The sequence below is a fragment of the Emys orbicularis genome, chromosome 2, assembly GCF_028017835.1.
Source record: "Emys orbicularis isolate rEmyOrb1 chromosome 2, rEmyOrb1.hap1, whole genome shotgun sequence".
Taxonomy (NCBI): Eukaryota; Metazoa; Chordata; order Testudines; family Emydidae; genus Emys; species Emys orbicularis.
The window spans coordinates 9,663,425-9,807,603 of NC_088684.1; the positions used below are offsets into that span (position 1 = coordinate 9,663,425).

A 144,179-nucleotide genomic window follows, 5' to 3' on the forward strand; every position below is an offset into this window, starting at 1 on the left:
GACAGCAGACCCCAGTCGTTGGCAGGCGGGAGCCAACCGGGGACCTCTGGAGCTTAGTGCATGAGCTGCTACAGCGTGAACTAAAAGCCACCTGGCTGTTAGAGAAAGCAATTAATGCGTTTGTGCTACAGCCTTAGCTTTCGGTGCCACTAGATGGGCCAGAACACCACACCCAGGAAGTGTGTGGGTTACACCCAGCAAGAATGGCGGCATTGCCTCATCCCTGGTCACACCTAGAGTTCATGGGCCCGCTGATTAACACCCACGGCTGGCCCCAGCTACGCTGCCCACCGTGCTGCCACTCATGCACTCCCAGCCCATTTGGTTTGGCTGCTTTGGCTAATTCACTCGCGCATTGTGTGAGGTTTTGGCCCAGTGCTCGGCTGCCGGGCGGCACAACCCAGGAGCCCCGGGGAGCTGCTTTTTCTTCACCTGGAGCAGCTAAAGGGGGTGGGGAGCTGGGAGCTGATGAGCAGGAAAAGGGGACACCACAATCAGCGCCCCCCCCCCCTTTGCTATGGCACAAGGTGTCTGTGCCACCCACCAGCTGCAAGACCGAATGGAAGGGGCTGAGGGCATGCCAGCCAGGTGCCAGCAGATTGGCGCCAAAGGCAGTCAGAAAAGCGTCGCGGGACAAGTCAGTGCAGTAAGGGCTGCCACCAACACTGGCTATGGTGAGCCAGGTGGAGAAAGGGGCACAGAGCTGGAGGGGTGAAACCAGCTTGTTGAAGGCACAGGGACAGCCCCGTCATGGGGCTGGAGAGGGGCACAGAGGGGCTGCAGGGAGGGGACGCACTGGCCTGCTGCTCGCTCAAGAAACAGGCAAGATTCTGGGCAGAGGTGGCTGAGCGGTGACCTGAGCCCAGCAGGGACAGTGGCAGGAAGACGCACAAGCGCAGATGAAGTTTGTAGCATGGAAGATGGCGCTTAAGGTGCAGGGACCGATTTGTGCCGGAGCCTGATGAATCAGCTGCCTCCCTGCATAGACTCGGGAACACAGGGCCAGAAAACACCCACTCAATTCTGTCACTCTGCTGGCGGGTCCCCTAGGAAGAGCTGGCAGGACTTGCCTCTAATGCCTCACCCCGTTAGCAGGTGACAAGCTTGCTAGGAAATGCTAAGTGGCTCACACCGCACCCAGAGATAAAGGCGCTGGGAGTGGGGCTCTAGCCAGCAAGGCCCCAGGGTGAGGGAGCCCTGAGCAGGCTGTGGGGAGACGCCTTGGGAGCTCCCGCCTGTGGGCAGATGTTTTGGGCTGGATTGTGTGGCGTGCCTTTCAGAACCAAAGCGGACTCCAAGACGGCCAGACCAGCTACACGGTGTCTGCGCTGCTTGGAGCAGGGCCGGGGAGCCAAAGACATTTCCCAGTGGTCTGTCCCGAATGCTACGGGAGCCAGTGCAGACTCCAGTTCGCTTTCTCTGCGCCAAAAGAACAGGAGTACTTGTGGCACCTTAGCGACTAACAAATTTATTTGAGCATAAGCTTTCGTGGCCTACAGCCCACTTCATCAGATGCATGCAGTGGACAATACAGTAGGAAGATATATATACACAGAGGACATGAAAAAATAGGTGTTGCTATACTAACTCTAATGAGAGTAATCAGTTACGGTGGGCTATTATCAGCAGGAGAAAAAAAACTTTTGTAGTGATAATCAGGATGGCCCATTTCCAACAGTTGACAAGAAGGTGTGAGTAACAGTAGGGGGGAAATTAGCATGGGGAAATAGGTTTTACTTTGTGTAATGACCCATCCACTCCCAGTCTTTATTCAAGCCTAATTAATGGTGGCCAGTTTGCAAATTAATTCCAATTCTGCAGTTTCGCGTTGGAGTCTGTTTTTGAAGGTTTCTTGTTGGAGTATTGAGACTTTGAGGTCTGTAATCGAGTGACCAGGGAGGTTGAAGTGTTCTCTGACTGGTTTTTGAATGTTATAATTCTTGACGTCTACTTTGTGTCCGTTTATTCTTTTTGCAGAGCCAGACTAACACGGCTACCACTCTGAAACCTTTCTCTGAGCCGTGAGCCGACTGGACGCTCACAGGAAGCCGAGCTGAGAGGCAAGAAGGTGCCACTTTTACACAACGGTACTTGTGACTGTAATTGCCCTTTGGGCCAAGTTCATTGCTGGTGTAAATCCCCAGGCTTTGATGGAGCGCAGCAGAAATAAATGAGGCACTTTGACTGACCTCATGGGGGAAGTGAAAAGCAGCAAATGGTGGTGAAGTGAACAGACATGCTGGGTTCCCAGAAGGAGCTACTGTGGATGGAGCTAGAGCAACTCCTATTTCCTCTGCTACTGGTAGTTATGCCTGGGAGAATTTATGCTCAGAATTTCTTTTTCCTCCTGCAGAAGTGGGCTGCAGAGCTGCTGGCTGCTACTAGGGGGCGCTGGACCCAGCTCGCAAATAGAAGACACTGCTGGGGGGAGGCGGAGGGAGCTGGAGGGTTCCCAAGAGCTGCAGAACCCAGCACGCCCTGAGGAAAGGAAACTGGGCTGGAAACTCCGTACCCGCGGGACGCAGCTTCAGGCTGTTTTTGCCTTCTGGATGCTGGGCTCTGGGGGGATGGGGTGTGAGTGTCTAGGCTGGGGGGTGCCCCACAGCTGGGCTTGGGGGGAGGTAGGGGGCGTGGGTGTCTGGGATGGAGGGGTGCCCCACAGCTGGGCTTGGGGGGAGGTAGGGGGCGTGGGTGTCTGGGATGGAGGGGTGCCCCATGGCTGGGCTCTGGGGGAGGTAGGGGGTGCATGCAAGTATCTGGGCTGGGGAGGTGCCCCACAGCTGGGCTCTGGGGGGAGGGGGCAGAGAAACAGGAACTGGATTGTCCTAGGGGTTTCCTTACCTCTCTACTGCTGGGGGAATTTTTGTGTCTGTCTGTATTGTTTCCGACATAGTTGCTGAGAGATATTTTGAAATAAATTATAAAATAATTGAAACTGACATGATTATATAGCGTTATTTTGACAAAATATATATATTTTTTCAGAATTTTAAAATATTGTGCACAGAGTTTTTAACTTTTTGGTGCAGAACTCCCCCGGCAGTATGGTATTTCAGCAAAGCCCAGGAGCTCCTATAGCTGACTGGGTTTGCTCCTGGGCTACGTGAGGGGCCCTTACTCATAGCAGACCTGGGAATCTGCAGTCCATCAAGAATGACTTGAACATCATCTTGCCCAGTGTGTGTCCCAGTAATGAAAATGAATTACTTTGGCCTAGATTCACCTCCCCAGCCAAGAACTGTTTCTGCTGGCTCCTACTTCCAGGAGTGAATCATTTAAAAATGTATCATGTGATACACCTGCCTACCTAAAACAGCTGCCTACCCTCAAAGGGCCCTGTCTTTATATTTTTGTATAGTGAGCGTTGCTCTAAATTAAGCCAGCTTTTATGGGTGCAAATGATGAATGCAAAATGCTACCACATTAGAATGGTCCGTTTACACTGACTTTGCAAGGTAGGCCCCTGCTATCCAGGAGTTCTGCAAGCTATCTGGTGGGAACATTTATGCCCTGATTTTTCCATTGACTTGTACCTTTTGTTGCACTCCCTGATTTTTCCATTGACTTGTACCTTTTGTTGCACTTACTCATGTGCAAAGTAAGTGCAACAAAAGGTACAAGTCAATGGAAAAATCAGGGCATAAATGTTCCCACCAGATAGCTTGCAGAACTCCTGGGTAGCAGGGGCCTACCTTTCAATCTGATCTTGAGCTTTGGGTCCTTGCAAAAAGCTTTGAATTTTCTCTCCAAGCATTGAGTTCTATTTAGTTAAGTCAATGGTGCCCTCTGCTGTCAGTGTCGAGAAATGAATCGTAGTTCTTTTTTTAGACAAAGAAAATTACAGTCTTATAGAATGGAGCCAAATGAGACATGAAATTTCATTTTCCCTGCATCTGTCACTTGCTCTTAAGTACCCGCTGCTTAAAAACACGGCATTAAGCAGCAGCTCAGTATTTTTCCCTTAGCATTGATACTTCTGAATGCAATGGTTTTTAGAATCACTTTTGAAACGGGTACACTAAGCTCAAACAAGTTCACTGATTCCCAGCATGGAGCTGCCCAAGAAGCCAGAAGACCAGAGTGTTACTAAGCTCTTATGTGATGGCCTACATGTTAGCTGACACACCAGGCACTGACGGGGGATTCTCCAGAGCTGTGAGCATGAGCTGTTACAGCCTGCGCTAAAATACCATGTCTCTGCAGCTCTGGACTTTAAACAGACTCGTGGCCTCTGCAGATTGGGCACAGAAGGATCCAGTAACACTTACATATATCCTCTGCTCACAGGAAGTTCATCCCAAGCATCTGAGACCCACACCACTGTGAATCCAAGATGAGCCCACCTACCCACTTATGTGGCTGCTATCTTGGCATTTTGTGTAACACACTCACCAGTCGGTTACAAGAGCATGAAGCGCCGCAAGGAAAACAGAAAGTTAACTACGTGTGCTAAACAATCTGTTCCACCTTGTTTTTAGCTGTGACATGCTGATTAAGTTTCCCAGACCTGAAGAAGCTCAAAAGCTTGTTTCTCTCACCAAGAGAAGTTGGTCCAGTAAAAGCTATTACCTCCCCCACCTTGTCACACGAATATCTGGGACTGACACAGCAACAACACTGCATACGTTAAATAACTACAGGTATGTAAGAGATCCCCATTGCAGAGCCTGCCTGAGGCAGCGCTGGGCTTGCATTGCCCTAGGTGCACAAAACAAGATACTATTAGAACGTCACTGGAACAAGAAAACAGAAAAGTAGCCAGATACTGAGATAAATATATCCAGGCTAAGACTGTGAAATTCAGGTGAGAGTGCTAAAGACCTAGCTGTAGTGGGACCACTGGCCTTTCGAGCTGAGAGCACCTGATGGACGGTGAGATCACAAACGGAAAGACGACCTGGTTCTTAAAAGGGCCGAGTGCCTGCAGCTTCCACAGACTTCTATAGGAGTGTGCTCCTCTCAGAATCAGGCCGGACAGTCCTGTTTTTGAGGCAGAAGGAAGAAAGAAAAAGAGGGCTCGGGGAATTAAAACGCAGTCTAACCTCCTTTCCTGGAAACCAGCAAGAGCTGAGAAAGCAGTGACCTTGGGAGCACCTGAAGGCCAATGGGACAATGAACCACCACCACCACCACCAAGGTGGCAGCACCCAATAGAAGCTAAAAGTTCCTGGGCTGGGGTATATTGGTTTTTACCTCAATAGACCTGCACCAATTTACATCAGCTGAGGATCTGGACCAAGTTATTTTTTTCAAAGGGATAAAAGAGCACCGAAGAGGCAATGCTGCTGCCTTCAAGGAAGCATTCGACATCATTCCACAGACAGTATCAGTGGAGAATGAACCTGGGTACTACCAGGATTGAATCTACCATACGTGTAGCCACAGAAGTCAGTCAGACGTCCAGCGACAGTGCAGGTGATTGCAGGATGGTGGAGGTGGGTAGTTTCTGATGTGCTTACTCAACCTATATATGTGGTAGAATGGAGACACAGGGCTGGACTAGAGTGTAAATATTCCTGATTAGTGTCAAGTTGAGTAGAGGTATCGGGGGAGGAAGAGGGGATTGGTTCCTGGGTCCAGTGCTATTCCTCATCCTCACTGGAGGCTGAAACTATAATAATGCAGGTGGTGGCTGTCCTGAAGCTAAGCGAGATTGTAAATGGTTTAAAGAACACACGATTAAAATACAAGTCACTCTGGTAAGTTTCAGAAGCGAGCTGAAATCTGCGGAAGTAGATCCAGCATGACTTTTATGCAGGAAGGACTGAAATTACACACAATACAGGCTGCACGGCAGCATTTTAGGGAAGGATCTGGGGGTGAGCGTGATAATACTGAATAAGAGTCAATACTATAGCAAAATAAAGGCATGTTATATTGGGTCATATTAATAAGAGTCACATGGATGCTCCAATAAGCAAGGGAATTATCCACCCCTACTTGCCTTTCGTTAGTTTCTCGATCCCTGGAACACTGCACTCAGTTTTCAACAGCATGGGCCAGATCCTCACCTGATATAAATCAGCCTAGCTCCACTGATTGCCTTTGGCGCTATCTTGATTTACACCAGTTGAGGATCTGGGTCCATGTTATTAAAAAAAGAGAAAAAGTAGTGAGTAACCTCAAAGGCAGACAAGCAAAACTGAGGAAAGGTTGGAGGAAAAAGACCTAATAGGAAAGATCAAGAGAACTGGGTATTAACATTATCAGGGGACATTAATGGGAGACATGGCTATACACAGAAATACAGATCTTATAAAGGAGACTAGATCAATAAACTCGGTATTAGTCATGGAGGGCAGGTGATCATGTTGTCATACTGGCTTAGAGAACATACTTAATAAATACTACTACAGAGGAAGTATGTATGAGCACAGGATTGGGACCTAGGAATTCCTGAGTATTATGGCAGGTGGCACTAGGCTGCACTCTTACATTCCCTGTTAAAGTTCTTTTTTGTGACGTGTGAGCAAGTTTCCACTCTTGGGAAGATATGCTGTGGTGTTGTTAGTTTTGAGTTATGCAAAGTTGTGTGTAGAGGAAGCTTTATGAGACAGGGCACTGTGAAAGCAGGAGAGTCTGCACTCTCTCTCTGGGGCTCTGCTTAGAGTCCGTTCTTGAGGCAGGTTTGCTCCAGGGAAACCACACATTGGTGCTGAGCTGAGATTCGTGGCAGAAGGATTGCCCCACCTGCTGTTTGACCATTTTCATTTCAGGACTGTTGTGTGTGTGCGTGCAAATAAAGCAAGTTGCACTTAGAGTATATCCAGACTCTCTCACTAATGTCTCCTTCCCTGGAGAGCAGAACTGCAAGGCCCAGAACATCTGCTGCTTCTCTGTAGTGGGGCCACACTGGTGTCAGAAGGGGAACTGTACTGTTCTGCCCATTTTATACTTGGGGAACAGAGGCAAACACTTGCCCAACATCACAGAGGGCATCACTGCCAGGATGAGAGCTCATTCCTGGTGCACTGAAAGCCCACTGATGAGGCAAGCTAATTATAAAATGCTTTGTGAGAGCGACAACAAAGGCAGTTATGAACGGATGACCAGATGAAGTAACATGGTTGAGCAGTACAGTAGCTAACTTTGTCATTGCCAGCTCTTCGCCCAGACGTCTCTGCTGACATCATAGGTCCTGGCTCTCTAGAGAAGTGTTTTTCAACCACTGTTCCGCGGCACACTAGTGTGCCGCGAGATGTTGCCTGGTGTGCCGTGGGAAAAAAATATTAAACCATGCTTGAATGTCGGAACTGGTTACTAAAATTTTTGAATCCCACCACTGATGTTAAGGACTATAAATAGCTCCGGTGTCACTGTTACACTAACAGGAGGAGGACAGGAGGAGACATCGCAGTAGATCGCCGATGAGCAGAAGAGCGCCAATGGATCTGGATTTGGAGGAAACATGAGCAGAAGAGCGCTGACTGATGGATCTGGATGGAGACATGCGCAGAAGAGTGCTGAGTGTGACGGACAGCGGCTATCTGGAGGAGACAAGCGCAGTAAGTACTGAGTGACAGTGAGATACTGCAGTGATGGACAAGTTTTTGAAAAGGAAAGAACTGGACTCTGAACAAAATTTGGAGCCAGATGAGAGCCCAAGTATGAGTGGGGATCAAAAGAAAGCAAAGATGGTTAGCTCAAGCAAATTCTCTGGCACAAGGCAATATAGCGAAAGCTATATTTCATTTGGATTTACTTTCACCGGAGATGCAAACAAACCAACTCCACTGTGCGTGGTGTGTGGTGAAAAGCTAGCTAACAGTGCTATGGTCACAAGCAAACAAACGCCATCTCCAAACGAAACACCCTTCGCTTCAAAACAAGAATGCGGACTATTTTGTTCGCCTGCGTGAAAACACGGAGAAACAGGCAACTTTCATGAGAAAAACCACAAAGGTAAATGAAAGAGCTCTTAAAGCTAGCTATCAAGTTGCTGAACTTATAGCCAAGTCAAAAAAGTCGCACACTGTGGCAGAGACATTAATACTTCCCGCCTGCAAAGCTATTGTAGAGGAGATGCTCGGACCTGAAGCAGCTAAGGAAATAGCCAAAGTCCCTCTCTCAGACAACACAATTTCCAGACGTATTAATGACATGTCTGCAGACATCGAAAGTGTGGTTTTGGAAAAGATCCGTATCAGTGAGAAATTTGCATTGCAACTTGACGAGTCTACTGATATCAGTGGACATGCTCAACTCTTGGCCAATGTGCGTTTTGTTGATGGTGATGCAATTAGAGAAAACTTCTTTTTTTGCAAGGCATTGCCAGAAAAAACAACAGGAGAAGAAATTTTTCGGGTCACATCAGAATACCTTGAACAAGGAGGACTTAAGTGGGAAAACTGCACAAGTGTCTGCACCGATGGAGCTGCAGCCATGGTCGGGCGCACCAAAGGCTTTGTAAGCAGAGTGAAGGAAAGAAATCCAGATGTGATTGTTACGCATTGTTTTTTACACCGTGAGGCCCTCGTAGCCAAGACTTTACCAGCAGACCTAGTTCATGTGTTGGATGATGTTGTGCGCATGGTAAACTTTGTAAAGTCACGACCCGTGAAAAGTCGCATATTTGCAGCTTTGTGTGAGGAGATGGGAGCGAAGCATAAAACCTTGCTGTTTCATACGGAGGTCCGGTGGTTGTCGCGTGGCAAGGTCTTGGTTCGTGTGTATGAGCTGCGGGAGGAACTTAAAGTATTTCTGACAAATGAGAGGTCAGATTACGCAAAGCTGCTTGCAAGTGATGAGTGGTGTGCAAGGCTGGCATACCTGGCAGATATATTTCATCATCTGAATGAACTGAACACACGAATGCAAGGCCGAAATGAAAACCTGCTTACAAGTACAGATAAAATAAATGGATTCCGTTCAAAGGTGCAACTCTGGCATCAACACATGGAAAGTGGCAATCTTGAAATGTTCACACTCACCAAGCAATGGCAAGGTGTTCACACTGCTGCACTGTGTGAGATAATAGTTAAACATTTAAAAACTCTCGAGGAGAAGTTGTCATTTTATTTCTCTTCAGTCTCCACTGAATGCCTTGACTGGGTTAGGGACCCTTATAGCTCAGCATCAGTTGGTGGAAAGGACATGACTTTACAGGAGCAGGAGGAACTAACTGAACTGAGACAAAATCGTGGTTTCAAGCTAAGATTTGCTGATCTACCTTTGGACAGTTTTTGGTTGGATACTGCCAAGGAGTTCCCCCTTCTGGCAAACAAAGCTATTTTGACATTGCTCCCATTTTCCACTACATATCTGTGTGAGATGAGCTTTTCAAGCATGATTGCTATAAAAACTAAATACAGAGAGAGACTGAGAGCTGTTGACGAAGAGCTACGTGTGTGTCTTTATTCGATTCCAGCCAGAATATCAGCTTTGTGTTCAGCCAAACAGGCCCAGGTTGCGCACTGAATAAAGTATTTTATAATTTTTCATATTTCTGTTTACTTACTATTTCATAATAAAGTAATTATAAAATACTTTCTTTGTGTTTATTTGATTCCTATTCAAGAGAATTACTTTATATATAGTCAATATAGGCACAGAGTTAAATTTTTTAACATTTTCTAATGGTGGTGTGCCTCGTGATTTTTTTCATGAAACAAGTGTGCCTTTGCCCAAAAAAAGGTTGAAAAACACTGCTCTAGAGTGAGGGGAAAGCATAGCAGGTGTCACACTGGTGTTCATATATCATGCTGATGGACGTGGTATTAAAGCAAAGATAGAACAGAGCAGGTCATATAAAACTTGGGGCCTAGTGGCTAGGGAGCTATTGGATCCCCCAACTTAGAACTTCCATGGGATGGGAGAATCCCCAGATAAGATAAAGCCAGGACAGCCAGCTCCTTCACAACATGTTTTAGTCCCTGGCATAGGAGGCATGTCAGGGATAAGGTAAGCTTAGCAGTTATAGTCAACCATAGCCAGCCAGCGGAGAGTAAAGCAGCCTTCAGCCTGGAATAGAACCAAGCATAGAGACAGTCCTAGTATCCGACAGCCACAGCCGTCTTCTTTGCAGCCTTATCTCTGCTACACCCAGCAGATGCTGGCCAGGACTGTAAATTTAGGTCCTTGTGGTGTGTTGAATTACATGGAAATAAAAACAAGTTACAAAGAGAGGCTAGAATTGCAATAGTGTTTAATATTCTGTTTCTCATATTAGTTTTTTCAGTGACTGAACAAATGACAAGAGAATTTCAGCTATCCTCAAATACCCAGACTGAAAGACTTAACACAGAGATTATCAATAGTTTATATAACAGTATTTCTATTAGCCCTGCACTACTATAGGTTATAGATGTTAACAAAAAAAGTAGCAGCTGATTTTTCCATCTATTTACAGTATTTTATAGAAATTATATATTCCACTTTATCCTGCATTGATATAGACAACTATTCTGCACATATGTACAGTTCTCCAACTCTCACATATTTCCTGAAAGGAAATGACTAGGAAGCATAAGCCAAATGGAACACCAGACCACAGTACAATGGCATTTACTTTCAATTATTTTGAATTATCTACGTGATAGCATATGGTGCCTTCATGTAACTTAAAATTAAGTTGAATTATTTTCTTAGTTATGTTCTGAGCTAAATAATGGCAGTCTTTTTTATATTTTATTTCTCTATTTATATTTTATTGAAATTGTCGCCCCCTCTCCCCTCCCAAAATAAGGGGGGGCAACAAAAGCAAAAAGAACAAAAAGGTAAAGGAGTGGAAAGGGAGGGAAAGGAAAAGCAGGACGGGGGCAGGGATTGGAAAGGAGAGCAACAGCTCAGTTTCCATCGGGTTTCTAAAAAGTCAGACCAAATCTTTTCAAATTTGTCTGAGGTCCCTCCTCTCCAAAACATTACCCGCTCGTTAGCTGCCAGGTCAGCAAAGTCTGTGTGCCAAGCTGCTACTCCTGGATGCAGTCTGCTCTTCCAGCTAAGCAGCATCACTCATTTGTCTACAAGCAGTGCTCTGGAGAGCCAAGTATTCTGTGAAGCTGGGATGTTTCCAAGATAATCGGCTATATCCCAAAACACAGCTCTTGGAAGTAAATTTTATGGAGGTATCCAATATCATATTAATCCTCCGGCCTTTTTGTAGCCAAAAGGATTGTATCCTGGGACAGCCCCAAAACATGTTAGCCTCTATGGCTCCGGGAGACAAGTATGGACAAAATATATATTTTTTCTGCCAAATCAGCCTTAATTGTAGATCAACAGTAGATTTTTTTTATCATTTGTAAGGCACTTCCCCATTGGCTAGAGTTCAAGGACATACACAAATCTAAATTATGGAGGGTCTTTTGGGCCAAGAACTCATAACAGTCTAAGCTACCTGGGCACTCCCAGTTAATGGAGTGATATTGGGGTGAGGTTTGTTTGCATAGCTCCAACAAATGTTGCTGCCACTGGCAAGCATGTAATATATTGAAATTAAATTTGCCAAAGACAGAACTACTACAGCAATGGTTCCATTCCTAAGAACTTGGCAGATCCCAAATAGTCTACACTTGTTTTTTAAAGGAATGCTTACTTCTTAAAGTTGCCGTAACTGGAAATATCCAAGTATCTTGGCACACCAGCAGACTACAAGTGCTATTAGGGAAAGTCAGCATTTTAAATAATGCACCATAAATATAGATACAGCGGGAATGGAAAGTCACCCTCGTGTTAATCGGGCTGCCAGGTTAGAAAGATACTTTGAATTTACAGTAATTCTATCACCCATGATGAATCAGTCAAATTTAATATTTTTCCAAACGAACATTTCCAGCTGTCAAGATATCAAAATTATTATTTTGTAGGATGATACTTATGTATTTTTAAGAACTAGCTCAAACTGAATTATTGAGCAATACTCTCTGCTAGTTCAGCTTCACTGAAGTCAATTTACCCTAGCAAAGAACTTGGCCCATAATCTTGACCTTTCATGACAATGTTTGTAAAATGTAATCGCCGAGGTTTAAAAATCTAGTGATTTCTCTACTCAGTCTTCCAGTTCCTCACTGAGTGAGCAGGTCGCGGCTGATCATGACAGGGTGCAAACAGAAATTCCCTTTTGTTTCTATATACTACAATAATGTAGTTACCACTGAAATAATTATACTAATAAATTAAAAATAACACTGATGCATTGTTAACGACATCTGAAGGGTGAAGCTGGAGTAACAAAATCCAAACTGGTAAGTTTTCCAACAACGGTATTTACACACACTTGGAAAAGTTAAGTCTATTCAACTTTCCAAATAGCAATCTTCCCTTCTTCCCTTCCAGAACCACTAAGAACATATCTGTCCTCTGCAGAGCACAATGCCTTCACTGTATCAGCATGGCCCACCAACTCCTTCTCCACAGTTTTCTTTTCAGCATCTATCACGTAGATCTTTCCCCTGGTTTTGCCCTGGGATATTCCTCTGCTGCCAATCCAGATCTGAAAAGCAGAATCAATTTTCAATGCATTACATTCCACTTCTGTTCGAAGATACAGCGTAAGCTGTTTCAGCAAAGGAGTTGTTTTATGTGCCCCCAAAGATACAGTCAGTGGTACTCTGGTCAGGTTTGAAAACGGTAATACCCAAGATCTCTCAAAGCTACTTGTTGGAGCCAATGGTTTGTAGGTTTCTATACAGGATGTATAGCCACTATTACATTTTTAATAAGGGTTGGTAACTAGAAAGAAGCATATTTAAGAATGACAAAATGGGCAAAATTCTTTGTCTTTGCTTCCTTGCTAAAATAAGGAAATCATATAGTAAATTGTCTGATTTTAATTAAATGAATTTAGAAGTAAGCCTGTAGCAGACAGCTGTAACACTATCATCTTCTGTCGTTGCCAGGCAGCCACTTCAGTCTGGCCCAGCCTGGCAACTCCAGTAAATGCTGTTTCGTTTTTACAGCAGGGATATGTGGGTATTATAGCTCTGACCACTGACTCTGTCCTATCCTAGGGGAGAAAGAGCCAAGCTGCTGCATCGCTGGCAGGCTTAAAGACAGGAGTATTGAATGTTCAAACTGGGGAGGTGGGAAGCTCAGGAACGTTTGCTGATTTTTCCTTTTTTGTATAAGGGAGTTGGACAATAATGTTACGTACGGTGTTACTGGGCTATGAATGAGTGGAGGGGAAGAGGGATGATGCTGCAGATGGAGCAGAAGAGGGCTCTGGGTTTCTGAGTAATCCTTTAATTTACAGGCTGGTTGGGGGTATCCCAGAGCTTGTGGGGTTCTGTTTCTATAGCACCTTTCTCTGTTTTCCTGTTAGGTCCTGGCTCACCAACCTAGCCCCAGTGGCAGAGTAGCTTCCCAACTCCACAGGGTGCTTTATGAAGTGATTGTACATTTCGGGGGAGACGGGCTGGGGAGTCTGACTGGGATTATTTCAGAAGGGTCTGGAGTTACTGTCAGCATCTCATTGTGGAATATTTTTGCTGTTATTTATGGAAATGACCTTTGCCCCTTACCAAATGGTGCCCTCACTCGCAGCAGCCGCAGAGCTCTGAAAGTGACTGGTATATTGTGACTGAGAGGGCTGAGTGACACGCCCAGAAGATGGGGATATGGGGAACTGCTCGGGTCCTTTAACCCTGTTAGGGTGGGCACATGATGATTAGATAGGAAGAGACCATCTTCCAGACACAGGCCAGCTAATCAGCATTTATTATTTTTCCACTAGTCTTTCCTTGGGCTTTATCATTGGAGCATAAGGCATTAAATGTCAGGGGACCTAATCTTTAGTTCATACTGTTTAGTGAAAAGGTCAGTGACTAATAAAGTCATCATGCATTTAATCATGGATGAGGCTTCTGGCCTTGCTTGTATGTTTGAATACTAGATGGTCAATTATGTTGGGCTGCTATTAGCTCAGGGCTACTCATGTCTCAGACCAATGTGCGTGGCAAGCCCACAATAAAACAACTCAACTGATGACAGTGCTGTAAACACAAACTGCATTACACCTAGGAAATGGCCAACAAATAAAAATATTAAATTAACAGAAAGTATTCTACCTGATTTTTTACTTTCATCATACAAGTAATCTCAGAACAGTCTTGAAGATGAATCTTTTGAGGCGTTCTGGAGAGATCTGTTGCATTCCAAATATACAGGTCACTACTTCCTGAACATGACGTCCATACTTGGTCCCCCTAAAGCACAGAAAGAATCTGACCAATCTTACCAATGTACTCACAAACATAGCCTAAGAAATAATTGTACAGCACTGTTTATAAAGCAGAGACTTCCTACAAGACAAATTACCAGCCTAAATTTAATACCTCAGGAAACAGCTGGAAACAGAGAAAATACGAACAAACATCCTTCGGATTCTCTTCAATTTTCATTTCTTGCCGAGCAGACCCATTAGTTGTCGCTACGAGTATACCACTTCTTGTACCTTCAATAGTAAAAATATGAGGTTAGTAGTCGAAGTACTGACTTCTTATTTCCCAACAAAACCGTGGAAAGCTAGGCAGGAGTAAATGTGTACATGCAGAACTATGGGGTCACCAGTAGTATCTTTCCTAAAACACACAATGAAAACTATACATGGTATTCTCTATTCCCAACTGACTTCTCACAGTGTACATACTTATATCTATTCTGCAATTACAAGCATGCCTGTTGGTACTCTAGGTGCTAATAGAAGAGGAAAAGAGAACGTACTTAAATTTTCATATCACTATTTGGTTCTCAGCGTGCATAAGTATTTGCTGCTATAGATCTAGGACAGAGATTTTCTGTACTACAGAAGTTGTAGGGTGGATTTCTGGCCCCAATGAAAATAATGGGAGTGTTACCACTGACTGCACATCGGGCCAGGATTTTACCCATACTCTTTAGTAGCTTTTTTGTCACTCAATGTGCATACTTGATATAGAGTGGATCCTAGCTCTATGGTAGCATTGAGTGTTAAAGCAATGTTGGATGGATAAGCCTTAGGTTTCTTGAACCAACCTGTACTTGGAAAAGATGCCTTATTGATGACCTTTTACTCTGGCACTGAAACCTTAGGATATCCTACTCGGCTCCTACACACAGGATGGCAGAACACTTGGAAGTAGTTAAAGGTGACTGCCAAGACTATCAAGTTGGACCTGTGCCATAACAGGTGGCTCAAACACAGATCCACAACTTCCAATACTATTACCGCTGGACCCCATAGACTTAAAAGAACTTCTCTTTTAAGGGTTCCCATGGCAATTTACAGGCATCTTCGGGTGAGACCAGACAAAGCCTGATGCTTCTAGATGTCACATCCTGCAGTGAATGCAACATCCCTGAACAGATGTTCAAAGCAGATGAGACATGGCCATCCAAAGGCAACTCACATCCTCCCATGCAGTAACCCAGCAATTTTGTCCTATGTGGGACTGCTTGCTATCACAAGAGGATATCTGTAAGACCCTGACCAGGCAAAATGCTTAATTTAAAGCACAACAATAGTCCCAACAAACTCAATAGGACTACTCTATGCTATTCAAACAGCCTGAATGGAGATGGGTGGATGAAGAGAACTGGTTAATCATACAAAAATAAAAGAAGTGGCATGAAATTGTACTGTTCTTTACATTAAAGTGACATAACATGCAAAAACTTATTTAAAAAAAAATTCCAATATCTGAGGCATGAAGAACTTACAGCACCAAAGACGGTTGTCATGGAGTTTGACAGAAAAAAGATCTTTGCAGGGCAGTTGAAGTCTACGGTTTACTTTCAAAGTGCTAATGTTCCAAGCAATCACTGTCCCATCTAAACTGCATGAATATGCTTCGCTGTTGATGTAAAAAAGCAAAATTAAAGATAGCATGGTGTTATAGATCTCCCACCACAACAAACGTTAATGCCAAGTCAAAGCTGAGCTCTTTACTTCCAAGAGTAGTAGAAATATTAGATTAAAATACATCAATGAGCCACAACGGAGTGTGCATTAAAGTCTATAGGACAGTAGCACAGGAGTAGTTCCCAAGCGCCAGGGCAGCATGCTGGAAGGGAATCACAGCAGGTGGCAGGGAGAGGGTGGCTTTGGCAGCAGAAGTTAGGTTTGGCATGTGCACTTCTGCATTGTGAATTTTAAAAAGAATCATACGATGTATTTGAACTTATTTTTCTTGTTCCGTTCACTTTTGTATAAAGAAAAATAAATCCAGAACTGGGTTGTAAAAGTATGATGAATCTATTGTGTGGACAAAGCAAAAATGGAATGATCTTTAAGAGGCTTTGGTGTGCAATTTATCACTGGTTGCCTGCACTTTGGTCTCATCTCTGTCTCAGGAAAGCAGAACTATTTTGGAAATAAGGTGTCATTGTGAAACTGGTCACATCAGCTACATTGGGCTGCCTATATAGAAGGTTAAATATAGTATCTTGTAGTTGACTGTTTTATATGGACCCTTACATTTAATTGCATGATTTCTCTTAAGGTTAAAATTTAGTCTAGATGTTGATTAGCGATTAGAGGAAATAAACACATTAATATTAGAGAGAATTTTAAACAAGATACACATTTGTCCAGCTTCAGAAGCTCTCGTACCAAGAATGCCTCCCACGTTAGCTTGTATGTATATTTAAAAAAATGGAACTTTGTAATCAAATTTACCTGGATACACTGTTCCTGTTCTCTACAATGATGTCCATAACATGAGAGCGGTGGTCAGTTAGTTGCTTATTGCAAGACATACTATGGGTGTTGATTATGTAAATAATGGCATCTTGAGAACCGATCCATACTTGGCTCTGCTCTACCATTACCATACAAGTCTAGAGGGGGAAAAAGTGCAAGATTTCTTTTAAAAGTTCAGTACAGAAGGCTATCACTCTTGAAAGAAGTACACAAACATGTTATACCAGTGGTTCTCGACCTTTCCAGACTACTGTACCCCTTTCAAGAGTCTGATTTGTCTTGCATACCCCCAAATTTCACCTCACTTACAAACTACTTGCTTACAAAATCAGACAAAAATACAGAAGTGTCACAGCACACTGTTACTGAAAAATTGCTGACTATCATTTTTACCATAATTATAAAATAAATGACTTGGAATATAAATATTGTACTTACATTTCAGTCTATAGTATATAAAACAATATAAACAATCCATTGTCTGTAGGAAGTTTAGTTTGTACCGACTTTGCTAGTGCTTTTTATGTAGCGTGTTGTAAAACTAGGCAAATAACTAGACGAGTTGATGTACCCCTGGAAGTCCTCTGCGTATCCCCAGAGGTACACGTACCCCTGGTTGAGAGCCACTGTGTTATACAAAGAGAGTTTTTCCTAGTGGCTAAAGTCAGAGCAAGAATCAAGATTCCTCAGTTCTTTCTTGGCTCTGTCACTACAAGGCTGTATGACTGAAGATAAGTGATGTCATCGCTATGGCTCAGTTTATCTTTCAAAGAAGTAGGCTTAATAATACTTACTGATACCTATCTCAAATGAGTGGTTTGGGGCTTAAAATATAATGTAAAACTCTGAGATCTTCAAATGAAAAACACTACAGAAGCTCAAAGTATTACACATTTCTTTCCTACATAACAGAGACGCACTTCCATTTGTATAAAATGTATTTCTCTCTTCAATTAGAAGAAGTGAAACATTCGTTTAATTTTTGAACTAGAAATAGCAGCAGCAGTATTTTAAACACAGGATGTTCTGAAATAATGTACTTCTTATTTCCCACATTAATACCCACTCCATCTCAAAAGATCTCAGCCATTCACAACCTCTTAATAACTCGCTCCCCTCCAGCTCCTGGATCCCTTCATCAGATACTGCCTCTGCAGCTGTTCTTTCTGAGGGAGGCCTCTCCTCTTTTCACACACACCATCCTTGGTCAGACTGTGGTGTGCTTCTCCACTCCCATTCTTGCCAGTTTCGGCCCCTCCCACCTCCCCATTCCCAGGCTTTCCTTTCTTTTGAACAGCAATGCATCTGCACCTTCTCTGCCCGCTTCACGCTGCTGTCATTTACCATTCACCCAACTCCTCGCATCATCCTTCCTTTCGATGAAGTCTCCTGACGCTCTCTCTTCTTCTCCTTGCTATCTCCCACTCATCCTTGGTGACATCAAATTCCATGCTGATGACTCACATGACCTCTTAGCTGTACCTCACCTCTTCCTTTGATCGGCAGTTCTGGATCAACTCTCCCAGTCACGAGGGCTCTTCGCTTGACTTGGTCTTCACCAAGCAATGCTCTCTCTAGTCTCTCTATTGAGGAGTTCCCCCTCTCAGACCATCGCCTGGTTTCTTTCCACATCGCCCATCAGCTCCCCAGGCACCCTTTCTGTGTCTTGCAGCCCGTCAGCATTGATGACTTCTTGTCTGGTCTCAGCCCTCTCTTACTTTAGTTCCATTGATAGTTGTTGACTCCCTCCAAGCTTCACTCTCCTCCAGTTTCAACTCTTTTGCCCCCTCCCATCTCCCACCCTGCCAACACCCCAGCCCTGGCTTATCCTCAACATCTGCTTCCTCTGCTCCTGGTCTCGCACAGCGGAGCGTCTCTGATGGAAATCCCATGACCCGGCTGCCTTCCTCAACTCTATATTTGTTCTCTTCTCCTTCACTTCTCCCATCTTCCTAGTTCAGTGGTTTTCAACCTTTTTTCATTTGAAGACCCCTACAAATCTTGAATAGAGGCACAGACCCCTTTGGAAATCTTAGGCATAGTTTGCGGACCTCCAGGGGTCTGCGGACGATGGGTTGAAAACCATCGTTATAGTTAAACCGCTCTACTTCTCCAACTTAACGGAGTACCAGGCCTGCAAGCTCAGCTGTCTTTTTGCCATGTTTGACTCACTCCTCAAACCCACTCCACCTCTTGCCTCCACTTCTCTCTCCACCTACTCTCTTCCCCTCCCTTACTCTTCTCCTTAACCTTGCGCTAGCCTCTGGCTCTTTCCCCTCACAATACAAGCAATGATCTCGTCTCTATTATTTTAAAAAGCCCACCCTTGAGCCCACTGTATCTCCCTTCTTCCTTTCATCTGTAAGATTGCTGAATGCACTGTTTATAATCTGGAGTTCCTCTCCTCCAATTCCATCCTAGACCCTCTCCAATCAGGGTTCTGCCCTTTGCACACCACTGAAACTGCTTGCCAAAGTCTCTAATAATCTTTTCCAAGACAAAGCTCAGAACTAGAATGCCATCCTCATCCTCCTTGGCCTGTCAGCCACCTTTGACACAATCGACCATGCTCCTCTTCTTGAAATCTTGTCCTTCCTTGGCTTCCGTGACGCTCTCCTCACCTCTCAACACGCTCCTTCAGCGTGTCCTTCTAAGGATTCTCCTCATCAACCCCTCCCCCTTTCTGTCCTTGGTCCTCTTCTCTTCTCCCTCTGTACCTTATCTCGGGGTAACCTCATCCAGAAACTCAAATTCAACTACTGACTTTATGCTGATGATTTACACATCTACCTCTTTACCCCAGACCTGTCTCCTTTCCAAACTAAAATCTTGACCTCTCTCGCTGACATCTCCTCATGGATGTCTAGCCAACAGCTCAAGATCAACATGACTCAAAACAGAGCTCCTAATCTTCTACTCCCCACCCCTTTCTCAATCACTGCGAACACCCCCTCCCCTCCCCTTCCTTCCGCCAACCTGCCTGTCACACAGGCTCGTAGCCAGGGTGTCTTCTTCAACTCTGACTTCTCTCTAGGTCCTCATGCCCAGGCTATGTCTAAATCCTGACGTCTCCTTCTGCATAACATCTCTAAGACGCAGCCTTTCCTAACCATGCACACAGCTAAAACACTCATCCAGGCTCTCAATATCTCACATCTATATTACTTCAACTTCCTTCTCTCTGGACTTGACCATGCAGTCTTGCCCCACTCAGACCCATTCAGAATGCTGCTGTGAAGATCATTCTCCTAGCTTGTCACTTTGACCATGTTATCTCTCTTACTGCTTCCTCCACTGACTCCCTCTTCTCTATCACCTCATACTAAGCTGTCTTCTCTTTCAAGGCCCTTCCCAGCCTATCCCTACCCATCACCTCTCTTTCACTATCATAGATTCAGAGTATCAGGGTTGGAAGGGACCTCAGGAGGTTAATTCCCACTTCCAATCAGCCCACGATACCAGCCTCCATTGCCCACTTTTTAAATATCCAAACAAACATATCTGTGCTTTTGCTTGTGCTGCCCCTCACTTGAGAGAAGCTCCCTGTAAACCTCCACAAAGCTACCTCATTATCCACCTTCAAAACCCTCCTTAAAAGTCTCCTTTGCCATAATGCCTTTAACTGGTAGGCTGCTGGTGGATTGAGACTACTGTCTATCACGCTGACCAATATTGTCCCATTGTTTCCTTGTACTCCCCCCAATCTGTCTGTATCTACCTGTTGTAGCTTGTTTTATACTTTGATTGTAAGCTCTTTGGGACAGGGACCATCTTTTTGCTCTGTATTTGTACAATGTTTGGCACAGCAGGGTCCCTGATACATGACCAGGGCTCCTAAGCACTATGGGAATACAAATAATTAACAACAACAAGGCTAGTCTCACTCACCAGTTTAGAGCTGCCCACTTTAAAACAGTGTTGCTGAATAGTCCAGGTAGATGCATCAAACACAATCACCTTCCCCTCACCTAAAGCACACCATAACTTTGGACGGGCATCTTCAATTCTATCTCCTGCATCGAGGTGCCCTATTATTGGGGGGGAAAGAGGAATAAACAGTACTCTTAGCTACATTTGGAGACGTTATTAAGCAGTATATCTTCCTGGTGGAACACGATATCAGTGCCCCAGAACCTACATTAGGTAACTACCGAGTTGCAACCACTACATATCATGCTGATTATAATCATCCCACTGTACCTTGTGCTCCTCTATGTCTGTTTATTGAGTCCACCTGTTGTTTTGCATCTCAGACTTGTAAGATCTTCAGAGCATGGATCATCTTTTTGCTGTATATTTGTAACATGCCTAGCATGCTAGAGCCCCGATCCCCAACTGGGGCATCTGGGTGCTACTGCAATATACTTAACAGATAATACACTGGCTGGCTATTGGGTTTTGGGTAAAATGTAAGGTGTTATGTTTTGACCTACAAACCTCTAAAAGGCCTGGGAGCCACCTACTTGCAAGAATGCTTCTTTCCTTGCACTGGACTGCCACATCTGCAGGCAAAAGCAGCTCCAGCTGGAACCCCCTCAGTATAAAACAGAGGGTGCCCTTAACTTCGGAACGTATTCTCCCTTCTGGTTTCAAATAGCCTGAGTTTGCTGACTCTCAGGACATGCTGCAAGGCCCATTAACCAGACTTTAGGGGCTGTGCGCTTCACAGAGGCTAGGATTTGTGGGAAAGGTGGAGTATAACCTGGGTATGAATTCATCTTTGATTGAGTTGTTTTCTGGGTTTCTTTCATCAAGAATGAGAAGAAGGTGCTGATTTAGTCTTTTAGGAGGACTGTATTTTTAAATTTGTGGCTATTGTGTTTAGAGGTCGGGGGATAGGTACTTTTTTATTATACGCAGAGCTGGTTGCACCACCTATTATTAAGGTTGCTTGACCCTTCCTATTACAAAACACTCTTTCAGTTGCTCATAACTTTGCCAAACTGTTTGGGCTGAAATTTGCCGTGCTGGGTGCCTGCCTCAGGCTGAATGTTTCTGAAAAAATTCAGCCAAAATGGTACAGCCATTTCCAAGAATGAGGTTAAGGAAAAATCGGTTTTATCCATGCTTAAAAATTCTGGTGACCTTTTCTTTGAAAAGCTCTACTGCCTCCATGCTTTGGAGCAGTAAGTTGAAATGTGGCAAGAGGTGGCCTTTCGGTCTAGGATGTGCCTTTTGCTTCCCATGAAAATTCATCCAAATTTGGCCAAGTTATAAAATATGCTCAGTGAGACTTAAAATTTTAGCAGTTAAATTCCATAAATATGCTGTCCTGCCTGGGGCTGAGCAGGACTCTTCCTGCAATTACAGCTGTGAACAGCTGCAGGCAGTGTTGGGTCTGAGCACCAGAACTAAGAAAAGACGACAGTCTCTCCTGCGTTCCCACTGACCCCTCTGCTGGGCTCAAGAAGCCTAGAGGAAGAAGATGCCTGATCTGAATACAGAAAGGCCAAAAGGCAGACCTGTAGGGAGAGGGAAACTGGGATTGGGAGTGGAGGGAGACAATGGGAGTAGGGTGGGGTGCCCAAGCCTGGAACTATGAGCCAGAGGGTGGGGAGAAAGGCTGAGGCTATGTGACTAAGGGTGTCTGGATAGTAATGCAAACCGAAGTGCTGCGATGTAACTCCCTGTGTGGGTGCAAACTAAAAAGTTCCTAGTTCATGTTAACATTGTCCTCTTCAAACAGGAATATGTTAACACGAACTAGGAAACTTTGAGTTCACACCCATATGACCCACACAGGAGTTACAGCACAGCACTTTGGTTTGCACTGCTAGTCACACTGTGGGGAAGGGCAAGCAAGCCCTGAGATTGGATGAGGAGCTGGGGGAGTTTGGGACTGGCTGTGCAAAGAGACTGGGAGAGCGAGCCAGAGGGGAGATGGGTATGGGATACTGAGATTGGATTAGGACCCCAGGGAGGGGGGCCACTGGGGGCCACAGTGGGGAAGAGAGAGACAAATTGGAAGAGGAGCTGGGAAGAGGGAACTGGGACTGGGGGGAGGAGGAGACTGGGACGGTCTACATGAGAAGAATGGGACTGGGACAAGGTGCCAGGAGAGGGGAGAGGAGTGGGACAATTTGGAGGAGACATGGCAGAAGGGTTCACACTTCAGAAGAGTCTGGGCCCTCAAATACACTTCCCTGCTCCAGAGACAGGATTGGAACCCAAGATTCCCGAGTCTTACCATGCCTCTGCTGTCAGCCAATATTTGTGAAATCCACTAGCAAAATGTTGCTCATCCCCCTCTAGTGCTTGTCCATATGGAGAATGACAACTTACTACTGTTATCGGTTACTCTATTAGCTCAAGTGGCAGAAATTTGGGTGGTGAAACTAAAAGTCCCAACCCTTCTGATGACCAATGTAGGTGTCAATATGATGCCATATGATGGAATTTTGGGTTTTTTCAGTTTGCTTTTTAAAAAAAAAAAAAAAGCAAGAAATTGGATATAAAAAACTACATTAAAATGTTATTAAGGTTACAACATTAAGCACTCAACAGTTAGTACACGCCAGAATTAAGGCTGCCAGTTGCTGTCCCACTTGTGCATAATGATACAGTCTTTAATTATAAGATCAGATACTATTTTTTCCCCCACAAGACTCTTGCCTCCTTCAATGCACAAACAGACCTGTTCTGGGGATGAATAAGGTTTATATAGCTTTCTGTTGCATTTGTTGCAGAAGTTGGAAGGTGTGTAGTGAACAAGGCAGGGGATTGCAGGAAGAGAATGAATGGCCTCGTGTTTCAGGCAGTTGAATAGTGCACTGGAGTATGGGTTTCTATCCCTGACTCAGCCACAGAGTTGTGTGCGATGCTAGTCAAGTCATTTAAACCAAACTTTTCATTGGTGATCACGAACTGTGTGTTACTCATTTTCTGTAGGCCTGACTTGAGACACTGGGATCTGATGGGATATTAATTGGTGTCCACTACATTCCACCAAATCATACCATATGTATACATCTGTCTATAATGCGTAGGGGAAAAATCTGCATGATCATGGGGGACTTCAATTTGAGTGACATATACTGGAGGTCTCATGCTGCCAGTACTAAAATATCATGGGAATTTCTACATATTATAGGTGACCATTTCCTAACTCAAAAAGTGTGCCAACACAGAGGAATTCGATATTAGACTCATCATGGCAGATAAAGAGGAACTAAATACAGAACTAAAAAAATCAATGGTAGTGTAGGTACATGATCATGACTTGATCACATTTATAATGTGCAAACAGAATAAAATCCAGACCAATAATATATATATTTGGTGCTTTAATAGGGCCAATTTCACAAAACTGAAAACAATTATGAGCCAAATCAGCTGAGAGAAAGAATTTAAATAAGAAAAAAACATGAATGATATTGTGGCAAATGGCCGACGCTAATGTGGTGGGTCCCACGCTTTTTCTTAGTATGGTGGATCAGAGTGCCACCCATTGCCCCTATTCTTGGGCGTTGTGGGCTCCGCTCGTGCCCCGGTGTTGGAGGAAGAGGAGCGGGGAAGGGAAGGGAAGGGACTCCGGTCCACCTCCTACTCTGGGTCCCAGCCCCTTCAGCTTTGCAGGCTGCTTACCCTCTTTCTCCTTGGGTAGCGTTTCCCTCGGTCCTCTGTGCCGGTACCCTTCCCCTGGTACTGTGGTCTTCTGGTTAACAGCAGTACTCCTCCAACTCTAGTCAACTCTCCTTCCCCTCCTCCCTATCTGACTGAAGCAAGGGGGGTTTATTAGATCTCTGGCGGGGCCTTAATTTGCCCCAGGTGCTCCAATTAACCTATAGTAACCTTTCCCCAGTCCACAGGGAATAAGGCCTTAATCATCCTGGGGCTTATATACCTCCCATCTACCACTCTCCTGCCATCTACAACACCAGGGAGAGGATGTTGGCGGGGAGGGGCTGCGACTGTGGGGCCTGTTTTCGTTCTTTCATCCATTCACGTATCCGGGCACAGTTCCTTTGCACAGCGTCCACTGGCTCCTTGGATGCTTTTGAGGAGCAGTGGGCGCTGTCCGAGATTCTCTGCTCGGTGTCCCCTTCCAGTTCCCTAGTTATGGCCCTTTGACCCCCACACCCATCCGTTTTTTTCCTTCGTTGTCCCATGACTTTAGTTGAGGTCTGGGCTCAGTAGCTCCTCCGCAGGCTGGGGGAGGGGCCTTTAGCTGTGGGCAGGCTTCCGCCCGCCCACTTCCCAGTACCCAATAGAACCACTCTCCTGCCATCTACAACACCAGGGAGAGGATGTTGGCTGAGGGGGTTCTTTGAGACAGTGGGGCCTATTTCCGGTCCTCCCTCCATTCACGCATCCGGGCAGAGTTCCTCTGGGTGGCATCCGCTGGCTTCCTTAACACCTTTGAGGAGCAGTGGGCTCTGTTCGGGGTTCTCTGCTCGGTGTCCCCTTCGGGTTCCCTTCGTTTGACCCTTTGACATTCACACCTGCCCCTGTTACCTTTTTGGTTGTCCCCCGTAATTATTTGAGTTCCTGGACCTTGTGGATCCTCCCCGAAGGCTGAGGGAAGAGTCCTTTAGCAACGGGCGGGCGCACCCAGAACCCAAGAGAATCATTTCCCTGCTGCTCTCTGGCCCTGCTGTCTCACAATATATGGAAATTGTTTAAGAACACTTTACTAGATACTCAAAAAGCCACAGTCCCACAATTGAGGAATAAGATCTTCCTGGTTTAAAACAAGAAAAAGAAAAAGAAAAACACCTGGCTTTGAGGAGAAGTGAAACCCTCTATTAAAAAATTCTCTCTCTCAGGAGGATGTTAAGTTAGACATTTCTAAATCTGCAGGTCCAGAGTTTTAAAAAGAGCTATCTGAGAAGCTTGCTAAACCGTTAACATGGATTTTAAATGTCTTGGAACACTGGGGAAATTCCAGAAGCCTGGAAAAAAGCAAATGTTGTGCCAATATTTAAAAAGGTTAAATAGGATGACCTGGAATCATTACAAGTTTGTCAGGCTGACATGCAAGATAATGGAGCAGCCAATACAGGACTCGGTTAATATAGAATTAAAGGAGGGTAATATAAATAATGCCAATCAACCTGGGTTTAAGGAAAATAGATCCTGTCAAATTAACTTGATATCTTTTTTTTTTTTTAAAATAAGATTACAGTTTTGGTTGATACAAATAATAGTGGTGATGTACTAGATTTAGATTTCTGTAGGGCATTTTACTTGGTTCTGCATGACAGTTTGATTAAACAACTAAAACGACATAGTTAACCTGGCACACATTAAATGGATTAAAAACTGGTTAACTGATAGGTTTCAAAATGTAATTGTAAATGGGGAATCGTTATTGACTAGGTGTGTTCCTAATGGGGTCCTGCAGGGATCAGTTCTTGGCCCTACACTATTTAACATTTTTGTCAATGACCTGGAACAAACATAAAATCATCACTAATAAAGTTTGCAGATGACAAAAACTGGGGGAAGTGAGAAATAAGGAAGAGGACAGGACACTGATACCAATCTGGATTGCTTGGTAACATAGGCGCAAACAAACAATATGCATTTTAACATGGCCAAATGTAAATATATACATCTAGGAACGAAGAATGTAGGTCATATTTACAGGAAGGGAAACTCTGTCCTGGGAAGCAGTGACTCTGAAAAAATATAGGTGAATTAACTGAACATGAGCTCCCAGAGCAATGCTGTGGCCAAAAGGGCTAATGCAATCCTTAGATGCATAAACAGGGGAATCTCATGTAGGAGCAGTGAGCTTATTTTACCTCTATTTGGCACTGGCATGACTATTGCTGGAATACTGTGTCCATTTCTGATGTTCACAAGTCAAGAAGGATGTTGATAAATTGGAGAAGGTTCAAAGAATAGCCATGAGAATGGATTAGACATTAGAGGATTACAAAACGTGCCTTATGACAGACTCAAGCTCAATCTATTTAGTTTAGAAAAGGTTAAGGGGTGACTTGATTACAGTCTATAAGTGTCTACATGGGGAAAAATATTTAATAATGGGCTCTTCTATCTAGCAGAGACAGGTATAACATGCTCCAATGACTGGAAGTTGAAGCTATACTAATAGTTAATACTCTGAAAAATCAGCTTATAGGTGTCTCAAATTGGGCACCCAAAATTAGTGGATACTTTTATCCTTAATATCTCCGTCAGTTCACCATCTGTAAAATGGGGATAATAATACCCTCTCATCTCACAGGAATGTTATGAAAGTAAAATCATTAATATCTGTGAAGCATTTAGATTGTATAGTGATGAGCACCATAGAAAAGCCCAATGAGGAAATTAATAATTCTGTCTTCAGAGCGGGTTTTAAGTAGTGCAGTAAATAAGTTTATACATTGAACAATGAGGATAAAACAAAATATTGAATAGCTCTAATTAACTGAGCACCATCCACCATCCTGTGCATTCAGTCAGATAGGAATGCTATGGAAAAAGTAGTATGTGATCATGTAATTAAAGACTATATCATTATGCATATCCACAACAGGGGTAAATTAAGGTTTCACAGGCAACCTTAATTTTGGCATTTCCTAACTTTTGAGTACTTGATCTTCCAAACTTAATAATATTCTTTTAACATGTTTTTTTGTGTGCAATATTTTATATACACAAAACACGCCATAACAGCAGCAACATCAGGCTACTTCCTCCACAAGTTATAGCAGCAGGTGATTTTAAGCTTTGCATCTAATTTAAAGTGGATGAATTTCAAGAATGAACTATATCACGGTACCTGGTGTATAGAGCAAGACGTCTACTGCTTGTGGAAAAGTCTCGCCAACTGAGGGATTAATCTTGTGCTTTAGTGTTTCTGATGTAGTTTTTGGGACCATCATGGGCACTGAAACACAAAGATATTGTACAATTTAAAAAACTGTAAAAATGTAAACCTCAAATTATATAAAACTCATGAATTTTAGAATAAACCTGTACCGTTTATTCAGATTATGAGATTAAAGTGTTAACATTTTTTATTTAAATTTAAAACAATGCCTTGTGAGAAAATACTCTATAAATGAAGTGAAAGAACGCATCTGGGCCAACAACTTGCATAGTATATAAAATTTCAGCTTCTTAGACACAACCCTTTGAACACAGGATTTAGAAAAAGTTGAAGCAGACTTAATTATAATGGCAAGTGCACCCCTGAAGCATATATAACTGACCTTCATTTTTCATCTTGTCAAAGTAAGATAGTTTGGAAGCAGCATAAATGGTTTTGGAGGAATGCAGTGCACCAACTACAGCATCCATCAGGAGGACATTGGTCAGGGCTTGTTGAATATATTGAGGATCCTAAAAATGAAAAACCTGATTTTAGCTCATCTAGTAATCATTTTTCTTACACAGTCCCATTTTCTATACTCACAACAGGGCTCTCTCAATATTATTAGAAGCACCCCTACGCCTATAGCAGCATCTGCTGTCTAAGCCACATCAGTTCTAGCAAACTACTGCCCAGTGTCAACCATTCTGTTCCTGAGCAAGCTCATAGAGAAGCTACCCAAAAGGCCAAATTCAAACTCATTGAACTGCAGCTGTTCTATACCTGGCCCAATCTGGATTCAGGCGAGGACATGGATCTAAAACTGTTTTAGTGACACTGATGGATGGTCACCTGCTATCAGTAGAGAGAGGACAGACATCCACTGTCATCCTTTGGGCGCTCCCCTGCAGCTTTCAACACCGTTGACCGTAAGATTCTGCTGTCTCACCCGAGAGAGGTGGCAGGGGTCCAAGGTAATGTGCTAAAATGGTTTGAGAATCCTTCCTGGAGGAATGGACCCAAGAGTAGTGACAGGAGAGTGCTCCACCACTAGCCAACTCATTTGTGGAGTCCCACAAGGATCAATTCTCTCTCCAGTCCTATTCAACATCTCCATGCAGCCACTAGGTGAACTGGTCAGCTGACATGGACTCAAGTGGCAACAATATGCAGATGACACACAGCTCCATTAATCCTTCACCACATATGACCATACCACTACCATCATGATAGGCCAGTGCTTGGGCAAGATCAGCTCATGGATCAAGAACAGCTGGCTGAAGCTGTATCCAAGCAAGACAGAGGTAATGCTGGTGGATAGAAGAAAGCATTTTGAAGAGTTAGCAGCCATCGTACAGTCTCATTTGGTTGAAGGTACATACCTGCAATTGGTCTGTTTACGCCATAATTTAGGAGTACTCTTGGATTCCTCACTGAGTCCAAGCTCTCACATACCAGCATCTGAAAGTAACATTTTCTACCATCTCCATTTGGTTGAGACCCCATCCTGGCGAACAATGACCATGCTTCAGTTTTTCACAGCTTAGTCACCTCTCAACTGGAGAGCCACAAGCAAAGCAATATACCTGGTCTTGAAGCCTTTAGAGCTTAGAAAACTAACTGGTACAGAACGCTGCAACACATCTCTTCAGCAACACTGACTACCACAAGCTCATCACACCCATCCTCTGTTCCCTACACTGGTATCCCACAGAATAAGTTCAAGGCACTCAGTGCTTCAGTGGCCTGAGCCAGGATAGCTAAAAGAGTGACTATAGCTCCAAGACAGAATCCGTGGTCAACAACTTCGTTCCTCTGGCACAATGTAATGTTCTACAAACGTGTCTGTGAACGAGCAGAGCTTTCTCAGGGGCTGGCCCAAGATTGTGGAATGAACTCGTACAAACCTTCTCTAACAAACAAACAAACAAACGTACGTACGTACGTGTGTGTGTGTGTGCGCGCGCATGCATACAGGACAGATGTTTATGTGGCTTTAGGCACTATTGAAAAGTGCTCGTATACTACAGTAATGAGTGCAGCGTAGGAACCTATATAGACTTGAATAAATCCATCCCAGAAGAACAATTCCAGAGCTGCACAGACACTGATTTCCACTGTTAAAATTAGATAAAAACAACTTTGAAATCTAACCTAACCTTACCAGATACTAAATTGTATTGTAATGTAGATTGTGCCATGTGTAACATACTTTACCTGAGCTGGTAATAGCTAGAGCCAGCAGTGCATTAAAGGATCTTATGAAAGACACATTTCCCGCATCTCTCTCTCTCTTTTTCAATAAAGGAAAATCTGCAGCCAGTCCATATCTAGTACAAGAGCCTGACCTGCTAGTAGCAGCCCTTCAACCTACCATGTACAAGAGGTACATGACGCCCCATCACATATTTTTAGGCAGGAATTGGACCAGTGTCCAAGACTTCTAAGAAAGGAAAATCAGTAGGTATGGTAAAATAACATTTCCCATTCTCAGCCCCCAGCGTGCTAAATGGTGCACAGGACTGTGCCTTTGTCAGCAGTAAAATAAAGCAAGTAAATAGACAGAGTAAATACTTGGGGGGGGAAGTATTTATGAATTTTGGCATGTTAGTATGTGTGGCTCATGTCCTACAGTATACAAGATCCTTCTGCTGAAGGCAGTATCAGCTGAATCCACAAGGTCCGGCCTGCAGTGCTATGGTGAATGTATAAAGTTTAGACCAAGTGACCACTTTGCATATGTCTTCATAATAGACTCAAGTTCTTTCTGCCCAGAATATGGACATCTTTCTAGAAGAGTGCAATATGAACTTACATTGCAAGGCTTTCTAGCTAGCTTTACAGCTACTGTGGAATTGACATTTATTTCAATTCTGGATAAAAACACTAAACAGATATTCAGAAATAAAGATACAGGACTGCTCTTGAGATGCCCAGTTTCTTTGGGACTACAAAGAATATTAAATGTGTCATGTAATCATTCTCGGTCCTGTAGCTTCTCTAGTTCTCCAACATAGATAAGTGATCTATTTGTTCCTGGATTACCCTCAACGTCTTTGGATTGGATGAATATTCTGTTTGTATAAACCTTCTCCGTGGGGTCTCTGTGGTGCAGGAATTTGTGTTAGCCCATCTACTCACAGGATTCAGGACCACATGACCAGGCATGGTAAAATCCTCTCGCCATGTGACCTTTCATAATAATGTGCCAAGCAAAATGAGGGAAATTTTCTATTAAGGCCTCCATTTCACACTTTACTGAGTTGTTTTTTTGTTTTAATTAAAACAGATGTGGGCAGAAATGTCAGCCTTTTGGTTTTTTGTTTGTGACCTATGACAAAAATTAAAATAAAATTTTATTTTATGACCTATGACAAAAACTTACTTTGCACATTTATTTTGACAACCAGATTTTAAATGATTTCTTCTTAAATTATAGTACTTCAAGCTGTACTATAGTACTAAACAGAATCATGTTTTAGTAAATCTTTTTTTTTTTTTTTTTTTTTTTGCCATAGGAGACCCCCCTGTGCTCTTTTATTCACTCTTTGCTGAAAAGCGGAATACACATTTCCAGGTTTTTATGTGAATTCCCAAGTACACTAGGAACAGAAACATTTATAAATAGTGATTACAAATAGCTCAACTAAAAAAGTAATATTTATACCTTGTGATCATCTGCCATTTTCTTCCCAGCCCACATCTCTTTCACCATCAAGTGCCAAAGATCACACTCTGTCTTAAGGTTAGCTTCAAAGACTTCCTTTTTGGACACGGACTTAATCCTCAGAGTGGGTATTCTCAGAAGAAGGAAAGCTACAGTAGTACTTTTAACATCCTGTAAATGCAGAGAAACAAAGAAACCAGTAAAGCACAATCACAGAGAAGGTGCAGTATTCATTAAGCATGACAACTTCTAACATTCCTAGCCACAACTAATTCTCTTGTGTTGACATACACAAACACCCAGACAGGGTCTCTGATCAGCGTTTATGAGAACTAAATGTTCAAAGGACAATTTATGTTTAGGTATATTGCTAAACAGGGGGTGAGCTAAGACTACTTCTGATTGTACAAAATGTGCTCATTTTACTGTTACCCCCATCCATTCTCACTCCCTAGCCCCAATTTGTTTTTTCAGACACTTATAGTCTGGATTTATGAAAAGACACAAGCTCTTTGGACGACTGCCTTTTTTCTATAGCTCTATACAGCACCTACCCTATTGGGCACTGATCCATTAGCAGGGCCAATCAGCACTGAGAAATACCTCAAACTTTGGTTGTAGCCATGGATAGAATTAGTGATTTTTTTAAAGATATATTCCCTGCCATCATAGTTCTTTCTCTTGTATAACATTCATGAAATGTCTCAGCTTGAGAGAGAGGCTGTGCTACCAGGATGGAGTCTGGCATATTCTTGCTCACAATCATGTAACAGATCGCAACAATTACTTCATGCTCACCTCTATATTCCTGAAAGTTGTGATCTCAACATAGCCAGGCCTTCCTTCAGTCAAAAGGAACAAGCGCTTCTGGGTCATTGCTATTTTTCCTACTCCATAAGTAGTTTTAACTGAGCAGGATAACTTGTAGACACATTCATTTGTATCTAAATGCTCTAGTACAGTGTGTGGCAAATTAACCTCTTGAGCCTCTGCTTCTGTTTCCTTCCAGTAGTTGTAGAAATCTTTGAATGTTTCAGGGTCAATTTGTTTCTGGTGTCCTTAAAAGTTTTTAAAAGTTATTTATTATTTGAAGCCATTATATGAATTTAAAATAAAATATATTTTGAGGATACTAAGGGTTAGATTGTGCTTAAGCCCTGAGCAAGGGTTGGTGTATAAGCTGCCAAGAGTAACCCCGGGAGACATTTCAAAGTGAGAATTCCTCCCCTGCTTTCTCTTTGTCCCTGGGGGGGGGGGGGGGGGGAGGAGTACTTTGCTGCTAGCTTATACCATGGGCCTCCATCCATCCATTTGGGTCTCTCCCCACCTGCTCCAACTGTGACAATTAAACTGCAGTTATTACACACAGCAAATTGCAAATGGTGTGGCCTTTATTACCCTGGAGAACCAGGGCACAAAATTCATGTTTCAGATTTAGGAGGTAAAGAAATTATCCTGGAAACATCATCCTGAACTTTTCTTTTATAATCCATGGTACTTATTCAGGCTCTAATGGTAGCTTCATGAAAAATGTAGCCCTTGTTATTCAAATTCCAGACCTTTCTTGAACAGATTGCTAGTCTGCGATACTGTTTAGTGATTTTATCATATGGACATATCTGCTGGGGATTAGGATATGACTATATTTTATCTGTAATCTAAGTCAAGATAGAGCTGTCATATCACTGGACAATTAAATGCTAATACAAAAAAAAAAAAAGACTGAAATCTTCACCCACTGACTATGGTGAACAGGTTTGCAGACACCACCGCAGACACCATTTAGCACCTGGTGTAGAATGAGTCAAATGTACTGCACTAAATAAGATCTCCTGCAATTATCCCAATTAAAAATTGCCATAAGGTGGAGTTTCATTTTCTGTTAAATTTCACAACCAAAATGATGAGGATGTAGCACAAAGGCCCCAATTCAGCGAGATACCTAAACACAGGGTTTCTCAAACAGGGGTCACCGCTTGTGTAGGGAAAGCCCCTGGCGGGCCGGGCCGGGCTGTTTACGTGCCCCGTCTGCAGGTCCAGCCGATCGCGGCTCCCACTGGCCGCGGATCGCTGCTCCGGGCCAATGGGAGCTGCTGGAAGCGGCGGCTAGGAAGTTCCTCAGCCCGCGCCGCTTCCAGCAGCTCCCATTGGCCCGGAGCAGCGATCCGCAGCCAGTGGGAGCTGCGATCGGCCAGACCTGCGGACGGGGCAGGTAAATAACCGGCCCGGCCCGCCAGGGGCTTTCCCTACACAAGCGGCGACCCCTGTTTGAGAAACCCTGCCTAAGCACATGCTTAACTTTAAGCACATGAATAGCACCATTTATTACTTTGCTGAGTTTGGGTCTACGTGCATAACTGAGTAATGTAATGGAAATGATAGACTGTGGTAACAATGCTTGTGTGTTTACAAAAATTACAAAAACATTTTACTGTGAATTTAAAAGTTCTGTGCTACATGGACATGGACACACACAGATTCAGCACACACACACACACACACACACACACACACACACGGACGCTTATTGCATTGAGAAACATTTGAAAATATTTTCCTGAAGGCCAGAGAAAAAAATAGACTCTAGACAGCAACTTACATCACTTATCAATAAAAGTATAAAAAATAGATGTTAATTAACACAACATATTTTCTACTTACCTACTGTTAAGGCATCAAATAGCCGATGTATTGTGTCTATATCTTTGACAATCCCAGATTCTTGGATTCGCTTCACAAAATCGTCCAACTGCATGTGTGTTTTTGGTAATTTAAAATTTTTTACATGGTCATCTACTTTTGTAACTTCTCTTTGTTTTTCCATCACTTGACTGATCAACCTCTTCAACTCGGGTTTGCGCTCTGCTAGGGAACGTTCAGAAGGAGGCATAGTTTCCACCATCTTCCTCACAAGATCAGTAGGGAAAATTCTTATGTCTGTTTTATATAGATTCTGAAAGTCTGAAAGCGCATCCAGTAGTTTCCCTTGCATCAAACCAATAAGTCCACGAAGGTAGAAATATCTTGCCAGCAGTGCTGAGTTATCATGTTGTAAAATATTTATAGCTCTGGTGAGATGATTGATAAAATCTGTATAGTAGGTGTGAACACACTGATTCATCAGAGGAAAGTGAATTTCTGGGATCCTGAACGTACTAATTGATTTAGATGACAATTTTACAGCTAAAAAAAAAAAAAGTAAAATGCTCGATATAAAAGTGAAGAATGAAAGCTTACAAGCATCTTCAAACAAGGAATTTTTTTTAAAAAATTAAAAATATATCCTGCATAACCTAAAATGTGACCTGCTCCCCCAATAATGCAATATTATGCCTGTGAGACAAATAAAATTGTTCACACACACTCCTTGATGCCAGCACAGACCCTGATTCAGTAGTCCATCCCTATTCAGCAAAACACTTAAGCACATACTTTAGTTCTGGGACACGTTTAAACCCCATTGACTTTGCTGAACAGAGATGAGCTTAAGTACCTGCTTAAATGTACTTCTGAACTGAGCCCTAGGTGGGAAAGGATAAATGGACACAGTAACTGGTCCAGGAAGCAGCCCCACAATGACAACACTCGAGTAGGTGTTCAGTCCCTTGTGGTGGTTACAGGATAGCACAATTCTGAGCTCAGAGCAGCCAAAGGTTCAGGATGATGCAAGTCACTACTTCATGCATGGTTTGGTTACCACCTCCTGACTTCCGCTGTGTTTACATGGTCAGTGTGATACTGTATAGAAAGGAAGGTGACCATCTACACTAATATGGTCCTGTTGCAAAATTGTGATCAATTTTGTACTAAGTACAAGACATTGCATGAGGGGTTATGAAATTTTTATGTGTGTTTGTATCTTAAACATGTTGTGAGTCTGAGAAACGCCCACAGGTTAGCTCAGGGGTCTCAAACACACGGCCCGCGGGGTTACTTTCTGCGGCCCGCGAGCTCCTCGCGGCCCCCCCCCCCCTCCCAGAGTTTACCTAGAGCGGCTCCGGCACGGCGCGCACCGGGGGCAGGGCAGGCTCCCTGCCTGCCCTGCCCCCGCGCCACTCCGGTATGCGGCCGGAACCTGGGGGATGCGGGGCACTGAGGTCTGTGTGTTGCTCTTGCTTCAGGCACCGCCCCCAGCAGCTCCCATTGGCCGCACCTCCCAAACCCCTTCTGCAGCCGAACCCCCTGCCCTGAGCCCCCTGCCGCACCCCGACCGCTTGCCACACCCTGCACCCCTCCCCCCTGCCCTGAGCCCCCGCCGCACCCTGCACCCTAACCCCCTGCCCTGAGCCCCATGCCACAGCCCGCACCCCTCCTGCACCCCAACCACCTGCCCTGAGCCCCCTGCTGCACCCCTCCTGCACCCTGACCCCCTGCCGCACCCCGCACACCTCCTGCAGCCCAACCCCCTGCCCTACCCTGCAACCTGACCCCCTGCCACACCCCTCATCCCTCCTGCACCCCACACCCCACCTCCCTGCCTTGAGCCCCCGCCACACCCCACACCCCTCCTGCACCCCCTGGGGGTAGGGAGGGGGCAGAGTTGGGGTGGGGATTTCGGGGAAGGGGTTGGAATGGGGGCAGGGAAGGGGTGGGAAGAGGCAGGGCAGGGGCGGGCCTCATGGAAGGGTTGGAGTGGGGACGGGGCCAAGGCCGGCGGGGGGGGGGGGGAGGTGTCAGTAAAGCAGCCCTCGGGCCAATGTACTAGTCCTCATGTGGTCCTCGTGGTCATTTGAGTTTGAGACCCCTGGGTTAGCTCTTTAGAAATAACAAAGGAGTTGTAAACTAAGGTGTCTGCATGTTGTCCCTGAAGATAGCTTACATGGCACTCTGGCAAAGGTGCAAGCTAGAATCTGCAATTCAGATGAAGGATGGATGACCGAGCACGTATGCCATGAAGCTGCCTGACATGTAACACAGCCAGGATTTTTCCAGCAAAAAGGGGTCAAGATATAAAGGAGTGAACAAAAGCCTGTAGCCTCCTCTTTCCTACCACATCTCTGGAATGTTGAATTTTAACAAAGGGAAATTTTGAACAACGAGACTGAGGTCCCCAATCTATTTGGGCAACCCAGAGAAACTCATAGAAAACTAGCAGATTTAACATCCCTGATATTATTTTGCACTCTATACTCTGATCCAACTGTAATGTATTTTATCTGCTTTAAATATTTAATAACTCATTTCTTTTTCTTAGTTAATAAATCTTAGTTAGTTTACTAAGGATTGGCTACAGTGTTGTTTTTGGTGTGTGATTTGAAGTACCGATTGACCTGGGTAAGTGACTTGCCCCAGAGGGCTGGAAGAACCTGATGTGTGGTGAATTTGGTTTAAATACCTTTCATCATAAAGTCCAGTTTGTGAGAGTGGTACTATAGGCTGGAGTGTCTACAGTGACTGTCTATAGTAAAACTAGTTTGGTGCTTCAGGAATCCACATTCGTGGCTGGCTTGGTGAAATCTAATTGTAGAATATACCACCAGTTTGGGTGTCTGCCCTGTTTTCTGACAGTCTGACCAGAGATTGGCGCACTCAACTGTGAGCCACACCAGGCGAGTGAGCACCCAAATACCTGGTCCATGATATCACAAGATACTGTACTTGTTAGATACATTTTTCCTTACCATGCTCTGTCTCTGATCTTCGGAGTGATGAAGTCCTAGCAGGACTATCATGAGGCTTAATATCTTGTAGATTAGGCATACTTATTACCATACGTTTACTAATCATATACTGAGGGTTAAATCTTTTAGAAGCCATTTTCTCCACAGTCAGTCTTCTTGGGCTATCAAGCATTGAATTTAATCTGAAGAAAACAATTTTTAATTACATTTTACACATATTATACTATGCAGCAGCATAAATGAAGATAAATTGTAATTTATTATTATTGCTCTTTTTTGTATTATAGTAACACCTACCAACTCACAGCACTCCGACTATCGCCAATTTACTGCAGGACATTTACTGCAAAGGATGTGACAAAAGTTTCATAAAAGATGGCTCATCAATTACCTAGAAAAACAAGGCTAGTCACCTGGTGTGGTAACTGAGGTTCTTTGAGATGGTTGTCCCTGTAGGAGCTCCACTTTAGATGTCTTGGCACCCTGTGCTTGTAATTGGAGATTTGTAGTAGCAGTGCCCAGTTGAGCCGCGCATGCACTGTAACAGTCTCGCACCGCTCCGAGAGGTTACATAGCGGTGCGCAGCCAACCATCTCCCAGTTCCTTCTCTACCCCAGAGAATCGGCTGGAAACTCCAAAGTAGAGGGGAGGAGGGAGGGTAGTGGGGCACCCACATAGACAACCATCTCGAAGAACCTCAGTTACTGCACAAGGTGAGTAACCCTCTCCTTCGAGGAGTGTTCCTGTGGGTGCTCCACTTTAGGTGACTATTGAGCAGTGCCCCTCAGTGGAGGGTAGGGGCTTTGGAGTTGGTTTATTGATGGTGGATAACACTAAGTCCAAACTGAGCATCTGCTGCTGATTGTTGTTCTAACACATAGTGTTTAGTGAAAGTATGGGCTGATGTCCAGGTACTTGCTTTGCAAGAGTCAATGATAGGTACATTATTTAGAAAGGCCACAGATGCTGCTAACGCTCTGGTGGAGCATGCACCGACTCCCAGTGGGAGTTGCAGATAACTGTTTTGGTAGCACAAATGGATACATCCAGATACCCATTTGGATAGTCTCTGTTTTAAGATGGTTTGGCCCCTCAAGCATTCTGTTATGGAAACGAATAGTCTAGGTGATTTTCTGGATGTTTTTGTTCTTTTTATGTAGAAAGCTAATGCTCTGCAAACATCTAGCATGTGGAGTGAGGCCTCCCTCCCATCAGCACGTGGCTTAGGAAAAATACAGGTAAGTAAATGGGCTGATTTAAATGAAAAGGGGAGGCAACCTTGGGTATGAACTTGGGGTGCGATCGTAGGATTACTTTATCCTTAAAGAATATTGTATAAGATGGATGTGCCATTAGGGCACCTAATTCTCCCATCCGTCTTGCGGACGTGATAGCAATGAGGAAAGACACCTTCATAGATAAGTGCAACAAGGAGCAAGTTGCAAGGGGCTCAAACGGTTTTCCTGTAAGACCGCAAAGAACAAGGCTGAGGTCCCACATGGATGTAGGGTTTCTTAGGGTGGGATAAGTGTTTTCTATGCCTTTAAGGAAGTGTTTAATCGTCGGGTGAGCAAATATAGTGACTCCATCCACCTTGTCATGGAAAGAGGTGATGGCAGCCAAGTGTACTCCGATGGAGCTCATGGATAGCCCTGATTTTTTAAGCCCCAGTGTATAGTTGAGGATTCTTGACAGTGGGGCAGACTGTGGACAGATCTGTTTGCCCTGGCACCAAGTGCAGAATTGTTTCCACTTATGGATATGTGTCTTTCTTGTGCTTAGTCTCTGACTGCTCAGTAGTATATCTCACTTCCTCAGAACAGTCCTTCTCGACCCCCCATCAGCCATGGAGTAAGTAACCAGGCCTTGAGGTGGAGTACTGCAAAGTTGGGGTGACAGACGCATCCCGCATCTTGTGATAGAAGGTGAGGCACTAAGGGAAGGGTATGAGGCGGTTTCACTGCCATCTGACGCAGGTATGGGAACCACGTTTGTCTGGGCCACGTGGGTACAATGAGAATGATCCTGGATTTGTCCTGCCTGATCTTGTCAATGACTTGGCTTAAGAGGAGTTGGGGGAAATGCATACATCAGTTGCACTTCCCAGTTTAGGAGTGTGTCGCCTAGGGAGTGGTGTCCCAATCTGGCCCGGGAGCAATATTCGGGCACTTGGCGTTCTGAGCTGTTGCAAATAGATCTATGGTGGGGAACCCCTACAGTTTTAATATGGCTTTGAGAATTCCAGGATCCATCTCCCACTCGTGGGTTTGTGAAAAATCCTTGCTTAGTTGATCGGCTGTTGTAGTCTGAAATCCCGGCACATAGGATGCCGATATCTATGTTGTTCGTGATGCACCAATTCCAAAGACATATTGCCTCTGTACATAAGGAGTATGATCCTGTTTCCCCTTGGAGATTTATATAGAACATGCATGCTATATTTTCCATAAGGATCTTGATGGCATTGTTTTTGATTAAAGGGAGAAAGTGCTTGCATGCATTTCAGACTGCTCTTAGCTCCAATAAGTTTATGTGCAAGTTGGACTCCGCTGGGGACCAGCAGCATTAGATTGTATTGTCGCGTAGATGTGCCCCCCAACCAAGTAAGGAAGCGTCTGTCATGGTTGGAGCTTTTTGTTGGAAAGGAACTCCTGAGCAGACGTTTTCTGTCCACCGTGTTAGCAAGTCTTTTACCCTGCATGGCATTGTGAGGCGTGTGTTGAGAGCGTATCTGTGTGGTATATACACTGTTCGAAGCCATGCCTGTAAGCATCTCATGTGGAGTCCAGCATATTTTAGAACAAAGGTTGTCGCAGACATGTGCCCCAAGAGTTGTAAGCATGTTCTGGCAGATATTTGTGGGCTGTCCATCACCACTGAAATTAGGTTGACAAGAGTGAGGAAGTGTTGTCGGGGTAATGTTGCTGTGAGACAATCGAGGTAGGCCCCTATGAATTCCAACTTTTGGACAGGAACTAGTGTGGACTTTTGTACATTTATTTGCAACCCTAGGTCAGTGAACAGGGTTATCATGGTCTGCGTGGCGTTTATTGCTCCTTGCTGCGTTGGTGCCCTTAGCAGGCAGTCGTCTAAGTATGGAAATATCATCACTCCTTGTCTGCAGAGGTGAACTGCAACGACACCAAGAACCTTGGAAAAAACTCTTAGGGCAGTGGACAGGCCGAAGGGTAGTACTTGGTATTGGAAATGCTGATTCCCTAGGGTGAATTTCAGGAATCTTCTGTGTGATGGGTGAACAGTAATATGAAAATAGCATCCTGGAGGTCAAGGGCTGAGAGCCAATCTCCTTTCTCTAATGCCTGAATTATTGTGGTTAGTTTCATCATTTTGAATCATCATGTTCTCACGAATTTGTTGAGTTTTTGTAAATCCAAAATGGGTCTCCATTTCGGAGTTAGAAAGTAATGGAAATAAAAACCTCTCCCAGTGTTGGGATGGTACGGGTTCCACGGCACCTAATTGTACGAGGTGGTTTATTTCCTGTTATAACAGGTGCTCGTGAGAGGGGTCCCTGAAGAGGGACGGGGAAGAGGGTTGGGTAGGTGAGACAGAAATAAAGGGGATGGAGTAGTCCTTCTGGATAATCTATAGAACCCATTTGTCTGTCGTGATGGTGTTCCAGACTGGGTAGGATGGTGACAGATGGTCTCCGAATGGGTGGGGGACCGTATCTGGTTCTGGAACCAGAGAGTGTGAAGGTCTCGTTCCCTTGACCACACCTTTAAAATGATTGTCTGGAGATGGATGGTTGAGACGTTGAAAATGGATCTTGGTTCTGCTGACATCTGTTCTGGTTTTGTTTACGCTGTTGGTTGTACTGTCTTTGTGTCTGGAAGTATGGTGTAAACTGGAATCGTCTTTGTGGCTGGAAGTATGGTGTAGACCGGAATCTCTGGTTGTAAAACCTGTTCTCTCTTTTTATTTGCAGGTACGTATATGCCCAGGGTTTTTAAGTTCACCCTTGAGTCCTTAAGGTGTGTAGAGAGACATCGGTTTTGTCTGCGAATAATTTTTACCCTTCAAAAGGAGAAGTCCTCAACAGTGGCTTGGATCTCCCTTGGGAAGGTGGGAACCCGGAAAGGTGGAGCCAGAATGCACAGCGCATGACCATGAATGTTGCAATGGACCATGCTGCCCTGTCTGCAGAGTCAAGAGAGGCCCGTAGGGCCGTCCTGGTGAAGAGATGCCCTTCAGAAACATTTGCCTTATATTGCTCTTTTTTGTCATCAGGTAAACGTTCAACAAATTCTGACATTTTCACAAACAGATTGTGTGCTTATTTTGCCAGTAGGGCCGCATAATTGGCTATGCAGAACTGGAGTGTCGCGGAGGAGTAGGTTTTCCATCCAAAAAAGTCTAGCCTTTTCCAGTCCTTATCATATGGGGTCATTCTGGACTGGTGTGGTTTTCCCCTTTGGTTGATCGCATCCACCACGAGAGAGTTTGGTGTGGGGTGGATGAATAAAAATTCAGCTCCTTTTGCTGGCACATAATACTTTTTGTAAGATCTCTTACACAAGAGAGGGGCTGTAGTGGATGTCTGCCAGATTATTTTTGCAGGCTCCATGATAGCATCATTAATTGGCAGGGCTATCTTTGCCACTGAGGATACCTGGAGTATGTCCGTGAGCTTGTGTTGGGTCTCTGGTAGTTGTGCTAGCGAAATGTCCAGGGATTCAGCTACCCTTCTGAAGAGGTCTTGAAAAGATTTGAAATCATCCCCCATAGTGGGGGGGGGGCGGGGTGGCATTATCGTTTCGTCCGGTGACAAAGATGAGATGTGAGTGGGCTGCAGAGTGTCACCTTCAGCTGTGTCCTCAGGCTCCTAGGTCTCTTCCTCTTGCGTCTCTGAGGGCACTGGGACAGTTGGAGAAGGGGACAGTGTTGCTCTGAACCTAAGCAGGTTAGGAGGCCTGAGATTTTGGGCCCTATACATTGCCCATGGATCCCAGTATGGCCAGCTGGGTGGGAATGGTATAGGGCAGTGGTCTCCAAACTTTTTTGATCGCGCACCCATCAGTAAAAAAATTTTGAGCACGCACCCCCTGCCGTGCCACAGGGCCGGCTCTATCATTTTTGCCGCCCCAAGCAAAAAAAAAAAAAAAAAAAAAGAGGCGCTCAGACTCCTGCCCGAACTGCCGAAGCGACACTGCTCCAGCTGCACTCCTCTTTGGAGACCACTGGTATAGGGGGCAGTGCCCATGGTTGATCATACCAGCCCCACATGTCTGTCGATGTTTGGTGATGTTTGGTCCAGGTTTAGGCAAGGAGCGTATATTACTGCCTCATCCTCTTCTTCCTCATCACTGGAGATAGGAGGGGCTGATCCACAGGGAATGGTTACCAGGCTTGGTCCCGGTCTAGACGGGGTACTGTCAGTACCAAGTAGAGGAGATTCAGGCATTGAGGCCGCTATCAGGTCCACGTGCCTCATGAAATGCTGCGGGACCGTGACGCTTGGTGCCGGGAAGGCATCGTGCACTGACCACAAATTAAGAGTTGAAGCTGTCAGTGCCGATGACTTAGAGCTGTGCTACATAGGTACAGCAGGTGGCGCCATTGTACTGCTCGGTGCAGAGGTTTTCTTCAGATCAGACTTTTCTACGTGTACCTGCATTAGAGCTTGCCCACATAGGGCCTTTAGCTTCTCGGGAAGTCTCGGCACCAGACATTCCCGGTGCCTCGTGGTCCAGCACTCTCGGTGCCATCGGTACCGGGGCAGATTTTTCATTTGGAGATCACTTTCTTTTAGGTGATTCTCAGTGTGGGGATGTTTGGGGCCACTTTTTGGTAGCCTTTCTATAAGCAGGCTCCTTAGCAGCCGTTGTTGAATCAGATCCCCTGTCAGACGCTGCCACTGGCAACCGTTGGCCAGGAGGCGTCCTGGACTCAAGGTTAGAGGCTGGTCTGAGGGATTTCTCCATCATAAGGAGCTTCAATTGGAGATCCCTGGCCTTCCTTGTCCTTCCTATCAGTTTTCAACAGTGTGGACATTTTTGGGTAATGTGCGTCTTTGCCAGGGCAGTTGACATACTGTGTGTGGCCATCAGACCCTGGTATGGAGAGTCTGCAAGTTGGGCAGTGTTTAAAGCCTGGTGAGCTAGGCCTGCCTGAAAGAGAAAGTCCTTTGGAGAAAGAACAGGGATAAACCCTGTTTTTCTTTCTTTTTTTTTTTTTCTTTCAAGGCAAGAGCTGAGTACCTGCCAGGGAGGCAGGAATAAAAGAGGGAAGGGAATATTATATATATATATATATATATATATATATATATATATATATATATATAAAAATATAAAGGACAAGGGGATAGGGTAGATAACTACAACTAAGCTAACACTATCGGGAACAGCTATGAACTATTAATTTATCTAAAGTAAGAGAGGGTGCTGCTGTCACTCCGACTCAAGGCAAAGGCGGTAGAGAAGGAACTGGGGGACGGTTGGCTGCGCACCGCCATGTAACTGCTCGGAGTTGCGCGAGACAGCTACGGCACGTGTGCGGCCCAAGCGGGCACTGCTACTACAAATCTCCAATTACAAGCGCAGGGCGCCAAGACACCTAAAGTGGAGCACCCACAGAGACACTCCTTGAAGAACTTATGTATATATAGGACATGATCCTACATCACTATCATTCTAAGACATTTTTCCATTGATTTCAATGGAAGGAAAATCAAGTCTGTGGTAAACTGTAGTGAGAAAATTTTACCTATCTTCGTCAGACTGAGTGCTCAACTCAAGACGAGCAAAAGCATCCATCTTTCTGTTCAGACGAGCTTTAAGAAACGAGTGAAATATATGGGTCTCTAACACCTGCAATACACAACAGCAAACTGATATTAATTGTTGAACATACACAAGTATACATTTTTTATTAATAGCCTTCATCCATTTTATTGACCTAATAGAATTAAATGCAAAAGCCTATAGGAATGCAATGTTAACATTGCACAATTTAAAAAAAAAAAATCACGAAAAAGTAAAGAAAAGCAAAACTTAAAAATTCCAACAGCAACATCAAGTCAACCTCTTTACACACCCTGTATAATTTTATGGTATACATTTTAATGACAGACAGTAATATATTAAACTACAAATTTAACAAGAAAAAACAAACTAAATTTTATATTTTCTAATACTTTTGATTGTAACTGGGCAACTTTAAACTTCATTCATGATGTGAAGGAAGAGGCTCCTCACAGCTCCATCTTAAAAAATTCTACCGCCAAACTGAAGAGAAAATTGGGATGATATCCCTGCCGTTGACTGAATATTCCCTCTTGTGAGAGCCATTAAATTATCCCTCCTTAAGGTGACTTATCGCTGAGACTCTTAGAAACACATCTAAAGTCAAAAATATTACACACACATCCAAACTCTCCCTAAAGGTCTCCCTTCTTCCCTTACCACTTCAAATGACAGAAAATGAACACCACCATATGTAACCAATAATTTGTATCATTTCTAGAAACACAGTATAAACATTTCTAGCACAGGGCTCTTAAAATTGTTCACCAATGCACCAAACTACCCTATTCAGCAAAGCATTTAAGCACATGTTTAAGTCTCATTGATGTTGTCTCCCTACTATCCATCTAGGTTTTTATACCACACCTATGCCTGTGATACCTGACCTCCTTACAAATTTACTAAGGTTAACGCAAGATGGTATCTATATCTTTGGTTGTAGTTATGAAAAAGAGCTTTCTTTAAATGGGAAAACAAATAAACTGATTCTCCACTACTTTACCTGGGGCATAAACTCCATGTCGGGAAAGAGGTATCACAGGCTAAGGGCCAGAGGGAATTATGTTCACAGGGCTTCAGTGAATTTGAATAATATATTTATGTATTTAAAAAATAAGAAAGGAAAAAAGAAACTGCATATATAAGAAGTTCTGCTACAATGCAGTGGGGCAGGACTAAAATTACCAGGTGGTCCATTCCAATTAAAAATACATTAATCTATATACAGTATTTCTAATGCACTTGTCAAAGTGGCATCTAAGCAGCAATTCTGGGATTTTTATTTATATATATTTGTAACTTTATTTTCCCACTAGATGGCATGCTATATTGACAATTGGGTTTATTAAGATAACAGGTAGCAGCAACTGAACCAATTGCCCTTTTAATATAATGCTTGGGATTACTGGCCACTTTATTAAATGCGGTCCAATTTGATTTTGTTGTAAGTGAACGTATCATTAGGCTATTTAGCATTTAAGAAAATAAGGTCATTTGATTTTATTTTGGTAAATTTTGAGGACTTAGATGGCACAAATCCTTAAAGCAACTTGAAGATGTAAAGCATTATATACATGTCAATTTTAGTTCTTAACTTACTAATATTTCGTTTACAATGAAGTGTTAGAAACTATTATACAAATTGTGCTTTTAAGAAATAATTCATTGTATGCAACATTCTTTATGGCTTTGAAATTTCTTTATACACATTTTAAGCTGTCTTGAGGAAATATTCCTGCATAGAAATATTAGTGGATTGTTTCGTGATTTGTACATTTTTTCCTTGTTCTGTTTGCCATACATATTTTGCACAATAAAAATCTTGGCAAAATAAAAATTATCCTACCATAAATTTGGCAGTTTGTCCGATTAGATCTGCATGAACGTTAGTATAGTCTACAGAACAGATTTAAGTAAAATGAGTTAGTGTTTTGACCCATTTCCTTCGAACTTGGGCATCTTCTAGAAATAGGTCATTCAAAAATATTCTACTTGTTGTTTGGAGAAGCAAACTCAAAAAGCTTCATTATCTAGTCGAGGTGAAAACTAATTATTACAATCTATTAGTGGTAGTGATCTGATTTCTTTGCCAGATTCAGAGCACGGCTCCTGGAGAACCAATTGTCTAAGTAGCAATATCATTACAAATGAAGCTTTTGTAAATTTTATAAGTGCGCTTGCGATCTTACTCCTTCTGAGGAGTGAATCTGAAATGGCAGATAGGATTTTGGATGCTCCCACTCCCTCAAACTCACCTACTTTGTCCCATAGGCATTCAACACTTCTTAAAGTGAGATTACTGTCAAAAGGAGTAGATTAAAAATAATGTAAACCCTATATTCCTTTGCTTTTGTCATCTTAAATAGGAATTGCCATAATGGGTCAGATCAGGGGTCCACCTAATGCAGAATCCTGTCTCCAGCAGTGGTCAGAACCAGCTCCTTCAGAGGAACATGCAACAAACTCGGATGTAGACAGTTATGGAATAACCTGCCCATCGAGAAACCATCTTTTCAACCCTCAGTAGTTCGAGGTTGACTTACACCCTGAAACATGAGGGTTTATATTTCTTCCAAACTTCGGGTTTGTTTTAAAACCTAATCCCTAAAATTTTAAAATGTATCTTCCAGAGGTTTAGCTGCAAAATTGACTTTACCATCAATATAAATCATGGTGTGTAAAACCCTTGAATGTAAGGATTAATTTTCCTGGACGGTAAATTTCTGTGGCTCACTTAAGGCAAAATTCACCCCTTTTGAGCACAAGACCTATGCCCACTTGAGTCCTATTTTGAAGCCTTAACTGTGACTTCAGTCTCATGCCGGCCATTTGCAAAAGAAAAATTTCACTTTGAAAAAATATGTTTCATTTGCACCTGAGGAAGAGAGACAAAATAATTTCAGAGAACAATATGCTATCATATTTGCCTAGTCAATGTGTCATGAAAACTAATAGCTTATAAAATATAGTCCAAATTTCAATAGTTTCATTTGGGGTGTTTTGTAATAATAATAATAAAATAATAAGCTAACAGGTGATTAGAACACACCAAGGATGTAATTACCTTTTTGTAAAATGGCTGATCCCCTGGTGCCCTTGTTTTCAGAAACTCTTCACTATTAAACACTCTGTGTTCATAATTTAGATGGTCCTTTACCTCCCTGTTAATAAAGAGCATGTTATAAGTCTGGAGATTTCTTAAAGAAATGCATTTTTGTAGTGAACCACTGGTACTAATAGAAACATAACGTATTACGAGAAGGCAGGCTCTGTTTTCTGAACAATTTTTAATCACCTATTTAAAGAAAATAAATGTAGAATCTTATCAATAGAAGTAAGACAGGCTACCTGCTATCACTGACATTTTCCATCAGAAAATCAGATGAGACATACTGGGGTCAGCTTCAATATCTGAGTTACCATGCAGTACCATCTGCTTATTAATGTAATTACTTAGGCCCCAATCCTGCAATTATATCTGTGTGGACAGACCCATGAAGCCATCACGAACCCCACTCTGGGGCACCATACAGACAAAAAGATCTGCCTGTGCAGATCTAACTGCAGAATCGGGGCCTCATTTTGTGCCATTACATTGCAATTTGTATTTGATAGTTTGCAATGTTTTGCGTGCACACCCAGGTGCAATGTCCCCTAAGTCCAGCCATAAAGCCAGCTTTACTGATAACCATGTTAAGCAAAAGAGATTTAATTCAGAAAAAAGGAGACAGGAAAAAAGGGAGAACTGGTTAAACAAAAAAACAAAAAAAATGCATCTATATTTTAGCATATATATTATGGCAGGAAGCAGAGGCTTTTCCCCTTTCCCTTGCAAACCAGAAGTTAATAGCAACTTATGTGCTCCAGGAAGAGGCCAAAAAAGCAAGTTACTCTAGAAACAGGAAGGGAGAGATTGACTGCAAGAGGGCTACTCTCTGAACCAAGGGCTGTGGGTAAAAAACATGAGGTTACTTATCCTAGACGTATGCATGACATGGTGGCTGAAATAAGGGATCTGTTTTGTTATTATATAATAATTACTAATTCATATCGAGTATCAAGGATGAACTGAATTTTAAGGAAGGATTTGAATGAATATGGTAATAGTACGGTGAACCAAATTTGGGACAACATACCTGAGGACGTTCACTCCTGTGCAGAGAGCCAGCACAAGACCTGTGTACCACATAAGTCTCAAGACTCAAGTAGGGTTTTAAAGACTCAAATATGATTAAAATATGGTTTAAATGGTGCCTAGACTTTGGTTTGGCCCTCTGCACAGTTGTAAATTCCACAGAATTGTGGGAGAAGCGGACAAACTTGGCGAATGGAGTGTGGCAATTTTGTCTAGAAGTGTTTGCAGAGTCTTGCAAGAGTTATCAGTATGTTCGCTGCTCTTTATAAAATTTTTCATAGGGACTAAAAATGCCCAGGTCTGTTCAGCCATAGATCTAAAGGTACTATCTAAGGGTCGGGTAGATATCATCAGCCTGCTTCACAGATGGAAGAAGTGACTTGCTTGAGGTCACACACTTAATCACTGGCAGAGCTCAACTAAAACCCAAGACTCAACTGCCCGGTTCTGTGTACTGTCCATGGGACCACACTGCCTCCGCTTGAGTCATAAATCACTGACTGATGGCATTATCTTAACTGTATTATGGCAGCTTAAATATTCATATGAATTTAGAAAAATAGTGGTTAATAAAAGGATATTAAAAAACACCCTAAATAATATAGATTTAAGTATAAAACCTCTGCATACAGAAATACAAGACACTTTATTGAGGAGAACAAAAACAGACAGCTTGAGCTGGAAACAGAAATTTCATCAACAAAGATTTACTTTCCTTCATTCCTGGACTCTGGTAGATAGAGCATTAGAAGACAGAAGAGACATTGCTGGAAAAAAGAACAAAAGAAGAGACAGTTTGAAGGAAGAAAAGAAGAAAGATGGCAACCCCATTTGGAGAATGCTAACAGCTTTTAATTCTAGATATTATCTATTTAGAGAGACGAAGTATCTATTCATTTTTGTAGCCAAGTATTCAACGTAATTTTAAGAGTTAAACTTGTCAGGTAGCAAAGTATATTTCACCTAATCTTTATTTCGAGTATATAGCAGTCACTAGTAAAAGCTCAGCAAATCTCACACTGGCAGCATATCAAATTCCTCAGACTCATTAGAAAAACATTTTTTCCTTCTCCAGACTATGTCAGTATCTACTAAGTGGCAATCGAGAACCAGCAAGCCAGCTCCCTCGAATTGAACAAATGCCCTAGGGGTGAGCTCAAATAGTCTTAACATGTCAATTTACATTTATTACTGAGATGGAGCTATATGCGGACACTTCCCTGATTACTGTACTGTTCCATTTATCTCACAATATGCTACATTAGCAACCATCACAAATATATCATTTGAATTTAACGAACTCACTAACTGGAGCCTGCAGAATCATCATCAGACCTTCAGTATTTTTATCAGAGGGGTAGCCATGTTAGTCTCTATCCACAAAAACAATAAGTCCGGTGGCACCTTAAAGACTAACAAATTTATGGAGTCTCCATGCATCTGAAGAAGTAGGTTTTTTACCCACGAAAGCTTATGCCCAAACAAATCTGTTAGTCTTTAAGGTGCCACCGGACTCCTCGTTGTTTTTCAGTATTTTTATTCCTTTGTATTAAGCTAAAATATAATCATGATAAATCCACCAGCAAACCATGGAGCTCTCCCACTGGTAAATCTAGATTTACCGAATCTCTGTTCTTTCTCTGTGCTGTCCTCTATTTTCTTGTAGGACCTGGGCACTAGAAGTAACACCTCTCCAAACACACACAAACGTATGGACGTCCCACATGAATGGGAGTAAATGCTCTGAGCATGCTGAAGTACTATATGAATATTAGTGTATTGGGTTAGGGTCTCAGAACCAGTAGAGCTGGAGCAGTTGGGCAAATACCTCGGAGGAAAAGAAAAATGTGACTCTGGTCCAAGTGATTAAGATACTCAGAGAATCTGGGAGAGGACCTTACAAGTACATTTTACTAATACTCAAATAATTTGTTTCTGCTCAAACCTACACAACCTTGCATTAATAAAGTAAGATCTCAGGGAACTAAGGGGAAATTTGAGATTTTCCAGAAATGTAAAGGCAAATTACAATAGATTTCTGGGGGAAAGATTTATGAAAGTGACTGAAACCAACAAGAAAAATCAAAGCCAAGTTGACTGTTCTTTCATCTGCTTATGAGAAAATGAATTAAACATATTGGTACTTTGACTGCCACAATATGGCTGATGCCATCTATAACCACAGACTACAAAGCACTTCAATAACTTTTCATTTCCTGTTTGAGTTCTTATGCTTTAAATTTCACATGGTTGGGGGAGCAGACTCATGACACAGAACAGACAATAGGAAGCGTCAGTGGGCTGCAAAGATCAGTCACTGCATCCGAACTCATGCACAAATGGAAGAGTCATACAGAGCTAAAGGGTCACAGAAACAATAAGAAGAATCAGTTCTGCATTGTGTCCACTGGCTATGCCTAGACAATCCCTTTTCCCTAAGCATATTTTTATTCCTTCTTATGACCCTTGCAGAGTTTGTAGGCCTAGAAGACACTGGCACTACTTGTGTGACTATTAGTGCTATTTATACCGAACCAAATCTGAGACTTTTGGGCTACACCTCTCTCTTCCTGATGTTTTCACATGCAATGGCAGGGAGTTTAAAACAAGAATTTTAATTTCTCAGGACATAACAAAATACCATGATACCAATATACCAATCTTTATCTAAAGTTATAGATAACATAATCAAACTATACCCAAATATGTGAACTGCTACACTGGCCACTATACTAAGCTAGCAACAAAATTCTTATCACAGTCCTTCAACAGATCTAGAGATTTTTCACAGTATCTAAAAAGAAAAATAGCAACAGAATATTCCCGGACAGAGTAGGTGTGGATGTTAACTGGTACTAGGGTTTTATGACATGCAATCATTATCATCACCCACCTGAAGATGTTGACAATTAATTGCAAAGTAATCTGCTGAACTTCAGCATTCAGTTTTTGCTGCCAAGCCCTCCTGCGCATTTGTAGTTCAATAAAGTCTGTATTAGAGCTGAGGTGACAGAGTTCTAGATCATAATGCAATTGAAGGCTCTCAACTCTAGAAAAGAGAAAATTAATGAGTTATCCCTTAAAAACCAAGGGTTTTTTGTTTGTGTTTTAAAAATAAAGAGAAACTTGTATCTTACTCTACTTTCAACTAAAGAAATTACAAGATTTTAATCGCAAGTGTTGCTATAAAGCCAATAACATTTCTTGTGAAGCCTACTCGTAATAAAACATGGAACTTTGGACATCTCCAGTGTACATACTCCCTGGAAACATTCTTGTGTGGTATGGGCAATATTTGCCTTCTAATAAGTCAGCAATGACTGCATTACACCTTAAATGGGGTGGCCATCATCTGGCTTACCAGGGCAAGGGGTATACCACTTTAAGGGTTAGGGGGCGTAGAGAGGCACAGATGCTGCTGCAGAAGCAGAACAGGTCAGCAAGGGAACACTGACTCATCCCCCAGGAACCTGAAGAGCAGGGACTTGATAAAGGGCAAGCCCTCCCTGCACCACGAAGAGGTGTTTGTTAAAGGAGCAGAACAGGAGGCGTTCAGGACGCTTATGACTAGCTCAGCAGGGAGCCAACCCCCCCCTTTATAGTCCACCTTAACCCTCATTTGGGGGGGTAGGGGGGAAAAGGATGTTAAGGTCCCAGCAGCAGGTTGGCTAGGGACCAAAATCGAAAAGGCGGGGGGGGGGGGAGGGGAGGGTCTGACGAAAGCCCTCAGGTAGATATTGAAAGAATTAAGGAGTTACCTGCACTGTACACTTTTATGTGCTGGGTAGTCCCAGACATCTAAATGATAAATTTGTGGCCTAATTAAACCATATCCAGTGTCTATCCTTCTTCCAGTATAGACTGATCACGAATATGGAATACCAACATTATAACCATAAGGAAAGAAGCATTACATTGATCAGATAATAAAGAAGGGATACTGGGGTTGTGTTTATGACTGTAACTGTATAAAGCTACCTGTACAAAAAGTCCAATTTACCCTTGCCCCGTCTGGTATTTTTATTTATGTGAAGTAAACAAAATCTGTCATAAAGAGTTTTCCATAGGACTTATCCTACTTACAGCACGAACCACTCAGGTTTCTTTTTACCTTTTTATAAATGTTTCTGCTGCTTCTGAAGGGACATCTGGAATTACCGCCTCATCTACAGATGATTTTGAATGTGTAATGTCTCCATTATCAATGTTGATTAGAATTAAATCTTCAGCTTCCTTTTTAAAAACAAACATGTTAATGATTAAATACAGTAACTCCTCGCTTAACGTTGTAATTATGTTCCTGAAAAATGCTACTTTAAGTGAAACGATGTTAAGCGAATCCAATTTCCCCATAAGAATTAATGTAAAGGGGGGGGTTAGGTTCCAGGGAAATTTTTTTCGCCGGACCAAAGACTATATCTATCTATATATCTATACATACATACATGTATGCATACACACACACACACACACACACACACACACAAGTTTTAAACAATTTAATGCTGTACACAGCAATGATGATTGTGAAGCTTGGTTGAGGTGGAGGAGTCAGAGGGTAGGATATTTTCCAGGGAATGCCTTACTGCTAAATGATGAACTAGTAATAGGCTGAGCCCTCAAGGGGTAACACATTGTTGTTAATGCAGCCTCACACTGTACAAGGCAGCACCAATGGAGGGAGGGGAGACAGCATGGCAGAGGGGGAGACATACTGTGTGTGTGTGTGTGTGTGTGTGTGTGTGTGTGTGTGTGTGAGAGAGAGAGAGAGAGAGAGAGAGAGAGAGAGAGAGAGAGAGAGACGTGCATTGCCCCTTTAAGTATGCTGACCCACTCTAAGTACACTGCCTTTTTAAGTAGATCAGCAGCTGCTGTCTCAACTTGCTGCCAGCAAGCTCCCTCCGTCCTGAGCCCTGTCGTGTCCCCTCCCGCTCTGTGGAGATGGCCTGATGGGGTAAAGGAGTGGGGGGGGGAGGGGACACCCTGACATTAGCACCCCTCTTCCCCTCCCTCTTGCACAGCAAGAGGAGGCTCCCAGGAGCAGCTCCAAAGCAGAGGGCAGGAGCTGCACATGGGAGCGGGGGAGGGACAGCTGAACTGCCAGGCAATTGATAGCCTGCTGGGCGGCTGCCGCACAGGGAACTTAGAGGAGCGAGGAGCTGATGGGGGGCTGCCGGTCCATCCTGGCTCCAAGCCCCCACCAGCTAGCTCCAACAGGCTGCTCTTCCTGCAAGCAGTGGACAAAGCAGGCGGCTGCCAAACAACTTTATAAGGGAGCATTGCAAAATTTTAAACGAGCATATTCTCGGATAGATCAGCAACGTAACAACATTAACCGGGACGACTTTAAGTGAGGAGTTACCGTATAAATAATGTTGATAAAATATTTATTTCTTCTTGATGTAGCCTGCAGACACTTAAATATAAAGTGAGTTTTTCCAGCGCAGTGATTGCTCTTAACTTGTTAGGAATGTATTGTAATTTATAACCAGAAAGGGATGGTCCTGTGCTAACTTGGCCTTTTGGAAGACTGAGACAGCTACACAATTATTTTCAATATAAATGAAGTCTCACATTAATTTATTAGGATTTCAAAGACAAAATACACAGATTTAGAGATCTAATATTCTCTCTATGTAGTGGGTAAATCCATAAATCCTCCACACATCAACATATACGTACAAGCTGTGACATGTCGCTGGAAGTTTCCTGCGTATCAGGGTCAAACCTTTCTGAATTAAGTTAAACCTTACTGAAATTAAGTTTAATACCTTTGGGGTCCATTGTATTAAAAATGCATTTGTTTATGTATTATTGTGAGACTGTATGTAACTTCTCTTGAGGGAAGGGGGATTTGGGAGTAATGGAAAATTACTAAAAGGCAGAACAAAAGGACTCTATAAAGGGACTCATGTGGGGAACTAGGGGAGAGTGACAACTTGCCCCAGAGTAAGATGAGGGAAGCTGCTGCATGGGCAGGATAGGCAAGGGGGTGAAAGACCCTGCTTTCCTGCCTGATGGAACACAGATAATCCCCCAAGGACTCCCAAGGGAATGGTGAGCTAGTGAGGGACATTGCCTTTAGGATGTAAATATTCCCAGACTGGGGCACATGCATACCACTCATGTGGAATTCATATAGGGACAAATACTAGGTCTGTGCCCTGTGAGTGGCCATAGGGACCCTGCGACTAGGGCTGTGGCTGGACTCTGCTCAGATTCCAGAAGCTTACCACCCCCTGGGAATCCAGAGCAGCAGAATTTTAGATTCCCTTCAAATAAATCCTAGTGGGTGGCCAGGAAGGGACACTCAATGGGATCTGTGAGACAAGCTATAGCTACTTTTTTTTTTTTTTTTTTTAATTGTCTCAGAATAGTCCTTATTCAGTTTTCATACTTAAAATAACTGAAGAAATAAATTAATATGTATAAAGTTCTGAATTCATAAATCTATTTGCAAGATCAAGGATTATATAAATTCAGATTATAATACAGTGTACATACAAAAACTTCAAAGCGACACTGAGATAAGAATAATATTTTTAAATGTACCTGTGTTAGTTGCACCAATCTACATTATGTAGACTAAAAATATTTTTACTACAATTTACTTTCACAGGTTAGGATGTTTGTTTTTGCATTTTACTGATCCTGGACAAGACTAGACTGATTAATTTGGTTTATAGTCATATTCATTAATCTTATATCTACTAGCACAATGCTGTTGTGTTTGGGTTTCCAACGCTGCAAAGAAATGTATCTCTCAGGCTTGGTCTACACTGGCACATCATCAGCAAAACTTTTGTCATTCAGGAGTGTTAAAAAAAACACCCACCCCCAAACGACAAAAGTTTTACCGAGGAAAAGCGCTGGCGTGAACAGTGCTTTGTCGGCAGGAGCACTCTCCTGCCGACAAAGCCACTGCCACTTGTGGGGGGTGGAAGTTTTTTGTCGGCAGGAGAGCTCTCTCTCCTGCTGACAAACAGCAGCTACACTGCGTGCCTTTTAGCGGCACAGCTGTAGCGGCACAGCCATGTCGTTAAAAACCTTGTAGTGTAGCCATATCCTCACAAACCCTCAAACAAATGTAAATCTCTAAAGTTTGGGCCCAAACCATCTGACAGTGTCACTTTGAGCAGTTGACGTTTTATTTTTCACTGAAAATGCTCTTTATACATCAACCCACAAAACACTTGTTAAAATAATATTAAAATTCAAAGAGAAGAAGAAACTGTGAATCCAATTCCAAAACTCCATTCTAAAAACTCACCTTTATATTGCTAAAGTTAAAGTGTTAAAAATGCTAATCTGGAAATCCATCATGACAAAGAATTAGGAATTTGAGGCCCATGTATTGCACAAAAATATTATTAAGCATTTTCAAAGCTGTGCTTGGTGCCGCAGAGAAACAAGCAAAGATATGAGCCCTCCCTGAAAAATTTACAGTGTGAGGGCCTGATACTGCAATCACATACGTACATGCAAAACATTATCAACAGGAAAATTCCCACCGGCTTCAATGGGACTACTCATGTGCATAAATTACATCTGAGCACACATTTGCAGGATTGGGACCCAAATCTGACATCACATAACAAACAAGGATCATAGACCATGTTGGGGAAGGAGAGGAAAGACAAGAGTTATAAGAATAAAAATCACTCGATAACTAAATGATGGTTCTGTTGAAGTTAAAAATTCTTTTTCTAAGAAATCTGGCAAAAATTTGTTTTAAAGAGGGACTGAATTGAGGAAAGGGAGGTGGCTTACTAAACAGACCTAGGGAAAAGGGGCAGCCAGAGTGGGAATGTTCTATGACAAACCTGGCTAACTTCTTCAAAATGATCAATGTGACATCCCATAAGAAAAGACGTTGGGGCCATTACAAAATCCAGCATCTGACGAGATAGAATAGGTACAAAAGTGTGTTGCCATTGAATAGGATGAAGGTACAACATGAAGCATTCAGCTATGAGTGTTAGCAGGGCCCAGTCAGAAGAAAAGAAAACAATCCTCTGCTCCGTTAAGATGCAAGTTATAATCTGGAAACAATAATGAAAATAACTAGTATTAGTAGTAACATTTGTTACATAGAGCAAATTCTATTAAAAGCATCTCCAAGCACTTTACCATTTACAAATTGAGGTTCACCTTCAGGAGATCAGTGTTACAGTAATACACATTTTACACATTGATAAACTGAGGCAAATACAAGTTAAAGGATTCTTACACAGCCGGAGTGCTAGGAATAAAAACCGGGGTGAAATACTGGCCCCACTGAAGTCAATGAGAGTTTTGCCATTACTTCAGTGGAACTAGGATTTCTCCTCAGGAGTCCTGGCTATCAGTCCACTGTCTCTAGCCACAAGACTACAATGTAAGAGGCCTGTATAGCACCAAAATTAAGGGATAAAAAGCCAAACCAGACACTGATGAAACACACAAATGGACCACATAAATTTTAGAGAAAAGGGCCACAAATTGTTATGCTTGTATGGGCACAATTACCCAAATGCACATGCATGCAGATGCACTAGAAGGAGGTGATCATGCACAACATTTTCAGATGGGAAGGCTGGTTGTGTACCAAATGCATGCAGACAAATACGTGAGATTGTGGGCATGGCTAAAAAAATAAGCCAACACTACCTATTTTCAGAACTGAGATGGATTAGATCAGGGGTCGGCAACCTATGGCACGCGTGCCAAGTCGGCACGTGAGCTGATTTTTGATGGCACGCCGCTGCCTGCCGGGGTCCCGCTCAGCCCGCTGCCGAACCCCGGCAGTGGGCTGAGCCGGACCCCGGCAGGCAGCGGCGTGCCATTAAAAATCCTGCCCGACCCAGCCCGCTCTTCTCCGCCCCCCGCTCTCTCTGGCGGGTGCAGGGGGCAGAAGCAAGTTTGCTCCTGCCGGCTGTTGCTGTACAACAGGCTCCGCCAGCAGCCAAGCTTCCCCCTCCCCCGCCTCTTCCCCCAGTGTGCTGCATGGAGCCCCGCCTCCTCTCCCTCCCTGCCGCCGATGGCCCTTGCGAGGGAGCGGAGAAGAGCAGCCCCAGCGCCCTCGCTGCTCAGACCAGCAAGGAGGCGGGGAAGGGGGGTAGGAGCGGGGCCTTGGGGAAGAGGGGGTAGGAGCGGGGCGTATCCCTCCAGTCCCCTGCCGTGAGCCTCTCAGGGCAGGGGGCTGGGAGCACCCCCCTGATCCCAACCCACCCCCCTAAGCCCTCTGCCCTGACCCCTGCACCCCCCCTTGCACCCCAGCTCCCTGCATCCCCCCCACGACCCCATCCCTGACTCCTGCACCCCCTTACATGCCCCCAGCTCTCTGCCCTCACTCCTGCACCCTCCACACCCCATGCCCTGACTCTTGCACCCCCCACATCCCCTCCCCCCACCCTGAGCACCAGGTTGACTTCAGGCTGAGCAGGGCCGGCGGATGGGACCCCAGCTGGCAAGGGGCCGGCAGCGGGCTGAGCGGGGCCGGCAGCCGGGACCCTGGCTGGCAGGAGCCAGCGGACGGAACCCCAGACCGGCAGCGGGCTGAGCCGCTCGGCCCGCCGCCGGTCTGGGTCCCGGCCCCGCTCAGCCCGCCGCCGGTCTGGGGTTCTGGCTGCCAGCCCCTTGCCAGCTGGGGTCCCAGCCACCGCCCCGCTCAGCCCGCTACCAACCTGGGGTTCTGGCTGCCGGCCCCTTGCCAGCCGGGGTTCTGGCCGCAGGCCCCGCTCAGCCCGCTGCCGGCCTAGGTGAACGGAACCCCAGGCTGGCAGCGGGCTGAGCAGGCCGGCGGCTTAAAATCAGCATTTTAATTTCATTTTAAATGAAGCTTCTTAAACATTTTGAAAACCTTGTTTACTTTACATACAACAGTAGTTTAGTTATATTATATATAGACATAGAAAGAGACCTTCTAAAAAACATTAAAATGTATTACCGGCACGCGAAACCTTAAAGGGGGGAGGGATAGCTCAGTGGTTTGAGCATTGGCCTGCTAAACCCAGGGTTGTGAGTTCAATCCTTGAGGGGGCCACTTAGGGATCTGGGGCAAAATCAGTACTTGGTCCTGCTAGTGAAGGCAGGGGGCTGGACTCGATGACCTTTCAAGGTCCCTTCCAGTTCTAGGAGATGGGATATCTCCATTAAAAAAAAAAAAATTAAAGTGAATAAATGAAGACTCGGCACACCACTTCTGAAAGGTTGCCGACCCCTGGATTAGATGCACACTAGGAACACACCAAAGGCACAGATGAAACAAGGATTCAGTCAGCCCTTCAGTTCAAAAGAGGAAGCAGCTGAGGGGGACAATGGTGATCTATTAAGAAAATAGGCGGGGCTGCTGGCAGGACATTGTCTTGCCTTTCTTCATTAATTACATTGGACACATATAATGGTGGTACCTGTTGTGGCTCCATTGTTATGGTTGGCTGAGTTTTGCATTTAAAACAGATTCAATTCTCTGCTATGTATGATAAAAACAGTGTATACTCCCCCAAAATTACAGCACTTACAGTTTTAGTATAGAATGAATTTTATGAGAGTTTACAAGTAAATCTGTTGTTTAGTTTGAGTTTTAACAATCGGTCCTTTAAGAAATTTAGCACCTGGTGTTAGATCATGAAGGAAAAAGAATAATCAAGCTAATGTGTCTTTAAAAATCAATTTAATCTAATCTAATCTGGACCCCAAAACGCACAAATGCCTTATTCAGAAACTTATTTATTGCATGGAATTACTACACAGAGTTAAATTGTTTGAGTGCCCTAAATGGGCATTTCCATATATTTTAATGTGTTAGGATTTCTTTTAACTTTAACCTTAGCTCTGAATTTCCTGTGTTTACAAGTGCATGATTTGGGGATAATTACATCTCTCTAATGTATTTAACCCTAAATTACTGATATGTACTCCCAAGCTGAACTCCATCTTGCAGATTTTTTTCTGGGAACAAACAACAAAGGAATCAAGGTAACAAGCAAAAAATGTGACACTTTATAGAATCTTTAAAGTTTGTTTTTTATTACCTGTAGCACCTGTTCTGGTTTGAAACATAGTAATGGAAGATGAAGATTCAAGTCAATAATTGGGCTGTCTGGATCCTCCCGTGATGGAAAGACTATCTGTAGTGGTTTCATATTAAATATCTGTAGTAACACATGTTTTTCAATTAATTTTTAATGAAGAAATGGTCCCACAGAAATTTTAAAACCCAATTTTAGCAATAAAATATTACAGTTATCAGACAGAAAATTATATATATATATATATAAAAAAGCACAGAACCTAAAATGTAGCTTCATATACAAAAGATAATTGCAGTACTGGAAGTATTAAACTCAATAATAACTATCTCCATAAAGATTTATAAAGCATTTTGTGTTTCTTTTCAGTCTAGTAAGAGATTTTAGATACTGAAACAGATATTAACATTGAGGAAATGAAATACCTTTTTTACAAAATTATAAAATGTATTTTGATATAATCATAATAAAAACATCTTTAAGGGACTCTTGTCAATTATGTCTATTGTAAGTTTAGTCTAACTGCAGTCTGTCTTTCTAGGCTACCTCTGCCTTTATCAGAGCAATATGTCTGGATTCACCTGCTTTGTTATCTAATATTTTTTCTCCAATTCTAACTGAGAAACTTTACCAAAACATAATTTGTAATTTCACTGCTTGCTGATTACAACGTAAAACGTAGACCAGCTTATATTTGATTTGATTTAAATAAGGTTAATAATGAAGAGCTGAATCATGCATTTAGACACAACCCACAGAAGGAACTGTGGAGAGCTGCACCATTCCAAAAGCAGCTTCTTGAAGCTCCCAGGTGCACAAAGGGAGAATAGACCCCTTTTTACAGTGCACCTATATATGGTCCCCATTATTGTAGTATCTGAGAGCCTCACAATCTTTAATGTATTTATTCTCCCAACACCCCTGTAACATAGGGAAGTATTGTCCTCATTTTACAGATGGGGAATTGAAGCTAAGTGACTTGCCCAAAGACACACAAAACATCTATAGCAGAGCAGGGAACTGAAACCACATCTCCCAAGTACTAGACTAGCACTAACCACTCAACAACCCTTCCTCTCCTCACTACCCTATCTGCTGTGCAGAGCTATGGCCCCACCTTCTCCCCACCTCTTTTGTGTACCATGTGTCCATTAGAAAACAGGGTAAGAGCAGTCTATGCCCCCAAAGCACAGGTACTGACTTCAGTGGCATCACACTGGCATTAAAACTGGTGTTACAGACTATACCCCATTTTACACAAACAACATACTTAGTATTTTATAGCAGGTAATGTTAAAATAATTATGAAATTGAGCTTCACTAATTACCAAGTGGAGTGTTCCTGGTGGAGGACTGGGTATTAAAGATAATTTTGCTGCAAATTCTTTTATACGATCATCAATGTCTAAATCCTTGAGAGGTCTCAGATGTACCAGTAAGCTGAAATTAAAGTATGCCAAATATTTTTTTAAAATGTAACATGCAAAGAGGCTAAAAAATAAACTCTTCCTTGATACCTTAAAACAAAAAATTGTTGGGATGGATAAAAATATTATTACAACTATTTAACCTCTGGTTTATTAGATAATTTAGAGGCTCCAATTGATTTTAACATTGCTGCTGTATATGAAGCTGCTCTTTCATATCTTTCACACACAACTTTATTTATTCTTCATGTGTGCAAGTCTGTCAAATGTTTCTATTTTGGGAGTTTAACTTCTTAGCCATTTCAAAACCACAGAAGGCTAGAGCTTATTGGAAATTAGCCTGTTTCTTGCAGGCCTACATGCACTATTCAGTTATAAATTAAAAATACACAATCCAAAAAAAGAATTACTACTGCAGCATTACAATTGAGAAATTAAATGCACGTCAAACTCAAAAGTTTAATTTCCTAAAGTATCATTGCACAAATATAGAGTAATGCAATAAATGACCATTAAAATGTGTGATTCAATGTGCATGCATTTTTTGTAGCATTTGTAGCAAATTTTGTAGCAAAATTAATAACTATAAGACGTTAGAACTTTGAATTTCCTGACTTTTGTGCATATAAATTTTCAATTTTAAATTACATTATCAGATTTTTTTTTTTTTAAATGCTTTGGTTAATTTTTTGTACATAAATATGCTATTATGTTTGCCTGTGAAAATAAGTTCAGACACTGTTGTCAGCTCCAATTCATACCACAATATTATCATATTTTCAGTGCAATAGTTGTTGTGATTTGTGTCTAACTTGGGGTTTAAACTCCATGCGGAAGTGACCATTTCTTTCCCTATCTTTGCACACTGCCTAGCAAAGAGACAGAGCACCACAGAGCACAATAACGAACTGGAGACTACCAACTGTTCCCCACAATCAGAGAATGTGGATCCTGATCAGCCACTAGGAGACAAAGACAAATACGTAAGAGTTTATTCCAGCCAATAACTGGAGGAGTCACATCATAGAGAGGTTCTAATTTCAGTGCTGGAAGTCCTTTCCGACAAACTACAAGGTTATGTAATGACAGTCTAAAACACAAGATATTATCAGACTTTACCTTTCTTAGCACTGAGCCAGCCATTCAGGAGTCATACAACCATCTAATTTTTCAAAAGTGACTAGTAATTTTGGGTACATTTTTGGTTGTCCAACTTGAAACACCACAGATAGGCCTGACTTCCAGAAGGTGGGGGTTCCATGTTTTCTGAAACTCATACCTCTTCAAGGTATCTCAAGTCTGCCACTTAAAAGTAAGTTACCCAAAATTACTAGTTACACTTGAAAAATTAGACCAATGTCCTCTCCTGAACAGAAATCTATATAGATTATCTTGCCAATAGTTTCAAAGTTCACTCCTAGTTTGGCCCCTCCTTTCAGATGATGACAACTCTTCCCTATCAAAACCACGGTGATCCAATTTTTCCCCCCCCCATGATTTTGCCATCTCTTCTCCTCACCTCAACCTCCAACCCCACCTGCTGGCCCCATCCCTTCGGCCAAGCAAGCCTAAGGGCTTGTCTACACTGGCACTTGACAGCGCTGCAACTTTCTTGCTCAGGGGTGTGAAAAAACACACCCGAGTGCAGCAAGTTTCAGCGCTGTAAAGCGCCAGTGTAGATAGTGCACCAGCGCTGGGGGCTAGCTATGCCCCTCATGGAGGTGGGGGTTTTTAAGAGCGCTGGGAGAGCCCTATTCCAGTGCTCTGCCACGACTACACAAGCCACATTAAAGTGCTGCCACAGCAGCACTTTAACATTGCAAGTGTAGACTAACCCTAAGCTTGATTCTTTAGAACTAGTCACCACTGCTCCTTCATTAACCAAGGGGAGGATGGTTTTGAGCAACAAAAGGTGCTTCCTCCTACAACACACTGCATGCACTGCTTCTGTAGAACTCCCAGACCCTGAAGCTCAGGGAACAAGGTCTTGATCTACCTACCCTATCCTAAGGGAAACTCAAGTTGTCTGCTGCCTTTCCCACCAGAAAATTCAACAGGAATGCTTTGGGTGTCTAAGTGTAACTAACTAATACTAGAACCTGATTCAGCCACTAAGACCAAAGTCACTAGTGATTTGGGGTGGGGGGGTCAATTTTTGGGTGGTCAACTTGAGACACATCCAAGGGGCCTGATTTTCAGAAAGTGCTGAGCACTCACACACTGAAAATTGGGCCCCCTTAAGATCCATACTCTGAAAATTGGGACCCTTTAAGGAATTGCAAGTTGAGTACCCAAAAATTAATACTCTCCTAAATCACTGGTCACTTTTGAAAACCTTAACCTAAACTTCTTGCTTCTCCAGCACAGGTAACAGAAAAATTAAAATAAACCAAGGCAACAGTTTCAGAGAGCCACCTAGCAATAAAGCTGTCCTCAGAACAGAATACCTGCAGCTATCCTAGTCTGTCAGTGTGACGTATAGCAAAACTCCCTAATGGTGTAGCATTTCAACCAGGAGGACTGTCCTCTGTCTTTCACACATTTGAAAATGTGGGCAGGGAGACCTGATTTTCAGCTTGCTGGTATTTTGAGCAAAAGTAAAATTGTACCCCAATTAAGTCATACAAAAGGTGCTCAGTTATAAAGATTGAAAAGCTTTCCACAATCCTCCAAGCAGAGCTTTGGTCCAGCAAAAAGTATTCAGTGTTAGAATCATAGAATATCAGGGTTGGAAGGGACCTCAGGAGGTCATCTAGTCCAACCCCCTGCTCAAGGCAGGGCCAATCCCCAGACAGATTTTTACCCCAGTTCCTTAAGTGGCCCCCTCAAGGATTGAACTCACAACCCTGGGTTTAGCAGGCCAATGCTCAAAGCACTGAGCTATCCCTCCCCCTGTATTAATTAAATTAATGGAGATATCCTATCTCCTAGAACTGGAAGGGACCTTGAAAGGTCATTGAGTCCAGCCCCCTGCCTTCACTAGCAGGACCAAGTACTGATTTTGCCCCAGAGCCCTAAGTGGCCCCCTCAAGGATTGAACTCACAACCCTGGGTTTAGCAGGCCAATGCTCAAACCACTGAGCTATCCCTCCCCCCCAGTAGAGAAAAATTAATTCTGAAAAAAATAATGGTTCAGAGGTTATAAAGCCAGAAGGGACCATAGTGACCTCCTGTATAATACAGGTCATAGGACTTCCCTAAATATATTCCCGTTTGAACTTACTAGAGCACATCTTTTAGAAAAACATCCAATCTGGATTTTAAACATTTCAGCAATGGAAAATCCATCACAATCCTTGGTAAATTGTTCCCATGGTTAATTACCCTCATGGTTAAAAATTTGCGCCTCATTTTTAATCTGAGTTTGTCTAGTTTCAACTTACAGTCACTGGATCTTTTCATAGCAAGGTCTATTACATTGAAGAGAGCCCTCTTATCAAATTTCTGTTCCCCATATAGGTATGTAGGCTCCCTCCATTATGGGGGCTTCTGGACCTTGCCAGAGGTGTTTTAATTAGGCTTCTTTGTACTGTACATTGGTTCCAAAAAACTACAACTACTTCCAATTGAATTGTAGTGGCTAGGCACTGTAAGGACTACAAATCCTACGATGCAGCATTTGGCATCTTCTGGGACACTTTGAACTTGTCTCTGCAATCCTGTATTTGGGCAGAAGTGGAAAGTCAGGAGATCCTACAGGGGCTGTACTGATAGGCTGGGAAACTGGGTAACTGGAAGAGAGGAAGCTGACAAAAAAAGATCATGGCCTGAAAAAGTGTGGAGGTGCTGATGGTGAATGTTCTTGTGGACGTTTAACGGGTTTGTTTTTTAACGCAAGTCTGTTGCAGTGAGTAGCGATTAAGTTTACTTAAATGTTTAGAAGTCACAACCATTAGCTGCCACCTATTATCATCTTGTCACAGTTGCTGCAGTAGGTAGCAATTGTATTCTGTTGCACTGTCATTGTATTTTGCTATATTACTTTGAAGTAAAGCTGCCTGTGGATCCAACTTACCTATTGCATCGTTTAGGACAGAGTTGTTCCTGGACGCTACCAAGGTACCCTACCAGAGTTATACAGTGCCTATTCAGATGGAGGCACAGCCAACTGTCATTCTTTCTATAAGTATAAAGCTGCTGCAGATAGGTGGACTGAAGATTCCCACCTACCCAACACCGCCGCTAGGACCTCCCCAGGATCTTCATCATCCTGAAGAATATCAGATGCACAAGCAAAACATGAGCACTTGCCAGCTTCCAGGTGATCCATGAGGGAAGAGAAGGATACAGCTACTTATAGACTGTGATCAAGTTACCCCTTAACCATCTCTTTGTTAAACTGAACAGACTGAGTTCTTTGAGACTTTCACTAGTATATGCCTATTAGGCTATGCAACAGACATTATCAGCACAGTGAGAAGGCCGGTCAGTGTTTTGAGGCATAAACAGGATCTTAGCACACCCAATAAATCATATGCCACAATTAGTTGGTTAAATCCTGACATTTGCATCAACAAAAAGGGAAAATGTACAAAAGGAAAGGGACAGACAACTTTAAACAGAACTGTGCCTATTTATGTACAAACGCTCCCCGACTTACGCAAGCATTCCATTCCGGAACGCCTCGCGTAAGTCGAATTTTGCGTAAGTCGGGAACGTATACCCGACAATTACGCGCCAAAAAAAAAAAAAAAAAGCTTATGGAACTTTTTCCGTAAGTCCGGATTTGCGTAACCCGGGGAGTGTCTGTACTACTATAGTATCTGATAGGGATGCCTTGGAAAAGCCTGCCCGACAGAAATGAGCTGTGGGAACAAAAAATATACTTCAAGCAAAGAGATTACAAAGGAGTGTACAGGTTCTCTAACACTATTAACTGAGCTTGATTTACTTTAGAAATTTTTCAGAAAGGAAGGCCTTCTAACAGCATCTTTGGGCTGGCTCACAAATGGCTCATAATCTTCTGTAGAGCAGACTTAGGGACATGTTGAGAAAGAGACAGAGAAAGAGAGAATGTTCATCCATCCAAGATGGGGATTCACCCAGAAATGGGTGGTTGTCACCAACTAAAAGATGCTTTTTTCAGTTTAGCTAGAAAGTAGGAGAACTTGTGGCTTAGGGACAAGCGTACTAGACTAGGCCTCACGAGACCTGGGTTCTATTCCTGCTTCTCTGTGCCTCAGTTTCACCAACTGTAAAATGGAGATAATGACACTGATTTTTGTAAAGCACTTGAGATCTACTGATGAAAAGTGTTATATTAGAGGGGGAAGGGATAGCTCAGTGGTTTGAGCATTGGCCTTCTAAACCGAGGGTTGTGAGTTAAATCCTTGAGGGGGCCATTTAGGGATCTGGGGCAAAAATCTGTTTGGGGATTGGTCCTGCTTTAAGCAGGGGGTTGGACTAGATGACCTCCTGAGTCCCTTCCAACTCTGATATTCTATGATTATTGATGTGTCAGGACATGGATAGCATAACACACACACTGGAATGGAAATACCTGTTCAAAAACCCTTAACTTTTTGAAAAGAGCTATACTCCTGTAGATTAATCCAACAGCAACAATGTTTGGTAATGGTCTGGACTCTCAGTTGTTTGCCTTGGAGACAGAGTCACACACTCCCCTGTCTCCCTTTCAGTTTGTTCTGGCACTAGAATCACCAGCACTGCCCACTTGTAATGCAACAAGTATTTATAAAATTAAGATTAATGGTACAGAATATAAAGATCTTGATTGTTCTGAAGGAAATTTCCAAGTCAGTAATGTGACTCAAGGTACCCACCAGGATTTAATGTATCCAATTACAAAATATGAACATGTCTCAGATTAAAAAAAATAACTGGGACAAGAGCAAGTTGTAACTTCTACTATTGGCTTCCCTTTGACTTATGTTAGGAACTTGAGCTGAATGCCCAAAAAGATAAAAAATAACTCGGAGATATCATGTACGAATAAAAATATCAATCCCATTTAGGGCCAAATCCTGTTCACTGGAGGTGCTGGAGCATGTGAACTGTGCACAGGAGTGTTCTGGGAGAACCAGAATCTCTCTCTCTCACACACACACACACACACCTTCAGAGCGGAATAAGCAGCAGCAAAAGACACCTTCCTGCCCCCAGAACTATCCTCATTCCAACTTTCAAAGTCCTGTTAGAGCTCTTTAAAAAAAAAAAAGGAGAATAAAGTTGGAAAAAATTGTTGGGTGACCTTAAGATAGAGGATAATACTGTTCCTCTATAACAATGATAGTCAGATCTCAGTGGTTCAGGAGCCAAATTGGTGATCAGCATTACTCAAAAAAGCCACCAGTGTGAGAGTTTCATTTACTATTTTTATTTATATATTATTCTCACAGCAAAATGACTGACGAAGTGTTATTACTATATCAACTACAATTGGTTAAGAACATAGTAATAGCATCCTAATTGATTAATAATTAAATCACACAGTATTTTAATATCACGTGCTGCAAAGAGCCGCAGGAGACCCATTAAAGAGCCACTTGCAGCTCACGAGCCTCAGTCTGAGTATCACTGTCTATAACAACAGAAGGCCCACAAGAGAGTCTGCATTCTTTGTATACGGCAACCTATGCTTTGTGGGGATTTTTGCTGGTGTAGCATTCTTGAGGAATGGGAAGAGCCTGGATGGTGGATCTGCAGCCACATGGATCCATCAGCCAAACCGCTCCCTGCAATAGGAGTTAGGGAAATCACTGGAAATAGAGGCTGCTGCATGCCTGCTGCATGAAACTTAACATAGCCAAATGAGTAACCAACTGCTAAAAAAAATCACCAGCTGAAGGCTGAAGTTAGAGATTGCGAATATTCCATCTACACGGAGCATGCTCCCCAGCTCTTTGCTTCAAACTGCCACACAGAATTAAGCTTTCAGTTTCAACGCAGATAAAATGGACAGCGGTGAATGCTTTCCTCACATGAAAATATTCTCTTTCCTTGTGGAGAATGCAGAGAGCTAAAAGCCAGGAGAATGCAAGATCTAAACTTATCTACTAACTAGTGTTTCATGAGGAAACTGGAGTGATCATATTTAGAGCTGGGTGAAACTTTCTTTACTTCTGCTACACTGCACAGATGGGCCAGTGATAGTCTTTTGTTGATCGTATCCTAGATCTTGGAAAGGTTCTGTTTTATCAGAATGGGTGTTTGTCCTTTGCTCCATATTTATAAGGAGACTGTCCACTAGAGAAGCCAGTCTCTGCTCTGTCCCTTCTGAAGCATCAGTAAGAGGGGTTTAAGATTATTAACATGCAAAACCATGCTCTGAAGTGTCCCTAGCCTCTGTTTGCCAGAAGCTGGGAATGGGAGACAGGGATGGATCACTTGATGATTATATGTTCATTTCCTCTGAAGCACCTGGCATTGGTCATGTCGGAAGACAGGGCACTGGGCTAGATGGACTATTGGTCTGACCCAGTATGGCAGTTCTTATGTTCTGTCTTTATGAATGACTATAAATTAGCATTATGATTGACAATGAATAATCACTGGGCCAGGGAAAGTGAGTGAGTGACTATATAGCCTGGTGGTTAGGGTATTCACCTAGCGTATGGAAGATACAGGTTCAAGTCCCTTCTTCAATGACTAATTATTTATAAATGGAACAGCTTCAACAGGAGAGATTGACAGACCCCTGTTCCACAATATCCCACATAACCCAATGGTTAGGACACTGGCTTGCAATGTGGAAGACACAAGTTCAGACCCATTCTCCACAGCAGGCAGAGGGGTTAACTGAACCTGGTGACCCACATCCTGGGTGAGTTTTCTAACCACTGGCTTAAAGCTTATAAGGGATTCCTACACAACCTGTTTTTGGGGTGGAGGGGAGAACTATTCAGCAAATTCATGTCAAATTCATGAATAGGTTCCTGGCATTTTTGAGACTTAGCATTGGTTGAAAAACAACAGCAGAAACTCTTGTTTTTTCATTTAGATTATTACAGCAGGCCTACAACCGCAGGTTATTCAGCATTGTACAAATGTAAAAAGACAGAGTACCTGCCCTAAGGAGCTTACAATCCACTTCAGACACAGGCATATACATATTAAACAGGTTGAAGGTGAAAATGTGAAAACTTGAGATAGTAGCCCCCACAATAAATTGAGGCTACGATAGTCAACAAAACAGTTTTCCAAGTTCCATCCCATCTCTTGACCCACCTTTAAAGTTCAAGTATTTTAAGAAGTTTTAGAATGTAGATTATTAGTCTCACTGTTAAGCCTTCAAAACAGTGTAATTTGGGAACTAAAAGCCCTAAGATACAACCGAATTTGCTCCAACCCCTCAGACAGAGACAAACACCTACAAGATCTTTATCAAGCATTCTTAAAACTACAATAACCCACCTGGGGAAGTGAGGAAACAGATTGACAGAGCAAGACGGGTACCTAGAAATCACCTACTACAGGACAGGTCCAACAAGGACAATAACAGAACACCACTGGCCATCACATACAGCCCCCAGCTAAAACCTCTCCAGCGCATTATCCACGATCTACAACCTATCCTGGAAAATGATCCCTCACTCTCACAGACCTTGGGAGGCAGGCCAGTCCTCGCTTACAGACAACCCCCCAACCTGAAGCAAATACTCACCAGCAACTACACACCACACCACAGAAACACCAACCCAGGAACCAATCCCTGTAGCAAACCTCGTTGCCTACTCTGTCCCCATATCTACTCCAGCAACACCATCAGAGGACCCAGCCACATCAGCCACACCATCAAGGGCTCATTCACCTGCACATCTACTAATGTTATATATGCCATCATGTGCCAGCAATGCCCCTCTGCCATGTACATTGGCCAAACCGGACAGTCCCTCCGCAAAAGAATAAATGGACACAAATCGGACATCAGGAATGGTAACATACAAAAACCAGTAAGTGAACACTTCAATCTCCCTGGTCATTCTATTACAGATTTAAAAGTCGCTATCATTGAACAAAAAAACTTCAGAAACAGACTTCAAAGAGAAACAGCAGAACTAAAATTCATTTGCAAATTTAACACCGTTAATCTGGAATTGAATAGGGACTGGGAGTGGCTGGCTCATTACAGAAGCAGCTTTTCCTCTCCTGGAATTGACACCTCCTCATCTATTATTGGGAGTGGACTACATCCACCCTGATTGAATTGGCCCTGTCAACACTGGTTCTCCACTTGCGAAGTAACTCCCTACTCTCCATGTGTCAGTATATAATGCCTGCATCTGTAACTTTCACTCTATGCATCTGAAGAAGTGAGGTTTTTACCCACAAAAGCTTATGCCCAAATAAATCTGTTAGTCTTTAAGGTGCCACCAGACTCCTTGTTGTTTTTGGGAACTAAAAGATTCTCTCCTCCTAATTTGCCTGTGGACTATCAGAATCCAAGTAATCATGTATTCCTTCACATAGAGTGGCTAGGTCACCTTATTCCACAGTGTGTCTAACCAGTTAGAGACAAGTTTACTTATGCTCTTTGTGAAACTTATTCTGTTCACAGTGAAGTGTTTTAAAATGATTTTCCCCAAATAGAGAGACCTGTAGAGTTTGAGATCTTCCAGGGAGAATCTAGATAAATCTATATTAGAAATCAGTTCCCTGCAGATATTAATTTTGCACAGCCAGATAAAATCTCAAAGAACACCAACACTGGAATTTCTTTGAAACTGCATTTCTATTTTGTTACTATCCAGGTGGCTTTTGTTTTAATTTTGTTTTGTCCCCTGCCTCATGCCATAATCACTTATAACAAACTCCAGTTTTATTGTCACTCAAACATTCCCACTACATTGTCAAATTTTGACAATTTGTACGTAAAGGACTGACTTGTAAATGTATTTGCAGCACAGGCATAAATGATATAACAGTAATACTTACCACGAGAGACAGTCCTTAAGGGCATTAAAATATGGATATCTGGATATGACACAAATAGCAAATGGTACGAAGCAGCCAAAAGCTTTAGCAGTCTGCACAGATTCCCTGTGGGCCTGCCCATTTGAAGAGATATAACCATCCTACAAGAAAGCTACATATTAATGTTGTGATGTTACTCATGAAATTACGGTTGGTATTTTTGAGAGAATCTAAGCAAATTAGACACCCAACTCCCATTGAGATTTGAACATCTAACTCCCTTAGACTCCTTTAAAAATATATATATATATATATATATATATATATATATATATATATATATATATATATATATATATATATATATATATATATATATATATATATATCAGTTTGGAAAGGTTAGATCCCCCTGCTAAAAGCAAGTTATTTGCGCTATGAACATCTACCAAGAACATGGAGTATATAACTCACAAACATTAAAGCACCTAAAAATATGCTTAAGGCCAAATTTTGCTCTCAGATACTCCAGCACCATTGCCACTGAATTCTGTGGGAACTGTGCTTGAGTATATGGGCACAATATTGTATTAAGTGAGGAGTACTTCTCTTAAAATAAGAGTTGTTCCATATTGGTATTAAAATATACAAATATCCAATAACTTATGTGAAGCATCAAATTAAGTAGGTATTATTATCAAAATGTATTACCTAATATTTAAGTAAGTTTTATTAAAAGTGTAAGGTAAAAAACATACTTGCATAGGTTGGTAATACTGAGCAACAACACCATAAGTTCTGTTACCACAGACATCTGTGAAGACCAGAAAATGAATGTGATCCTCTTTTGATTCAGAAGTTATGTAAAGTCCTCCTGCAAGTAAGACAAGTACTTTTCAAAACATACATTACTGAAAAATAGTTTGTTTTAATAGCGCAGCTTGCATTGCTATAGATATAGCAAGTATTGCTACTTTACTTCCATTGTAATGCTTCATTTTAAAAAGGGATTATAGCACATCTACATAATTCACTTGATCTGAAATGGTTATGTAACATCTTAAGCCATACACAAATTTCACTGAACAAGTGAAAACACTACACAGCTCATTTTGTATTTGTGATATGCCAAAAACATATCACAAAGTCCATCTGATGGATTTTTGCCTATTTTTTTTTAAAAGAGGCTTATGGGAAATGGTCTCTACTTTAGGGACATCCCAATATATATAGTATTGGAGTGAGAAAGGGTATTCATTCATATTTAGAAGGAAAATATTTTCTTCAACCTAAAGGCAGAGAAGAGGTGAGGTGAGAAGACAGCCTTAAAAATACCATAAAATATAGGAAAGTAGAGAAATTTGATTATAAGCTCTCTCGGGCAGGGACCGTCTCTTTGTCCTGTACTTGTACAGTCCCTGGCACAATGGAGTCCTGCTCCATGAGTAGGGCTGCGTGGTACTATGAGAATACAAATAAAAAAAATTAAATTGTCAATATCCATAAACAGCCACAATAAGGGAAGAGGTCTGTGACTGTATTATTATTATAGGTCACCAAACAGATCAAGTGTTTATAAACATTTCTTAACTAACAGTTAAATAAAACCACATAATACCTGGAAAGCATAGTTGTGGCAAGCCAATAAGATCAATATCTTTTGGAACACTAATATCTTCAGTATCAGGTGCTTTCTGTTCCCCATTTGGATTTTTCACATTTTCAACCTTAGGTCTCTCTCTCTTTTTTCTGAAAGAACGTCTTTTTGTTTTATTGAAGTTACTACTATTTATATTAGTCGCTTGAATCTCCTCTTTGCTGATAAACGGAGGCACAAAAACTGACAGAACTTCTGGATCAAGGGGAGGAGAGTTTCTCTCTTTTTTCTGAGCAATCTAAAAACAAAATAAGTAGACATATTTATTATTGTTCTTTTTAATGTATTTAACCATATTTTCCATTCTGCCCTCGTGATTGTAAGTGTGACAAGAATATATTTTTCTTCTTTCCAGTTTCTTCATTTTCCCTTCCACGACCTCATTCTAAACCCATTGAATTCAATGGAAAGACTCCATTTGTCTTCAACGGTCACAGCATTAGGTCCCTAATCTTAATCTATTCATGATTCAAGCCTTACTAAAAATCAATGATTTCTCTTTGGCAAGCAACGCTTCCAAAACTAACATCAGCACATACCAAAAAGATACTTTTTCCTCCTTTCACGTGTTCTATTTGTCTTACAGTTTTCTCAGAAATAAACAAGAACAAAAAGGAAAATATGTCCACATCCCCTCAAGTATATCCTTGGTTTCATAAAAATTACATTTTTATTTCTTTTATACTATTTTTCAAAAAAAGACCATACTTCTACATTACCACACAATTTTATACCCACAGTTAAAAACTGCATGCTACCAACACTATCACCCCCAAAAAATAAAAAAAAATGGTAAGAGGCATTTTAAGCACTAAGGGTGTAATACGGTATCTATGGACCTTAATGAGGGTTTTCCCTCTGACTTACATAGGTACATGGCCAGACACTATAAAATTGTGTGGCAAATTGCAATGCTTTCTGGTAAGTAGCTTTGTAAAAAATACTGTAGTTCTACAAACTCTTGCTCTCTCTTTTTGTAACAACTTACCCTGGAAGATTTCAGAAGATGGGCAAGGGGGCTGCTGCTCCCTTACATGCCTGTGACTGAGTGGTGGGGCCAGATCTGAATAGTCACATCTCTAACTCCTTGGCTGCAGAAACAGATTAATTCTACAGCCTCAAAATTGCAAGAGAAAATTTTGTGCGTCCTAAGGGTTTGTGGAAACTGGGAAGCTAGACCTCACTGTGACAGAATACATGTGTCTCCATCTTCAAATCTTTGCTTCAAGGCGAAGGGACGGATAAATCAGACCTATGGCTATTTACTTTCAACTTCAAACATAATGTAGTATGTATATGAAAAATATTCCCAAAGGCACAATTCTGCCCTTTCCCTCCTGCACATATTGCCACTATTTTGAACAGCTCAACAATCAACCAATGCTGCATTGCTTCATTTAAAAACAGACCTTTTCATATCAAAAGTTTTGGAATTAAGAAAAGTTTTTAAATGACTTACCTCTGTGTTAATGGGTGGGTCAAACCAGCGATTTCCTCCAGACTGGAGTGTACATACAAAAATATCTTTGAAATTATATATTCCTTCTAATTTTTCTGTATCTTACTTATGCTATTGCAGTATACTTACCACATTTCAAATAATTTAAATTAAGGGTGAAAAAAATCACCCTTCTACAAAACACAATTAAAGACCTTGTCTCTGCCACAAGGACTTTACAATCTAAGGCCTGGTCTACACTAACCCCCAAATTCGAACTAAGGTACGCAACTAGTTCGAACTTACCGCGGTTCAGACGCGGTCCACACGCGGCAGGCAGGCTCCCCGTCGACTCCGCGGTACTCCTCTCGCCGAGCTGGAGTACCGCAGTCGACGGCGAGCGCTTCCGGGATCGATTTATCGCGTCCAGACCAGACGCGATAAATCGAACCCGGAACTTCGATTGCCAGCTGTCGAACTACCGCGGTAGTGTGGACCTGGCCTAAGACAAAGGTTAGATAAGTATCCACTGGGAGATCCAGAGGATGGCAATTAACTTAAAAATATATTAATGTAATAAATTGGGCTGGTGACTGACATATTACTGACATGGTAAGAGTCTGAAGCTTCATTTTTCTCTTAATTGGCAGTTGTTTTCTAATTTCTAATGAAGTAAACAAGAAACGAGACGAGACATTTCTAATTTGATCACTACTAAAACATGCTACTAAACATTTTAGTGTGAAATCAAGGAATTATCCCTTAGCCCTGAAACTGTTATACAAGAAAAACAAGGAGTCTACAAAAGAATTACCAAATTCACTTATCAGTCAATTAATAATTCACTCGTACTGAGGGCTATGACACTTCTTTGCTACAGAGTTCTGGATTATGTCCAGGGATTTAATAGCCTCACAGTGTGACATCTTGTGGGGGTGGCAGTTCCTTTATGTCACTGTCTTCAGCAGCAGCATTAAATCCAACCTCTCTCTTTACCGCACTGTCAGTTCTGACACAGTGACCTTATTGTCAGGATCAAAGTCAGCTGATGTTAAATTTTCTAGCCAAAGTCTCATCTTTTAACCTTCTATATATTTATCACGCTCTTCCACTGTTATCCAATAATATCCTAGAAATTAGTGATAGAAAAGATTACCTACTTAGTTACCTCCCCCACACCCCCATAATGTGCTAGGTCATGTACGGGTGACAGATATAAAGACAGACCCTGCTCCAAACATCCTACCATTCCAGAGAAAGAAAAAGAAGACAGGATAAGATGCACTGGAAGACCCAGAGGAGAGTGCAATCTTAGATATATTTGTTTTGTTTTCCTGATCTCATTCTCTTCTCATCTAACATTGGAATAAAGAAGGTTTCATGGAGAGTATTTGTGGAGGCCATGGAAGAAGTGCCTCTGGGGGGGGAGGGGCAGGAGGGAGTTGAAGAAGAGGATTAGAACATGCCCATTGGGATGGAGAAGTCCTCCCATGCAGAGAGGACAGCACAGAGAAGGCAAGAAGATAGGAGGGAGAAAAAAAATGAACAGGGCGTAAAGGCAGATGTGCAGAGGCTGCGCATGGTGCAGGGTGGAGTTTTGAGGGAGACAGGCAATTTAAACTTTATATGGTGGGTAAATGGTAAGGGATGAAGAGGACTAATCAACAAGCAAAGGAGATATCAATTTAGCATCTCACTTTGTATGGGCAGGAGAACGATGCAGGCAGGCAACCAGAAAGGAAGGCAGGAGAAGATCAAAAATATGTAGAAATTGAGACAAAGGAAAGGTTGATTTGTTTTTTTTAAACAAAAGGGAGAAATGGCAAGAATTGCTTACAATTTGGATACTTGGAGAGGAGAGGGAAGAATTATAAAAGACTTTAATAGCTAAAACAACAGAGATTAAATCCCTGCTTTAAGTGCAAAAGACTCAACTCAGCTTTAACTATGGAGCTACAGCCAGCCCCTCACTAACAAACAGAGAACACAAAATAAATTATGTCATTTTGTATTTAATTCAGTAAAATCTTCCATTCTTAAACATTTACATGGAGCAAACCCAGAATTTCCAATCTGCCAAACCACTGTGCTGCAGAAACCAGGGGGCCTGGCCACAGACTTTGTATGATGATAATACTGTGACAGGGACCAGAATTTCTCCCTTAATGTTTTCATTTTACCTCATTTCAGTTGCCAGACACCATTGCTAATAAATAAGACATTATCATTATTAGAGTAGTTTAACTGTACACAATTTTAAGAACTGATGCAGTGTCATCATGGTGGGGGGGGGGAGCAAAAAGCATAAATATAAAAGTCAAGAGTCATATCTTTTAAAAGTAACATGACTTATTTTCTCATGTTATTGCAAATACTGTGCTTCTCCTAATTCTTAAAAAGTTCTTTTTTTTTTATGGGTTGTCCCCCCACCACCATCTTGAGGAAGAAATTCCACTCAGAGAAGAATTAAAGCCATAGCTGAGAGTTTACTGGGCTGGTCCTTTATTTCTCAGCAACATCACTGATGAGCTCCTGCTTTCTAACAGCCTCCCATGCCGTCCATGGATTCATTTGGCAGGTCTCAAGAATCAATGTTACAAATTTTTCCATGTTTTAATATCATTTGAAGACTCAACTTAGTTAAAGGCCTATGGGTTTAATCACAATTAGCTGATATAATGCTGGATGTGATTTATCCTGGACTGTGCAGGATTCTTCACAACCGTATTCAGATATGGTAAAACTATGTAGTGTAGATCAGCCATAAGGGAAACTGGTTCATCCATTTACCATTACAACCATAAAAAAAACTCTTCATGTCAACCGTCATCAATATTTACAAAAAATAAAATGAAAAATTACAGAATTTGACTCCAGTAACAAACCTACAAAAATGCAACAAAAGGCCCCTACTACAATCTTCAAGCTCTTGTACTGAACTCTACTGCAGGCTAAAATCTTATATCATTCAAAGTGAGTGAGAGTGTCAAAGAGGTCATTTGAACCCACAAATGTGTGAGATAAAATTGCTATTGAAAGAAAGCATAGAGTAAAGTTGAATGAATGATGTAAACAGAGTATCTATGAAAGAAACAAGATTTTCAAAACCAGCTTGTGAGGGTTTTACATAGACCAGGAAGCCTTCAATCATTTTGATTTCCACTATCATATCTCTAGGGTTGCGCTTATGAAATCCTTAACTTCCCCTCACTTCTAGTAGACTTTTTTGGTTAATATAAAACACATCCACTACTAAATGTCTGCCTAGAAAAAGATCATTAGGCAGTTGTTTTGATTGTCTGATCAGAACTGACCAACATTGTCACCTTTGACGTACTGTTTTTCTGAGGAGCACTTGGCAACTTGCTTATATGCAACACAAAGGAGTAACCATCATGGTCACCATCACCACAACATGCCAGGACATCAGGATTTGCCATCCACGGTTCGGGCTCTTTTAGCCAACCACAAAAAAGTCAGACAGAATCATGGTGATCATCTAGTCTAACCACCTCATAACAGGCTATAGAACATCCCCAAAATAATTCATATTTAAACTAGAGAAGATGCTCTGACCTGACCAGATGGGGGAAAGGAATCAGTTAACAATACCATCTGCACTGCTGTACCCTGCACAACTCTAAGACATGAAGCTACATTTCCTATTACTCACTCCTGAGTGTGTCGGTTTCCTCTTCTGCTTTTTTCTATCTATCTTTCTCTTTCTGTCTAGTAAGAGTCAGTTTAGACAGCCAAGGGAAATAAATCTCTATTTGAAACGCTTTGCTGCATTCCTTTTGACAAGCTAAAAGTGATAACTAGCAGCCTGATCTGAAGTGACAGGTATGCTAGTCACAGACATGCAAAAGGAAAATACCGTATATACTCGTTCATAAGCGGAATTTTTTCAGTTAAAAAGGGAAGCACCAGAGAAGGGGGTTGGCTTATGAACGGGTATAGAGAGGGGAAGAGGTGGGACACAGCCCTCCCCCCCAACAGAGGGGGCAAGGAGGGGCAGCACAGCCAGCAGAGACAGAAGGGAAGAGGCGGGGCCAGAGTCTCTCCTCTTCTGGCCACGCTGCTCCCCCCAGCCTCCAAAGCAGCTGCAGCTCCAGGGCTGGCAGGCTGCGTCTGCGCCACCCAGCCCGGCCCGCCGGAGCAGGCTGTGGCCAGGCCAGAGGCATCCTCCCCTGCCCTGCCCCACCTAAGGTGGGTAGGGATGGGATGGGGAGAGTGTGGGGGTCACGGGCTAGGGGTGGGGTCATGTGGGGGGTGGTCACAGGGTTTATTCCCCTGACCCCCAGCTTCTCTTTCCCCCACCCCCCAGATTTCTCTGCCAGTTGTTCCCTGCCAGTTGCTGTCCCGGCCCGTCAGGGTAAGCAGCTGGCGCGCCGGGACACATGGACAAGGGGGATCCAGTGGACATAGCGTACTTAGATTTCCAGAAAGCCTCTGATAAGGTCCCTCATCAAAGGCTCTTACGTAAATTAAGTTGTCATGGGATAAGAGGGAAGATCCTTTCATGGACTGAGAACTGGTTTAAAGACAGGGAACAAAGGGTGGGAATAAACGGTAAATTTTCAGAATGGAAAGGGGTAACTAGTGGTGTTCCCCAAGGGTCAGTTCTAGGACCAATCCTATTCAACTTATTCATAAATGATCTGGAAAAAGGGGTAAACAGTGAGGTGGCAAAGATTGCAGATGATACTAAACTGCTCAAGATAGTTAAGACCAAAGCAGACTGTGAAGAACTTCAAAAAGATCTCACAAAACTAAGTGATTGGGCAACAAAATGGCAAATGAAATTTAATGTGGATAAATGTAAAGTAATGCACATTGGAAAAAATGTTCTCTGAAGACGTCCACACAGTGTGCAGCGGCAGTCAAAAAAGCAAACAGGACGTTAGGAATCATTAAAAAAGGGATAGAGAATAAGACGGAGAATATATTATTGCCCTTCTATAAATCCATGGTACGCCCTCATCTTGAATACTGCGCACATATGTGGTCTCCTCATCTAAAAAAAAGATATACTGGCATTAGAAAAAGTTCAGAAAAGGGCAACTAAAATGATTAGGGGTTTGGAACAGGTCCCATATGAGGAGAGATTAAAGAGGCTAGGATTTTTCAGCTTGGAAAAGAGGAGACTAAGGGGGGATATGATAGAGGGATATAAAATCATGAGCGGTGTGAAGAAAGTGAATAAGGAAAAGTTATTTACTTGTTCCCATAATATAAGAACTAGGGGCCACCAAATGAAATTAATGGGCAGCAGGTTTAAAACAAATAAAAGGAAGTTCTTCTTCACACAGCGCACAGTCGACCTGTGGAACTCCTTGCCTGAGGAGGTGGTGAAGGCTAGCACTATAACAGAATTTAAAAGAGAACTAGATAAATTCATGGAGGTTAAGTCCATTAATGGCTATTAGCCATGATGGGTAAGGTATGGTGTCCCTAGTCTCTGTTTGTCAGAGGGTGGAGATGGATGGCAGGAGAGAGATCACTTGATCATTAACTGTTAGGTTCACTCCCTCTGGGGCACCTGGCATTGGCCACTGTTGGTAGAAAGGATACTGGGCTGGATGGACCTTTGGTCTGACCCAGTAGGGCCGTTCTTATGACAATTTGTTTACTTAGGTTTACCTCTGTGCCTACGGACACTCGAGGTAAACAAACCATCTCAGCCTGCCAGCGGCTTATCCTGATGGCCCGGGAGCCAAAGTTTGCAGACCCCTGAATTATAGGGTCAGCTTATGAATGGGTCATAAAAATTTGCCATTTTTACTTATCCATTTGGGGGGGGGGGGGGGGGGAGGGAAATCAGCTTATAAATGAACCGGCTTATGATCGAGTATATTGTATTAGATTGTTCTTACCGTATATTTTTCAGGTCTAGTGGAGTAAAACTAGGCTCCAAGAATGGATAACTGGGTTATGCCACATGGCCTTCCAGCGATAGAACTGTAAGCATCAGAGACAGACACTACATTCAGTACAGGGATTACCATGGCACCAGTGGCTCCATGGCGCTGGGCCCACACTCAGAAGGGGCGTATAACGCTCACTTCCTCCCCTCTCAGTGCGAGAAGCAGCACACTGGTTACCGCGGCGCCCAGCCTCCAGCCCCAGAGAACACCTTACCCCCCAACCCCGCAGGCTCCCCACCCCCCCGGGATATGATACAATGTATCAGGGCCCTGATACAGTGTATCCCCCTGCCGTGACCAGAGACAGGCAACAATGTTCCAGACCAGCTCTCACCCTCTGCCTGCAGGGATCTAGCCTAGGAGCTGAGAGCTCAAGGTACCCCAGGAGCGGTAGTTCCTTGGCCAGCTCCCTGCCTGGAAAGCGGCCCTGAAGCAAGAAAGGAACTACATCTCCCAGCATTCCTTTGGCTGCTATCAATCAGAAAGGGAGGGGAAGCTGCCAGGGCTGTTGAGACCCGATGCACAGAGCTTGCTGTGAATGGGGAAATGCTGTGAATGGGGAACATGTAGGCACAAGGAGTAAAAGACTTCCCTAGATTAGATTAGGAATGCTAGTGGCTTCAGCTGTCAGCCCCCAAAGAAGGAATTGCGTGGAATGAATGGACAACGTGCCTCTATCTGAAGCCTAGCAATGTGGACCTAGTATGTGGACCCCACCAGGAGAAGTTAAAATGATAAGTCAGGAAGGGAATGCTCTACTAGAGGACCTGGGCAGTTTTAGATACCAGGCACGCAGGAGGATGATATTCAGTTTCCACTTCTGAGCCATGGAAGCAGAAATTGGCTTTTCCTGTCCAGATTTATCTAACATTCAAAAAGGGAATCTAGCACCTGCCTTCCAGATTCAAACTCAAAGTTCAGGAGCGCTCAAGTTCAATTTTGGCCACTCTGTTACTTCATTTCTCCCAAGTCAAATACTGATCCACTGTAATTTTCTGTAGAAAAAGTAGGATAAAAATGAGCAACAAATGTTGGCATCTTCCCCATGCTAACAAGGACCAGAATTGCTATTTTCAACAACCATTATCCATTTGTTTAGTTTTGTTTCCTGTAAAAACATGAAAAGATGACAAGTTCTCCACAGAAACTAAGATTGCAACAAACAGCAAAGGCACCTCAACTTTTCCTCATTAAGTGGGACAGTATTACAATATGGATCTAGATATCCTCCAATCACACAAACTGAAAATTGTTCCACTTTACTGCCGTTCTGTAACCATGCAGGAACCAGTCCTGTGTTCTGTGCACATCCAAAATTCCTACTAAATTCAGAAGTGCCCTGCTTTTGTAACCATACGACCGGCTATTTTCAGACCTTGTAAGCTAAGCAGGTTTACATTTAGTAGTGGAGTGGGAGACCTCTCAGAAAAAGTTACGTGTTGCAGGAGGTGTTGATTATTCAGTAGGTAATGTGAGACCCTCCTGTTTACAATAGTAAACCAGTGCAGCAGCGTTTCAGAATGCACTGTGCTCCTAGAACAGAGGTGGGCAAACTATGGCCCGCGGGCAGCTCCTGCCCAGCCCCTGAGCTCCTGGCCGCGGAGGCCCCCTGCAGTTCCCCCTCCCCCGCAGCCTCAGCTCACTCCACCATCGGCACAATGCTCTGGGCGGCGGGGCTGCAAGCTCCTGGGGCAGCGCAGCTGCAGAGCCTGGCCTGACACGGTGCTCTGTGCTGTGCGGTGATGACAGCATGGCTGGCTCCAGCGCCACCAGCCACTGGTGCTCCAGGCAGCACGGTAAGGGGGCAGGGAGCAAGTGGGGTTGGATACAGGGCAGGGGGCGGGGCGGTCAGAGAGCGGGGAACAGGGGGGTTGAATGGGGGCAGGGGGCCCCGGGGGGGCAGTCAGGAAGGAGGAGGGTTGGATGGGGCGGCGGGAGGCAGTCAGGGGCAGGGGTTCCAGAGGAAGTCAGGGGACAGGGAGAAGGGATGGTTGGATAGGGCAGGAGTCCGGGGGGGGGGGGCAGTCAGGAAGGAGGAGGGGGTTGGATGGGCCACCGGGGGGGCAGTCAGGACAGAGAGAAGGGGTGGTTGGATATGGCAGAGGTCCCGGGGGGGCCGTCAGGAATGAAAGGAGGGGTTGGATGGGGCAGCGGGGGGCAGTCAGGGGCAGGGGTTCCAGGGGCGGTCAGGAGACAGGGAGCGGGGGGGGTGTGGATGGGGCTGGGGTCCCGGGGGGGCTGTCAGGGAATGGGGGGGGTTGGATGGGGCAGGAGTCCCCGGGGGAGGGCGGATAGAGGGTGGGGGCCGGGCCATGACCCTCTCCCCTAACTGGCCCTCCATACAATTTCCGAAACCCCATGCGGCCCTCAGGCCAAAAAGTTTGCCCGCCCCTGTCCTAGAAGCAAAGAACCTCATCTAGACTTTATACATAGTCTATTAAAGACAATGAAAAAGACTCCTACTGATTTCAACAGGCTTTGGGTGGAACTGGTTATACGCTGGGATAACTCCACTGTCTTCATAGGTTCCTGGTCCCACTGCGGAGGGGGGCAATGTGAGCTTGTTACAGAGCTGCTGCTCAGGGATGGGGAACCTCCTGGCGCCCCAGCTTCCAAAATCATCCAGGCTGCACCTTCTGCACGACTATGTGCTAACTGATGGGTTCATGGGAAGTGGGGGGCCCTACTACAGGTGATGGGCATCTCAGGTACTTAAAGCCATATGTAATGGGACTGTTGTCCCCTTACTAAAACTCAGTGGGGGTGGTTTGGTTGGCTAGCTCCCAGCATCAAAAGAAAGGGGAAGGGTCGATGGGAAATCAGGACCCTGAGACTGACAGTCCCCAGGAACATTGGGGAGAAGCCAATGCTCCAGGTCAGCCTGATTGACAGGGCAGGCAGGCTAATCAAGGAGTCAGGAGGCCAGGGGGGTCCCGTTCTCTGTGTGAGCTGGAATTGCCTGGGTCAGACAGAGTGGGGGCTGAGCTAAGGAGAAAGCAGGGGCCCAAGCTGGGCTGGGGAGCAGGGCTGTGCCGACCAGAAAAGCAGCTCAGGGAGCAGGTCAGTGCTGGGAGCAGAGTTACAGAAGCAGCCCAGTGAGCAGACCTGTGCTGGGGGGCGGGGAGCTGCAGCAACCTGGGCCAGAGAAGCAGCCCAGGGAGCCGGATGCAGAGCAGCAGCAGCAGCGCTGAGGCAGTGGAGCTGGAGCAGTCCAAAGCCAGGTGCAGTGAGTAGCTGGGGAGAGTGAGGGGGGACCCTGGGCAGTGGGCCCAGACCAGGGAGATGCCCCCAGCCAAGAGGCCTTGCAGGCCAGACTTGGAGGGGGACTGTAACCCTGACGGGGCAGGGGCGATGTTGGGAAGAAGAGTCCTGCCACCTAAAGCCTGAGGGCATGTGGCCACCGCCAGAGCAAGTATCCGACCCGCAGCATCCCTGCAGCACAGCCCGGGTATGAGAAGGAGGCCCGGGACTTATGAGGAACAGACTGAATTTCCCTTACATTCCAGAGACACTGGTTGTGATGTCCCCGTGCCACAGAGTGGGGTGACGGGTTTTCCTTTAACCTTTCCTGTTTTTTCCTTTTTTTTTTTTTAATTGATTGCTGTTTAATAAATTGTATTTGCTTTGAACTGTATGTAATGATTAGTGGGTCAGAGAAGTGTCCAGAGCGCAGAAAGCACCCCGGAGTTAGGACAGGGGCTAGGGTGACCCAAGTGACCACGACAAGGTTGGGGGTCAAGCCCCCCAGGAATCCTGAGCCCAGCCTTGTTGGGGTTACGAGGACTCTGCCACACAGGAGAGTGAAAGGGGAGCCCTTGAGATCAGGCAGGGGAAATGGGAGTGAGGACTCAGATCCTTTCGCTAGCCTATCTCACCGGGGCTGTGGATAAGCCAGGAAAGTTCCCCACAATAGCGGGACCATTCACCCGCTTACACATAGCCGGGACTCCCCGGAGTAGGGAAGCACCTAACTACAGAGTCTGCAGCTGCCTAGGGCCAGCCCTGAGGATTGAGAGTCTCTAGTGCTGCCGTTGCAAAGTTCAAGCATGCTCAGCCTTGGCATTGCCACCCCTCCTGCGGCTAGTTGCTGCAGCTGTCTAAGGCTGGCCTTTGGCAATTGGACGCATGGCTGTAGCCAGAGAAGCTACATGTGGCTCTGTGACTACCAGGGGACATTAAGCTAGGAGCAGACAAAAAAACTGGAGTTAACCTCAAGGAACAGAGGTCACCAGTGTGAAAGGAATGTCAAGGGGAGCAGGGAAAGAGGAAGCAGGTCAGGCTTGTGGGGAGAGAATAGGACCAGCTGGCTGTGGAGCATGTCCAAGATAGAAGGGAAACAAGCATGGGGAGAGGTGGTGGTGACCACGTAGTGGAATAGCATGTAGATGGGAGCAGAGGGAGAAAGGCTGGTGACTTCAGGTTCCCAGGGGCTAAGTGCTCACTGAGCCAGGGTTGGGAGAACGTTGTTTGCAAGTGGCTTGCTCAAATGGCAGGCTGGGGGAGGGGTTTGTCAGAACGGATCAGGTATCTGATGGCTGTGGTACTTTGTTGAGCGGAGGCCAGGACCACATACAGTGACTGGTGAAACAGGGTGGTACTGGACACATGTCTACCAAACTTCTGAATGAGGAAGGAGATAAATCTGTGGGGAGTTTCCCCTGATCACTATGAAAGTTCTGCTCACTGTGGACACTGGTAAACTCACATGGGTAGTTCAATAAGAAAAACTGGGGCCTGAGGTAACTGTGTATGGCAATACAAATAGTCTTGCAGAGGTGTATGAGCAAAATGAAAAATGTCTCTGAGATTCAGTACTGAGTTTACTATGGTGCCAATAGCACCACCACACCAGCCCCATGCTCAGAAGTGACCCATAACGACTACATGGGGGCCCACAAATATGTTTGGTGCTTGGCCCACAAAAGATTAATCTGGCCCTGACTACATTCTCCTACCTTTTGCTATTATTTTCTCTCTTCCCTTTTGATCATGTTTTGTCGTAAGAAGAAACAGATTTAGACTTTTAACAACCAAATGTGAGAGCCACTATTTGAAAGTGACAACTCCTGTCAAAAATGACATTTGATGCCCTCTGGCAGACCATCAAGGGTTTTTCAAAAATGTAATAAATAAAGTAACCTGTGATAACATCCTAGAAGTTTTATCTAATCCATGCAACAAACCCCAGCTTCATGTTGCCGTAACCACACTACTAAAGAAGCCTGAATCTAGTGCCCTCTGGCATCAGATGCTCCTGTATCAGTCACAGGGTAACTGCTTTACAAATGTATTCTATCTTAAGTACTTACCAGGACAGTTCAGGGCAACTGCATCTATGTTTTCCTTTACTGGGTCAGTATTGGTACCCATTCTCAGGCTTCCAGCTCTGAGCTGTTGCCTTTCTTGGGTGGAGACCCTAGTCAGAAGGGAAGAGAGACAAAGGTATCTCCAGCCTGAACAGTTCCCTGTCTTCAGTGTGTTAGGCCTGGTCCCCACTAAGCCCCCACTTCGGACTAAGGTACGCAAATTCAGCTACGTTAATAACGTAGCTGAATTCGAAGTACCTTAGTCCGAACTTACCGCGGGTCCAGACGCGGCAGGCAGGCTCCCCCGTCGATGCCGCGTACTCCTCTCGCCGAGCTGGAGTACCGGCGTCGACGGCGAGCACTTCTGGGATCGATCCGGGATCGATTTATCGCGTCTAAACCAGACGCAATAAATCAATCCCAGAACATCGATTGCCTGCCGCCGGACCCTCCGGTAAGTGTAGACATACCCTTATTCTCAGCAAAAGTGAGTCTACATAAATAGGCCTCCTTACTTCTCCTCTCAGACACCACACACAGTGTAATTGCCCTTAGTTATCAGCTACCACACAGTTCTTCCTAAGCAAACATATTTTATTCTTAAGGTAAAAGCACTACAGAGAAAACATAACAATAAAAAACCTACATGTAGGCTAATAAGCTTACCAGAGATCATAAATGGGTCAGTGTCAGTCCTTCCAACTCTTCCCTAAGGATTGGGGCCCTCTGTGGACTGGAGGTCCTGTCCATTTGCTGGATCATAACAGAAAGCCCTGAGCCTGTTTAAAATTTAAAAATCTTCTCTTTGTCTGACGGTCACTGGAGAATCCAGTTTGAAGCAGTATATGCAAACCTCTACAGGGGGTGTCTTCAAAGGGCTGATAACCAGAGGAATTACATTAGCACACCCCATCCTCCTACATGAATTACATATAATCTCACAATAACACATAAGCAACTGCATTTTAATACATTGGACCCCAAACATATTAAACTCAATTCAATCAGGTTTGTCCAGGATATTGCCATCTGTCACACTTACATGACTCCTTTTACCACAAAAGGTATCTAAGCACCTCACAATCTTTTGTGTATTTATCCTCATAACAAATATTACACAATACTACTTCCCTAACTCCATTTTACAAATGGGGAAATTGAGGCACAGATCAACCAAGTAACTTCCCCGCGGTCATACAGGAAAGGCTGTGGGGGTGTAAATAATTGAACCCAGGGTCTCCAAAATCTGGGCTAGTACTCTAGCTAATGGATCATCCCTTGTGTGTTCTTCAGTTATACTCTCAGTTTCTGCCTCCACAGGAGTGGGACACGGAGCCCAGTTCCCAAACTGACCCTCTATGAAGTGAACTATTGTATGCTACAAGAGTATCATCCTTCAACGTTATTTTAACAGTACTTATGGGTTTAATTTCAAATGTTTATACCAGAATACACATTATAAGCTGAACAATACTCCTGTTTACATTATTACAGTGTCACTGCTTCCACACTGGACACTCAGCTCATTTCAATCCAGTACAGTAAAAGGAACTATTAGGATTCTTCTATTGACATGCCATTAATATAAGACAACGCCATTCCAATAACAATGTGCCAGATCTGATGACCTGCGAGGAGCAAAGTCACAACTACCAATATTTTGCCAGAACATATTCTATGTAATTGAATAAATTGATAAAATGTTTATCTAAGTCACATTATCTCACTTGCCAGGTGCTGAACAATGTTTTGGAAATAGCATACTCAGCCCCTGGGAAGAGAAAGTGCCTCTTGTTGCTCAACAGTTCACTCTCCAGACAACTCAGAAACACTAGCATCTTACTTCAGCAAAATAAATGCCATAACTTCAAAGATGAGTAGTAGGAAGCAGAACGGGGATTCCTGAGGGCTTCAGCAAAGATATCCTGCCCTCTTCCCACAAGGGTCTGTGTATGAGAGTTCTTCCTAGGGGAGGGATAGTTCAGTGGTTTGCGCATTGGCCTGCTAAACCCAGGTTTGTGAGTTCGATCCTTGAGGGGGCCACTTAGGGATCTGGGGCAAAATCAGTACTTGGTCCTGCTAGTGAAGGCAGGGGGCTGGACTCAATGACCTTTCAAGGTCCCTTCCAGTTCTAGGAGATGGGATATCTCCATTAATTTATTAATTTATTTTATTTACAATTACTGTACGGTAAGTTAATTGCTTTCTCAAAATTTCATTTCCCTCTCAAAAATCTGTTTAGAAAAAAAATCTCGTGTGTTTTTTGGAGAAAGTTTTTGTAGATTTGTAGATTTTGATAAGCATTACAGAAAATGTGCCTGTTTTTAGTTGTTCTGTTATAAATAAAATATTAATATAGAAAAGTTTAAATATACTTGACCCTAGATCAGGAAGAATTCTACCTCTTCAACTTCTGCTATCCATTTCTGTGGCTTTATCTTATGAAATCCATAACTTCCCCCTACTTCTAGTGGATTTTCTTTTTGTAAAACATGCCCAGTACTACATGCTTGCCTAGCAAAACTTAAAATTTTAACACACAGTACTGTCCCATAATGTGCAACACCAGTAGAAGTGCAAAGTATTGCACTACTTTCATTAAATGCATGAAAATTCAAGAGGACATCACTTAAATTCACTGAGAGCCTATAAAATTGTATTAAATAAATGAACCTGGAGAAGAGCTCTGTGAAAGCACAAAAGCTTGTCTCCTTCACCAACAAAAGTTGGTCCAATAAAAGGTATCACCTCATCCACCTCGTCTCGTAAACAAACACGCCATATAAAAACAAAAGCATAACAATGGGGGAAATTAGCATATCCTCAAGTTATGGTTTTCCAGTGTGCTCTGTCATCTATATGTCTATCTTTTATGTCCCAGTCATCATTGAAATTGGCTTGGTGATTGGGGCCTCATATTGGAATCTTTCGTGGGAGGACACGTTTTTACCTTGCATGTTTTGTTTAGCACTGAATACACACGTTCCCATAACAAATAGTAAGACATTACAAGCTCCAATATCACATTTAATTAAAACAGTTACAATTCTCGTTGCCATATATACTACATTTAAATCTATTCCATCACTGAAAGTAAAAGCAAAAGAATTTTTATTTATTTATTCTGGATCTTACACTGTAACCTACACTGGTGCTTTTATTGCTGTACAACATTTGTGACAGTTTTCTCTCCCCTCAGGCAGATAACGTATAACATACATTGGCCCATCTGGCTTTGGCTGCAGCATCTATTTTCTCACATTGGTATACATTTGATTTGGAATCCAATAAATATTAAACAAAATGAAAAAAAATTTCAGGTAAAATTTTCAAGTGCATAAGCGAATTAGGAGCTGAGGGATAGGTCTACATTACAGATTTCTGCTGGCACAGCTATGGCGGTCAGGGATGTGAAGAAGAATGATCCCTGACAAACATAGCTGTGCCAGCATGAGTCCCTACTGTAGATGCAGCTATACTAGCAAAGTTGTACTCTCACCAGTATAACTTGTTTTGCTGGTCTAGCTGTCTCCATACTAGGAATGCTTTGCCAGTATAATATACCAGTAAAGTGTTCCTAGTGTAGATAAAGCATAAATCTCACTGAAAAAAAATATATATATATCAATGGAACTTGGGTCCTGATCCTGCAAACACTTATGTACATGCTTAACTTTAGTACCATAAGTAGTCCCACTGACATCATTAACTTTACTACTAATAGTCGTAATAGTTAAGCATGTGCATAAGTGTTAGCAGGATAAATGACTTTTTTTTTTGTTTAGAAGATGTACTCTTCTTTAGTATAAACACACTCAAAAATGATTAAGGTTGCAAAGTTAAGTAAATGAGATCATTTAATTAAAGACACACAAGTGGGCTTAATTAAGTTTGCACAGGCAACCTTACACACTGGGTAAAGGAAGCAGTGCAAGTCTAAAAACTGCTCAGCCAATTAAGTTGCCTACTAACGTGACCAAAATCACAGGTCTACCGTGGCCACAGCATCCAATGTTACCATTTGTAACATACACCTTCCCAGCAAGCTACCCCAATACAGCTTCCTTCCTGGCCACCCGCCTCCCTTTTTGACATCCTGTGGAGGGACAAGCTTCAGAACAGGATGAGGAGAACACTACAGTTGGTTCAGTTCCCACTTTGGCCAATTTTCCTTCAATCTTTCAAAACAGATCTCTTAATGACATGTTATATCCACATTCTGTAATTCAAAATAATCTAGCAGCAATATTTGTGACACCACTATTTCCCTAATTTTGAAGTGTGTATGTTTATTAGCCTTAAACAAGGCTCCAAAATTTGAACCTTTCATTGATATCAGCTAAATAATAAACTGAAACCAACAAAAGATGCCCCATAAAAAGTGGCAACAAATTTAACAATAACCCTTTTATGTGATGCCATTAATGAGCACAAACAATTTCAAGTTCAAGCCATAGGACTGGAAGGGACCTCAAGAGGTCTTCTAGTCTAGTCCCCTGCACTCAAGGTAGGACTAAGTATTATCTAAACCAGGGATGGGCAAACTTTTTGGCCCAAGGGCCACATCTGGGAATAGAAATTGTATGGTGGGCCATGAATGCTCACAAAATTGGGGTTGGGGTTCAGGAGGGGGTTTGGGCTCTGGTTGGGGGTGTGGGATCCAAGGTGGGGCCAGAAATGAGGAGTTCAGGGTGTGGGAGGAGGCTCCGGGCTGGGGCCGAGGGTTAGGAGGGCAGGAGGGGGATCAGGGCTGGAGCAGGTAATTGGGGTGCAGGCTCTTGGGTGGGGCTGCGGATGAGGGGTTTGGGGTGCAGGAGGATGCTCCGGGCTGGGACCGAGGGATTAGGAGGGGGATCAGGGCTGGGGCAGGGGGTTGGGGCACTGGGGGAGGCTCAGGGGTTTGCCCATCCCTGGTTTAGATAATACTTGTCCTGCCTTGAGTGCAGGGGATTAGACTAGAAGACCTCTCGAGGTCCCTTCCAGTCCTATGATTCTACATCGCAAACCCTGACAGTGGCATGTCTGGATTCCACACATCACTTTGTAGGCACCCATCAAGTTGTGATGTCATGCTGCTGCGCAAAGCCTATTTGAGGCAGCATGCTGAAGTTATTCCATTGCACCAAAACATACCAGTGCAATGTCATGAGTCAGTAACAGCCAGGGCCACCCAGAGGAGGAGGTGCAAGTGGGGTAATTTGCCCCAGGCCCCGGGCCCCGCAGGGGCCCCGTGAGCCCTGGCCCGGCGGTGGTGCGGGTCTTCGGCATTTTTCGGTGGCGGGGGGTCCTTCAGTGCTGCCGAGGACGCGGAGTGACTGAAGGGCCCCCTGCCGCCGAAATGCCGCCAAAGACCCGGACCGCCGCCGGGTGAGTACAAGCGCCGCAGCTCCCCCGCTTTGCCCCAGGCCCCCTGAATCCTCTGGGCGACCCTGGTAACAGCCAAATTGGGCAAAGCACCCTCCCTACATCTCTCCTGCCCATCATGCTAGAAAGACCGTGTATTTCGCAAGGACAAGCTACAGCTCAAATTCAGTTAACTGCCAAGCAGGGCCGGCTCCAGGGTTTTGGCCACCCCAAGCAGCCAAACAAACAAACAAAAAAAAAAAAAGCCACGATCGCGATCTGCGGCGGCAATTCGGCGGGAGGTCCTTCGCTCCGCGCAGGAGTGAGGGACCGTCCGCCGAATTGCCGCCGAACAACTGGACGTGCCGCCCCTCTCCGAAGTGGCCGCCCCAAGCACCTGCTTGGTAAGCTGGTGCCTGGAGCCAGCCCTGCTGCCAAGAAAACAGAGTCAGATTTCTCGCTTCCTAACGCATGATTAATGGTGCTTACTCTTTGTGAAGTTCACTCTAGGGTTACACTGTCTGAACAGAGGCAGGGGAGGAAGTTAGCAAAGCAGATGGCCACATTTCGTCTTTCATTCACTGCACTGACAAGGAAGCCGGTTTTCATTGCTAGACTGGACACATCGGTCTGTCAGTCCAGCCAACGCTTTCTAACCCCTTGTCCAGCGGGCAGCAATTCGGTTGCACCGGGGCAGCCCGGGTCGGGGGCTGTGCTGGCGCGCAGGGCAAGTGGGCTCCCCCAGCCTGTCGCTGCCAGCACAGCGAGGGTGATCAGACAGCAAATGTGAAAAATCGGGACAAGGGGTGGGGGGGTAATAGGAGCCTATATAAGAAAAAGACCCCAAAATCGGGACTGTCCCTATAAAATCGGGACATCTGGTCACCCTACAGCACGGCACAGCTGTGTGGGGCAGGCGAGCCAGCCAGCCGGGGAGTTACCTGGGAAGCGTCTCTCGCCCTCTCCCCGGAGACTCCCACCAGCACGCAGATCTCCAGCAAGCCCGAGGGCAGCACCTCCTCCATGGCACCGGCGGGGAGCCGGAGACGAGCGCTGCTCCGCGCGGAGCCGCCCTCAGACTCTCCTCCTTCCCCAGGCGGGGGCGGGCACCTGCTCCCCCTCAGCCCGCGCTGCGCCGCGAGCTGCGTCCCGTCACAGCAGCGCACCCTGCTCCCCCGCCGCTCTACTGGGAGAGGGAGGAGAGAGAGAGACTCTACGGAGCAATCAGCCTCTGATTGGCTGTCTGCCCCATTCCTCGGGCCGTGTAGCCAATCGGAGCCGCCTGTACATGTGGAGACCGAGGGGCTTTTTCCTCCCTCAGGCGCGGCAGCCAGACCGCCCCTCCCGCACCACCTGTACACACGGAGCGGGAGGGGCGGGGCTCTGCGGCTGCCCCCGCCCCGAACGGGGGGAGTAGGGGGGAGGGGGGAGGGATGTGAAGAGTGACTGGGGATCAAGGCGGGCCGAAAGGGACCTGTAACCCAGTTACACACACACCCGTCCCCCTCCCCTCTACCCCGGCTCGCTCCTTCTCCTCCCCCACACGCGTATTAGGGTTGCCAACCCTCCAGGGTTTGCCTGGAGTCTCCCGGACTCTGCATCAATCGCCCAGTGACTATTGAAAGCAATCCAGGCTATTTTAAGAAAATGACATTATGTCATGATGGGGGGAATCTCTCGGACTAGTTTCAGTCAGAGTTGGCAACCCTAACACATATCCTTCCCACACACACCCCATGCTTATTCATCCCCTCCCCCCCACACACACACACCCCAGCAGGTTCCCTCCCAAACTCATACACACCTCCCTCTCAGCTGGCTCATCTCCCCACACACACACCTTACACCCCCCAGCTGTCTTGTCCCCACACACACACCCTTCCTCCCAGCTCGCTGGTCATCCCACATACACATCCTTCTTCCCCACCCCCTGCTGGCTCATTCCCACACACCCTTCCTGCCAACTGGCTCATCCCCTCCCCACCACTGACTTGTTCACACCCCACACACACATCCCTCCCCCAACTGGCTCATTCCCCCCCCCCACACACACACGCTTCCCTCCTCTCAACATGTCCCCCCCATACACACATTCCCCCCCCCAGCTCGCTCATCCTCCCCCACACACATCCTTCCCCCCGCTGGCTCATCCTCCCCACCACCAACTCATTCACACCCCACACACACACTTACAAACCTCCCCTCAACTGGCTCACCCCCCCCACCAACTCATTCACACCCCCCACACACTTACAAACCTCCCCTCAGCTGGCTCATCCCCCCCCCCAACTCATTCACACCCCCCCACACACACTTACAAACCTCCCCTCAGCTGGCTCATCCCCACTCCACCTATCCCTCCCCCTAGCTGGCTTGTCCCCCTCACACACACACGCACGCACACACACACACACACCAGTTCCCTCCCCTCAGCTAGCTCATTCCCCCCCCCCCCACACACACACATATCCCAGTTCCCTCCCCTCAGCTGGCCTGTTTCACACACACACACACACAAACAACCCCCTGCCCACTGGTTCCCAACACACACACCCCTGCCCCTTCCCCAGCTCATTCCCCCACATGCACACCCCTCTCTGCTGCTGGCTTGTTGTCCCCCCATAGCCCTACCTCCAGTGGCTCATCCCCCTCTTAGCTGGCTTGTTCCCCACATACATGTCCCTCCCCCCACTCTCTCACCCTAACACACCCCTGCTGGCTCTTCTCCACAGACACACCTCCCCTCAGCTGGCTCATTCCCACACACACACCTCCCCTCAGCTGGCTTGTTCCCAGGCACACCCCCTTCTTCCTGCTGGCTCATTCCCTACCATAGCCCTCCCCTTTTCTCCTCCTAGCTGGCTCATTCCCCCCCCCCTCCTTCCCTCCCCTCCCCTCGGCTCCTCCCCAGCCACATCCCTCCCCTGCTCATATTCCCCACATGCATGCCCCTCTCCTCTCCAGTTGGCTCATTCCTCACTCACATGCACACACCCCTCGCCCGCTCATTCCCCACACACATGACCCCTTCCCTCTCAACAAGCTCATACCCCCCATGCCCCTCCTGCTAGCTGGCTCTCCCTCCCCCCCCCCAAGGACATGCCCCTCACCTCACCTCCCCTCAACTGGCTGATCCCCACACACCTCCACCCCCATCTCACCCCCCCACACACACATAACCTTCCCCTTTCCTCCCCCCAGCTGGCTCGTTTCCCCCCTCCACACACACCCCTCTCTTCCAGCTAGCTCGTTCCCCCTACTCAACACCTCTCCCCTGCAGCTAGCTCATTCCCCCCCACCCATGTACATTTATCAGCCCTGGAGTTTTCATCAGGAAATATTTGGCAGCCTGAGCCAGTGGGAGCACACCCCCTACTCACAGACACCACACCAGGCCAACCCAGCAGGAGCACGGCTGCGCCAGGCAGACCAACACAGGGAGCGCCCCGCCCCCCGCAGACACTGGACCATGCCACCTGGCCCAGGGTAGTGCACACCCTTCCACAAACTCTAGGACGGGCTGGTTGACCTAGGTGGTGTGTGCGCCCATCCAGAGACTGCGCCAGGCCAGCCAACCTCGGGGAGAACCCCCTCTTTCACAGACACAGCTGCCTTAGCACGTGCCAGACACGTGCACTTCTCTCCTCCCCTTTCTTTCCTCCACATACACACACCCCTAAAAAGTATGGGGGTCAGCTCCTGCAGCAGGGGAAGGAAAAGACCCAAGTGTGTGGCTCTGGGCAACTATTCTTCTTTTACAAGAGTACTCGTATGTTGTTTCCATAGACCCCTTCTGGTCAGTATATGTATGGGGGCTATTGGAAGAGTTAATGAGCTGAACTGAAGTGTCTTCAACACAGTGATAGCATCCAGCTTTATGTTTCCATTTCATTTGGTATTTGAATGTCTTACCTAGTGTCTTGCAGAGATCTGGACCTGGATGAGGACAGCTTGGCTGACGCCCAATCCAGCTAACCCTGAGGTAATGTTGGCAGAGGTGAAAGTAAGCCGGTACGGCGTACTGGCAAGAACCAGTACGCCATGCCGAACCGCATCGGCTTCCGCGGCTGGGATTTAAAGGGCTCTAGGCTCCCCACCGCTGCGGGGAGCCCAGAGCCCTTTAAATCCCGCCCGCAGCTCGGCGCCAGGGCTGGGGCTGGGATTTAAAGGGCTCAGAGCTCCCTGCCGCTGCAGGGAGCCCCGGGCCCTTTAATTTGCCCCTGAGCCCTGGGGGCACCCAGCCACCTCTGCAGCTGGGAGCCCCGGGTTGATTTAAAGGCCCTGGGGCTCCTAGCCACAGCCGGTGCCCCAAGGCCTTTAAATCTTGAGAGGCCCCACCTCTTCCGGTTGAGGCCCCGCCTCTTCCGGATGAGGCCACACACCCCTCAGGACTCCGGCAGTACCGGTAAGTCCTGTAAGTTACTTTCACCCCTGAATGTTGGCAGATTGGGGAACCTAACAGGTAGATATGGTGAGGATTATGTGTGTCTTTTTAACTGAGGGTGTGTGGCTGATGTTTGAGGTCTATATTTGCAGTCAGTAGGTGTGGTTACACTCAGTGTTGCTGCTAAATGGTCAGGCAGCAGCTGTGCTTGGGATGGTTTTTATCGGTTGAAATCTGGGGAGGATATCACAACCTTTTCTCCGCTGTATAGACCCTGCTACCATCGTACCTTCATCACCTAAACTTTAGACTATTGCAAAGTACTCTTATTCAGGCTACACTTTAAATCCATTTGGATGTAAAGTTGGTACAGAAAGCTGTGTTTCTCAGTAGGAATGTGACACCAATGCTCCAGAATCTACACCCAGGGGAAGAACAGTTATTTTTTGTCAAGGTCTAGACTCCAGAGAAAATAATTAAAAAACAACAACAATAATGATAATAAGTAAATAAAAAGATTTCAGGGTCCATTCAAAAGTGTCTGATGGTCCAGATTTGGCCCGCAGTCTGCCTATTGCCTATTCCTGACACAGTGACAGTCTACTGGTTTTTAAGTGAAGTTTAAAGTGGCTATAAAGATTTAAGTAGCTAAAGACCTGCCAACTTGGGAAATGGCCTCTTTGTTCTTAGAATGCTCCTGTACTTTTGAATAATTTGAAAAAAATATTATCCCGTTGTATTATTCTGATTGCATAATGATTCAGCTTCTGTTTGGAGAGTCCCTTAGTGCTGCTTGGCATGTTCCTGTGGGTGTATAATGTCACAATATTCTTCACTAGTGTAAGCAAATCCATTTGTTCATGTCTGGATAGCAATGACATTATAGCAGGATATCCTGATGCCTTCATGATCCACTGCTAAATTTGACCATTCAGCAGCTGACCTTCTAGTGATCTGCTGCACACCATCCATCCATCTCCTCGCTGGTCATCCCCTATTACAATAACCTTCCACTATTCCTTCCATCATAACTTTCCCAAGGTTATTTCTGTCTCTACGCCTAATGTTACTAAAGTACGTACGTTTGCATCTGTTTTCCGAATCAGAGTCTTCAGTTCTCCAATATTTTTAACATAAGTTTTCATCTTTTTCCCCCATCCAGGAGATACACAAGAGTCTTCGCCAACACCACATTTCAAAAGCATCAAGTTTTTTCTTCTCAGCAGCATTAACTTCCCATGATTCACATCCATAAATAACTATGGAGAAAATTGGAGTTTTCACCAGTTGCAGTGTGGTACATTTCGAGCTGCCACAGTTTTTCCACACTTTCTTAAGGGAGGCCCTAGCTGGGCGAGCCATCCCATTAGTATAAACCACAGGATAATTCCAAGTAACTTTACAAGTTGCAAGAAGCAGAGCCAGTTACTGAATGCATGGCACTGCTGCTCCAGAAAGGAATGAGTCACTGACAAAGTCCACACACACAATAACACAGCGGAGGAAGGATCCAAAAAATGGAACCTGCAGCCCTTATGTACACAAGTTGTCCTACTGAAAACAGTGTGACTGTTTATAAGAGTAAGGGGTGCATGGTCAGGTCCTAACTCTAAACAGCAAGGTTGTTTTCAGGTTTGGAGCCCACCCACCCTTCCTCGCCCCATGATTATAAAACACAGGCAGTAGGAATCTCTGTAGGAATTATATCTGCATGCTTTCCTTTACAAGATTTTATTAATTGTAAGTTATTACACTTTGTCAAGGCTGCTTCCCCACTTTGAACTTTAGGGTACAAATGTGGGGGCCTGCATGAAAACTTCTAAGCTTAACTAGCAGCTTAGATCTGGTCCGCTGCCACCATCCCAAAGCTAATTCCCTTCCCTGGGTAGCCTTGAGAGACCTTCACCAATTCCCTGGTGAACACAGATCCAAACCCCTTGGATCTTAAAACAAGGAGAAATTAACCATCCCCCCTCCTTCCTCCCACCAACTCCTGGTGAATACAGATCCAACCCCCTTGGATCTAAAAACAAGGAAAAATCAATCAGGTTCTTAAAAAGAAGGCTTTTAATTAAAGAAAAAGGTAAAAATCATCTCTGTAAAATCAGGATGGAAAATAACTTTATAGGGTAATCAAACTTAAAGAGCTCAGAGGACCCCCCTCTAGCCTCAGGTTCAAAGTACAGCAAACAGAGATAAACACTCTAGTAAAAGGTACATTTACAAGTTGAGAAAACAAAGGGTACGTCTACACTTACCGGAGGGTCCGGCGGCAGGCAATCGATGTTCTGGGATCGATTTATCGCGTCTGGTTTAGATGCGATAAATCGATCCCGGATCAATCCCGGAAGTGCTCGCCGTTGACGCCGGTACTCCAGCTCGGCGAGAGGAGTACGCGGCATCGACGGGGGAGCCTCCCTGCCGCGTCTGGACCCACGGTAAGTTCGGACTAAGGTACTTCGAATTCAGCTACGTTATTAACGTAGCTGCATTTGCGTACCTTAGTCCGAAGTGGGGGGTTAGTGGGGACCAGGCCAAAGTAAAACTAACACGCCTTGCCTGGCTGTTTACTTACAAGTTTGAAATAGGAGAGACTTGTTTAGAAAGATGTGGAGAACCTGGATTGATGTCTGGTCCCTCTCAGTCCCAAGAGCGAACAACCCCCAAAACAAAGAGCACAAACAAAAGCCTTCCCCCCCCGCCAAGATTTGAAAGTATCTTGTCCCCTTATTGGGTCAGGTGTCAGCCAGGTTACCCAAGCTTCTTAACCCTTTACAGGTAAAAGGATTTTGGAGTCTCTGGCCAGGAGGGATTTTATAGTACTGTACACAGGAGAGCTGTTACCCTTCCCTTTATAGTTATGACACACTTCATTACTTTATATTAGATCACCTACTCCATCCCCTTGAAACTTATTTATTTCCATTAGGGTAGCACCTGATGAGGGACTGTATTAGATATTGTATAAAGACCACTAAGACAGACCCTATATTCCAGAGAGCTCACAATTTAGCATTTAGACAAAATGCAAAAAATGAATAAACAGAAACAATTCTGGATCATTCCCTACAATGTACTTTCTAGTGTGTTGTTCAACCTGTTTTTATATGAAGGTTTTACTTTATTAGGAAACTATTTAAAGGTTTTTCTAGTGATGTTTGGTCTCTCTTTTCCATACACACAGAGTAAGCCTATGCTTTCAGCCTGAATGATTTATTTTAGTTTAAAGAAATCAACAAGAAAGGACAAAACTAAAGTCTCAGTGAAGAGCAGTGTTTATTTCTCTGTAAGGAGCTGCATTCCTCCATTACACAAAATGACACCCAACACTGCAGGCAGCAGTCTCTTGGAAATTAAAGGTGCAGTATTAAATACATTCACGATATCCCCATCCACACCAGTCAGACAAACTTTGCAACTTTTAAATAGAGCCATGTATACATAATTTAAATCACATAAAAATCCCCATATAGATATGACCTAAATGGCTCACGGCTTTCAAGAATATGCTGTACACCATCAATTCAGGGTTAAGCGCAAACAAGGAACCTTTGGAATAAACAGTGTGTCAGAATTATGGGGCACTGTTCTAATTGGATTTTAACTCTGGATTTAAAAAACAAAAGCAAAAAAAACCTAGTTCAGCAGTACAGCTTCTTGAAAGAAGTTAGAGGAAGCCATGAGTGGTTGAGTGTGGGAAACTTTTGTATTTAGTAGAATAACAAGAAGGAAATGGTTGAAAACCTGGAAGTTCAAAGATCCCCCCTGCAAGGGAGTATAGATTCATATGAGTGTATGTTTAAGCCATAAGGCTGGGGTGGCCTACTTATGACTCCGAAGCCACATGCAGCTCTTCATAAGTTAATATGCAGCTCCTTGTACAGGCACAGACTCTGGGGCTGGAGCTACGGGCACCAACTTTCCAATGTGCTGGGGGGGTGCTCACTGCTGAATCCCTGGCTCTGCCACAGACCCCTCCCCTCCCCTGAGCCTGCCATGTCCTCACTCCTCCCCCCCCAGAGCTTCCTGCATGCCACAAAATAGCTGATGGGGAGGTGCAGGAAGGGAGGGGGAGGCACTGATTGGCGGGGCTGCTGGTGGGTGAGAGACGCTGGGAGCGGGTGTGGGGAGCTGCTGGGGGGGCTGCTGACGTATTACTGTGGCTCTTCGGCAATGTACATTGGTAAATTCTGGCTCCTTCTCAGGCTGGCCACCCCTGCCATAAGGGATAATGATGATTGTCACGCTGTCTGGAGTAGCTCACGAGCTACAATACCAACCTCAGGATGTACTGTTAAGAAGCTGGGCACAAACCCCAAACTGGTTGTAAGTTCTATCATTAGATTACACCAACTACGTAACGTGTAAATTCCTAAGGCACTATATAGCCTTAATTTGGAGTCACAGACAGTCCCCTTGAGCATTCTGATCTATCTTGCCACCCAGGCAAGCTTGGCTCTGTGATAGATGGTCACTTTACACCAAAGATCACAAAATATTCAGGTTACTCCCAGTCCCAAAGGACCAGTCACTTACCCCAGGTCAATTTGCACCTTAAATCTCACACCAAAGACAATGCTTGTAGCCAATCCTGTAATAAACTAACTAAAGGTTTATTAAGTAGGAAAAAGAAATAAGTTATTTACAAAGTTAAAACAGATGAACATACGCACACACAAAAGCAGTTTTAGTTATTAGATCATGATAGAGCTCCTGAAATATGCCAGCTTTGTACATCCATTAGGGCAAACCCTGGTTAGTCGTGGGGACTCTTGCTTATGGTTAGGAATCTTTGTCGTTTAGAGTCCAATCATAAAAAGACCACAATTCCTTCTGGTCGGCGATTTTTATCGCCACCTCCCTAGAGTCCAAGCTGATGGGACAAGTGCTTCTGCACATAACCTCTCCGTGGGTGGGTAGGGAGAGCAATCAACAAAGTATTTGTTCCACAATGGTCCATTTGGATCAAACAGTCCTTCTGAAGGATAGGAGATAACACCTTCTGTAGGGATCCAGCATTTTGCATTAGGTGAGGTTTTTTTCCTGTTTGGAGAGTTAGAGTTTCAGAATAAACATTGTGCAGTTATAAAGCCAACACTTAAGTATTACCTTACAGTATGGGATACAAATAGTATAAGCAGGACTACTTCATGTGGCATCCTACAAGCATTCCATAAAGTCTAAACACTGAACACATTCTTATAAGACTAATATGTATTTTAACTATACTAAACCACAGGTAAACCAGCCTGCTTTTCAGCTATGCATTTGTTAATGATCAGTGAGGCCTTTGCAATAGCTGGCATCTGGTCTACCAGTATTACAGTGATAATCTGACCTCCTACATAACAGAGTCTATAGGAATTGCAAAGTGATTCCTGCATCAGCCCCATAGCTTCTTGTTGAGCTAAAGCATATTTTTTAGAAAGACAATCTATATTTAAAGACTTCAAGTGTTGGAGAATTCATCACTTCCCTTGGTAATCTGTTCCAATGATTAATTACTGCCACTGTTAAAAAAGTACACCTCATTTCTAGTCTGAATTTGTCTAGTTTCAGCTTCCAGCAACTTGATTTTGTTATGCCTTTGTCTGCTAGATTAAAGAGCCCTATATTATACAAAATCTTATTATCCCTACATAGATACTTGTAGACCATGATCAAGTCACTTATCCTATTTAACTTATCGAAGAGAAGATGGATAAAATAACCAGACTGATCTTCTTAAATCTCTCACTATAAGGTGTTTTTTTCTAGAGCTCAGATTCTTGTAGCTCTTTTCTTTTTTCAGGTGCCAAAACCCAGCTCCCCAGCCCAGCCAGCAGTTGGGAGACCCTTCAGAAGGCAGCCACCATCTGTCCTTCCAGAGCAGGAGGACGGGTCTGGGGAGTTACAAAATTCAGGTTAAAAAACAAATCAGTAAAACCTGAATAATGGGTTTTTCAAAACTTGGGCGTTTTTCAGGGAAATTCAATAAAAACTGAAAACAAAGGGCCTAGATCAGGGGTCTCAAACTCAAATGACCACGAGGGCCACATGAGGACTAGTACATTGGCCCGAGGGCCGCATCACTGACACCTCCCCCCTGCCGCCCTCGGCCCCGCCCCCACTCCAACCCTTCCATGAGGCCCCGCCCTGCCCTGTCTCTTCCCACCCCTTCCCTGCCCCCATTCCAACCCCTTCCCCGAAATCCCCACCCCAACTCCGCCCCCTCCCTGCCCCCAGGGGGTGCAGGAGGGGTGTGGGGTGTGGCAGGGGCTCAGGGCAGGGAGTTGGGGTGTGGGGTGCAGGAGGGGTGAGGGGTGCGGCAGGGGGTCAGGGCAGGGGATCGGGGTGCAGGAGGGGTGCGGCAGGGGCTCAGGGCAGTGGGTTGGGGTGCAGGAGGGGTGTGAGGTGCGTCAGGCGGCTCAGGGAAGGGGGTTGGGGTCCAGGAGGGATGTGGGGTGCAACAGGGGGCTCAGGGCAGGAGGTCGGGGTGCAGGGTACGGCAGGGGGTCAGGGTGTGGCAGGGGGCTCAGGGCAGTGGGTTGGGGTGCAGGAGGGGTGTGGCAGGGGGTCGGGGTGCAGGGTGCGGCAAGGGGCTCCGGGCAGGGGTTTGGCTGCAGGAGGAATTCGGGGGGCGGGCTCTGGCCCGGCGCGCACCGGGGGCAGGGCAGGCCAGGCTCCCTGTCTGCCCTGCCCCGCCCCCGCGCTGCTCCGGGATGTGTGTATTGCTGTTGCTTCAGGCACCGTCCCCAGCATCTCCCATTGGCCGGGAATGGGGAACCGCGGCCAATAGAAGCTGCTGGAGGCGGTGCCTGAAGCAACATCAACACACACACCAATGTGCCCCCCCTTCCCCATGTTCCGGCCGCTTCCCGGCGCGGCGCGGGGGCAGGGCAGGCAGGCAGCCTGCCCTGCCCCCGGTGCGCGTCAGGCTGGAGCCGCTCTAGGTAAACGCTGAGGGAGGGCGGGGGGGGGCCGCAAGGAGCTCGCGGGCCGCAGAAAATTACCCCGCTGGCCGCGTGTTTGAGACCCCTGGCCTAGATATACATTAGTACACACATACTCCCCTCCAATCTTTTCACACAGGCACACATTCCCTCCATTTTTTTCCACAGAGAGGAGTTCAGTCTGCAGCATGGCATCAAGAAGCCAGAGGAGAACAGCAGCTTCACAATTCTCCTCCAAACTCCTCATAATGTCCTCAGCAAAAGCAATCCAAAGATACTCCCAGTCAGCAGTAATTCCAGTCCCAGAGTCAATAATTGGCATCTCCTCAGCTTCCAGCAAAATCGGGAGTTTGTAACCTAGATCCAAAGTGGCACAGGCTCTGGGATGCAGATCTCACAGCAAACATATCTTAGTCCTGCATTGTTCAGCTACTCAGGCCTGGTCTACACTAAAAAGTTAGGTTAAACCAGCTATGTCTCTCAGAGGTATGAAAAATCCACTGACCTAACCAGGGCCGTCCTTACCCAGACGCAAAGTGTGAAGCTGTGTAGGGCACCAGGAAATTTGGGGCACCAAATTTCCAGGTGCCCTACGCAGTGGCATGCTGCTCCAGCCCCTGCCCGCCTCTTCCCCATGGCCCCGCCCCTGCTCCACCCCAGCCCCGCCTCTTCCTGCCCCTGCTCCACCCAAGCCCCGCCCGTACTCCACCCCTTCTCCAAAGCCCCCACCCCTGCTCTGTCCCACCCTGCCTCTTCCTCCCCCCATGCCCCAGCCCCACCCCGCCTCTTCCCGCCCCTGAGGACTGCAGCAGGGCTGGGCCTGCACTCACCGGCGGCAGGAAGTGCAGCAGCCCAGCCCCAGCCCCTCCGCCCATGAGTGTTCGGGGGGTGGTTCCCCCATCCCCCAAGCCAGCCCCCCCCCCACACACACACACACACCCCGCAGGGGAGCTGCATAGGGCCCCAGAATAGCTAGGGATGGTCCTGGAGCTAACCTCCCCCCGGTTTAGACAGTGCTAGGTCGACAGAAGAATTCTTCTGTCGACGTAGCTACCACCTCTTCGGGAAGCAGATTACCTACGCCAACATCATAAGAACAGCCATACTGGGTCAGACCAAAGGTCCATCAGGCCCAGTATCCTGTCTTCTGACAGTGGCCAATGGCAGGCACCCCAAAGGGAATGAACAGACAGGTTATCATCAAGTGATCCATGCCCTGTCACCCAATCCCAGCTTCTGGCAAACAGAGGCTAGGGACACCATCTCTGCCCATCCTGGCTAATAGCCATTGATGGACCTATCTTCCATGAATCTATCTAGCTCCCTTTTGAACCCCATTATAGTATTGGCTTTCGCAACACCCTCTGGCAAGGAGTTCCAGAGGTTGACAGTGCGTTGTGTGAAAAAATACTTTCTTGTGTTTGGTTTAAACCTGCTACCTATTAATTTTATTTGGTGGCCCCTTGTTCTTGTATTATGAGGAGTAAATAACACTTTCTTGTTTACTTTCTCTATACCACTCATGATTTTATAGACCTCTATCATATCCCCCCTTAGTCACATCTTTTCCAAGCTGAAAAGTCCCAGTCTTATTAATCTCTCCTCATACGGAAGCCATTCTATACCCCCCATAATCATTTTTCTGAACCTTTTCCAATGTATCTTTTTTGAGATGGGGTGACCACATCTGCACGCAGTATTCATGGTGCGGGCGTACCATGGATTTATATAGAGGCAATATGATATTTTCTGTCTTATTATCTATCCCTTTCTTGATAATTCCCAACATTCTGTTTACCTTTTTGACTGCTGCTGCACATTGAGTGAATGATTTCAGAGAACTATCCACAATGACTCCAAGATCTCTTTCTTGAGTGGTAACAGCTAATTTAGACCCCATCATTGTATATGTATAGTACGGATTATGTTTTCCAATGTGCATTACCTTGCATTTATCAACATTAAATTTCATCTGCCATTTTGTTGCCCAGTCACCCAGTTTTGTGAGATCCTTTTGTAGCTCTTCACAGTCTCCCTGGGACTTAACTATCTTGAGTAGTTTTGTATCATCTGCCAATTTTGCTACCTCACTGTTTGCCCCTTTTTCCAGATCGTTTATGAATATGTTAAATAGGACTGGGCCCAGTACAGATCCCTGGGGGACACCACTATTTACCTCTCTCCATTCTGAAAACTGACCATTTATTCCTACCCTTTGTTTCCTATCTTTTACCCAGTTACCAATCCATGAGAGAACCTTCCCTCTTATCCCATGACTGCTTATTTTGCTTAAGAGCCTTTGGTGAGGGACCCTGTCAAAGGCTTTCTGAAAATCTAAATATACTCCACTGGATCTCCTTTGTCAGCATAGGCAGTGTCTACACTGAAGCACTACAGTGGCGCAGCTGTGCCACTGCAGTGTTTCAAGTGAAGACAAGCCCCGAGTCCTTGGGCCAGACTTGTCTCCAGCTCTTCTCTTTATAACCCTTTCTGCATTGAGCTCTGATTGGCTCAGCTCTCAGATTGTGGGTGTGTGGAACCCACTAGACTGCTTGCCCTTAATGGAAATCCTCTGTACAGCTACAGAGATAGCTACTGAGCATGCTCAGTAACTACCACACCCCCCTCCTAGATGCCCCTGGGCCCCCTCTAACAAAGAGTCTCTCTACACATACTTAGTCAAGGCAGGAACTCACATTCCTTGTTGTCCAGATTGGGGATTTAGGCTGCAATTCCTCCTGAAATTAACTGTGATCACCTTAGTAAGTCTGAGTTTAGTTCAACAAATGCCATCCTGCTATCTCTCAGAGGCTATGACAGAGTTTACCAGTGCCCAGCCAGCTTTCATAAAGCAATGTATTTATTTAGAACAAAAGCATTACAGAGAAAGCATACCTTGAAAACAACAAACAGCTTATATGTATGCCTGTCTTAGAACGTGTCACCCGTCTTCCACATGGAGACCCTTGTAGGTTTCAAAGTCCTTCAAACCCTTCCTGCAGGGTCTGTCCCTTTTGGTTGAAGCCTCATGTCCATTCTTGGATCCAAGGAGAGTGATACCTCCTCCATGTCAGGTTGGCCACTTCATACAATTCTGAGTTCTTTGTTTGCTGGGCCTCTTGAATCCGGTCAAAACCAGTATATGCAATTGTCCCCAGGTGGAACTTCTGCAGAGTTGTTGTTTATGTGTCTAGAGATTTCCAGTAATTACCCCCAAGTGATGTTTCTTCCTGATAGTTAATTCATGCTTAGAAGCTTTCCCTCAGTCACAGCATAGCTTTTCTTGTTTAAGAAAAGAAGTTAACTCCTTCAGACATGACAGGTAACAATCCAAAATGAGAGGGGGAAAGATCACATTCTTTCAAACAAAATGCATTTTAATACGGCCAAATGTAAATGTATGCATCGGAGAACAAAGCATGTAGGTCATACTTACAGGATGAGGGACTTTATCCTGGGAAGCAGCGACTCAAAGAGATTTGGGGGTCATGGTGGATAATCAGCTGAACAGCAGCTCCTAGGGCAATGCTGTGGCCAAAAAGGCTAATGCAATTTTTGGATGCATAAACAAGAGAATCTGGAGTAGGACTAGAGACATTATTTTATCTGTGTATTTGGCACTGGTGCAACCGATGCTGGAATACTATGTCCAGTTCTGGTGTCCACATTTCAAGAAGATTCAGAGAAGAGCCACGGGACTGATCAAAGGATTAGAAAACAAGCCTTCTAGTGACAGACTCAAAGAGCTCAATCTATTTAATGTAACAAAGTTAAAGGGTGACTTGATCACAGTCTAGACTAGAGGACCTTCTTAAGGAACAAATTTTGACAATGGGAACTTCAGTCTAGCAGTTAAAGGTATAACAAGATCCAATAGCTGGAGTTGAAGCTAGACAATGCAAACTAGAAATAAGATGCACATTTTTAACAGTGAGGATTATTAACAACTTGAACAACGTTTACATCACTGGAAATTTTAAAATCAAGATATTGCTACAACTGCAATCAGCACAGGAGATTGAGTTAACAGTCCTCTGGTTTAAGAGAGGTGCCTTAGCTAAATTAACAGGGCCTTTACCATGTGTTCATATTTCTCTCTGATCCATAAAAGCCTGAATTTATTTACCTTCAAGGCATGTGTAACAGGGTGCTTGGAGGGCCAGGCAGCCTAATGGCTGGCACTTCTGACCTCTGGACCCTTGTTTACCTGGTCGAGGTGCATCAGTCTTCTAGGCGGTGAGGTAGGGGGCCCCGGTCCCTCCCTTTCCACCAGGTCCCATCGCAGGGTCCTGTCTGAGTCAACCCCTGAACAGGGGGCCCTACCAGCAGGCAGTCTAAATCCACCTCCCGGCGCTACTTCCTACCACTGTCCCTTCAGTTTGGGGCATGGCTCCTATAGTTCAAGTCTCTGGAGTGGCTTGCCTCCAGTAGCACCCGCTCGTGGACCTTGGGCAGCGCCCAGCCATGGTCCCAGGGCAGCCATAGGTTTGGTGAGGCTGAACCCCATATCATCTCTGGCTTCAGTCACCCAGTTTCCCGAGTTGCCAGAGGCTCCTAGGTCTTCTCCACAGCCTCCCTTGGCTGGGGAGACAGTCCTTACTCCCTGGTGGCTGCCTCAGCTGTCAGGCTAGTGACACTTCCCCTCAGGTAGACAGGGAGCTAGCTCCTGCCTCTTTGCCAGTTAGCCCCCAACTGAACCAGGCTCTCTCCTTTTTTCCCATCCAGGCCTGGCATTGGCTGCAGGTATAATGGGGGCAAGGCTAGATGGGCTCAAAGGCTCTCTTTAATCTCTGCCATGCTGCTGGGCAGTTTCGCTAGTTCATCACAGCATGCTCAGAAATACACCCTAGATGGAGCCACTATAAGGCGGGTGCATAATTGGTTGAAAAATCGTTCCCAGAGAGTTGTTATCAATGGTTCACAGTCAAACTGGAAGGGCATAATGAGTGGGGCCCCACAAGGATCAGTTCTGGGTCTGGATCTGGATCTTCATCAATGATTTAGATAATGGCATAGAGAGTACACTTATAAAGTTTGTGGACAATACCAAGCTGGAAGGGGTTGCAAGTGCTTTGAAGGACAGGATTTAAATTCAAAATGATCTGGACAAACTGGAGAAATGGTCTGAAGTAAATAGGATGAAATTCAATAAGGACAAATGCAAAGTACTCCACTTAGGAAGGAACAATCAGTTGCACACATACAAATGGGAAATGACTGCCTAGGAAGGAGTACTGTGGAAAGAGATCTGGAGGTCATAGCAGATCACAAGCTAAATATGAGTCAACAGTGTAATACTGTTGCAAAAAAACAAACATCATTCTGGGCTGTATTAGCAGGAGTGTTGTAAGCAAGATACAAGTAGTAATTCTTCCGCTCTACTCTGTGCTAAGTAGGTCTCAACTGGAGTATTGTGTCCAGTTCTGGGTGCCACATTTCAGGAAAGATGTGGACAAACTGCAGAAAGTCCAGAGAAGAGCAACAAAAATGATTTAAAGGTCTAGAAAACATGACCTATGAGGGAAGACTGTAAAAACGTAGCCTTATTTAGTCTGGAAAAAAAGAGAAAAGACAGAGGGGACATGATAACAGTTGTCAAGTACATAAAAAGTTGTTACAAGGAGAGAGATACATTTTTCTTGTTAAACTCTGAGGATAGGACAAGAAGCAATGGGCTTAAATTGCAGCAGGGAGGTTTAGGTTGGGACATTAGGAAAAACTTCCGGTCAGAGTGGTTAAGTACTGGAATAAATTGCCTAGGGAGGTTGTGGAATCTCCATCACTGGAGATTTTTAAGAGCAGGTTAGACAAACACCTGCCAGGAATGGTCTAGATAATACTTAGTCCTGTCATGAGTACAGGGGACTGGACTAGATGACCTCTTGAAGTCCCTTCCAGTCTACAATTTTATGATTCTATGCTACAGGATTGATCTATAGTCCCAGGTTCTGGGGGAGTGGTGGGTTGTGGGATGTAATGGTCAGATGAATATGGCTGTTGTTTTGTTAGGCAATTTTGTGGTAGTGTGTGATTATGACCAAACTGAATCTCTGTTACTCACATTTTCCATTGCTGCCAACAACATGTCCTCATCACTCAAGCCAACAACTTTGGGATCATCCCTGGCTGCTCCCACTCTTCCCAACCCCCTATTCAGGTGGTGACCACTTCATGAGGAAGTACCTATATTATATAAATATTTTCCACCTTTTCTGTCTATCTCAATGGCCAAATCACAGGTCCATGCCCATGTGACAATCCCTGACCTGCATTGACTACTGCAGTCTCATCTTCTCTGATCTCTGTTATGCTAACCCTGTTCTTCTTCAGGATGTCCAAAGTATTATGGAGGCCCGGCTTGCATCTCCTTCCATATCCTCTCTCGCCCTTGCCATTCTGCTAATGATTCCCCCTCCAAAATCCCTTTAGTCTCCTTACCCACAATTGTCTCCTTACCCTCATCCATATTGCCTCTTATATTGGAACTCCTGTCCAAAACCTATTTGACACACCTCCAGCTCCACCTTTTGCTAAAATCTCACTTCTGTCGCTTTGCCTACAAAAATGTCCACTTTTTAACAATTTAAAATAAATTTAAAAAAATACCTAGACATACAGATGCCTACACTCAGTAATCACATATCTGTGAATCATAGAATATCAGGGTTGGAAGGGACCTCAGGAGATCATTTAGTCCAACCCCCTGCTCAAAACAGGACCAATCCCCAATTAGATCATCCAACAGATTTTTGCCCTATATCCCTAAATGGCCCCCTCAAGGCATCCTTCCCTTCCTCATACCCTCTCCTCCCTAATATGTGGAATAGCCTCTCTCATCTATTATGTTCATTGTTTAGGGCCCAGACCTGCAAATGGATCCACATAGGCAGGCCCTCGTACCCATTGAGGTGAGTGGGGCTCTACACTAGCACAGAGATCCCTGTCATCAGATCTCATTGCAGGTTTGGGACCTGTCTTCTCGGGATTGCCAGTGACGTGCCTACCCCACTTGTGGGTGCTATAAAATATAACTGCTGGGCGGACTATCCTTATAGAAAGGAGTTTTATCCGTGGTTGTGTGTAGGTTTACACATTTGTAAAAGTATTTAGACCCACAGACAGGCTTTTTTTTTTAAATAAATGTGAAGAAATAATTTTTTTTGATTCAGCTTTCCTCACACTTGCTTTGGATATTTATTTATTTATTTGTTTTGTTAATACAGGACTTTTCAGATGGACTCTGAAGGTTTCCCCATATTGTGTTTCAGGACTGCAGGAAATGTATAGTGCATTGCTTTTTCTTTTCTTTTTACTGAATGTAGAGACTTTTTTTTTAAAAAATCCTTCCATGCTAGTGTAGGCTGATCGCTTTGCTGCTCACTTCTGCATCCTCGCTTCTCCTGTTATGGTACAGGCTTTTTCACAGCAATGCCTAGGGTTAGAATTGATACCAAAACCCACTCCTTCCTTCCTTCACCTTGGTCACAGAAATACACGCTTGTGTATTAAGACTTGTTTGCTTTCTGAACTGTGCAAGATTACAGAGAAAATAACTCTTTACTCCAGCTGAAAAAACCCCCAACCAGTCATTTTGTCTGGGCTGTATGAAGTAACCTGTGTTTATACTGCAATCTCATTCACTTTGCAGCAAAATTTGTTGTCTGAAGCACTGCATCTCCAGATCTTAGAAAACATGCTTTATAGAAAGCTTGATCTATTTAGCTTAACAAAGAGAAGGTTAAGGGGTGACTTGATTTCAGTTTATAAGTACCTACACGGGGAACTAATATTTAATAATGGGCTCTTCAATCTAGCACAGAAAGGTATAACACGATCCAATGGATGAAAGTTTAAGCTAGACAAATTCAGACTGGAAATAAGGCATAAATTTGTAATGGTGAGAGTAATTAATCATTAGAACAATTTACTAAGGCTCATAGTGGATCCTCCATCACTGACCATTTTTAATCAAGATTGGATGTTTATTTTCTAAAAGAGAAGCTCAAGGAATTATTTTGGGGAAATTCTCTGGCCTGTGTTCTACAGGAGGTCAGACTAGATGATCACAATGGTCCCTTATGGTCCTGAAATCTATGATCCCCTTTGGATCTAAATGCAATTCTACTTAACCACTGTGAATGATCATCTCTAAGCAAAGCTTGGGGAGTTTTTCATAGATACATAGATTCTAGGACTGGAAGGGACCTTGAGAGGTCATCGAGTCCAGTCCCCTGCCCCTCTGCAAACCCTTGGCTTGTTGAGCTCCCACTGGCTTTCATGACATTTCTGCATCTGGAAGTCTTGCACGAGCTGGTCCCCAGTTTCCTTTTCTTTAGTCTAGATTGATCGCGGAGGAGGAAAATTCACCACACTTGTAAGAAGAGAGGGATTCTTGTTAATAGGCTTTGACACCTCTTCCAGGGGAGAAGGGTACATTTTTTAAAATTTACAACTGAGCAAGTTATTGTTCTAGCAGGGTCTCGGTGCCACTTTGAGTTGGTGTGTCTGTGGGGATCTTGCTACCAATGATGAGATTGGAGAGGTTGGGGGGTTGTTTGAAGGCCAGAAATGAGGGTTCAGGAAAGAGCTCTTTCAGGATGGGGTCCCCATCAAGTATGGCTTGTAGTTGTTTGAGGATACCCTGTATGGATTCCAGTGTGGGATGGCAGGTGACAACTACAGATGCAAGACTTGCAGACATATCTCCACTGCTACAATGATCAACGCCCCCACAACACACCTTTCAAGATCACTGGTACCTATACATGTTTATCAAAGCATGTGGGGTACCTCATCCAGTGCACTAAATGCCACAACAACAACAACTATGTGGGTGAAACCAGACAATCACTATGCTCTCAAATGAAACCACACAGGAAAACGATAAAAGACAAAAACAGCCTATCACCTGTAGGTGAACACTCTTCACAAAGCGATCACATTCGATGTGTGACCTATCAGTCCTTATGCTCAAAGAACACCTGTACAACACTTTCAAAAGACGAGCCTGCAAGCTTAAATTCATTACTCTGCTAAACACTCAAAATCATGGACTGGCCAGAGACACTGGATTTATGGATTACTACAGCAATCTGTAGCCCACTAACCTCCTCTTTTTGTTCCATGACTGCAGAGGTGTTATCGGGCCACTCAACTTTGAACGTGCTAATGTGTTATGCTAAACAATCTGTTCCATCTTGCATTTTGCTGTGACACTGGGAGTAGTTTTCCCAGCCCTGAAGAAGAGCTCTGTTTGGCGCAAAAGCTTGTCTCTCTCACCAACAGAAGTTGCTGCAATAAAAGATATTTCCTCACCCACCTTGTCTCTCTAATATCGTAGGACCAACTCAGCTACAACTACACTGCATACTTTAATCTGTAAAGCACCCCGTTAATTTATGATCCTATACACATGATATTTAATAATTTCAATCATGTCTTCTATGAAACTCTTTAGGAACTGGCAACTCCTTTGAAGCCCTATAGGAACTTGTGCAGAGGATTTTGGGTTGAATGTGAGGAAAAACAGTTGCAAGTGACTCTGTATGGCACTACAGAAGGAAAGTTAAGAACCCTTGTGAAAATAAAATAAACTGGAGGAAACTAGTTACATGGAAATTAAAAGGAAATGCCTGCAAGCTGCACAGAAACTTTTAAAAAACACCACAATAGAGGCTCAAATTAAATGTATACTGCAAATAAAAAAAATAGTAAAAAGGATCAAAAAAGCCACCATGGCTAGACAGAGTAAAAGAGAGACAGTTAGAGGCAAAAAGGCATCCTTTAAAAATTGGAGTCAAATCATGCCTAGGAAAATAGAAAGAATCGTAAGCTCAGGCAAGTCAAGGATAAAAGTGTAGTTAAGCAGGCCAAAAAAGAATCTGAAGAGCAACAGCAAATTGCAAGAAGAGGGAAGTTTGCCAAACAATCAGCAGGCTCACTAGATGATCAATGTGCTAAAAGAGCATTCAAGGAAGACAACACCATTGTGGAGAAGCTAAATGAATTCTTTGCATTGGTCTTCACTGCAGAGGATGTCAAGAAAATTCCAACACTTGAACCATTCTTTTTAGGTGACAAAACTGAAGGGACTGTCCCATATCGAGGTGTCGATAGAGGAGATTTTGGAACAAATTGATAAATTAAAGAGTAATAAGTCACCAGGACCAGATGGTATTCACCAAAGAGTTCTGAAAACTCAAAGGTGAAATGCAGAGTGTAACCTATCGCTGTACCAGATGACTGGAAGATAGCGAATGTGACACAGATTTTTTAAAAAGGCTCCAGAGGCAAACCTGCCAATTCCAAGCTGGTAAGTTTGACTTCAGTAACAAGCAAATTGGTTGAAACTATCATAAAGAACAGAATTATCAGACATATAGATGAACAAAATATGTTGGGGAAGAGTCAGCATGGCTTTTGTAAAGGGAAATCTTGCCTCACTGATCTATTAGAATTCTTTGAGGGCGTCAACAAATGTGGACAAGGTTGATCCAGTACATATAGTGCACTTTAACTTTCAGAAAGCCTTTGACAAGGTCCCACACCAAAGGCTCTTAAGCAAAGTAAGGAATCATGGCATGAGAGAGAAACTCATTGTCAAGGGACATTGTGAAGATGAAAAGTATAACTGGGTTTAAAAAAGGGTTAGATAAGTTCACGGAGGATAGGTCCATCAATGGCTATTAGCTGAGATGGTCAGGGATGCAACCCTATGCTTTGGGTGTCCCTAAACCTCTGACTGCCAGATGCTAGACCTGGATGACCTCCCTGTTCTGTTCAGCTCTGTTTGAAGCATCTGGCATTGGCCACTGTCAGAAGACAGGATATTGGGCTAAATGGACCTTTAGGCTGATCCAGTATGGCCATTCTTATGTTATGAAGATGTGGCCAACCAGACAGAGAGGCTCTTGGGCCACCTGTGTAATCAGTGACTCTTTGTTAAACCAAACGAATTATGAGTAAGGCTGAGAGTTTGTCACAGAGGTCACGGAAGCCACAGATTCCATGACTTTGTGACCTCTGTGATTTCTTCAGCAGGTGCTGTGCCTGGCCCGGGGCCACCTGAGCAGCTCAAGCAGTCCCTGGGGGCCAGGCACACCGGCTGCTGGGGCAGTCTCAGGCCACTGCGCCTCACCCCCCGCCCCCCAGCAGCAGCAGGAGTTTGGGTGTGGGAGGGGGCAGGAGACAGGACAGGGTGAGAGCTCTAACCCTAATCTTGGGAGGTTCCCCGGAAGTGGCGACATCCCCCTCCCTCAGCTCCTAGGTGGAGGCGGAGCCAGGCAGCTCTTCACGCTACCTCCGCCTGCAGGTACCGCCCCTGCAGCTCCCATAGGCCACGGTTCCTGGCCAATGGGACCTGCGGAGACGGCGCTCGGGGAAGAGGCAGTGCCCAGAGCTGCCTGGCCACACCTTCACCTCGGGAGCTGAGGGGGGGGATGTCATTGCTTCTGGGGAGGTGCAAAGCCACCTAGGGAGCCTGCCAGCCAGCCTGCCAGCCACACCAACCCTCCCTCCCCAGCACCAGTGGGGATCCCTGGACACGTGCCCCCGGGCCGTCCAAGATTTAGTCAGGGGTATATAGTAGAAGTCATGGACAGGTCACAGGCCGTGAGTTTTTGTTTACTACCCATGACCTGTCCATGCCTTTTATTAAAAATACCCATGACTAAAATGTAGCCTTAATTATGAGAGACATGATGACCACCACCACGACGGAGCATCAGCATCAATGCAGCATTGTGTTTCACCAACTTATCTATGCTTGTAATAAACAGGCAACCAGTGGCTTTGGGTTTCTGAACAGTATCAATCGGCTTAGATTTCCGGGGGGGAAAAGATCTGTTTTTTATGACAACCCTCCCTCTGGAGGGATGAACTACCATTAAATTGCCCTGTCCTTGCAAATATCCAGACTAATACACGTACTCTGAATATTACAAACATCTGGCATAGGAAAGATTGTCAGATATAACTCAGAGCTGCAGAACGGCTGCCTTCCTACAGAATGCGTAGAGGGTCAATATCAACATTATTTTGTTTGCCTGGGGCATATGACACATCTCTCAAATCTGACCTGCCCAACATGACACTTGTACTTTCAGTTCCCTAAATTCTACCCAGGCTTAGGCTACTGATGGGATTTTGATAGTTTTATAGCTGCTTTTATGCTGCATGGCACTTTTTGGTCTTTGTAGCATTTGTGGATTTATTACAGTGCTATAAAGAAATGTGGGCTCAAGTGTGAAAGTACCACAGTCTGTTAGTGCATTATCCCAGTGAGAGATTTGGATAAACACAAAAAAAACACCAGAGTGTGCGGTCATTGTGTAACAACCCTCCTTCACCCATGCAACAATTTACGAATGCTTCAAATATCTCTGCTGCCTATTCATGGGTACAAGCGCCACACCCTGATTTAAAATAAACCACAATTACAACATGGGCTAACCACAAATTATTGTTTTTAAATGAAGAAAACAATCTTCTCTGTTTTGCTTTAGTGTCCCAAGAAACGCTTAGAGTGCTGCAGTGTGTTTGGAAAACATGTATCAGTGTTTTGTAACTAACTTTGACTGAAGCACATTAAAATCAAATTTCTTGCCCAAGGTCACAAAGTTAATTCAGTGAATCAACACACAATAGAAACCAGTCCCCACCTACCTCTCAGTCCTTTGTAGTAACCTCTACATCACACACTCCATAAAAAGTCAGCATGAACAAACAGAATGTGTTATGTTAAATACAAACTAATCTTCTGTTAACTCAAATCCTCGTGCACTGTTAAGTTAATTTTCAAATCCACATTACAAGATGATTCAAGAAGATTATTCCAGGTTTGTCCTCACCACTCAAAATGCTAAACTGTTATGTTTTCCATATATAAAGAGTGACCACACAGATATTTTCAGTCTGAATGTCTTTTAGTTTTAAGAGAAAAACAAAACAAGGAGGAACAAAAGTAAATTCTCCATAAGAGAGTACGCAGTGTGTGTCTCCCTTCTGTGACAGTCTTCTCTGAACTAAATGCTAATGGCAAAACCCTCAACATGGCTCCACTGACTCAAATTTACACTAGCCAAGGATCTGGCCCAGAGGACGGACTCATCATTTGCTTTGGACCTTGTCTGCAATCATTTGCATAAGCGCCGAGTGGATGCAAAATGGTACCATTCTGGTTTGGCAGCATGTTATGTTCACTTTGCACCGATACACATGACTCCGCAAGGTGCAGGGCAACAGTGAATCGGGCCCAAAATTGCCACCTTTCTTTTGCATGGTGCAGAGGTGAGCTAGCAACCAACTCCTCTGTTGAGAAGGTCATGAATTATAAAGCGGAGGAAAGCAGCTTTACCTTTAAGCCCCTTGCTCCGCAATGGCTTTTGCGAGGGGAGGGGGAATCATAGCACTTAGGGGAGAGGCCTCCCACATTCCTTCATGAGATCATCCCCAACTCCAAACCAAAACCCAACCAACCACATGGCCATGATGCTGTGCTAAGCAATCATGGCATCTTCCTAAGGTTTTGCTCCCCCTACCAGGGCTGAGCATAGGGACCTTGTTTTTGTAAACAACTGGCTCATATGGTTTAATCATCGTTTTCATTTTCTCCATACTCAGACAACAATTACATTAGTAATTTGTAATATTAGCCCAATATCCTGTGGTTGTCTTCCTACTTTGTGTTTTTCTGTGCTCAAAAGAAGTCTGGAACTGCCGAACTTTGAGAAAATAGACTATCACATCACTTTTCTTAGCCAGGCTCTCATTTATTCCAGAGTAATAACAATTTCCCTTTTCTGTAGGGTATCCAGTTCCTCAAAGAGCAAAGTGAATTTTTCATCTACAAAGGTGAATTATTAATCAAAGGCTTTTTTCAGAGATCACTCAGAGTAATTCAGGCTTTCATTCTTTGCCCTCTTTTTTCTACTGAATCTAATGCTGAATCTTGAGTTGGGTTTATCTTTTCTGTGGTGTTTTTAGAATTTTTCAGAGTTCATTTACCCAATATCTTCTCAGAAGTGAGGAAGTCAGTAGAAACACAACGTTGCAAAGTAATGTAACCAGGTACATGGAAGTGAGTAGCAAGTAAGGTGACCCCACCAGTAAGGTTTAGAGGGAGCAATTTATAGATACCCAAGGCTTTTAGTCATCAGCCTAAGATGACATGAGTCAGTGAGATGACATGTTCAATGGCCAGATCAGTCTCCTGTATGTAGGTAAAGGACAGACCCATGGAGGAAGTTGGTCAATATGGACCCTAACAATTATGTAAAGGGGACACTTATTTCTCATGAGTTGTGATTACTGCTCCTAACTGGCTAAGAATTGTGCACATCCTGTTTTTGGTGGTGGTTGCCTTCTCTTCCCCACCCTGAGCTGCTTATTCGTCTTGTCCATCTGTTATGTATCATCTTTTAGACCGGGGTGGCCAACCTGTGGCTCCGGAGCCACATGCGGCTCTTCAGAAGTTAATATGCGGCTCCTTGTATAGGCACCGACTCTGGGGCTGGAGCTACAGGCACCAACTTTCCAGTGTGCCGGGGGGTGCTCACTGCTCAACCCCTGGCTCTGCCACAGGCCCTGCCTCCTCCCCTGAGCCTGCCGTGCCCTCACTCCTCCCCTCTCCTCTCCCCCAGAGCCTCCTGCATGCCACAAAACAGCTGATCGGGAGGTGCAGGGAGGGAGGGGGAGACGCTGATTGGCGGGGCTGCTGGTGGGTGGGAGGTGCTGGGAGCGGGGTGGGGGAGCTGATGCGGGGCTGCTGATGTATTACTGTGGTTCTGTGGCATTGTACATTGGTAAATTCTGACTCCTCAGACTCAGATTGGCTACTCCTGTTTTAGACTGGTAAGCAATTTGGGGCAGGGACTGTTGTTTACTATATATTTGTACAACACCTAGCACTTTGTTGGCCTCTATGTGCTTCCATAATATAAATGTTAAGTAACTACTAGTGAAATCATTTCTTTAGTTAAGTGTAAGTCATTATGCGAACCCAAGACTGGAAAGGGAATTTATCTCGTGGATTTGGGAGCACTTTCTTCATAAGATTTTTCTCAAATAAAAACACACTACAAAGATGGTGGTCAACATTTAACTACAACTATTCACCTATTGAAGGAAAATTACATCTATAACATCCAATATGACAGAAACTCCAAACCCTCATGGTTCCAAAATACACATACTACAGTTGTATGAAGAACTAAAATGCATATGCGTCACACTAGATTTGAAAACAGTTCTATTGATACCTGCTTGAGCAAATCTTTATCCAAACAATCTGATTATGCCATCACATATTCTTATGCCCTCATCCACCCACTCCTCAGATTGTTTGTTACGCTTGCTTGATGCATCTTGTCGGATTAAGCCCAGATCCAGCATTTTGATCGTTAGGGGCATAGTCTGGTGCCCTCCCACAATTCTTTGCAGGATCAGAGCCTTACATTCCAAGAGTTTCAAGGCAGGAACTGTGTCTTCCTAAGCATTTGTACAGCGCTTCCGACAACGGGTCCCTGATCTTGATTTAGGACGTTGCATGCTACCACAATACAAACAGTAGTATAAATACAATGTACCTGACGTCCAGAAGGGAACGAACACTAGGTTGTTGTAGGGATTCCTTTTTTTAATTCTGCTTGCATTTTAAGGGGAAGGGCTGGAATGATTTCCATCTTTCTTAAATGACATTCAGCCCCCTCTCCAGATATTGCTAGAGGTGACGTTTAAAAAAAAAAAAAAAAAAAACCTCTGAAGAGCAAATGTTTTGCCATCAGAACGCTCCAGATTGCACCAAATGAAATAATTTTTAAAGTGTCCTAGGAGAGGATGCCCGTGAATCCCTTTATAAAGACCTTCACCTCAACTTCCCTCTTCAGACTGTACCAGTTGATCACAGTGCTGTACTGTCAATAGATTCCATATATATTTTAAAGAACAGAGTATATATTTCTTCAGCAAAATCTGGCAGAACAAAGTGGTTATAAGAAAGCAGTTATATTTAAATCAGAAAAAAAAATGAATGGATCTCATAGATTCCCCCATTAATACGACTCTATAAACATATTCCCCTCTCAATCTGTTCCTGTCACATATGCCCCTAGGGAGATTTATCATGGATTTAAGGAGATTTTTTTCTCACAGTCTTCGTTAAAATATTGGCAGCACATCATTATATAAAACTAAAGTATAATCAACTGACTTGGATAAGATATGGTCACCTCCAATTACATGCAAGATTACACCTAGACTTGTATAATGATGATAAAGACTTAAAAGGCAGGCTTGTAATTTATTTACCTACAATCCTGGAACACAGAGCCTCTTGGCATGGAGAGACACCTAAATCTGATTATGGTAATACTTAGAGTTGCTGTAACAAGACTAATTTGAATTAACAGCCTTGGTCATTCCCTCCTGTTTAATAACAAAATTGTTACATATTTTCGAAAATGTACTGTGTTGAAATATAGTAACCACAAAATTTATGACCCATTGTAAATATTTAAAAATTATGTAAACATTTAGAAAATGCAGGAAGAATTTAGTTTGGCTCTCCTAGAGGCACTCGATTTCCCCTCCTCCATAACATCCTCTCCTCCATGAGGACAAGGCAGAGGAAGAGACCAGCTAGTGGTGGTGAAATCAAGTTGAGTGATAGGTTTGCTGTGCTGGGAAACAAGGAGCAGAAACAGGTAGAAAATGGGCTGGTGAGGAGGGAAAGGGAAGGCAGAAGAGATGACGGAGACGGCCAGGGACCAGAGGCTTGGGAAAAATGAAGATGATGTACAGGGGACTGTGACAGAGAACAAAAGAGGAGGATGAAAATAAGCTCACTGAAGATATAGTGAGGGATAACAGAACACCACAAGGTAAGAGCATGGACAGCAAGGAGAAAAAGTACTGTACAAATAGTGATTGAACTAGTAGTGAGGTAGGTGTTACAGTTAGTGAAAAGGCTGGAAAAGTGGGTGAAGTCTGAAGGAAGCAACTGAAATGCTTATACACAAATGCAAGGGGTCTGGGCCAGGCCCGCTGATGGGGGGCGGGGGGAGGGCAAAGGGGGCAATTGCCCGAGTGCCCCCAGCCACTGGAATTGCTGTCAGTGGGCCTGGTCTGGGACATAAAAGGGAGGAACTGGAACTACTAGTGTAGGAGGTCAAACCAGACATTATAGGGATTACAGAAACATGGTGGAATAGCATTCATATTTGAAACACAGGTATTGAAGGTATTTACTGTTTAGGAGAGAGAGAGAAATAATGGTAAAGCTGATAGGGTAGCACTGTACAGAATCTGGTTGGGTCAAAATCACTTTGTGGAAGGATTGTAAAAGAGGTGCTGTTGGGATAGTGTTAGTGGTCTGCTATAGGCCTGTATAATCAGACTCGGATATAGATAGAGGTTTCTTTACTATTATTAGAGAGATAAATATTATTGGGAATTGTATAATAATGGAAGACTAGCTTCCCAGATATAGATTGGAGAATGAATGCTACTAATACAGGTAGGGCAAGTCATTCCTGGATATGATAGACAACAGTTTTCTTCATCCAGTTGTCACTGAACCAACAAGAGGTTATGTAATTTTAGATTTTGTTTTTATAAATAGTGAGGACATCATAGACCAGCTGGTCATAGGAAATAACCTTGGATAGAGTGATCATGAGTTAATCTAGTTTAGATTAAATGGCAGGATAATCAAAACGAGGTCATCAGCTATAGATATTTATTTCAAAAGGGCAGACTGGAAAATGAAGGGAATTGGTTAAAGAAGTCAACTGGACTTAAGAGCTCATAGACTTAAATGTGGAGGAGGCTTGGAATTTCTTCAAATCACCTCTATAAAATGTATCTGGAATTTTCATCCAAACAAGGGGAAAAAGTTGTAGGGAAAGGCTCTAAACCCAACTGGATGAATGAGCACCTCAAAAAGGTTGTTAGGAGTAGGCAGAGAGCCTACAGGGAATGGAAAAATGGATTGATCAGAAAAGAAAGCTACACCTTGGAGATTAGAAAATGTCAGAATAAAATGAGAATTGCTAAAAGCCAAGATGAATAAGCTCTTGCCAAAGAAATTAAAGTAAATACTGTAATAAAAGGGTTTTTTTAAGTTATATAAATAAAAAGAGAATAAGGAAGGATGAGGTTGGGCTTCTATGGAGCAGGGATGGGAAGGGGATTAAAAAATAAACTAGGTATGTCCCCAAAACTAAATAACTACTTTGCCTCAGTTTTCAATAAGGCTGCTAATATGGAACATGGGCATGAAGGCAGGAAGGCGAATGGAAATTAGTGTATAGAAATGGAAATTACCACATCTGAGAAAAACTTAGAGCTTAATGAGCTCTGACTGGAGGGACTGTATAATTGTCATTCTAGAATACTGAAAGAACTGGCACATGAGCTGGTTAGTCTGGCAGCAAGGATTTTTAATAAATTTATCTATTCGGGGATAGTATCATATGACTGGAGAATAGTTAATATCGTACCTGTATTTAAGAAAGGGAAAGTAAGTGATACAGGCTATTACAGATCTGTTGGTCCAACCTCAGTAGTATACAAGGCTGTAGAACAAATTATGAAGGAAAGAATAATTAAATTCATGGAGGTAAACAGTAAGGGGGATATAAGGCAACATAGGTTTACCAAAAAAATAACAGGAGTACTTGTGGCACCTTAGAGACTAACAAATTTATTAGAGCATAAGCTTTCGTGGGCTACAACCCACTACCAGAGGTAGATCATGCCAGACTAACCTGATTCCCTTCTTTGAGAAAATAGCTGGGGTTTTTTAGATAAGCAAAAATGCAATACAGTAGATCCAATGTACGTGGACTTCAGTAAAGTGTTTGACATGGTACCACTTGGGAAATTATTAGTTAAATTAAAGAATATGGGCTTTAGTACAAGAATTATAAGGTAGATAAGGAACTCGCTAAAGGGGAAAAGAAAATGGGTTGTGCTGAAAGGTGAACTATCAGACTGGAGGGAAGTTACTAGTGGAGTTCCTCAAGGATAAGTCTTGGGACCAGTTTTATTCAATATTTTTGTTAATGACCTTGGCACAAAAAGTAGGAGTGCGCTAATGAAATTTGCTGATGATACAAAGCTAGGAGGCATTGTCAATACAGAGGAGGATTGGAATATTATACAGGAAGATCTGGGTGACCTTGAAGACTGGAGCAACAGAAATGGGATGAAACTCAACAGTACAAAGTGAAAGACATGCACATAGAGTCTAATAATAATTTCTGCTACAGGCGGGGGGGGGGGGGGGCAGAATATCATGAATTGGAAGCAACAGAGGAGGTAAAAAGAGACCTGGGTGCGTGGGTCAGTCACAGGATGACTATAAGCCACCAACACAAGGCAGCTGTGAAAAAGGCAAATGCAATTCTAGGATGTATCAGGTGAGGCATTTATAGTAGAGATAGAGAACTATTAATGCCATTGCACAAGGCACTTGTGAGACCTCATCTGGAATACTGTGTACAATTCTGGCCACCCATGTTCAAGAAAGGTGAATTGAAACCTGAACATGCGCAGAGAAGAGCTGCTGGCGGGGGGATTAGGGGAATGGAGGGCCTATCTTATAAGACGAGATTGGAAGAGCATTGCTTGTTTAGCCTAGCAGAAGGAAGACAGAGAGGATATGATTGGTCTCTATAAATACATCAGGGGGTAAACACTTGGGAGGGTGAAGAGCTATTTAAGATAAAGGACAATGTTGGCACAAGAACAGATGGGTATAAGCTGGCCCTGAACAAATTCAGGCAGGAAATTAGAAGAAGGTTTCTAATCATCAGAGGGGTGAGGTTCTGGAACAGCCTCCCACTAGGAGGTTGGGGCAATCAACTTAATTAGTTCTGAGAGAGCACTGAACACATTTGAGTGTGATAGTCTGAGGAGGTTGCTTCCCGTGGTAGGGGTCAGGGCTCAGCAGCCCTGGATCTCACTTCTTGTTTATGTCTCATGTTCCCAAAAATACATGCTACAGAGACCAGGGAAGGATTCCCCACCCTTCTCCCCCCCAAAATATATTCTGCGTGTTTTGTTTGTCTCCTTCCTCTGAAGCATCAGAGAGGACCATAGCTGGAGATGAGACACTGGACAGGGTGGGCCAATGCTAGGAGGTGGCACCGAGCACACTCTCTCTCAGGCGCTTGGCTGGCTAGTTCTTGCTCACATGCTCAGGGTCTAATTGATTACCATATGTGGGGTCAGGAAGGAATTTCCCTGAGTCAGATTGGCAGTGACCTGGGAGGGGTTCATTTTCCTCTGCAGCATGTGGGTGCAGATCTCTTGGCAGAATTATTGGATATCTCACTTAATCATTGCCCTGTCCTCGCAGAGGCCTCTGGCACTGGTGCACCTTGGTCCCTCCGGTTCTCTCTCTGTAGCACATACAGTCCACAGGAGAAACTGGACTATTAATACTATTGTGTCATGGTGGTTGTTTGGTTTAGTGTGCAGATGCTCTGTGGTGCTGGTGGCCTGTGATATACAGGAGGTCAGACTAGATGATCTGGTGGGCCCTTCTAGCCTTAAACTCTATGAAAAAATAAAGTAATCCCCCACACTGAAATTCAGACAAGACAGCTCTCCCCCCAACATCTCATTCTTCAGTGCTATGGTCATTGGTTGAGCCATTTGGTTTATGGCTCAGCTGAAAGGTGACTCACAAAGCAAACAGCCCAAAGCCACTAAGGGATGAGTGCCTTGGTTCAGTAGTGACTCATAGGGAAAAGGAATGTAGTACTACAAGCGTTTAGTATTTAGGATTTATTTTTCAAAGTGCGGTACCACCAAGAGGATTGGGTCTCCACTAGGCTAAGTGCAATACAGATATTATATATATAAGAAACAGCCCCTCCATCAAAGAGCTCTCAGCCTAAACATGCATTTGCCTTGGCTATCTGTCCTCTATATATGGACTGGGTTCAGCTGTGCTTAGTTAACAAATCAGAGCTTAAGCATGATATGGCTACACCTTCCAAAATATTGACTGCACAAACATGCAGTGTATGCAGCTTTCCCTAAAATCCATGCGTGCTACATGCTCCCATCTCATCGTATGCTACTTTCCCCTACTACATCTCAGTACTAATCTCACTTCTGAAAGCTCGGTAGTTTGTAGATTTCCTCCGGTTTTCACTGCTTAGCATATTTGTTTATTTTACACTTAACCTGTAGCCATAACATCTGTCTAAAGTATCAGTCAAAATACCTGAAGAATTGTTTGAGACTTTTTCTTTCTACTTTGCTCCAAGTCAAATTCTCACTTAAACTGTGTATATCCCATTGTTGTATGTGAAAAGAAAGAGACTGACATCAGGAAGTTGAAGTGTTCTATTTATCCACAGGATAACAGTGCAATCTCTCTCCTCCTCCTCCCCCCCATTGTGCATGAATCCTGCCTGGGAGGGAGGGGGGAGGAAGATGACACCTCTAGAGGTCATTATTTATATTCCACTAGTGTCTAAATCCTCAATAAGGATCAGGGCCCTATATTAGCTGCTTGCACCAGGGAACTATCAATCTAAATCATCCTCCCTCCATAGCCACTAAATTCTTAGTCTATTGTCTGAGATTGCCAAAGGGAGAGGAGAAGCAATCAACCCAACTGCGAGGGTAGTTGCTGTGATGTGGACATTTTTCCATTGACAATTGAACTGACACACACTCATTTCACCTAGCCCACAGAGCCGGCTTCATGACTTTGTCATTACTGACCAGGGCTAGGTCTGGACAGGCAACCTAAGTTCTGTTCTCCCTTATTACCAGACCCTTCAGTCACCCACTCATCCTGTCTTTTTTCCCTTTTGATTAATAAAACCACAGGTGGAGCTCTCTTGGTGCATTTAGCAAGGGGGGAGGGATAGCCTGCTAAACCCAGGGTTGTGAGTTCAATCCTTGAGGGGACCATTTAGGGATCCGGGGGGGAAACAAAAAACTAAACTGTCAGGGACAGTACTTGGTCCTGCTAGTGAAGGCAGGGGACTGGACGCGATGACCTTTCAAGGTCCCTTCCAGTTCTATGAGATAGGTATATCTCCATATATTAAGTAATTAGGGCCAAACCCTGCTCAGCTGACATATCAGTGGCTCATTGAATTCACTAGAGCTACTCAGGAGTAAGGGGAGCACGATGTGTCCCTTTGTGACCAGTCAGGTGCTTCAACCAACAGCAAGTCCTTGGAGTCAGTACTTCCCAGCGTTAGAAGAGTATTGAACACCTGTAGTCGTAATCTGAAACACTCCATATGAGTGGCCTATATTCTCAACTGGCATAAATCACTGTCAATCCATCCAAGCCAAGGGAATGACACCAGCTGAGAATCTGACCTGGTATTTTTAATAGACAACATTATTAAGGAGTGTGGCAAGTAAGTGAAAATCGGGCAGCAGCTCTAGGATAAGAATTTCTATGTATAATCAGTTAATTAACATGCTTAAAATTATTTAACATGGATGCATCCTGCGTCATCATAAAACAGGCCATAATTTCTGTGTGCAAAATTCAATGCTTCCCATGCCTTTGCTTTCAGCACGAATTTCTTTTCTGCGGTGTCTCAATGCACAAATGCAGATGTGCTATAGAATCACAACACAGACTACTCTCTGGTGTGCTATAGAATCACAACACAGACTACTCTCTCTCTCAGCCAGAACAGAAGAAAACAGGTTTTTTTTCCCCCTGGTTTTTGCTTTGAAGCAATACCGGAGAATGGCAAACCAAATCACTATTGGAATTACTGATCAAGTTTCACATTTATAGGTGCGCAGGAGCCAGTTTTAAAACAGCTGGCAAAATCATCGCTTTCTCCATTGTATGCATGTTCTGTTCCCAGTCCTCTGTTCCCGTTTGTTTCACTTTGTTCAGAAGGGTGCTAGCTGCATTTGGGGAGCACAGAGTTTAAAGCAATAAACAATCTTCAGCTCCGGCATTTATGTGAGGAGGGAAGGAGCATACAGTTTTAACACTAAGTATTGGGGCATGCTACAGTTAACGCTAGCATGTGTTCCCGTACATCTTGTGTGTTTCAGTGTAAACTTTTTGGGGGGCGGTGGGGGGGGGGGGAAGAGGAGAATTATGGTAACTGGAGCAGCTACAGAACACATCCAAGCAAAGTTCTAAGAACTCATCTGATGCAGAATGTCAGAGTGATGGGAACTAAAAAAAAAAAAAGTTACAGGCCCGGATGATGGCTGAGGGATTGCTTAGTAGTGCCAAACAGAGCTTTTGACTTCAATGTCATGGGTACAAATCCAGCCTAGTTTGATGTTGACTGCAAGTTGTTACCATCTCGTGCCAGTTTGGTAGCCTGCATGAAATGAGTTTGGTAATGTCAGTTACAGTCCCCTTGGATAGGTACCCATGTCACACCAAAAAAATCACCTTTGGCGCTAGTTAGCAACCCCAGCAGAAAGGCTAAGGAGTGACTGGGCCATAAAGACTGACCTACTGACTTTCCTCTAAAGAAGATCCCCTTAGATCAGGAAAGTTCATGTGTGAGGGAAGCTTGCACTGCTTCACATGCTGCATTTGTTCTGTGGATATTTAGGGCTCAGTTTTCAAGAGCTCAGCAAAGGTGAACCTGAAGGGGGGGCTGGGGGAGAGGTGGAGTAGAGATAGTGTTACCAGTCACAGGGCCAGCAGGATGCCACTTTGACCCTGGCATAAATTAGACCAGCCTTGCTCCAATTTATGTTGGTAACAGCAGCTCCAAATGGGCTGTTCTACCAGTCCAGGATAGCTGAACCAGACCTGAACCCCATATACCCCCAGCATTGAGGAGAACAGAAGAGACTAAGGTAAACTGTCTACATCAGTTTTGTACCATAGAAGAATTCTGAGGATACCTTAAACAGGCAGTTGAGGATAACGGTTTGTCTTCACTGAAGGACAGGATTGAGCCCTAAATGTTCGTGGTTGCCGGTCTTAACACCACCAATAAATTCACATGAAGACTATGAGAAATACATCGATATTACCAGTAGAGCTGGATGACAAGTTTTCAACAGAACAGTGTTCCAACAAAAACTGCAGCTTTGTCTAAATCTAAATGTTTCATGGTAATGTGTAGATTTAGACAGCTTTTGATGACAAAAAGTAGAAATGAATAATTTCAGCTCTCTCATTTCAATAAGGTAAGAACATTTCATTTTGATAAGGTAAACCGTGTCATTTTGACTTTATCTTTTCAATTCATTTGGTTAAGACTTTATATTGTGTCTAAACAAAATGAATTGAAACAAAGTTAAAATGTGTCATTTTAATTAAATGATTTAATGGTCTCAAATTGAAATTTTTCAGAATTTCTATTTCATCTAGGGTCAGGGAGGAAGTCAAGAAATCAGAATTTCCCTTGGACCATAAATTCATTTTCTGACCAACTCTAATCATCAATTTTAGAAACTGGAACGAGGAAAGCAAAAACTTCAGGAAGTGTCCCAGTTACTCAGACCAAGTCTACACTAGAAACTTTTGCCAATATAATCATGTCTATTAGGTGTTTCTAGGTGCAAAGCCCAGTGCAGTCAGTTATACCAGCAAAAAAAAAAAAAAAAAAAAAAAAAAAGTGCTTTTGCTGATATAGTTCATTTCATTTGGGAACTCTTGTTAATTATATCAGCAAAAGCACATTTTTGCCAGTAGAAGCTGTGTCTACACTAGTAGGGTTTGCCAGTATAGCTATAACTGCAGTTTTACTGACAAACAATTTCTAGTGTAGTTAAGACTTCAGTGGGGAAAATCTGGGGGGAGATTTAGCATTTCCTGCCAACAGATTTTCTGGATGACAAGCCTTCTGACCCACAAGAAACATTCATTGTTCTCAGAGTCAAGTCAAAAATCTACAATCTATTGTGTTAGTTTCTTGCAACAGGAAATGTCATGACAATATTCAGAGCATAGGAGGGTTATTTGTTTTGTTTATGGCTAGCAGCCAGTGAGATATATTCCCTGACAATCATCTTTTTAGGAAGGGAGAAAAAAAAGATCGATAAACAGTAGTCACAGTACGTTATATATAAAAACCATTATGCTGATGATCTTTAGATGACATACGGCCTCACTTTGAAACTTTCAGAAGGAACGTGCCTTCTTTACTGTCTTTGAGGAATACTGTCCAAGGTACACTTCTAAAGGGGTCACATGGGTAAATGTATTACATTCTGTGTTGCCATCACTTGCTAGCCATTATTCTTAAGACTTCTAACAGGTAGATACGTATATAGTGTTCTGTTTATTCTACACACCTTCTTATTCAAACAAACTGAAAGAGCTGCTTTACTAGCACGACACTACAGCTAGGAAGTTTTCAAGCAAACAGTAAAGGTATAAGAAGATTTTGTGTGCCAAAAGGGCCAAGAAATTTAAACATGGTCTCAGGTACAGGACAAATTTGTGGCTACAATCTGAACCCAAATCTCTTTAGAGACATCTTGATCTACTTTACTGGTCTTCCTGAAAGTTTTCTGTTCATTTTGCAGGACTCATAATGCATCCTCTACTTACACTATATCAGTCACATGATCTGCTGCAAGTAATTTGGGACAGGAACTATCATTGGCCAAGCAAAGTGAGGCCTAACATTCAACTCCATGCCATTTCTGTAACATGGTAACTTTTGAAGACTGGGTCCAATACATTCCAAAATTCCAGGGAATCTTCTAGACATCAGTGGGAAGAACTCTACTGATTTTGGTAACAATAAGAAATCCAGAGCACCACTGTCTTCAGGGTCTGTGGATTATCTAGGTGAACTTCATGGAGTCCATTCACAAAAGCTAAGGGCTCAAACTGGTATGAAATAAATTCTGCCCTTAGTTACAGCTGTTTATCCTCATTGAAGGCAAGTCAATGGAGTTGCACAGTGGCACTGAGGGTAGAATTTAGCCTCAGATGCAAAGCCAGAACTGTATCCAAAGGTGTAAAATGAATGGACACAGAAAAAAATTCTACATACCAGCATGAGGTGTAGCAATTTTCCTAGATAAACCATGCACATTTATTACACTGAGACACCTTGGTATTTGCTGCAATCACTTCCCTCCCAACACAAGAGATGCTGCTGCATGTGAAGGCATCCCCACCTCCCCTGTGCAGAAGCAGATGAAATTTGACAGTCTGAAGATGCACATGGAGATTGACACAGACTATCAGACTGAATGTAACTAGCCCATACGTGTGCTGCTTCCCCAATTTCTTTTTGAAACATTGTTTTAACACAATTGTCTAGTCTTAGGCACTTTGATCAGTGATTAGCTGTGGGAATCTTGGACCCAAGTCTGAGACCCTTAGGACAGAAGAGGTAGTGGCAAACTGGAGGGAGCTCAGGAAAGAGAAACATGACAATTAAGGGAGTGGTTTCTGGGGAAAGATTGCAGCTGCAGTGTGGTGCAATAGATAAAGCACCAGACTGAGACTTACTTCCCTGCTGTGTGGCCTTGGGCAAATTACTCTCTCTCTATGCCTGTATTTCCCCTCCCACCCTTCGTCTTGCCTGGAAGCTCCTCTGGGCAGGGTGTGTGGGGGAGGGGGGGGGGTACGTACACAGCACCAAACACAATGGGGCTCTGATCATGGTTGGTCCAAGCACTACGGTAATAGAAGATTAAAAAAGAGAAGTATTAAAAGCTTGAGTAAGTAGGGACATGATAGCGGGTGACAAGCATACAAAGGCTGGGGATGGAGACAAATTGTTTGGGGTGGCCAAAGACGGAGAAACTACTGCTATTGGGGTGAGATTAAGATAGGAAATATTTAAACCGAATCTCAGGAAAACCATCTTGGCAGAGAGCCCTAGTGCACTGTGAAACAGCCTCCCAAGGCAAGCAGAGATAGGCCCATCTATTTAGGATTAGAGAAAACATGTGAACGTGTCCTGTAGAGAACAGGCCTGTCCTGCCAGGCAGACGGTTCGATGAACTAACGTTTTCCATCTCTAATTTCAATTCCTTAACAGCACCTATGCGGATTTGGAAGAATTATGATGAAATCGTTGTTAGCCTCTTGCTATTGTGTGTGGGGGGGTGGGGGTGAAGACTGTTATAAGAGGGTTTTTTGGAAATAACTCAAGAGCTAGAGTTGTCTGTGACACTACAGCCACACAAGGTCTCTACCTTAAGCCTCTTGGATGTATACAAGCCTTAATCCCAGGAAGCCAGCCAGAGAATCAAAAGTGAAGGTTCAGAATTGGTCTGCCTTTGACTAAGCACCCTGGGCGAGCACTTGGGGCCCCTTCTGGAAATAAGCCACTGTGGCCCTGTAATCATGCGGTCCCTGGTTTCCAGCACTGGCCCCAATACCAAGCTTTGCAGCGTTGGTTGAGCATCAAGGATGTTCCGCAGGCAGCATAGGAACGGAGGTGCCCTCCAGCAGCCTCTGCATGATTCCCCCATGTGCTACTAGAGTAGAGTCTCTGTCAGGGATCAGGTTTACAGATGGGGCCCGCAAAGGGCCTGTTGAGTTCCATTGCTACCAGAAGCATCTACACCAGTAGCACTTACTCAGCCTTGAACAGCTGAGGAGCCACTTAATATCTTAATGAGCCAAAAGACACAAAGATAAACCACAATAGCAATAAGAGTATTCGGAGCTGTAAGTGATTCAACAGCCACAGACTGAGGATCACTCAGCTCTGTATCATTCCGTTTGCAGCATAGGGAAGAATTTAATGCCTATACTGGATCTTATCTGGGTGTGAGACATGCAGCCATGCACCCAAATGGATAGAAAGGATGCCTTTTAGTCTACACTTAAACTTGATTGGGGTTCCCCAGTTCTTAACTGTTTTGAACTAATTATGAACTCCAGTGTAGCCACTGGGGTTCACAAGTACTCTGTCATAGTACCGCTCTTTACCATGAGTTACTGATTTCCTATACTCTCCCATAGGAAGTATGTTGCTTTTATCTCTGTGGAATAGACAGTACTATAGCATCAAGTAGTATCAAGTTGGCTGATTGTCAACTACTCCACAGCAGGAGATTAAAGGATCTAGTCCTTCTACCAGTTATTTTTGTGAGTTTTGTTTCCAGCTCAGATAAATAGCTGAGCTATTCTACCTGCTTTATCTCATTCCATCTGTTAAAGGAAACCAACATCCTGAACAGGACGGGCAGTGGGCAGGGCTGAATGCACTCAACCATCTCTGCTCGCAGTTTTATGCAACCCTTGAACTTTGATTGTTTTTAATAACCGAGTTCTTTCTTCCTTCCAAGCCCTGTACAAACATTACATGTGATAACATCCCTGCAAGGAAGGATCTGATGGGGAAAGTAAGACAGAGAAGCTAAGGTCAAACATTTCAGAAGTAGCCACAGTTTGAGTGCCTACATTTTTGCATGCCCAGTCAGAAACACTGCCAGCCACAATTTCAGAGATGTGGATCACCCAAATCTCCAGCGGAAGTCCATAAAAACTGCAGGTGCTCAGCATTCCTGAAAAATCAGCCCAAGGTGACAATTAGGGCACCCAAAATTAGATGCCTCTTTGGAAAATTGACTAACTCTGCCCTCCGCTACCCAGACACAGAATCAGCTAACATCCCACCAAAGGGCAGGCTTTCCTCACCAACAGGGATAAGAGCACTAAAACAATTATTTGTCCCTTTCCAGCATGTAAACAGGCTGAAATCAACATTCTTCTGTCTCCAGAATGTATGCTGAGCAGGTCACTGTCCTCTCCAAATTAGATGAGGATTTCCCCTCCACCACAAACCTCCTTTCCTCTTCCTTTTTATGTATGGCAGCTGTGTCTTGTAGATTAAAGAGCCCGAGCTGCATCTGTTCTCCAGCCATTTTAACCTCTGTCCCTTCCAGTTCCCTACTTGCACACATGGCAGGAAAATGGGGTTAAGGGCTTTAGACCTGAGCCATCCTGTCCAGGTTTTATGGAGGCTCCCAAGATTTGATCTAGGCCAGGATAACACCCATCACCTGTGCTCAAGGCAAGGCAATAAGCCAGTGTCAGAGCTGAGACAGGAACTCCTGAGTTCCTAAGTAAGTTCTATGTCAATCAACTGCCTCTCTTTAGGTACAAACTAACATCACCCATGCATAAGGCTTCCTTGCTGGTGCAAGAGGATCCTTCTTCAACCCTCTGGCTTTCAAGCCCAAGTCCTTCTCCCAGTCAAGGATCTTCCAAGAGACAACTCCTACTCAGAGCAGCTCTTCCACAGCTTCCTTTGGTTGTCTCTCACCAAGCATGCCTTTCTTTCCGCAGCCTCCTGCTGCGCTTATAGGGGAAATCAACTGATCCCTAGTGAGGTGTTCCTACTTCATAACTCCAGTTGCCTGGCCCCAAGCCTCTAGCCCTTATAGGACAAGCAATTCTGTTACACAGTCCCAAGAAGGAGGGAAGCCATGGTGCTAGTTATGGGGGTGAAGAAGAGAAAACAGTGAGTTATTTCAACTGGTAATGAAGGAAACTATTCTATATGCACATACCTTTTTCATGGGGTGATTTTTTTAAAAAAATCACTTAATGGTGTAGTGGACACAGCTGCAGGGAGTTGCTTTTGTCTTTGTTAAAAAATGGGACACAGAATGGTCATATTGATTCAACCCTGCATCCTCATACTCGAGTCACTCAAAAAAAGGGTGATTTTGTCAGGACTGCTTTTACAGACAAGTTAAAATAAAGAGAAAAAGCATCTACGGCAGAGATTTATTGTTTTTTTTAAACTAAAAGCAATAATTCTCTAGATTAATAATCTTTACGGATCTGTGTTCCCAGAACAGCACTTTATCTTCTTCTGTGCAGCATGAATAGCTGTAATTTCCTACCAAATCCTGTGCACAAAGGAAATCCTAGCAGCTATTACTGTAGACTGCAGACCAAAAATATTCAGTGTCAAAGTCACAGGAGGAGGATAATGCTCTGCTAAAGAGACTCTGGGGAGCTTGAGTGGGATTAAAAGTTAGAATGTTTTTTGCAAAGCTTCTCTCTTTTCCAAAAAATGTCTTCAAAACCAGATATATGGTGTTGAGACACATTTAACTGATAGCCAGAGGCAAGCTCCTCCCTATTCACTTTGCTGATCCCTGATTTTTGATAGCAACTAGGGATGCTGCTATATAGTTTGTTAGCCCCACCCCTGAAAACAAGTGAGTAGCTCTCTTTCCCTTGGCCCAGAAAGGTTGCTAACATTTCATAGAATCATAGAATATCAGGGTTGGAAGGGACCTCAGGAGGTCATCTAGTCCAACCCCCTGCTCAAAGCAGGACCAATTCCCAACTAGATCATCCCAGCCAGGGCTTTGTCAAGCCGGGCCTTAAAAACCTCCAAGGAAGGAGATTCCACCACCTTTTCATGAAAACAAAACTGTTTTTGGAGGGAAACTCCCATTGGAGTTGAAGCTGGGACTATAGCAATCAATATGAGACTTTTTCTACTGCAACAACAACAACAAAGTCTGACAGCAGAGTCTGCCACCAGCAGAAAAATCCCCTTGGCAACTGTCACACTAACCTCCTCTGAACATGGCAGGAAATGAAGAAAAAAAGAAGCTGCTAGTTCAGTAATCTGCCAGATGTCTACAGCCAAGTTCTACTTTGTCAATTCCCCAGCTCTAGATTCTAAGATGTTGCCCATCAGTGAAACGCAGTTATTAATAAATGATAATCCTCTGCCCTTCCATAGCACCCAAAGCACTAGCGGGTTTACAAATTAAATTCCCAACCTCCTATGAGGGAGGCCAGTATTATTGTCAATTTACAAATGGGGGAGCAGGGAGAGGGGCTTATCCAAGGAGTCACACAAAGATAGAGGCAGCTGCGGAATCCAGATCTCCTTGCTCCCATCCTGTATTTGATCCACAAGACCATCTGTAAATTCTTGGTGTAGCCCCGACCTTTATCTGACTTCTGCTGTTATGCCCTCCACCTCCAGGACTAGTACCTTTTCAAACATAGTTGCTGAAGCTTCAGAAAGTGTGTTTGTGACGTTCCCCTCTGGTGTTATCTGGACCGGTGATCTGCTAGGTCACCCTAATTCTGGACTCTGGGAGCCAGCCTTACCCTGCTCTGCTGTGAGAACCCCCACTTCTGGGCTGTTCACGCACAGCCTCTGGCATGTAAGTTGCTCCCAGCTACTTGCAAGCGAATGACACTAGCCAATATCTCCGGTCCCAGATACAACCCTAGGAACCTCCGTCTTGCAGTGTCCCGTTATGCCCTCTGGACGGTGCAAACTTATACAAGTTTGTCAATTTAACAAAGAAATTGATATGTACCAGGCTTGTTATCCCCAGGGGAGCCTCTGACACTTCAAACCAAACGCACTGCTTCAGGTAGAATAAACAAACAGATTTATTAGCTATAAAGATCGACTTATAATCACTTAAAAAAAAAATCTAAGCCTAACAAGTCAGATTTGGTCAAATGAAATAAAAGCAAAACGCATTCTAAGCTGATCTTAACACTTTCAATGTCCTTACAAACTTTAGATGCTTCTCACCACAGGCTGGCTCGTCAGCCAGGCTCTCCCCTTTGATCAGCGATTCAGTTGCTTGGGGCTGATGGTGTCTGTAGATGTAGGTGGGAGGGAGAGAGAGAGCGCGAGCGAGCGCAAGCGCGCATGGCAAAATGTCTCTCCCTTGTATCATGTCCTTTCTTTCCTCTTGGCTTTTCCACCCCCCCCTTCAGAGTCAGGTGAGCATTACCTCATTGCAGTCCCAAACTGCCCAAAGGTAGGGGGTGACTCCATCCAGGGTCTAACAGATTCTTTTGTTGCTGCCTAAGCCAGTGTCCATTGTTCCTGTGAGGCTGGGCTGGGTTTGTCCCCTCCATGCCCTGACAAGGTGTGAACTGCCTCTGTTCTTGGAGAGTTTTTGCATGGGCTTGCTTTAAGCCAGGAGGATACATTTTCAGCCTCATAACTATATACATGAAATTATAACCTTACTGTAACAATTACTAGAACATCACTATAAACCATGCTCAGTACATTATGAGCCTTCTGAAGACATCCAACATGACAAACTTTGCATTGGATACCACACAATCATTTTATAAACAGGAACATGGGGTGTAGGGTGTTCCCCTGAGGTACAGAGCATCGCAGTGTCTACCAAGACTCCCATGTTCCTTTCCTCAATTCTGACCCAGACTGGCTGTGTACCTTTGCCAAATCACTTAGTTTCTCAGATTTCTCGTAAATCTTCCTACATTTTCAGACAAATATGGTTTCTCTTTCTGCTGTCCTTAATCATACTGAGAATCTAAAAAGTCATATTGAGAGTTTTGAAAGACCGACGCAGTCTGCATGCCATATCCGGCCTAGAAGCTTGACTGGAAGGGATCCAGGAGATTTGAGAAAGTGAGCCGCTTGAATATGCTAGAGGATGGTGTTTTGCATGCAGCATTTAAAGAAGAGTCTACTGGTGATCAAAATTCAAGGAGGTTGGTCATTTTGAGAGGAGTTATCAGGGCAAGTTAAAGAGGCAAGGGGAGACATCAGAGAAAGGATGGAGTGGCCATTTCTTTCCACACAGCATTTTCAAGGGAGGGATCAGAACACTTCCTCCTCCCCTACTGAATGTGCCATGTGCAAAGAAATAGCCATTGCATCCTTGCTCTGATCCCTCCTCCTGCCTCTAACTTGACTTGCTAACATGCGAAAACTGCCTTGTCTTCACTAGGCTTTTACCTTCAGTTAACCTGAGTTAAATCACAGTCTTTCCTAGTGAAGACACAGGAGAGGAGATGGAATGAGGGTTGGCTAGGGTTGTTTATTAGTATAGGCTAGTTAGGTTTGGGGTCCATGATTGATTGTGCTTGTGAGCGCACCAGTTGTAGTCTGATGTAATGTTTTGAATACTATGAATTTTGGGTCTTGTAAAGGGTGCCCAGAATTGAGGATAGATACTTTGTGTCCTTTTTTATACATATGAAAAAAAGGAACTTAAGGGGGATTTTTGCATTCCTGTGAAATTCCCCATTAAATAGCTGAGGTATTTGAATAGTTTTAGAGAAGCGCACAAGACTAGCTGCAGAGATTTCTTCTCAATTTCTTTTTCCTGCCTCACTTAATGAATGGATTTCAAAATGTCAATGCCTGCCACAATGAGAAAAAGGCCCACCTTCAGAGTTGAGGTGAGCATTCGTTGACTTTTCACTACCCCGAAGCTCTGACGCTTTCAATTGGATACCACCCACACCCTGACTCTACACATTTAAACTCTAAGGGTATGTCTACACCCAGCTGCTAGTTCGGCGGCTGGCAATCGAAGTTCTGGGTTCGACTTATCGCATCTTGTCTGGACGCGATAAGTCGAACCAGGAAGTGCTCACCGTCGACTGCGGTACTCCAGCTAGACGAGAGGAGTACCGCGGAGTCGACGGGGGAGCCTGCCTGCCGCATGTGGACCGAGGTAAGTTCGAACTAAGGTACTTCGAACTTCAGCTACGTTATTCACGTAGCTGAAGTTGCGTACCTTAGTTCGATTTGGGGGTTTAGTGTAGACCAAGCCTGAGAAGTCCCCAGAGTTCAGTGTTACTCATGTGCATAAGTGTTTTGGGACCCAGTCTTGCAGTTTGTAATACAATTCTTACTATAGGAACTGCGCTTTGAAAAGAAACCCTCTATTAAATGCTTTTTTCAAAAATAGAGCCAACCAACCTGCAAAATACATAAGCAGCTCCACTGACATTCTTATTTCTCTCTGTAGCCCATTGTACTAGACACTTTCCACGTAACACAAAGATGGTCCCTGCCTCGGTGACATCTCAAATAGCTCCTTGTCTATTGCAGAGGAGTGTTGGAGGATTAGCTAGTGGATACATTTCACTTTTGCATGTTTTAAGAGTACTGTACAGTGTTCTAGTCAGCTCTCCTTACTCCCTTCGTCCACACTAGAGTAAGGGGTTCTCTGACTTTATAGTGTGGATCAGATCTTAATGGAAAGAGCCGCATGGACTCCCCCTGTCCCATTCGTGATCACCCCAAATCCCTATGCTTCTCTGGATAAAAAGTATTTACTGCATTTTAGCAGCTGGAAACAAGGAAGAGCCAGACATATGTGACCAGCCAGCTTTCTGCAGACCACCACCAAGTGCTCCATTGGCCAAAGTTTGAGGACTGCTACATTACAGAACTGAATCGTTAGGAACTCCATGGGTGGGATTGCACTAGTTCAAGTGGCAACACTGCAGTGCATGCATCCATAGTGGATCAATACTGTCCTGTGTTTACACAGCACTCTAGTTAACCATTGCAGGTCTGCACCCCCTTCCTCAGTGTGCAGGGTGACCTTGGGCAAGCCACTTCAACTCTGAGCCTCAGTTTCCCCACCTATAAAATGAGAATAATAATGCTTTCCTACATCAGTGAGGATGTGGGGCTTTTCCCCCTTAATATATGAAAACACTTTGAGATCTTCTGCAGGAAGGGGCTACTGAAGCAAGAAGCACTATTATTAAAACAAAATGTTAACTAACCCATTGGCATCTATCATGTGCCAGGTGAATGAAAAATTCCATGATGGACGATGATACAGTGGGATCCCTTTCTGAAAGAAATGGACTTCACAACTGTGAACCATGCCAGCTTTGCCCAGCTGTATGAAACAGTATTTCTTGCAGCACAGATACACCAAAATCAAGTGACCCAATTCCAACCAGCACCACAGATAGAATGGAAGTGATTTAACAAGCACAGAGATAAGTGTTTCTGTGCAAGTCTCTTCGCAACCCTGGAAGTTTCCCCCACAGCACAGAAAATCTTTGGAATGACTTGACAGCAGCCCTAATTTAGATTGTTTTTCGCTCAGCTTGCTGATTTTCATCTGCACTTGTGCTGTACACACAAAGCTCCTAAGTCTTCATCTGATCTGCATCACAAAAAGCAAGACAAAGTAGGTAAATCTGCTTTTCTTTTTCCCCTGCTTGCATAGAAAATAGATCCTATAAACAGTTTAGAGAAAATTTTCTGGAGACCGCAAGAAAACTTCCTTTGAGCTACATTCCTACTGAAACAAAAGCATTGTCACTGTCTTAATTACGAAAGATATAGCTGCATTTTATTAACTTCTTGCAAAAGTCAAGAATCTGTGTCATGGTTTCAGGAAGTGAAAGTTTTTACTCAACTAGCCCCTATATTATGCCTAAAAATAAAATAGGCTGTAAGTATTAAATGTGATTCTGTACAAATAGCACACATAACAGCATGTATAACTTCTCTCTATGGCCCTCACTGACTTCAATGGAACTACTCATATGCTTAAAGTTAGGCATGTGCTTCAATAACTTCCTGAATCAGGGCCAACGGGCCAAATTCCAGCTGGCCCTTCTGTGTATGAGGATGTAGGAAAGTAGATTGCCAGAAGAATAGCTGGTGTGAATGCTGATCTGAATCCGGATTGTCTCCAGTTGCACTGAGTTAATGTTCTGCAGCCACTTTGTCGCTTCTTTACATGTGTGGAGGGCTGATCTGGTGCCTGGTTAAAGGAACCGTTTGATTTCAAGCATGGATCCTTCGAATCTGTGACCATGAACCTTCTGCTCCGATTGCTGCTGCTCGTAGTCAGAGTAATTTGTCTGGGCAGCCCCAAATTCATTGGAACAAATCTTTCCAAGGGGACGCAGACAGAAAAACAGGAGCACAAAATAATACTGCGTTAGGATCATTGGTTTATGACTGTTTTAGAGTAAAACCCAACAAAAAGTAGAATTTGGCCCTATGTATTTTATAAGATGCAGTTTACTGAAGGGGTGGGGGGAAGCTATCACTATCAGCAGGCATGAATCAATAGAGCTGGGAAGAGGTGGATCATATCCTACCATCTGCTTTATCAATAAAACTGAATCTTCACTGCTAGTAATCAGGGATTCTACTCACATATAGCCCAGTTAGTGGAGGGTGCAGGGCAGCAGATGCTGCTTGCCCCTCCAAAAGAGGCGTTTCAGAGAGCTTTGGGAGGGGAGACTCCCCTGAAGCCCTCCTTGTGGAGAGGATAAGGGCAACGTTTATTTTTGTACCCATGGTTCATAGCAAGGAGCTGTGTGGGTACCATCACAAGAAGTGGCATGTGAGAACCCCGACAATTATACAAACTAAGGGCATTCTCCGATTCTCAAATTATAGCTGGCACTTGTCGTGCTCCAGACAAACCTTGTTTTGATTTCAGAACTGGGCACATTTGGCAATGCAAGTTATTCAGGGTGAATGAGACACTCAGCTACTACTGCAGTGAGCACAGTATAAGAACCGAGACAGTAAAAAAAATCTGACTCATAGCTACACTTTAAGGGCCAGAATCTAGCATTGTTCCAAGTGCCTTCAAAGCAGTAGCACTTTCATGCTGCAAAAGCCAAGTATTTTGGCCATTTTCATGCCACTCAAATTTCTCTTTCCTGAAACAATTCAGCTCAAAGTTATGTCTGCATCAAAACTAGGCACGTTTTCAGACTGAGGGCTGGTCTACACCCAGCCGCTAGTTCGGCGGCTGGGGATCGAAGTTCTGGGTTCGACTTATCGCGTCTGGTGTGGACGCGATAAGTCGAACCAGGAAGTGCTCGCCGTCGACTGCGGTACTCCAGCTCAGCGAGAGGAGTACCGCGGAGTCGATGGGGAGCCTGCCTGCCGCGTGTGGACCGTGCCTGAACCGCTGTAAGTTCGAACTAAGGTATGTCGAATTCAGCTACGTTATTCACGTAGCTGAATTTGCGTACCTTAGTTCGACTTGGGGGGTTAGTGTAGACCAAGCCTGAGAAGAGTCTTGCTCTGGGATTAGCCCATTTTGGAATGCTTATGGTTGGCTCATCAACAGTGTGCACCCCCTGTACAAGCCACAGGATGAAGCAGCCCCGACTTCAAAGATGCTGTGGAAGAGGAGGGATGCACTAGGAAGCTCAGAGGAAGAATTAACGTTGCTGGGGGTGTTTTGGTTTAATCACTTCTTGGGGACATCGGCAGAGAAGAAATGCGACTGAGTTCACAGTGAAATGCACAATTGCTGAGCGATTGCACCTCTCATTGTCTATGCCACACATAGCTCCAGAAAGAAAATTCCATCACAGCTATGGTGTTCCATCAGGAAGGAAGCTCACCTCACTAGCCTGTGGGGATTTCCCCTGCATGCTCAGAGTTCTGAGATGACGTCTGAGATTCCTGAAGATTTCCAGCTGCTGGGAACAAGATGATTCATCACTCTCGCTGTAAAGCAGTAAGGAACCACCACCAAGTGAGAGCATGAGACTGGATGAACTTTCCTACCACTCTTCATGGGTCAGGCCATCCATGACAATGGACTGCTCTGTATGGCAGAGTCAAGATCTACCCCACCCCCAACATAAATCAAACATGAGTTCCTTGGAGGTTGTAACAGGGTAACTGACCCCTGACATGAAATCAGGCCCAGTGCTCCTGTTTCAGGCCAGGTGCCCCCTAATCTAGTGTCAAGAGGAGGGAGGGGCTGTCCTGGGAGATATAAATGGGAGACAGACCAACGGTAAGGGAGAACTCAGAACCCAGAGTCTGGGGAGAGCTGAAGAGAGCTGAGCTGGCTTGAGCGTTTCAGGGAGGGGATACCCCTGAAAGAGGGAGCGGGAAGCGTTTCCTAGGGAGCAGTGGAGCCAGGTAGGCTGGTGAAACCAAAAGGCTATTGGGGCAGGAGCACGGGTCACCCGCAAACCTCCCCAGGCCAAAGAGCCATTGTGGGGGAGGCCTGAAAGCTGAAAGCTGACAGCAGCAGAGTGAGATGCCTGCTGGCTCTGAGTCACAGAGCTGAAGGATGAGGAATGAAGGAGGGGTTAGCCCGAGGTCTCTAGGCAGGAGCTGGAACCGTGCCTGGCAAGGAAACAGGGCAGAGAAACACCCCAGCTAGAAGGACTCAGGTAGGTGCAGTGAGAGATGCTGGAGCTGTACTTGGTTTGTTGATGGACTATGGAGGCTTGAAAGAGTGACTGTTGTCTGGACCGTGCTGGGGAAATCTGAATTATGGTTGTGGGACCTTTTGTTATAAATTAAGCTCACAATGGGCTATTTATGCTCGGAAAGAATACGGGCAGGTGATCGGCCCTTGGGAATGGAGGCGGGGGTCATTTGCAGGGCCACAGCCTTAGGCATTGAGGGGGCACCATAGAGGTGGCCATTCTATGACAGCAGCAGAGAGAAGAAATGTGTTTTTCTGAGAGCAATTGACACTTATTGCTATGGTCCAACAGAAAAACATCCCACCAGGGAAGGGTGTCTGAATCACTAGCTTTCGGGGCCCACTATACAAACTAGATAAAACAAAGACAGTATATTGAAGACTGTAGTCTAGAGTGTATAAACTGGGCACTTCTTGGACTCCCTCTAGACTGCCGAGCTACATCCGCCACAGCCTCCTTCTTCACAACCTTTCCAATCCCTCCCTGAAGAATGAGCGAGTCTTTTCCAAGCTCCTGAGGATGGAATGAAAGCTCAGCTCCCTAATGGACCGAGGTTTCATTGGGAAGCCAGCTGGCTTTGTTCAGCGCCCCCTGGAGCTTAGGTGACCTCAGTCCATATCCAGGTCCTTGAAACCACCCTATCCTGGTACTCCCTCTTGGTGAACCTGAATCAGGGAATGCCCTGGCTACAGGAGTCCCCCTTTATGGCCGAGGCGGCCACATACACCCTGTCTGACTACGAAGAAAGGGGCAGAGAGAATTGCCACATTTATATGAACCTTCTAGACACCAGGCTGCATGTTTTGGGTTCCAGGGCTAGCAGTATTGGGGTGAACTTGAGTGTCTCACTATTTGTGTCTGTTTCTTGCAGGCCTTTTTAAATGTTCTTTTTAAAAGTCATTAGGCAACTAATGACTCAGGAAGCCATCTGAGGCCCAACTAATCTGAGAGCTGATTTCAGAGGAGTTCCTCAGCTTTATACTGATGTGAAAGCAAAATCAGCCCCATGAACTTCAGCTTAAGTGGGGAAGTCAGCCCCACAGACTTGCTGTAAGGAGAATGATGCACCAGCTTGACACCCCCTTGCCTCTGCTAAAAGGTGGGTTCCACTGAGTGCAACTGCAACACTAATAAAATCTGTTAAGAAACTGTTAATCACTAGGTAAGTATAGTTAATTGCACCTGGTACTGGTAACATGAGAACAGCTGCCATCTGGTGCCTAAATACATGAATTGCACCTGTGTTCCATAGTGAAGCAATCATACAAAGGGCTACTGGGAGCATCAGCCTTCTTTTCTGAGCTCCATCATCCAGGCACTCCAATGAAAAGTTCAGTTGCAATAATGAGGACTTCATTCTGCTTATGAAGTAGGTGGGTGCACCGCCACCCTGACACTGTAAGCTTGTTCGGCACTGCTCCGTCTCTCAGAAAGGCAGCACTCAGAAGCTATGACCTGTGGCTCCATATTAAAAAGCGCTTGTGATTCTTCCATGCCAGATCTGCACTTGCCAAGAATGAATGTGAAATTCCCTATGGCGGGGCGGTAACAGCACCCAACTCTGGAAGGGGCCCAGCGATTGCCTGCCCCACCCTAACAAAGTGCATTTGTCTAGATACTGCAGGCTATAAGGATTGCAAAGCTGGGGCTTTCTATCCTCCTGGGTCAATGAAGGAGATTCTCCTCTACTGGAATTGGAAGGTAACTTTAGAACTGGAAGGAACTGGGCAAATGAACGCAATATATTGCTTAGAAGAGATCTTGGAAGTTAAAGTGCTATTTTTAATTATTTTTTACATTGCATAGTTGCCACATGGTTTGGCTGAGATCAGCCTGGGATTTTAGTATTTGCCCCTGGGACTTAGTCCCAATAAAAGTCCTGAGCAACTGGAGGAGGCATCAGGGCTACAGGTTGCCAGAAAACCTCTCTTCCTCCCCTCTCACTGCTCCACCTGTTGGCCACAAGCCTGGGAGAAGTAACAGACAGGAGCAGAGATGAGAACATGGAGGAGTCTGCCTCAACTCCAAAACAAGTGTGAAGTGGCCATCTTTGGCCACCCCTGCCACCCATCCAATTGCCCCAAGCTCACAAGCATTGCCATCCTCAAGCATTTAAAAAAAAAAAAAAAAAAGTCAAGCCTCCTCCCAACTGAATTTTAAAAGCCTCAATAACTTTTGGGTTTTTTAGTTGCCTTCTGGCTTGGAGAGTTTAGGGGTCATGTTTTTAAAGTTTTTCTCCACAACCATAAGGGCTAGAAACTTACTCTTGTGTGTCTGTATGCATGTGTGTTTCTCTATACACAAGCTGAGAGTCTCACAAGTCACATGACTCCAGCAGGCACTGGGGATTTAAGAAAAACACCAAGTGTCATGAGACTGGTGACAACTTCACAAAGCATTGGTGCATCCCCACTCGGCTAGCCCAGGCTCCCTCCCTGCTCCTCCACTCCAAAGGAAGCTTCCCCAGCAGTCAGGAAATGGCTGGATCTCTCCGCTAGTCATTTCCACTGAGGGTACAGTTTACAAAAATTCTACGTCTTGTATAAAATCCAAACACCGCAATAGTGTTGTGGGGCATTCGCTGGGCTATCAACACTTGCAATCTTAAATCTTTTCTAATGAAGCTTTCTGCTGGGGAATAGAACTTGCTTGTGTTGATTTCAGCTGCAAAAAATCTCTGGAAATACATTGAGTAGAAAATGTATTTCATAACGGTCTTAGGAGACAATGGGTAAATCACAGAAGAGCTGCACATTGCCTTTGCTATGGTGAATAATTGGCCATTGACTAGCCCACACAAAAGCTCTACAAGGAGGAGGTGCATGTGGGAAGAGATGAATGGGCTGAATTCCTGCTGGGAAGAGGCAGACTGAGGTCACACTCAGGAGGAGGGGCAGTTTGCTCGTTTGTGGGGCATGCTGGGACAATGCTTTGTTGGATGAATCCTAATGAGGATGGCAAGCAGCAGCAGGAAAGATCTGATGCTTCTCAGAATTTTCTACCATGAAAACAAAGCTGCTCAACCAAGAAAAGAAACAACAACATTGCTTTAGAAGCCAGGAAGATGGAATCTGCAGCATGATTTGAGGATTACAGAGTTTCCCCTTGCTGGCCACCCTGTCTCAGAAGCATATTGGTATTAAGTTGTGACAAGACTCGTGTACTGCATCTGCAGCAAGGGTTCCTGGGAAAATGGCTACCTGCAAACGTGATAACCACTGCAGTGGGGGGAAATGTGATAGAGGAAGGGCTCATGGCCCTGTGATAGTCACCATCATGAGTATTGATTATTTTTCACCCTCAAAGTGTAGTGCAGACAGACCACAGTTAGGGGGTGGCAAGGAGAATTAATTTGCTTTCTTTGAATGACACCACAGCTCCTTCGCTTAAGTACAGGGATTATCAAGGGAGTAGATCTGTGCAGCCTGAATTGCTTAACCCCACAGTACACAACAACTCTGATTTTCCAGAGGTGCAGACCACCTGCATCTCCCACTCAATGGATTTTCAGAGCTATACTCTGAAGAAGGCCAGTAGGTTCCCCACTAATATATTGAATCAAGTGCAGAATATCAGCCCTGACCTTCAGGATCTAGCCCAGGAAAAGTCACCTATAGCTTTGGAAAGATTTGTAGTCAACCACTCCCTTCCTCATGCACAATGAAATGTTCTGTCTTATGGCGGGGCACAGCTATTATCCCCATTTTACAGATGGGAGCGGAGACATAGCAAGGCTAAGTGAGTCACCCAAGGTCACAAAGGAAGTCTGTGGTGGAGCAATTGCTCAACTGCAGGTCTCCCATATCATAGGCTAAATGCTCTAGCCAGTGGACCATCCTTCCTTTCTCAGGACTGTATGTGCAGGAGGCAGAGCTTTGCAGCGATTGTGTGAGATAGTTAGGGCCCGAACAACAGAGGCGTAGCGAGCGCCCTCCGTACCCTCTGACCGGAGGGGGCCCCGCAAGGAAGGGGGCCCCTGAAAGTGGCAAAATAAATGCCGCATTCCAGTTTCTGCATTGTAAGGGGCCCCGCCCGGACATATGTTCGGAGGGGGCCACCGTTCGGAGGGGGCCACGTTCTTTGTTGCTACGGCCCTGCCTACCAAATTCACAGCCATGAAAAATATGTTAAGGACCGTGAAATCTGGTCTTCCTCCATAAAATCTGGTCTTGTGTACTTTACCCTGTACTATACAGATTTCACAGCAGAGATCAGTGTTCTGACCCAAAAGGGAGTTGCAAGGTTATTTTAGGGGGTCCTGGTATTGCCACCCTTACTTCTGGACTGCATTCAGAGCTGGGTGGCCAGAGAGCAGCAGCTGTTGGATCGGCACCCAGCTCTGCAGGCAGCAGTGCAGAAATAAGGGTAAGTGGCTGCTAGGAGCATCTCTGCCTTCAGAGCTGGGATCCCAGCCATCAGCTGCTGCTGCTGACCCCCAGCTGCCCAGCTCTGAGGGTAGTTCTGCCACCAGCAGCAGTGCAGAGGTAAGGGTAGCAGTACTGCAAGCCCCCCTACAATAACCTTGTGAGCCCCTCAACGATTATAACACCATGAAATTTCAGATTTAAATAGCTGAGGTCATTACATTTATTATTTTTAAAATCCTATGACTGTGAAATTGACCAAAATGGACCATGAATTTGGTAGGGCCCTAGAGATAGTGGAACAAACTCCCACAGAATCCAGGAGCCACCATACACCTTACCTCTTTCCATTTCAAGTGCAAGGTGCACTTCCTTGATCTGTCTTTAATAATACAACACCCATAGCACACCATGTAGAACCATCCGACGAAGTGGGCATTCACCCACGAAAGCTTATGCTCCAATACATCTGTTAGTCTTAAAGGTGCCACAGGACTCTCTGTTGCTTTTTACATGTAGAACCAAACATTTCCATTTTGTTTGAAAGTCTCCAGGCAGAGTTCCACCTGGAAACAGGAAGGGAGAATCACAACAGATGTTATGATGTGGCTTATTACTTGTAACAGGGCACAACTCACCACTGCAGTGCCTCCTGCTGGCCATCTTGGGAATTAGCTCTCAGCCCTTCCAGTCCACCTTCAGCTAGTAGTGTCACACCTGCCATCACTGCTGTCTTCACTCTTTGGACCCACTTCACACCCCAGACCACAGCATCTTCTGGGCACAGCCCTCCAGCTCTACCCGACTCTGCTGTCTCCCCCTGCTCTAGGGGGGGCTGACAGTCCTTAGTCCTGCCACTTGCCTCAGCATCCAACCACAGTCCAAGATCCAGCCCCTCGCCTGCAGTCTGGATACTGGTCACTCTTCTCATTGGCAAGTGGGGGACAGGACACATAGACCCATCCACTACTCTGGTTCCCAACCCAGAGACCCTATAGCCAGCAGCCACCCACTACCCTCCACCAACCTGCTGCTTATTTCCCTTGGGCCATTTC

The 144,179-nt window shown here is 44.3% G+C and overlaps 1 protein-coding gene across 1 annotated transcript; it reads right to left on the bottom strand.

The window, feature by feature from the left end:
• Positions 1 to 12,229: 12,229 nt before the first annotated feature.
• Positions 12,230 to 90,843, bottom strand: DENND3 (DENN domain containing 3). Its single transcript, XM_065399595.1, is given in 24 exon segments — positions 12,230 to 12,430; positions 14,004 to 14,141; positions 14,271 to 14,389; positions 15,634 to 15,767; positions 16,592 to 16,752; positions 20,504 to 20,643; positions 27,348 to 27,455; positions 27,781 to 27,910; positions 31,048 to 31,218; positions 31,846 to 32,105; positions 33,709 to 34,230; positions 36,669 to 36,850; positions 43,398 to 43,501; positions 46,500 to 46,596; positions 50,464 to 50,619; positions 51,682 to 51,803; positions 55,394 to 55,612; positions 58,586 to 58,705; positions 59,911 to 60,022; positions 69,904 to 70,043; positions 70,641 to 70,756; positions 71,501 to 71,777; positions 90,495 to 90,722; positions 90,724 to 90,843. Coding segments are annotated over 24 exon segments (4,077 nt in total).
• Between the last annotated feature and the right edge of the window lie 53,336 nt (positions 90,844 to 144,179).